Below are 144,179 nucleotides of genomic sequence, written 5' to 3'. Positions count from 1 at the left end.
AGTACTGAGCCCTGGGGGACACCATTAGTGACTGGATGCCAACTGGATGCGATACCGTTCACCACCACTCCGTGGGCCCGCCCATCCAGCGAGTTCTTAACCCATCGAAGAGTGCACCTGTCCAAGCCATGGGCTGTCAGCTTATCCAGGAGGATGCCATGTGAGACAGTATCAAAGGCTTTGCTGAAGTCCAAGTATACTACATCCACAGCCTTTCCTTCATCCGCCAAGTGGGTCACCTGGTCATAAAAAGAGATCAGGTTAGTCAGGCAGGACCTGCCTTTCCTAAACCCATGCTGACTAGGCCTGATCCCCTGGTTGTCCTGTAGGTGCTGTGTAATCATACTCAAGATGATGTTTCAGATGGGTTTTCTTAAGTAGTAGACTTAATTGTCATCAGGTCTAAAAAGGACTGAGTCATCTATTTTCAGTAGTTATGATTTATTTAAGAGTACAAAATTATTAGTGTTTTTGTAATTTTTCAGTGACATTTATGAGAATGTTGAGCTGTTTGAGAGTACTAAGAAACTGTGACAACTGAACGCATAATTTTTTGCATCAACTGAATAGCTTCAAAATATCTAATTTGAAACTTTTAATAAGAATGAAGAGTTTCAAATATTTGCCATCAACTTTGTGTTGATTTTTCCCCCCAAGTTCAGCCTGAGTTTATGTCTCCCACTGCATGAGCCCAGATGGAACTCTGGTTTCCTCTCCATTCTTTTCTGTGGACTAGAATGAAACTATTTTGTTTCTCCACTTTTTGTACAATTCTAGGGCATCAAATGCAAAACTTTCACAAAAGTGAAAAATTGAGATTGGGTTTCTGAATTGTTGTTTTGTTTCACGAGATATGTTTGTTGCAAAAAAATAGAAAACAGTGAGTGTCTCCATTTAGCCCGCATCCAGGAATAAAAAATAACCAGCTGTTCTATCACCCAATGGCCACTCCCCAGCAGAGAAAGGGAATTGGTAAAAGGAAAGGAGACCCATGGGTTGAAATGGAAACAAATTTAATAAAGTAAGAAAACTAATAATGCTAATGCTAACATAAAATACACAGAGTTATATGCTAACATAAAATACACAGAGTCCATATAGTGGTGGCGAGCTGTGCACACCCACCAGTGAATGCCTGATGTCAAACACTGCAAGCACCAGAGCTCCAGCGACAACGTGAAGGTCACAATGGAGGGGAGAGAACAGCAGTGGGCGAGACCCTCAGGGATGGCAACCATTGAGAAGAAGAGCCATCCCCAGCAAATTTTCCAATTTATAGTGAGGGTGACATTTAGGGTACGGAATACTGCCTTTGGCCAGCCTGGGTCAGCTGCCCTGGCTTTCGCTCCTCCTAGCTTTAGCACCTGGCTAACTCGAAACTGCTAATGGCTTTGGTCACCATGGAAATCCACATACCATGGCTCGCCACGAACTAAAACAAAGTGTCTTATCCCACTGTATCAGGTGCTGCAGTATTCTCTAGAAATGAAGTTTTCTGAACAGAAAATTGATTCTTCTGTCCCAGAGAAACAGGACAGTAAGTCACTTGCCACACTCACAGACAAAAAAGTTTCAATGCTATCAATAGAATAGACACACATACTTCAGTATCAATGAATCCACCATCAGAAAAGCGATGGGAGTTCTTTTGGATCTGGGCAGAGCAAGGACTGTGAGACAGAAAGGTGTCTTGTCTTAAACCATTAATCCAGTCTTGCTTTGGTCAGATATTAAACCATTACTTGTATGTTGTGACTATTGCACTGGTCTATTTTTTTTTTCCCCTTGCAGCAAATTGCAGACATTGAACTTTTCAGCTGAGGAACAGAAAGTAACTAGGGCATATTGCTTGGTAGAGACTATTGTCATTTACAGTAAGATCAAATATGAACAGAACGTGAAGATATGTGAAAGGAAGGAAACAAAGCTCATAACTAGGTACCTATACTGAAAGAATTTTCTGAAGTCGAGTTCTACCTTCCCTAGCCTCATCATCTTCTTCGTTTAATAATTACATTTACCAGCTTGAGACAACTGACAAAATTAACAACAAAACTAAATCATGTGGCGTACTTTTCGGAATGAAAATAAGAGGTGGGAAAAAGAGGTAAAGATGAGCAAAAGATGGAAAGGATTTCATTTTTCTAAATGCACAGGGCTAGAATATTATGCTGTGCAGGGAACTGACAGAGAAGCAAGATTTTTCTAATTCTCAGTGATGTATTTACTGCCTTCTTAAATGCACATCTCCCACTAGCTGTCTGCTTCTCATGAGTCTTAGGTTCTTTCAAAGGAAAACACATTTCCAGTGGTCCTTCTTAAGCCAAAGAAAGTCTCTTGTTTATTTCCACGGTCAATCTCATTGAAGGAAGAGGAAAATTAACGAAGAAACGAGCAGCAGATACGTGCAGATAAGTTACACATAAGTGCACAAGCATGTTTACAGTACTTCATATGTTTTTTATAAGGCAGAGACAGATTCAGTAGTGTAAGAAAATGTAAAGAGAGTGTCTGTGAAGGCTCTGTTTCAAAAACAAGAGGTTGTCTGCAAGCTATTTTTAATTTCCTTTTAATAATTCAAGAAAAATATTCCAAGACCATTTAAAAGTTGCTTTAGAGGATTGTTTTGTGTTTTCAGAAAATGGGAATTGTTTGGCAACACTGGGAAGCATTTTAACCGTGGGATGACTGTTCAGCTCATCACTTACAGAGGTTTTTCCTTCTACCCTTCCTTGGTGAATATAGTAAGAAAGAGCAGGCAAAATATTGCTAGGTGAGGGGGTTGTTATCTTTGGGCTACAAAAGTAAGAAGATTCCAGCTAACTAATAAAAGCTCATCTGCCTCTTCACATGTTTTGCATCTAGAACAAAAGGTAGAAGCACAGATGAGCTTTTCATTAACCAAAATAAAATTTGGTGAATTTCCGATGCTGGTGTAGAAGAAACTCTTTCAGCATAAAGTCAGTGATGGAAAGATATAGCATTTAGACTTGCTGCCAAGTAATAAATAACGCTCTCTTTATGTTTTACACTATCATTTGAACTGATAATGGAAAAGGAGATGTTCAAGGAGAATGATTCTTTGCCTTGGTGTAGTAATAAAAGTATGACCTGAGGAAGGCAAATTGATATCCTACCTTTCCTGGAACTGTCTTTTTGAGTAAAAGAAGAAATACGAAGGATGAAAAGTCGTTTTCTTTTTGAGGACTCACGTGTTCCAAGCATTGAAAACAGAAATGATGTGATGTTTACAGCCTTGGCTGTGCAACAGTGTTTGCATATAAAATGCTATCCACTCACTGCTTAGCAAAGTCAAGCAAGATCTGTGGCATGTGAGCTGTGATCCAGGTCTGCTAAAGCCTCTGGGAATCCTTCCAATGACGTCAGCAAGCTCCAGATTAGGGCTGCAGGACTGGAAAGAAGCATAGGATGTAGGTCTTTCCGTGCACTACAAAATAAAACATTTAACTCCTGTAACAAATGTGTAAGTGTAGGTGCACTGTAGGCTGTTGCTAAGATCTCAAAAACCTCCTTAAACGATAAACAGTTAGCCAGGAAATTTTACTTGGTCTTATTTCACCATTTAATGCCTCATGTTATAAATAGTATGAACTGATCAGATTCCACCCATGACTCCAAAAGACAGAGTCAGGAAGGCAAATTTTCTTATTTACTCTACCATGGAGGTGATCAGTTAGAGGCAGTAGAGAGAGAGATGGAGAATGAAAAAAGTGTTTCCAGATGCAGCATGGACAACTCAGACGGGTCGCTACAGATTTAACACCCTTAAGTTGGAATTTATTAGAATCAAAGCATATGTGGCATTGTTTTACCTTGCTAAGTTCTGCATAATTTAGTAGAATGTGATGTATATATTGTTCTATGTGTGTGACAATGCCAAATGCTTTGCAGATGCTAAGGTTGCAGCTGCACTGGAGCAATGGGAAAGAATATTTATTGGCAGAAGCTGAAGAAAGTGTAGAAAAAATTTTTATGTCCATCTTCTCTCAAACTTAAAATGATTCCAAGTGAGAGTCTCCAATGAGGAGCTGAATTTCTGTTATGAGAAATAAATATTTCATTACCTTGTTTTCCTCTGGAAATGATCAAATTGTAAGAAACTCTGAAAGAGAGGGTAAAGTGGTTTGTTTTCCTCAGTTTTACAACTTTTTCTGTTCCCTTCAGAATGTGAGCAAAACCCAAAGCCATGCCACTCAGATTTGTTCCTCCTGGCTGTAGCTGGATTTCAAATTAGCTTAACCTTGTGCTTCAGCTCAGTGTGTATAAAGCAGCCGGTAAATATTCTTACCCTTTCAATCAGCCTTCCTGGAAGAGCAAGTCATATGAAGGGGAGGGATTTCTGTTTTGGATGGGCAGGAAGGATAGAAAGGCCAGAACTGAAGGGCAGGATCATGCTAGCAGGTATTAACTTCAAAAGCATCTCACCATCATGGAAAAAGAAAAAAAAACAAAACAGGAATGCCTCAGCATAACTGTTTTTACTCAGAAGCAAACAAGCGAACATGCCATAAAATGAGAGATCTAGAGCTGCTTAGGCAGGGCAAAATAATACTGAAGCACTGAAAAGTAACATGCAAAAATGTTACTAAAAAGTAACATAACACAATCAAAAGTTTATCTTGACACAAGTTTCATTCATTTGAATGAGCTCACATGGACATCTTGGATATATAGGAAGTTCTAACTTCTTTTCAGCAGTGTCAGTTATAGACTGATTAAGTCAAAGGTAAATTAGGCTGTTCTATGTTGTTTATTTTTTGTTCTGTCAGGCTTAGCTGTGTAATGTAAAAACAGGCATGACAGCATGTATGCCAGTCAGCTGTATATATTGTCTTCACAAAGCTGAAGTAAGTGAACAAAGTTACACAATTTTGAACTGGTGGGTGAAGAGCTCTCCATCTATGTGTTCTTGGATGGACAGGGGAGGAGGGAAAGAGAAAATTTTGCTTTAGCTGAATTTACTAAAATAGAAATATATGGGAGAGCTTCAAGGTTTTGGGAGAGAATAATAGAGGACACTTAGCAAAAGGAAAGAAATGACAGTTGCTTAACCTGATTCTGTTTTCAATTCAAATAAAAATGAGAAAAAGACAGTAGAAGGAGCAGAATGTTTTATTTCATGTCCAGGAAAAAGAGATTAGACTTATACACTGATCTGACATTTTCTCTTGAAATTACTTTAATCATGATGAGAGGAAAAACGGACTAAGAGAAGTCAACAAAGACAGACAAATAAAGTAGATAGCTTTTGCACACTTGGGTTTTAAAAATATGTTATGTCTTGCTTTCACATTATTATATGGAAAAAAAAGACATAAGTATTTTAGAGCAAAATAGGGAGATGAAAATAAAGATCAAAAGGTAGTGAAGAAAATGCAGTTGAAACATTGTGCTAATTTATTATAGCGATCACATAAGACTGTTAAGTAAATTCCCTCTTAAGGGCAACACCTCTCTCTAACACCTCTCCCATGTCACTTTAAATTCCTTAAGAATAACTTGCTCTGCCAATACAGAATCACAGAATCACTGAGGCTAGACGAGACCTCTTGAGATCTTCTAGTCCAACCGTCCCTTGCTCAAGCAAGGTCAACTAGAGGATGTTGTGCAGGACCGTGTCCAGATGAGTTTTGAGTATCTCCAAGAATGGAAATTCCACAACCTCTCTGAGGAACCTGTGCTGGTGTTTGACCACCCATTAATAAATAAATAAATAAACATTTCTTGTGTTCAAATGGATTTTCATGTGTTTTAATTTTGCCCTGTCAGTAGGCACTGCTGAGAAGAGGCTAGTTCTCTTTTCTCCATTCCCTCCCATCAGGCATTTATACACATGGAGAAGATTCTCCTGAGCCTTCTCTTCTCCAGGATGAAGAGTCCCAGCTCCCTTTACCTCTCCTTGTGGGAAAACTGCTCTAGTCCCTTAATCATCTTTGTGGCCCTGAGTGGCTCTTGCTCCAGGCAAGTCCATGTCTTTCTTGTACTAGGGAGCTCAGGAATTGTACTCAGCATTTCAGGTTCTGGGTAGAGAAGATAGATAGATCACTTCCCTGGACCTGCTGGCAATGCTCTGCCTAAAGCAGCCCAGGAGGCTGTTGACCTTCCTTATTGTGAGGGAGCATTGCTGCCTCAAGGACAACTTGTTGTCCACTAGGACCCCAGGTCTATTCTTAATAGAGGCCAGGATGCCATTGGCCTTCTTGGCCACCTGGGCACACTGCTGGCTCATGTTGAGCCGGCTGTCGATCAGCACCCCCAGCTCTCTTTCTGCCAGGCCACTTTCTAACCACTCTTCCCCCAGCCTGTAGTGCTGCATGGGGTTGTTGTGGCCAAAGTGTAAGACCCGGCACTTCTTCTTGTTGAACCTCACGCCATTGGTCTCGGCCCATCTATCTAACCTGTCCAGATCCCTCTGTAGGGCCTTCCTACCCTCCAGCAGATCGACACTCCCACACAGCTTGGTGTCATCTGCAAATTTACTGAGGGTGCATTCAATCCCTACATCTAGATCATCTATAAAGATATTGAACAGCACCGGCCCCAGAACTGAGCCCTGGGGAACACCGCTAGTGACCGGCCGCCAGTTGGACTTTGCCCCATTCACCACCACTCTCTGGGCTCGGCCATCCAGACAGTTTTTAACCCATTTAAGAGTCCACCCATCCAAGCCCCGGGCAGCAAGTTTGTCGTGGAGGATTCTGTGGGAGACAGTGTCGAATGCCTTACCGAAGTCTAGATAGACTACATCCACAGCCCTGCCCTCATCTACTAAGCGGGTCACTTGGTCATAGAAGGAGATCAGGTTGGTCAAGCAGGACCTGCCTTTCATGAATCCATGTTGGCTGACCCCGATGCCCCGATTGTCCTGCATGTGCTGTGTAATGGCACTCAGGATGATCTGTTCCATCACCTTGCCTGACACCGAGGTCAGGCTGACAGGCCTATAGTTCCCTGGATCATCCTTCTGACCCTTCTTGTAGACGGGCGTTACATTTGCTAATTTCCAGTCATCTGGAACTTCTCCTGTTAACCAGGACTGCTGGTAGATAATAGAGAGTGGTTTGGCAAATTTATTTGCCAGTTCCTTCATTACTCTGGGGTGAATCCCATCCGGACCCATAGCCTTGTGTGTGTCCAACTGGCACAGCAGGTCACTAACCGTCTCCTCCTGGATTACGGGAGGTTCACACAGCCCCCCGTCCCTAACTTCAGGCTCTGGGGGCCGAGTCTCCTGAGGACAACCGGTCTTGACATTAAAGACCGAGGCAAAGAAGGCATTGAGCACCTCTGCCTTTTCCTCATCCCCTGACACTACACTACTCTTCTCATTTAGTAAGTGGTGCAGGCTCTCCTTGACCCTCCTTTTGCTGTTGATGCATTTGTAGAAACTTTTTTTGTTATCTTTGACTGTAGCAGCCAAATCAAGCTCTAATTGAGCTTTGGCCCTTCTAATCTTCTCCCTACATGACCTGGCAACATCCCTATAGACCTCTCAAGTTACCCGACCCTTCTTCCCGAGCAAATAGTCTCTCTTTTTTTCCTTAAGTTCTAGCCTAAGTTCTCTGGCTGGTCTTTTTCCCTGACAGCTTGTCTTCCTACACACCGGGACAACCTGTTCCTGAATATTTAGCAATTCCTTTTTAAAGCACGTCCAGCCTTCCTGGACTCCTTTGCCCTTCAGGACCAACTCCCAAGGGACTCGGCCCACCGGCCTCTTAAACAGGCTAAAGTCTGCCCACCGGAAATCTAAGGCAGAAGTTCTGCTCTTGCCCCTCCTTACTTCCCCCACTATCAAAAACTCTAACATTTCATGGTCACTATTCCCAAGACGGCCACCGACCCTCACATCTCCCACTAGTCCTTCTCTGTTCCCAAACAATAGGTCAAGCAGGACCCCTCCTCTAGTGGGCTCATTTACCACTTGCATGAGGAAGTTGTCCTCCACACATTCTAGGAACCTCCTAGATTGCTTCCTCTCTGCCATGTTGTATTTCCAGCAGACATCCGACAAGTTGAAGTCATCCATGAGTACAAGGGCCGGCGACCGGGTGGCTTCTGACAGACACTTATAAAATGCCTTGTCGCCTGCTCATCCTGGTTGGGTGATCTATACCAGACTCCCACCGTAATGTCCGCCCTGCCAACCTTCCCCCTGATCTTTACCCATAGACATTCAACCTTGTCATCCTCATCATCTTCCTCAATTTCGACACAGTCCAAGCACTCCCTAACATACAACGCTACCCCACCACCTCTCCTGCTTCGCCTGTCCCTCTTAAAGAGCTTATAACCATCCATAGCAGCACTCCAGTCATGAGAATAATCCCACCACGTTTCTGTGATGGCAACCACATCATAACCTTCCTGCTGTACAGTGGCTTCTAGCTCTTCCTGTTTGTTGCCCATACTGCGTGCATTGGTGTAAATGCACTTCAGCTGGGCTAACGGTCTTGCCCCAGACGCAGGCCTGTCGCCCCTAGGTTCATTTGTGGTTGCCCTGGTCTTATCCCCCTCCCCCATGGAACCTAGTTTAAAGACCTCTTGATCAGCCCTGCCAACTTCTGGGCCATTACCCTTTTCCCCTTCTGACTCAGCTCTTCCACATCTGGCATAAGCATGCCCAGTGCCATGAAAGCCGCCCCGTGGTCAACAAACCCAAAATCCCACCTACGGCACCAGTCTCTTTGCCACGTATTAATCTGTTGTATTTTCATACTCCTTTCCCTGTTTTTACCTAACACCGAAGGAACTGAGGAGAATATAACCTGTGCACCTACCCCCTTCACCAAACCCCCCAAGGCCCTGAAGTCCCTTTTGATTGCCCTGGGACTTCTCCCTTCAGTCTCATCTCTACCCACGTGGAATACTAATAGAGGGTAGTAGTCAGAGGGCCTCACCAGGTCAGGAAGCCTCCTGGCAACATCCCTCACCCGAGCCCCAGGGAGACAGCAGACTTCCCTGTGAGTCGGATCTGGCCTGCATATGGGCCCCTCCGTTCCCCTTAGCATGGAGTCACCTACAACAATTACTTTTCTTTTCTCCTTTTTGGAGCTGGTTGCAACCCTCCTAGTTGGTTGCTTCTGTTTAAGTAGCCCCTTAGAAGGTCCTTCACCTAGATTTGTATCTTCCTGACACTCAGATTCCAGCATCTCATACCTATTCTGCAGGGGAATGTGGGGAGGGGAGGAAGGCCGAGATGGGATTCGCCTGCCACCCCGAGCAGGGACCTGCTTCCATTTCCCCCCATCCCCTACGTCTCCTCCTGCTCCTTGTGGAGGAGGAAGAGGATCCTTCACTTCCCGGGGAGCATTAGGCCTGTCCGTTTCCCCCAGGGCAGGCAGGGAACAGCACTGCCTGCCAATCTCTTCCTGGGATGCTCTTGTGCTCCTTAACCTTTCCACCTCCTCCTTGATCAGGAGATCAAGGTCATCGACCTGCTCACACCTCACACAGGCGACGTCTCCGTTATCCTCGAGTGTCAGGGCCAGGCTCTGGCACTCCCTGCAGCCTGCCACCTGCACCTCTGCATGCTTCCGCGGCAGGTCCGTTTGCGTTGCCATGTCCTTTCTGGCAACCGCAGAGGACTTAGGTCCCCACCTAGTGGAAACCATACCTGGACTCTCCTCTTGCCCCGATGGGAGGGAGACTGCACCTTCCTGCTCACCTACCCTGCTCGCCCTGCCTGTGCGATCTGCCGCGCGCTCCGGGTAGCTCGCTCTCCCTAGGGGCCTTTCAAATCTCCCGCGGTGCCTCCGGCTCCGCCCCCTCCTCACCTGATTCGTTGCCGGGAACTTCTGGGTGCAGACGGGACTCAGGGCTGATGCTCGGGTGGCCCCGAGTACGGAACCCACCCGGTACAGCCCGATCTCACCCTTGCCCCGGACTCACCTCAGCTGCTGTTGCCGCTGCTGCTGCTGTCGCTGCTGCCGCCGCTGCCAGCTCAATGTTCCCTTGTCTCTGAGCGATGATACTAAGTGCATATTGTTTACTCATAAGAGGCACCTGAGAAGCTGGGACAGAAATGAATTGCCACATTTCACAATTAACTGAAGTTACGTCTCTTCACAGACTTATTTTTATTCAGAGAAACAGTGCCAACAAAGCTAATACTTAAAAACAAACTTCACCAAACTTTCAAGCCTATTTTTCTAATTTTCTGGGGACAGAAGAACTGCTGTAATTTCAGTCATTTAGAGTCAAAAACTGTGGAAGAACCAGAAAGGAAATTTTCATTCTTACAAATCTAGAGATGAGCTCTTACATTTCTGTAAAATCTCCACTTAACAGTATGCATGGTCTCACAATGGCAAGAGTCCAAATCTCAGCTTCTTGCTTTCTTTCTCTAAGATACTCTTGACTATTATATCAGTCTGCTTCCTATGGTGAAAGATTAAACTGATACTAAAGACGAACAACAGCCCAGGAAGGTTGAGTTGAAGAAAAAAATCATACAGTTATGTTCCTGCAGCGGCTTATGATAAAAAAGTGCGGTAAAACAACAGTACTTCCATTTCATGACATTTACTCATTGTCATAACTTATGTTATTTTCCTGTTCCTAGACTTTTATACTGAGTTAAGACCAACTGCGGCTAAATATTTTTAAGGAAAAACAACAAAACCAAACCCACAAACTACTAAAGAGGACAAACATTTAGTCCAATAATGTTCATTTATCTCCTATCTCAATAAAAGGGGTTATTTTTACCTTAAATATTAATAAGTTGAATGGGAACTGAAAATATTTTATTGATTTTATTCATTTTTTTAATCTTTTATCTCTTAGGGTACACACATAAATAGTTTCAGATTCAGTATTTTATCTCCAGTGACCATGATATGACTTAAAACTGAATCAGTTGAGAGAAATACTTTATTCTTTCCATTAACACCACACTTTCTCAAACTAAGAAGTCCTCAGCCCTGCTCCCTTTTCATACTCAGCTATGTATTGCTTTCCTCTTTGGCTGTATGTGATCCCAACAAGCCCTTTCACTTTAATCTGGGTGTTTCAGAATCAGAATCCATGTTTTACTGTGTCTGTCAAAACTATTTTACTGTTTGTCATTCAGTTCATGCACAAAAAACTTTCTCTAACAAAGGTGTCCCCAGTTCATAAAATTCCAGTAGACTTGCTGAACAAAACGACGAGAAAGAAAAAAGTCTAGAGATCTGAGTCTGAAATTGGAGCACAAAGAAGCATAAAGAATTTGAGCTCCAAAAAGTCTGGAAGCACCTACAAAAGCAATAGAAATTGTGGAAGATGTTGGACTGAGGCATGAATTACGACGGCAATGATGATAAAAAAGGTATTATGCTAAGGCATGTTGAAATGCATGACACCCTTGTTCACTAGACCTGCCACAGATCTTCTCGATGGAAATAGCACTGGTGTTTCCAGCTTCCTATCAACGTACTTGGCTAAGATCAATGAAAAATCTCCTAGGATAACTTCCTGACTTCCAAATGGAAAACATTTCCTCTGTTCTGACTGCCTTATGCCTCAAAGAATGATTTAATTTTGTATTTTGTAGTAAAAGTTCAGATTAAGAGTGGCTAAGTAAAGCATAAAAGACAGAACTGAAACAACTGGACCATCCTGATGGCTTCATTAAACACCTCTCATCTAAGCTCTGTCTCTCAAGTCTCCATCTACAGAACAAATGATGCTTCCCTGCTTGAGTGGAGTGATGGTTTTTAAGAACAATGTTCTATAAAAAATAATTTGAGACATTCTAGGCAAAGACATGAAATCACAGTGTACTTTTTGTTCCTAAACAAGGTGACTTTAGTAGGTGCTTTGCTCCCTTCAGTGCATTTTTCTCTTCAACATGCTGTCTTCTCATTTTATTCTCATAACAAAGCAAACTGGCACCTTTTGTGTCCTCCTAGCACAGCTTCAGATTGGACTGGGAATTGAAGGCATTTTGAGAATTAACTTTTATTTTTCTTTCCGGGTCAATAGCCTAGAGCTTTTTTGCATTTAACATGTATTATTGCTTCAGAATCCCCCTTATCAGACCCATCATCTGCCACTGCCTGATTGATTGACACTTCCTATCCATTTCCAGGTCAGATACTCAAGTGATCCGAATCCTTTTGTAGCAGACTAAACAATATTACATTTTTTTTAAAGATACACTTACCAACAGTCCTATTTGTCCCCTTGTATAATGTGTGCAGTGTTACTGCTGTGTGGAAAAAGATACCTCTATTGAAATTAAATGACACAGTTCATAGAATGAATGACCCATTAGGTTAGTTACATGCAGTGACTTTCAGTGCCAGGCATTAATAACCACTTTTTTGTACCTCAGCTTTTGACAGCTGCAACTGAAGGTTTAAAGCCTCAGAGCTTTCTCACATAGATTGTGCCCTAAGCAAGACTGAGCTGCTGGGCTGACAGACAGGAATTGTATTATTTTCAGGGGAAAAAATAAATAAAATTGAAGGCCATCTACTCAGTCTTTTGCTTTCATTATCTAGTCTGTCTTTCTGCTTTTCTGAAGCTCTGTTACTACTAGAATAGTTTGTAGAAATGGAAGGACGTTAGAGTCAGAGGGGCCCAAAATCTGACACCAAAGAAAGCTATATTGTAATTCACAAAAACCTGGGTGAGATCAGTGACTCATCGCCACTGAAGAGACATAAAAGTTGCAAGGAGCATAATTTACTTGTATACACAGATAAAATGCATGTTGTAGAGATTCTTGTATTGCCCTTAAAGCATATACACAGCTTGATGTAATCAACAAGTTTTTACTATAGAACTATCATATAGTCAAATAATGCATGTTATTCTCATTTGATATGTTTTCTTTACCTCATTCATTTATTGTACTTATTACAAAAATAAAAGAGTTGGTGTTCCATTCTAAAAGAGTTGGTGTTCAGTTCTGTTTTCATAACATAGATAAAATTTAGATAACAGTATTATCATGACTGGCAGCATATGGACAGTGTTCCATCAGTTCTCATTCCCACTTACTGGCTTTTCTAATGGTACAAGCTTTTCACTGTGTGTTATCTATGTAGGACACAATTTCTGAGTTGATTCCCATATTGATTTTTGAATGAATTCAGATTCTCAAAAACAAGAGAAATATTTAATTCTTCCCAGAGAGCAGTTCTGAGCTCCTGAATATGGCCTGCTTTGTGTATTAAAGAAATGGTACACTTACTGCAATGTGAGCATACTAAAATGTGAACACTGCTGCCATTGTCTTTACACTTTTGCTCCTTATGTCATTTCTCTTCTAAGCATTCTCTGAAAAGTACTTTGTATCCTGATTAATAATAAACTATAGCAAGATAGATAGAATATATGTTTTTTGGCTATAATATATTTCTTGGAAATTTTATAATGTTTCTTTTTTATTTAGATGAGGCAGGAATCTTACTGCATCTTTTCATTTATTAACCAGGCTGTGATTTATGTCCTTAATCAGAAAAATGTTTAAGCCTGTGTGCAACTTCAAGCACATGTATGGAACACACTAAGTTACTGTTTTCCAGCTCACATTTAGTTAAAATGAACTTGTACGTATGCCTTAAAGCACATCTTCCTTTGCCAGAGTCTGCACTAACACAAATTGAGACCTCATCCCTTTCTTTCTTGCTGATGGAGTCCCACCCACGCTGTAGATATTATGTTCCTCAGATTTTTCTCTAAATCTTGGTGTTATGTGCCAAGGCCCTATATAACGCATGGGAAAAGTTAGGAGCTTCAGAGATACCACAGAAAACCTCTGCACAGCAAGAGGAACAGCAAAACAGCAAAACAGCGTAAGGAGAGGTCAGCAATAGAAAATGCAGGAGGTGAAATCCAGTGCTCACCATGCCTAACAGATTTCCGGCCCAACATGCTCATCTCCTGCAGTTCCTGCACCTGGTGGATGAGGACTTTGGCTACCCCATGCACAGGGCCCCGGTTCAGGGTGCAGATCAGGTCTCAGACAGCTGGCTGGTGCAGGATGTTGAGTCTGAACCTTCTTAACATGAGCAGAAGGTGCACCTCTCTGCTTTTGAGATATACTGTCTTACCACTTAGCTACAACATTTCCAGATCACACAGCCCTACTGTACCAAGGCATATTTTCTTTAAAAATCAACATCATCTCTGCAAGAGGAGTGTGTTCAAATTGTACTGACTTCTTGGTTTATCACTTTTGCATTTGTCCACGTCTGTGCACCGGATAAATCAGTTGTATGCAAGTACCTAGCCTTCTCATTAGTGGGCTCAGACAAGACTAGGTGTTTAACTGGGGAGGCCAGGGAAAAATTAGGATGCCAAGAGGTGAAACTACTAATGCCTAAGGAACTTCAGTTTTCAATGAGCAAGCATTTTCAGGATAGCCTGGGCAACTCTGGGGATGGAGGTCTCCCTGAAAAGGTTTTCGATACTGAATGTGAGCACACATGCTTAAAATCAGCTTCAATATTTTATGAAATAAAAACAGATAACAGACTAAGTTAGTAGCAAAACAATTATATGGCCATTAATATTTTTAGGAGTCCCTTCACACACACATCTAACCCATACACACCTAGCCCATACAGCTGTGGAGACAGCAAGCTGTCTGAAGTCTCTGAAAGATTCTGCATACAGGAGAAGAGGTTGACAAGGAGTAGAACAATACACTGGTTACAGACAAGTGCTGGTAAAGTGATTTCACAGTATATGCAGAAACCATGCAAATGAAGGGTTAAGATAAGGCTAAAGAGTGTCCTGAATATCTTTTTTTCTTCCTTAACCAGTCAATAGGTTCTTTCTTGTACATTAATCTTTCTGTCTTACTGTCTGTTATCATAATCAACAAATCAAAGTGTAAAGATACCTTCATGCTTCTCACAGAAAAATGTTACCATCCTATTCCAAAATGTTATTTAGAGTATAAACTTTTCTTTTACTATATCTAGAGGTTAACTATGGTAGTATTTTACAACAAGAACATGTCAAAATTCGGAAACTTGCAACTTAGAGTTGAACTTAGTAGCGCATATTAATGCATCTCTCTATAAAGAATCATTCAGTTTTTACCGTGCCAGCCAGCATTATCTCAGCAATCCTGTCATGGCAATTTTCAGCTATTCATCAACACGGTAATGCACACCCACACTTGGCATGGAAAATGTGGTGTGAAACAACAGCAGATGATGGATTATGATGATGGTAAATAACAATGATAATGGCTATTGATTTTTTTGGGAGGGTCCCTTCACTGCATATTGTATGTGTAAACACCGACACAAACAGCTGGTGTTACTAGATATGGTGAATTCGCATAAAGAAACTGGACATTTGCAAATCTTTCCATTCATGGAGTTAGGAAAAGTCAACTCTGTTTCTCATATGAATAGAGATTAATATATCCTGCATTGCTTTTCTTTGCTCCTTTTTTTTTTTCTTGGTTGGAAACTGTAATAGTGCTGTAAAATGATATTTAGAAAAAAACTGGCAGGTGTGATAGTTTCAGTCATCAGAATGTTGTAACCATGATTTAAATATTAAACAATGTGAGACTGGGTGAGTTTGTACCTATTTCCTAGTGATGAAAAGCAAAGAAAGTTCCACCTAGATTATGGGAAGGCAGATGTTTGGTAAGAATAACTGACTTTTCTAGCTAGTTCAGATTCCTTTATTTTTAAAAATTTGCATGCAGCACGTATCTAATGTGCCTCAAATCTGCAGCCAATAGCATGTATAATCTGATAAATAGTAATAGTACCTAAAGCAGCGTTCAAAGCCAACTTGTGCTTGGCTAACGTGCTCCAGATGAGATAAAAAATTGATTGCTGTCAAATGTGAGAAATTAAAATGAACACAAGTTTTCTTGGTTAGCTCCCAGACTTTCCAAGCTGTAATTTTAATAATCCATCCTATCTGACTTCAGAGACATTGCTTAAAATTAAGGATGTGAGTAAAGTTTAGAATATTAGTGCTTCCATAATAATGTAGTATATGGAACGTATCTTTTATCACTCCACAGTCACTCTGCCTGTTAATTCATTTGCATTAGGTTTACTGATACTGTTTCATATCCTGAGCAACAGCAGTCATTTCCATCCTACCTGTAAATTATAGGTCTAGATTTTCCCCACAGTGTATAGTCTCTTTTTCAATGCACTGAGGTTTAATGCTGAGTTGGGACAATATGCTTGTTGTCTACCCCAGCAAACAAAGGCAAAAGATGTGTAGCCACCCAACCTGCTAGCGTCAGCCCTTGAATCTTTGAAAAGGTTGGCCTCTGTGGAGTATAGCCAGATTTCCCGTGTTAAATGGAAAGCAAATATGTTGAAACAAATGCAGCATTTCCCCACCTCCATGGGAGAACAAAGATATTTGACTACAGCTCTGCTGGTGGCTGATTGCTTATATTTTTTTATGGATCTTTCAAAGTGGCTGGAATCTTTGATGTATGATCATTTCCTTTGAACTCTAGGAAAACTGTAAGCTTGTTTGTATTGCCAATTTCCATCTACTACTGTTGCATTTCTTCACACTGTACATGGGGGAGGAGAGACCTTTCTTTATATGACAGAAACTCCCATTCTTTGAAAAAGGGTACAGACCTTTGTTTAAATTATTTCTTTATGTTGGCTATAATAACAAGATGATCTTCTTTTACTGAACTACTTTATGTTTTCTGATATGAGGAGAGAATGGCTTGCTAAAAGGTAACTGTGACTGTGTATATTCCTGAGGGCTAGCTGAAATCTTGCCAAATTTTTCTACGTATCTTGCAAGACGAAAACAAGCCAGAAAGAGAAAGCAGAGGCTAAACACTGACTTGTTTCAGACTGGCTTTAGCTGTCAGCTGGGAGGAAAATTGTAATGGGAAAGAGGAATGAGAGAGAAAGAGAAGCAAAGAAATTAAAAAATCAAAGAAACAAATAATCCTCCAGCTTTCTGTCAAAGCCCACAGACTTCCAATCTGGGAAATATGTAGGACTATGAAACTGAGATTACCCCCTCCCATTGAATTAGTTTGTCATATCACAAGATACAAAGCTGATGTTTGGTAAGAAAGCGAACTTTTACTGTAACCGAAACAAAGCAGAAAGCATGCATGAAAAGGCACACATGGCAGGGTTAGATGTGGATGGATCAAGTTTTTGAATAAATGGTCTCTAGACCTGACACAGGACTTCACACACTATTCTGTGTGTAGTCCCATTAAACCAACAGGATTTTATCTGAGTTAAACATAGGTTTAACAATTTGTGGGTGGTGATCGTATTTTCAAAAGCATAAAGAATTTTGAAAAGTCTCACTAAGACAGTGGGAACTAAAGATGCTTTTGGCTTTTGAAAGCCAGCTGTTCAGTAAGTAGTCACATTTTGGTTCCCAATTTTAAAAATTACCTTTCTGGCACATTCCATTTAGCATGTGTAATGAGATTGTTTATATGCCATATAACACCACATCTTTACTAAACATGGACTGAGGTATTCTGTAATGGATATCTCCCTCTTCTGAAAGCTTTCACCATCAAGAAGAGAATTTCAGATCAGATGAGAGAGATTAAAATCTATTTTGCCTATGGACCTTAATTACCATACTGTTTTCATGAAAAATCCGTAACGTTCAAGCAAAGACTGACATTTTGTAGCTGGCCTTCTCTGGAGGAAAAAGAGAAAAAAAACAAGATAAATATCAGCTAAGTTGCAAGGCTTTGCAAGTAACAAACCTCAAATTGCAAGTGCTCAGCAGAGGTTTCTTAGAGGCTGGTAGCTAAATTTGCCAGAGATTGCTGCTGCAGCAAAGCTATGCGAGAGTGGGGCACTGGGGTCTTAGCAGGACAACCTTGCAATTCTTCTAACTGGCAGCCAAGATAGATTAATTGTGAGCAGGAAAAAAATATCTTCACAGTCCTCTCTCCTGACAAATGGGAGAGTGAAGTGGGAAACCACAAATCAGAGCAGAGAGAGAAAACAAGCCCAGCAAATGGGAACTACATGAAAGCAGACTGGGGAAGAACCAGGAGAGCTGGGAAGAAATGTTGCAGGAAGACAAAGGCAGGACAAGGGTAGCAAGCTGTGAGGAGACAGGGAAGAATTTGTTCTGTGACACAGTTTCTTTCCACCCTCAAAGTTTTGGGTAATGTCCCAAAATCCACAGAGTTCTTTATTCCTGTACTGCTCTCAAGTAGGTATGGAAAAAGTGTATCAGGCCTCCTGGGATCTAGATTGTACTTGCTGCCAGTACCGGTGCTAATACATACAGGAGAGGGTTGTGATTTGCACCTGATCTAAAGGATTTCAGCCTGCTGATATAGGAGTCAAAATTATGCTTCATGATAGAATTTTTTTTTTCTAATTTGTATTTCTTTCTAATCTGGCCACCTTCAGAAACACAAAACAGGCACATGATTGTGCAATTAAAGGTTATACCAGAATAACACATACAAAAATGGAAAATGAAGATTGAATGTGAATAATCTTAACTGTGAGAGTCTTTAACTTTTAATGTCTTTACTTTGCAGCTTTAATGTTTTTAGTACTGTTTTTGTGTGCCCTGGCATATGTGTATTGGTAATCAGAAAAATGTATAGAACTTCTTAGTAACTATTACACAAAGACTTTCATTTTCCCATCATCACCCGCACAATCAGGTAACTGGGAATGTCTGCTTTTCTGAATGTGCCTTGGGGAAATACATACAATGAATGAACAGATTTTGTTTTCTCAGTTAAACCATTCATAAAATTAAAAGCAGAGTACTGCGTTTTGTTTTGATGTATTTCAGTTGTTTCACATGTCTTTAAGTTTGAACACTTCTTTTTTTTCTTCTTTTTTTGTTATTTTTACCAATCTGCCTGCTGCTAATTCTCAGCTTGTGGCAGAGGAACTGAGACATGAACATATGCTCTGAAAGAGAGGCTCTTTCACTTTTGGATTTCAGAGAGTTTTGTCACTCCTTGAGCCCAATAACCTCACAAATTAATTCCTTTTGCTTGCAGTGACATCTGTTGGTGAGGGCAGAGCTGATTAACTGTGGGGCTGGCTGAACTGATGGTATAGCCCACAAGCTGTTTTTAAATGCAGCAGATGTTTCTTTTCTCTTCCCGCCATCGTATTTCCAAGAAAGTGGAAAAGTTTTTGGAGAATTGATACAAACCTTGTTCACACAGATAAATTAAATCCCTAAACCTGGATAACTACCATTGCTGCTAACTAAAGTACCTAAATGACCACTGGGCCAGGGTTATTAATCACTAAGTCCATAAGCACAAGAACAATTCCCTTCTGCATAGCCCAAAAAAGCAAGAAATAGATCAATATAATGAAAAGGTATTTCTGGCAAGAAAATATTATTCCTCAGTTAGTATGGGTGCACACCGTAAATGTCCCCTACATTCTTGCAGATGTCTGCACTGAGACAAAGGAAAAGAATATGAAAAGAGCTGCTTCTTCAAAATTTGAACTAGAAGCTTTATTAAACCAAAGAAAACAGTAGCATTCTTAGGATTCTCAACATTTTTGCTTTACTGTTTTCTTCCATAACTTTTTTTCATCTGATCTTTTTTCACTGCAGTAAAAAAAAAGTATATATATTGGCTCCCAGTTATTTTTGTATTTATCATCCACAGCTGATTTTAACATTTAAAAAATCACAACTCTAGAAACAAATATACATAAAGTTTTAGATATGAAATTTCAGTTTCAAAATGTCATGTAACATTGGGGTTTTTTATATGTGATTAACAATATGACAGAAAACAACTGGTCTTTACTTCTGAGACAAAACCGAAACATAAACTTCATTGACATCACCTTTTTCTGTGTCTGGAAAGAAATATTTGTCCCTTTTTGTGTACTCTTTTTTACAGTTTCTACTGCGGAAATATTCTGACAAGAAATTTATGACTATCTTTTCAAGGAACAAGTTTGGAGCACTTTTGAAAGGAAAATAATATCTAGGACAGTTTCCTAGTTTCATTTGCCTACAATAAGAAAAATGCCACATCTTGAGTAAACTGGAGAGCATGCCAATTCACATACTTTCGTTTTTGCAAGGGAGAAGTTCATGTTTTATTCTTAGTTTTTTTTTCAGAATAAACACATAGGGTATAGTGGGTCTTCAGAAAACATTCTGGAAAAGTGTGGCATTGTTGGACGGTTACAGATGGGCAACACTGTTTTTGTAAACTTCAAAACAGGCAAAAGCAGTTTGATAAACGCATTACAAGTCTGTTTTAACTTAGTACATTGTGTGAAACAGACTATGTCTAAGGATAAAGAAAGAGTTGACTTCTATGTTGTGTTATTCAACTCCAGCAGTGAGATTTCATTATATAAGTGTCTTTTTTTCTTAATGCAATTTTATTGTTTCCCTTAAAATTTTAATGAGAAGCAATTTCTTGTTTCTGTGATTACAAATTTAAGTGGGACAAGATGTACAGCTATGGCATTCTCATGTAGAGTTGTGTACTGCAGCAGGATGAGCTCTCTGAGGCTGTGTTAATCAGTCCCTGTCTGTTACTAGTTTTCAGCTCACACGGTAAAGGTGCAGCTTCTAAACACTAGTCAAGTATCTATCTCTGATGGCCCACAGCATATACCATTAAAAAAAAAGGGGACATGGGGGGTGGCATTGGCAAGGGTAAGGAGTGAACATCAGCTTAACAAATCCCACAGTCTCAGGTCCATGACACTGGGCATGGTATGTTTGCTGTGTCTGAGCTCCAATGCACAAATAAGAGGGGCTGCACATGGGAAGAATGTGCATGTTCTTTTTACCGTGTACATATGGCAAATCACTCTGACCAAGAAATGCAACTAGACCACTCAAAAGTAGTTGAGGTTTTTGTAAGACTTGTCCATTGTTAAACTCTGCTACAAATGACTGGCATACGCTTTAACAAAAGTCAAGAGCAGGAGGGCTGTAAGAATCCATTCACTATTTCAAAAAGGTGCATGAAAGAAAGGTAACACTGACAGCATAACAGTATTATGCTTTAATTTGCTATAGAGAAGTTTACATCCCCACTCAAAAAAAAAAAACCAAAAACCACGAAACCAAAAAATCCAACCCACAAATGTGAAAAATGTTCATCTGTTCTTGTAGAAGGTTTTTCCTTAAGCAAAGAGCATTGATTAATGCTATAACATTGTCTCATTTAAGTCTCAGTCCACAGGCAGTTATTTGAACTATGATCTAATGCAATTGATTTAACTGTGAGTGCATTGGCTATAATGATAGTGGGTGACTTCAGGTTACTAATGAAATCAAAGCCCAAGTTCCCTTCCTGCATGGATCTCCTTAAGACATCGCAGAACTATTGAAGGTAAAATCTGGCAAAATATGAAAACCTGGTACCAAAAGAAGGCAGTGTTCTTTATTCATATATGTCCTGTGGGATCATCTTTATAAAACAAGTTGAGTCATTGACAATGACTTTGTCTATCCCTCCCAAACTTAACAGTTAAAATAGCTAACAGATGGTCAAATGTACCAATAAGGGCTGATACATTTTCTGGGAGGACGTGTTTATATAAATGCTAAGGTGTCTAAGTGCCTATTGAAATAGGGTATTGACATTCACTTTTTTTAAGCAGCCATAGTTGTGAGGGAGAAAAAGCCTACTAAAGTCACATAAGCATGTCAATAAAATGAAATTAGAATGACAGAATGCTTGATAACAAGTTCACCATCAACATATATTATAGACAGTATGTTCATTTGTAATATTGGTCAGCACAAATTCCCATCTGGATACTTGAAAGTGCTGTTGATTTTTTCAGTATGATCCTGTCCACAAAAAGGTAGATGTCAGGAGATTTTTATGGAATTGCTTTTTAGGCATTTAGTCATTGATTTTTTTTTTTTGTCTTGGAACTTGTTTTAAATAACATTAAATTTAGACCCCTGAATTTGATAACTTAACTTCATTTACTTTCCCACAAGAAAAAACTGTACTTATTTCTCAACAACTTGAAAAACTCTATTCAAGTTTTGATAGCATAAATTAAGGCCAAAGTTTTAAAACTACTTTGAAGTCATACAGATGGTCATTATGTGGAATTTTCTAGTGTGCTTAAGCAGAATAGGCCTCTAAGAGGAATCCCCAGGTTCCTATCTCTCCCTGTGCTCTTGTCACAGGGGTTATTGTCATGGTTTTGCAGCTACTTGCTGCAAAAATCTAGGGGATAGTTTGCATGCAATTTCATTGTGGCTATTCCAAGGCTTTGAATCTTCTCCCTGGAAAAACAGGGTGTTGTGTTTTTTTCAGAGTGGACGTTTGGAGAAAGTTCAAGTATGGTGAAACAGCAAAAAGGTACATGAATGGTCATGTAGCTTAATTGTATGTTTAACACATCTGAGATTTATGCCATTCCACTTTATTGTGGTCACTGTGCTTGGCGTGGGTATCCTTTCAACACGGGTCAAAATCAGAATAAAGCGATGGGACTAAAAAGGCAATGCAAAGACATATCACTGCTGTTTTGTAAACATTAGGAAGTCTGACTTGAAATTGCATGACTTCACCGCCTTTCTCAGTTATCCAACACCTACTCTGCAGCTGAGAGAAATGGAGGTTCAAAGCCCTTTTCATCCTGTGAGGCCATGTACCCCTTCGCTGAGCCCCAGAGCTCTGGGTTAGCTGCCAGCAGCGCAACAGGAAGGGCAGCCTGCCAAACACCCTGCCCAAGCTGTGGCTCTTCTCTGGAGCTGGAGAGCCCCCTCAGCATGTCCCTGGGCCCAAGGAGAGCCAGGGGGACCTGATGTCCTCTACTGGGTGTGAGGTGTTCACTGGAGGAAAGGAGACTGCAGAGCTGCCCCACTGGCAATACTTGGGTTCCTTGGCAAGCCCTCGCAATATGTATGTGCTGGTCTGTTTGGCTGGTGACACTGACTTCTGCTTTCATAGTTGAAATGTGCAGAATTCCGCCAAGACGAGGGTGAGGCAGCCTCCCACACTTGCTTTCCTTTCTGCTGAATCAGACATTGTGATGTTATTTGCTCCTGAGCTGGCTGAAAGAGCTGGGTGTCTGAGGCTCTCTCCAAACACAACTGGATAAGATAAGAGGCTGAAAAATGAACCCAGAATATTTGATGGAAATTGTCAGAAATTTCATTCAAAGAACTACCTTCACCAGCAGTCTCAGATTTGTATGAGTTGGTTTTGAGCTCTACTGTTACCAACTGTTTAGATTTGAAATTCTTCTGGATTTTTTTACAGCTTATCTTTTTCAAATATTTTTTACATTTGTTTTATTTAGTGTGTGTTCCCTCCCCTCCCAAAAAAAAAGAAAACAAAAAATCATTGTTTTCTAATTCCCTTCCTTTGTCAGCAGAAAATATAAGCGTTCCTCTTTTATGAAGCCTGAAAATAGCTTTGGTATTTTCAAGATGTTTTGAACGTAGTCTTTCAAATCCATGATCCATTCTAGGTAAGATGAGTGTGAATTTCTTCCAGATTACAAACTCACAACCTCAAATTTCATGCATAAATATAATCTGTATAAATATAAAAATTACTTTGCATATTACATACCAAAAAGAGAGAGGAATATTTCCCACTGTGTAACAGATTAAGTAAGAGATGGGTTTGTGCATATCTGGGTGTCTTTTCCCCACAGGTCATATTGACACCAAAACAGACAAGGAAGTATGAATAGGCCATAATTACATTTTTTAGCCTGATAAGATGGTACAGACAGAGATATTTCTATTTGCTAAATGCCACCAGTTGCTAGAAGAGGGTGAAAGGAAGGGAGCACTCCGTATAGACCCATAGGCTATGGTGTTGTGCACTTTTGATGTAAGAGTTCAGAAAACAGTGTTCTTTAAGCTTTCTGAAATAGTGAAAATTAATTTTCAAACATCACATTATAGTTTCTGTGTTAATTTACATAACTAACAACTCAGTACACATATTATGCTTTTCTCAAAGATACATTATTAATTTTACAATTTTACTTTTCTCATAATTTAAGTGGACAAAGTCAATGATATATTAGGAACAGTTTCAGCTGTAAAATATGTAGTATAATTATGCATACAATTATGCAACATATTTGAGGAAATATAAAAAAAGTAATAACAACTGTGCCTAGACTTCAACAATATTGTCAGCCCCATCTACTCAACCTCAGAAGGGGCTGGGTGGGTTCAGTAGTCACAAGAATAAGCTACTGTTAAAGAGGTTAAATCCAGCATGACATTTTTCCCTTCAGCCATGAATATTCTTCTTTCAGAAATGTGAATAACAATGATAATATCCTTAATTTCGTGCATATTTGTGAAAACAAATGTATACTTAACTTAAATCATGGTACTAAATTCCACTACGGCCCATAGGATATGAGCAGGTGTTTAGCTAATATTCTTCACCTAAGTTGCTTGACACTTAGCCATCTGACCATTTATGAGTGAGGAAAGAGAGGAAGGAAAAGAAAAGCTAGTTTCAAAAAAGTTCCCCAGACCAGCAGCTTTTTGGTAGTTTCAATCTACCCGGCTTACATCTCTTGAAACCAGAAACTTGAATCCATATCGCCTACAAAAACGGGACAAGACTACGCTAAGAAAGTATTAGCTTTGCCGTGTATGCTCCTCCTTTGAGCTGATAAGAAGTGCTATCTTGCGCCTGATTAAGTTGTACTTAAAGTGATCTATTTTCATTACATATGCACTAGCAGTGAGTTTTCAATACATGAGTACTTTTGTGATGAAAACAGGAAGTATTGAAAAATTATTGCAATTCATACAGATGAACTCAGCAACTAAAGAAGTACTGAGGAAAGAAGAGAGAGGCTGCTGTATTTTGGGTTGGCTTGTACAGTTGAGGTAATTCTAGTTCCCAGAAAAAATCAAGGCTATGAGGGCATGAAGCCAGCATAACTCCTTTCCCCTGAACTCTCTTCTTAGAGGTGCAAACACTCTTGCCTCCAGGATTTCTCATTTTCTAGTGAGGAAATGTTATAGAAAAAAAAAACCCACACAGTAACTGCTGAAACCTCACAAAAAAAAAAAAAGTTGAAAAGTGTATTTGTCTCCGGAATCTCACTAGAACAAAGTTTCTCAGAAAAACTTGACACAATCCAATGAATACACACACTGTTTATACAGGTGGGCTCCTGCTGCCTTTGGCAGAGAGAGGAAGGACTCTCTCTCACATCAGTTCTGATGACTTCTGGTTCTTTTCAGTAGCTCAGATTTACTGGGGGAGGAAGTTTAAGGATCGAGTCAGGAAACTTTTGTTTGTCAATCAGTGTGAGAGAAATAAAATATAACACATCTCAGCAATTTAGATTTTCAGTAAATTGTTCATTCATCCTATGTGCATTGAGTTCCCCAATTATATTTGCTAGTATATAGCATTCTAATGCTGGTCTGCAAGGTTGATAGACAACAACATGATAACATATGTCTCTTACCTTTGGTTTTGCTGTTGTTATTTTTGAACATTCCACCTTGATAGCTAACCAAACCTTATTAAGACAAGTTTTGTTTGCAGCCATGCTAAGGAAGAACTGCAAAACTGTGAATTATCTGATTAACACAGGAAGAGTTTTACCTTGAAATGTAATGTTTTAGTTTGCATAAAAGTTTGATACTTAGCTAGAATTTGAATTTCACATAAATTCATTTGTTACATCAGGATTAAAGCACTTAGTTCTACAAAACTTTTCCTCTCTCTCTGTCTCTCTCCCTCTCTTCCCTCAGAATTGCCACTTAAAATTTTAGCTGAAGGCAGTAGCTCTGAGGATAAGAACAAGTTCCACCAGAGGAATGAAGCAGCAGCATCAAATCTCCATAACATTAAACAGTCCTTTGCTGCTTAAACCTAGGTCTTCCACCACATCTGCACAAAGCAGAGTATTCTTACACTGTTTTTTAGAAATATCTGACCGGGTCCCATTTTATCAGAATTCAGTTTGCTCGTTTCCAGGACACATTACCCTTTGTAATACTCTGGGAGGTTTTGCAATGTATGATATTTCTGGCAATCGAAACTTGGATCAGGGAAACTTTTCTCCTTTCAGTTTCCATTTGTTTAGGGTTGGATTCTACTTGCTTTTTGTTTCTTTGTATTTCTGGAGAGTGTTTCTGGGAAGACAGGAGGTTCTTGAACCTGACAAGACATTTAGTCTGAGCAATTTGCTCAGAAAATGCAGAGCAGAGCAAAGCTCCAGTAGCTAATGTCACAGGCCAGGTTTTTGATGATACTGAACTGGAAGTCTCATTAAATAATAAACGTCAGTGTAAAATGTAATCAGATTCAGAATGACTGGAGTCATTTATGTACCTGCCTGATAAAGTGCAAATGGAGTTCACTGCACATTCAAATACATAGTAAATTCTAGAGTAAAGGACCACAAGATATGAAATAAATAGTAACGCATGATAATAAACAAACAAGGAAATAGATTTCAAGGAAAGTGTAGGAAACCACTGTACTAAAAAATAGCAGACTGTCAGCTGCAATGAAGAAAACAGTCAGGAATTTTTCTTGGAGAATATTAAAAATAAAAGTTCTAATATAAAATAAACACTACCAAGAGCTTTATAAAGTGCTTGTCACGAAGAATGCAGTTATCTGTAATATCATGCCTCCCTTAATTCATGTTATAGCAAAAGATTGAGAAAATACAACTTATTCTTGCTGGGGAAGAGGAAGAAGATTTTATAAGCTTTTAATTTCAAGCTTTTGAAACTGTAAAGGGATTGATAATATTGATCCCCATTGTGCTTCACAGTTATACTTCTGCCTTGGAGAAGTTTGCAATCTGAGGAGCAGTAAATCACTAAAATTCATCATAGGCCCCAAACTGCTTTTTATTCAAAAATTAATTCTGAAAAAGAGAAGATTTAAACAGCTACTTCCCTCTAGATTAGGTCTTCTCTCTTCTGTTTTCCAAGCTTTTACCTGAACATGTACTTAATCCTCTCATTACTGCCATATACCCTGTCTCATTTTTGTCACTTGAAGTGAACGGATATTGTTTCTGGTTCTGACTTTCACCTTTAAGTGGAATATCTGAAAATAAACTCACATGGTGCCCCAAGGTAACTATACAGCAGGATCTTGGAGGTGCTTATCATTTATTTTTCAGGTATGACAGGAAAATGGATACCCAGAAGGGTGGGCTAGTAGCTAGAATCACTTGTGCCAGTGCAAAATTTCCAAATTTGCACACTAAAAATTTGCAGCAGCTTTGCTCTCTGCTGACACTTGAGTTACAGCCTGTGCAGCGCCAAAGGGATTCATATGTGGAATTACGTCACACTTGTGTAAGACTCTACCACCAGTGACAGGATAGATCAGTACCAAAAGAACATTTTGGAGGGAAAATCCTACAGACTGTTCGATACTGACACAGATTGTAAGAATGTTATTGTCTTTAAAAAAAAAAGAAACATTCAAACACTTCTGTTCATCATTTTGGAGCCCTCACAGGCACGATTTTGCAAGAAGACTGCAACTAAAGGGCTGTAGTCAGGATGAAGTGATAACTTACAAGAGGGGCAAGGGCTGCAGCCAAGGTTGTGTCTTTTATTAGACCAGGGGATGGAGCTGGGAAACCCATAACCTTAGGGCAGAGAGGGGCAGGCTTGAAAAGAGGCAACAGACTTTAGCAATCGCTCTGGATATAGCCATGGTTATTCAGGTGGATGATGGAAGGAAATTATGTGTGCTAGAGGGGAATGGTAGCAAAGGAGTCTGCAAACACATTACTGCATTTATTAGAAAAGATCCAGGAGCAGCTTTTTCTTTTTCTTTTGTTTTTGAAGACAGAAGCAGTATGTCTGTGGTTCAGCCTTTCCGATAGCATTCAGCTGCTTTTTCCTAGTTGTTACTGTCTTTTAAGTTGCTGCAAGCTTGAATGTCAATTAAAATGATCCAGAATTTGAATTAAGCATCTGTTTGGTAGCATTATGGCACATAGGGCACACTGAAGAATGTTGCAGGGATTCGTCACAGCTTGGCAGAGGAGTGTGCTCTACAAACAGCAGCTGGAGACGAGAATAATTTTTTTTTCCAGCCTAAAATGAGACTTGTAAGAGGAAAGGTGCTTCTCAGAGATCAATTTCCTTACAGCAATAGCCATTCAGAATTAAGTGGTTTCTTTTTGCTTGTTAGATATTAAGTTTCCTCATTTCCAACTGCTTAATCGTCATCAGTAGCAATGGGGCTTTTGAAAGGGTACAGTAGACAGGACATTTCCCGGATTGGAGATTAATGAACTCTTTTCCCCCTACCATGCTTCCTTTAATTGGTAAAATAAGGTCCTTACCTGACACTAGGCAACAAGCTTGCATTCAATAAATGAATAGGGAGACTTTTATTTTTTTAGCTTCAGTGCCATCGTAAAAACTGCATACTAGACTGTGGTAGATGGGTGCAATCATTTCTGTTGTGCTCCCCTGAAGGGGTACTGGTCACTTCATTGTCTGTAGTTCTCTAAAGCTACTAATTGGATGTGTATAAGCATGTAATAAATCAAGTCAGGAAATATTCTTTTGGAATTTTTTCTTGAAGATTCAGAATGTATCTTGGATAAGCTTATGTATAAATGAAAAGTAGACAGTTGTTTGCCTAGGATTACATTTGGTCTTAATTCACCACATCATGAAAAAATAAAACTACATTTATCATTACTTTTGGGATATAACTGTCACTTTTTTAGTGTTGACAACATTTGACTTCCTAATTCTCTCATACAATGATGAGAAAGGAACAGTTATAAACAGAAAAATCCCACTCCTTTGAAAATATGTTAGTATACATTTTCTGGGTTATACTGGTTATACTTTGGCTAAATATGCCTTAAGCCCATAGTAAATGTCTCCTTTTTTCAGAAAGACTTTTTTTCTCCTTTTTTAAATAATGTTAAATTTTGCTAAGACTTAACTGTCTGAATAAGAATTATAGCCATATCAATTCAAGAAAAAAAACCAAAATAATAAGAACTGTCTTAACTAACATTTCAGATACACTGTTACATCTCTGGCACTTGTTCAAGTTCAGAAGCAATAATGAATGAAATTGTTCAGACTTCAGAAGTCAAATGCATTTTGTCATACAAAAGCTATGAGCAATCATTCTGGAAACCGTCAGCTCCTAGGAAGTGGCAAAGTGAGTCATAATTAATAATTTACAAAATCATTTTAGGATCTTAACATAATTTTTGCAGTTTAATTTGCTCTTATTTTAACAAGTGCATTAGGGGTTCTACTCTACAATTCCCATGAATTTTTCCTAGAATAAAGAAAACAGGTGATGGAACAGCTCATTCTGGATCTCTAAGCATGTGGAAGAAAAGGAAGTTATCGGGAGTAAACATGGATTCATCAAGGGGAAATCGTGCTTGACCAATCTGATGGTCTTCTGTGAAGACATGACCAGCTGGATAGATGAAGCGAGAGCAGTGGATATTGTCTACCTTGACTTCAGCAAGGCTTTTGACACCGTCTCCCACAACATCCTCATAGGAAAGCTCAGGAAGTGTGGTTTGGATGAGTGGAAATAAGGTGGATTGAGAACTGGCTGAATGACAGAGCTCAGAGGGTTGTGGTCAGCGGTGCTCAGTCTAGTTGGAAGCCTGTAGCTAGTGGTGTTCCCCAGGGGGCAGTACTCGGTTCAGTCCTGTTCAACTTATTCATCAATGGCCTGGATGAAGGAACAGAGTGTACACTCAGCAAGTTTGCTGATGACACAAAACTGGGAGGAGTTGTCTATGCACCAGAAGGCTGTGCTGCCATTCAGCAAGACCTGGACAGGCTGGAGAGCTGGGCGGAGAGGAACATCATGAAGTTCAACAAAGGCAACTGTAGGGTCCTGCACCTTGGGAGGAATAACTCCATGCACCAGAACAGGCTGGGGGTCGACCTGCTGGAGAGCAGCTCTGCAGAGAAGGACCTGGGTGTTCTGGTGGACAACAAGTTCACCATGAGCCAACAATGTGCCCTTGTGGCCAAGAAGGCCAATTGTATCTTGGGGTGCATTAGGAAGAGTGTGGACAACAGGTCAAGGGAGGTTATCCCCTGCCTCTATGCTGCCCTGGTGAGGCCACATCTGGAGTACTGTGTGCAGTTCTGGGCCCCCCAGTTCAAGAAAGATAAGGAACTACTGGAGAGAGTCCAGTGGAGGGCTACAAAGACGATTAGATGACTAGAGCATCTCCCTTATGAGGAGAGGCTGAGAGAGCTGGGTCTGTTTAGTCTGGAGAAGAGAAGACTGGGAGGGGATCGTATGGACGCTTACAAATACCTTAAGGGCAGGTGTCAAGAGGATGGGGCCAGACTATTAGCTGTGGTACCCAGTGACAGGACAAGGGGCAATGGGCACAAACTGAAACATGGGAAGTTCCATCTGAATATGAGGAAAAACTTCTTTACTTTGAGGGTGGCAGAGCACTGGAACAGGCTGCCCAGAGAGGTTGTGGAGTCTCCTTCTCTGGAGATATTCAAAACCTGCCTGGACACGACCCTGTGCAACATGCTCTAGGTGAACCTGCTTTGGCAGAGGGTTGGACTAGACGATCTCCAGACGTCCCTTCCAACCCCAACCATTTGGTGATTCTGTGATTCTGTGAAACATAAAACTACAGTTTTTGAAGGTGTGATACAGATTTGAGAGTGTGTTACATTTACAAATATTTTCTACTACTCCTTCATATGGCAAGCAAAGTATCTAAGTAACTCAAAATGTGCAATGAAAGGATAGACATGGGGAACTGGGATTGTTTATTCTGGAGGAGTCTCAGGGGAGACCTTCTTACTCTCTACAACTGCCTGAAATGAGGTTGTAGCGAGGCAGGTGTCTCTTCTCTCGAGTAACAGGTGATAGGACAAGAGGAAAATGGTCTCAAGTTGCGCCAGGGGAGGTTTAGATTGGGTAGTAGGGAAAACTTCTTCACTTAAAGGGTTACCAACATTGGAACAGGCTGCCCAGTGAAGTGGTTGAGTCACCATTCCTGGAGGTATTTAAAAGACATGTAGACGTGGCACTTAGGGACTTAGGGTGGACTTGGCAGTGTTAGGTTAACAGTTGGATTCAATGATCTTAAGGGTCTTTTCCAATCTAAATTATTCTATGCTTCTATGATTCTATATTCTCTGAGTGACCGTAGCTTTTAGAACTAGTTGTATTGCTGGAAAAAAAATGTGTTAACGGGTGCTATGTTTGTAGCATGGGGTTTATGTCCATGACATTTGAGGAAGAAAGGTCTTGTTAAGACTATTTATGGTAAAGTAGAAGAAAAAGGTTTGGGGGTGGGGGCTGCATTTTCCACTGGTAGTTAAATTGACGACATTTGAGGAAGAAAGGTCTTGTTAAGACTATTTATGGTAAAGTAGAAGAAAAAGGTTTGGGGGTGGGGGCTGCATTTTCCACTGGTAGTTAAATTGATCACTATCTAGTACTAGCTCTGAAGCTGGATCTCCTTTTAAATCCCTTTTAAGTATATTTATTTTGATATAATTATGAAACACTGGAAGAAAAATGGACATTGAACTAAAAATCAGTAAGAAATTTTAATTCAAAAAAAGTTGAATAAGAAACTCTTAACATTAAAATTCTGCTGCCTTTTTGGTTTATCAATACCACTTTCCAGTTCCTCAGCGGTCAGAAACCTATTCCCACTGACCTCAAACTGCTGTGTGACTTTGCAGCTAGATTTATAAGGCCTGACTCTAGGCTTCTAGGTGTCTTGCTCAGAAGTAGTGAGGAATATTACTGTGTTTTGTCAAGAGTGCCAGAGTTACAGGCCGTAAGTTGTCAGATCCATTGTTTAAAGTTGCCAGATGGATCGATGTTCCTATAATGTCAGTCAGCATAGTTTTACAGAGCTCAGCAATATTTCCTTTTTTTCAACATTTTATTTCTTTTTTTTTTGTCCAGCTATCTTTTAACACTGAAATGACAGACACATCCAACCTGTATGCACCAGGTATTGGGTATCTCCTCACTACGCTAAGTACAACTTCATGCAAAAAAATGATATGATTAAAATAGGGTTGGAGTCCTTGGTGTACCTACAGGCAAAAAAACACAAACATTTCAGTATCAAGATACAAAAGTCTGGGTTTACACTCTGGATTGCTAGCACAAAGTACCATCATTTCACTGAAATCAATGAAGCATTGACAATTTCCACCAGTCAATGACCTTCATCTTGGCTCTAAATGTATTTGCATATTAGAGAGTAAGTAAAATCCCGCATTTAGTGACTGTAGCTGCTCTTCGTTGTTTAATTAGAATGATCTTCCTGTTTGGGGTTGCTAGTGAAATGGAGTGACCAAAGTCTTACTCTATGATCTCTTGAGTGCCTATAGCTCTCACTGCCCACATGATTGCTTTTTAAACCCTTGAAACCTATGTCAAACACACATGCCAACTAATTAATTCTGTTTTCTTGATTTTATTCCTGTCCTTGGTAAACAGCTGTAGAACATTTATTTTTGAATATTTATCTTTGATGTGAAACACAATGTTCTAGTCTCCAGAAAAGGACCTCTTGAAACAGTAAGATGAGTATGAATCATCAGACACCCTTGAGGTCATAGAGAACAACCATAAATATCAGCAAGAATACAACCAGTGGGTGATAGGAATCATAGAATTGTAGAATAGCCCAGGTTGGAAGGGGCCTTGAAAGATCATCTGGTACAGCTTTTCATGGGGAAGAGAGCCTAGATGAGATTGTCTAGCGCCCTGTCCAATTACATCTTGAAACACTCCAGCAATAGGGACTCTACCATGTCCCTAAGGAGGCTGTTCTGGTGAATGTTCTCACTGTAAAAAATTTCTTTCTTACATCAAGATGAAACCTCTCCTAGTTCACCTTGTACCCATTGTCCCTGTCTTCTCCATGAGGCTCCTTGTGAAGAGAGAGCCGATGTCCTCTTTGTAGCCATCCTTTAGCTGCTGGAATATTCTAATGAGGTTCCCTCTGAGCCTTCTCTTCTCTGGGGAGAAAAGATCTAACCATTTCAGTCTTTCCTCATAGGGCAGATTCTCCAGCCCTTTGAAAATCTCCTGTCCGTCTTGAATTTTTGGGAACAGTACTAGACACAGTACTCCAAGTACGGCCTGACAAGAGCTGAATAGAGTGGGATGATAACGACTCTGTCTCTGCTAGTAGTGCCCCTTGAGATGAAGCCCAGGATCTGACTTGCTTTTGTTGCTTCAGCAGCACACTGCTGACCCACATTCAGCTTGTTGTCCATCAGGACTCCCACGTACCTTTCAGCAAAGCCACTCCCCAGCCACACAGATCCTAGCTGTTCTCAGCTCTTTGATTATTCTGTTCCAGGTCCAAGACTTGACACCTGTCTTCACTAAACTTTATACTGGTCTTCCTAGCCCACTCTTACAGCCTGTCCATGTTTCTCTGTAAAATGTCTCTCCCTTCTGATGTGCATACCTCACCACTCAATTTGGTGTCATCAGCAAACTTGGTGAGAGTGTTTTCAATCACAACATCCAGGTCATTTATGAAGATGTTGAACAGTGTGGGGCCCAGTATTGAGCCCTGGGGGACCCCACTTGTGATAGGCTTCCAGCCTGAGTAAAAAACATTGATCACCACCCTATGAGTGCAGCCTGTTAGCCAATTTCCTCCTCATCTTGCAGACCACCTGTTCAATCTGTATCTTGCCAGTTTGTCCAGTAGAAGGCTGAGGGAAACAATGTCAAACACTTTGCTCAATCTAGGTAAACAACAGTCACTGCTCTTCCCAAGTTGGCAGAAGATGTTATTTTATTGTAGAAGGTGATCAGGCTAGTCTGGTATAATTTGCCCTTGGTAAATCAGGGCTGGCTTTTCCCAATCACCTGTTTCATTTAGGTAACAATAGTTTATAGGAGGACTTGTTCCATTATTTTCCCAGGGATTGAAGTAAGACTAATGGGCCTGTAGTTTCCTGGGTCTTCTTTTGAGCCCTTCTTGTAGATGGGTATGACATTTGCCCTCTTCCAGTCATCAAGGATGTCCCCTGATCTCCACAAATTTTCAAATATTATAACCAGTGGCCTTGCAACAAAGGCAGCCTCTTCTCTTAACACCCTGGGGTGGATTCCATACAGGCCCATAGATTTATGTGGGTTGAACACTAGCAGAGACCACAGACCAGCCCTTCCTCCACTACTGGTGGGTCAACACATGAGCTGTCGTAGCTACTCGATCCTGTGATCTGGAGTCCAGCTGTGCCAGTAAAGACACAAGTAAAGAAGATATTGAGAACTTCTACCTTATTGGCATTATTAGTGACTAGTTTCCCTGCCCCATTTTGTGTTGGGCCTGTGTCTTCCTTGTGCTTCTGCTTACTGCTCACCTATCTGAAGAATTCTTTCTTGTGGGTCTTGGCATCTTTGGCCAAATTTCGTTCTAGCTGAGCCTTAGCCTTCCTGACTGCATCTCTGCATACCCTAGCAATGTTCTTGTAGTTCTTGATGGTTACTTGGCCTTCTTTCCATAGCTGGTATACTTCTTTTTTGCTTTTAAGGTCATCCAAAATCTCATTGTTAAGCCAGGACGGTATTTTGTTGTGCCTTTCTCCTTTCTCTTTGCAGGGGATGACTGTTCTTGTGCTTTCAGGAGGCTGTTCTTGAATAACACCTAGCATTTACAAACTCTTTTGCCCTCCATGGATGTTTTTCATGGAATCCCTCACATTTGAGCTCTGAGCATATTGAAGTTGGGTCTCCTAAAATGGGTCTCCTTAAATCCAGTCTTTGTCCTGCTATCGGTCTTCAGTGTGCTCAGCAGGATTTTAAACTCCACAATGTTGTGGTCGTTGTGTCCAAGGCTACCATTGGTAGTTATGTTGTCAAATAAGTTTTCTCTGTATGCTGATTCAGCATCATGTAAGTATACAATGGAAAAAAAGAATCTCTTAAATGCTAAGCTAGAATTTGAATAAGAGCTAAAAAAGCTATCAGAAAGACTCACAAATATTTTAAAGTCATTTAAATCTGTCATGAAATCTTCCAACTGAATTTCACTTATTTAGTGTAACTTATTACCCTGTATCTACCCATTTTCAAAATATGTTTTTAATTTTTACAACTCTGTTTAAATCAATATAACTTCACAATTGAATGAGGTTTCAAGGTATAGTAGAATTCTTATTATAAATTACATTTGCTTTTAATCAAAATGATACATACAGTTGTGAATTCATAGTTGATTTCATGATTACTTTTTGGCCTAATGAGTGATTATAGTTTGTTTGTACAACTAGTTTTCTCTGCTATTCTTAATTCAGAAAAAGGTCTGTCAGCAATCCTATGTACAATGCTCATTTTAAATAGCAGAATTTGGCAAAGAATGTGGAATTCTATGAAAATGTTTAATCAGTTTTGATATGCCTTTAATAAAAATGTCATAGTGTAATATAAAGTGACCACTGCAAAAGAGGTAACGTATTTGCATTCAGAATGCTCCAGGCAATTTTTTATTTCCATTTCCCATGAGTCAAACAAACATGACATTCAAAATTACATGCCATATTTTGATTATCTAGGGAGATAATTCAAGTCATCACACTAATATTAATTCTGAGCAGAAATTAGGTTAACAAGGTCATGTAACACTTTTGGTTTGGAACCAAACTTAGACTGAGCATTCACAGAAGTGTTTGGGTGACAGCAGTGCAAAATACAGCATAAATACTACAGTTGTAGGCCAAAATATATTAAAGAATATTAAGCTGGAGGATGGACCTTCCAGAACTAACAAATGCCGTATTTTTCAGCTCAGTCTGCAAAGTCTAAAAGCTTTATATTGGCTCCAAGAAAAGCATAGATTTGAGTTTTTAGGACCAACAGCGCCATGAAGCCATGAGTGGTTCATCTCGGGTCCTTTCCCCTCCAGAGCTGAGGGACACATGGCTGAATCTGAGACCTCCTCTCAGAGACATAGGTTGGCATTCTCAAGACAATCTGAGTCTTCTAGAGCTGTATGCAATGCTGGGTGAGGAAGGGGCTGCTGGCACCTGTCCCCCAGCTGCTGCTAGACAGGCACTGCTGGTTGGGGAAGAAGTAGGGCCTTGGGGATATGGTGTAAGCAGTCACCCCCAGCTGTCCCCTCCCCATCTCTGCCACAGGGGCTATCTGAATGTTAAAGCATCCCCCTTGCAACATCCTGTTGCTTTTGTGTCAAGAACCTTAGCTCAGATGGTCCAATTTTATTTCCATGCTACCAGCGTTTTTCTTTGGAAAGAGAAACAACGGTTTGGGCCATGTTAGACCTTAACTAAATTTGATTGGAATATGTGGATGAGAAAGAGACAAAGACAGCAGGGCATAAGAGAAGAGTTTCATTAAAGAAATGTTAACTTGAGGCATCCCAATGAGGCATTATTAGATCCTTCTTCATAAAAATTGATTAGGGAGCTTTGATAATTTCCCATCAGTCTTAGTTTAAAAACATAAATTATGGTATCAGTCCAAAAAGGAAAGTCTTCAAACTAAAAAAAAAGTCTCCTAAACTGTGTTATAGTTCATGAATGCTGCTTTTTTTCCATGATACTCTTAGGGTAGGGTCCAGGCAGCCATTCACATACACACTCATTAACCCTTTTCCAAACAGAGAGGTTACTTCTACCCCATTCTGTGATCTTTCGCAGCCAGAGACACTTTCATTTGAGCTTTACTCTTCAGCCCTCCCTTCACAACCAATATGTTTATTGTCACCAATATATTTATTATCTGATATATTAACCAATACATTTATTATCACACTCCAAAAGCTTTTTCTGTACATGAATTCTTACTATTCACCTTTCCCTTCTTCTATTACCGAATGTTTATATTTCTCTTCTTCTCAGACTTAGCCCTCAGGAACACTTAAACATACTTAGAACTTTCAAATTTCAGTCAATTTTTGCACTTCAAAATGCAAACAGATTAAATTGGTTTCAACTCCAGAAGCAGCAGATAGTTGCAATTAATAAGTAAAGTGTTTTGTAGTATTGCACAAAGGAATTAATGTTAACCTGGATTGTATCATTTAAGGATTCAGACCTCTGCAGTGTCCACCTCATAATGTTTTCAAGAGAGTTAAAAAAGGAGTTTTGCTTGGTTTTGTGATGAGGAAGTCAGACTAATTGCTGGAGAAGGTGTCAACTGGTGTTTCAATGGCAAAGACAATCCCTATAGACCCCTCAGAACACTCTGGATTGTCTCAAGCACCAAACATTTCCTGAAAACCCCAAAACTCACTTGCATACAACCAAAGCTACAATGATTAAATAAATATGACACCAGTATATCAGGTTAGCTGATTTTGTAAAAGGGATTGTGATTGGTGATTCATAACCACAGACTAGAGCAGCTGTTACAAAATTAGAGAAACAAGCACGGACACACCTTTACCTAGTGTTCATTTTGGCATTATAACGTCATGACATAACATTGGAAGTGATTGAGCAGATCAGGAGCTCAGCCTCTGGTGCACTGTCCTAGTTAGTCTCCTCCAAAATTAGAAGGCTACGTTTTATTACTCTTGCTGCTGATAGAAGGTAATTAAATATTCAGCTAATTAAGCATGGTTAGGCTTCAGTGTATGATAGCCTGGAGATTAGGAAATAACAGAGATGAGTTCAAAACATCAAACTAATCCTCTGTTTCCATTGTTCCATAATTTTGAGACAATCAGGACAATCTTCTGTTGGCAGACTTTAGTATGATTATAGTACGCATTATTTAATTTATTATAGCACTTCACGTATGGTTTTGGATTCAGGGAGGGACTACTTCCAAGGTGCTATCATGAATTAGGTTTAATAATTATTATTGTTTATTTCAGAAATTACTCTCAAACGTTGACATGTCTTGTACGTTAAGAACCGTCCAGACTACATTTCTGTCTTTGTAAACTGCTACAATTCTGCAGAGCAAGCAGATTCTGGGTCTGCCATTACTTGTGTTATACTCAAATTTTAAAGATAATGACTTTGAGAGGACTATTGCCAAGGCAATATCTTTAGCATTCACCTGTCAAAATAGTAGCTTATATTAGAGAGCATGTGTGTTTTACCACTAGCTCACAAAAAAAATATAGAACAAGAGGAATTTAATGTGAGGATATGAAAGTCTAAAAGGACCAATATTTATTTTATTGAGAAAGGGTTTCTTGGCATAGAATTATACACCTTTTTGTAAAAATCTCTGTTTTATTGAAATCAGCCACTAATCTCATTTCATTGCCTCCTTGATCCCTTGTCCAAGAAAAGAGACATTTCTAAGTCCAATACTCTAATACAATTGTCAGTATAAATGAGAAGGAAACCAGAGTAAGACTTTGGAAGAACATCTGAAATTAATTTGGCAGCAGAGGCACGTAACTGACACCTAGAGATAAAGGAATAGAAAGCTATAAACTCCAAATAAATGATTCTGCATCACCACAGATATTCAGCCTACTTACACTTAGCCAAACAACAGCACAGACCTTTACATGTAGCAATAGCTTAGCCATACACTTCAAATTATCTTGTTTACATGCTGGAATATAAATAAGCAAATGTTCAGAAACAAAAATTAACTTTCCTCTATTTTAAGGTTGTTGTGAGCCATCCTTACAGAATCATTATGTATTTTTTCCACAGTATTTGTGGGTTAGTGTATGAAGGGTAGTGAGAGAAGAGAGCTAGCAAACAGAAAAATTTTCTTTGGGATCACCCACACTAAAACCTCTATATTGGAGCAACTTTTCACTCAGCATATATTGTATGGGATACTCCAGGTTAATGATAGCCATTTTTTTAACTGGTCCTTGTGTTGTTGCATCTTTTCTCTGCTTTTGACAGCTCATGCCTAGCATTGCTTTCTGAAACTTCTGTTAAAATGGTGTAATTATCACTCAGACAGTCACAGCAGTTCTAGCTTTCAGTAACAGAAATATGGACGCCCTGTCAGGAGTTTTTATCAGTCTCTTCATTAGCTCCATTGAAGGCATGGCATTATCAGATTCCTAAATAGCACCAGAGGTATTTATGTTTACCTGTAATGAAGGACTAGCAGCTTTATGAAGAAAGGTATTCGCTGCCCTTGTCTCTTGTGGAGTCTCTTGTGGATGTAAAGGAAACACAACGCTATGAGGTTTGGAGCAACAGGGAGTGGTGTCCTCTATCACTATGATCCCTGAACTAATCAGCTTGGGTACTAAACAACCTTTACGAGAAAACAGTTATTTAGAAAAAATATCTGGGTCAAATGTAGTGAAGTGTGGGGGCTAGTTCTGGGAATAAAAGATAAGAACATGAGGTCTCTTTATCTTCCAACCACCAACTACTTGCTCCTCATCAAGGATTGCAAGGTATGGTGTGGACTAGATTCTCCTTGATGTTTTCATCAAGGAAAGATGAAAACAGAGAAGAAACACCTTTCTCTGAGAGCTACTTGGCTTCGAATAAAGAGAGAAAGCTTGATCCTCTCTGAATGTCAGTTAGAACCAATTATAACCCAATTGATTTTTCTTGCCATTAAAAAGCAACAACAAAATCAATGCAAAATACAACTTCACCACCAATTTGCCTCTAATTTTCTGTTTCTGGATGGAGTCTTAGCTGCTAACAGGCATGGCCATGTGTGATAAGGAGAGCTGTTATGTTTAAAATAAAGAAATTAATTGTGGAAGAAATTGATTTTTAAAACCTTGGTAAGGTAAGAGGAAGAAATATATAAACCAGGTGTTCTGCCATGTGAAAAGTGGGAAATTTGTTAATTATGTTTCAAGCACAGTTTACACTGTCACTTCTTTGAAGTATGCCTAAAATACATTTCCCACAGCTCTGTTAAATGGAAGAAAATGAACTGATTTTTCCATGTGTGAAACACATTTCCAATGCCCTCTAGCTATGTGCTCTGATTTTACCCAAAGTGTATTTATTGACCTGCTGTAGAACTAGAAACCTTTCAGTTGCAATTTTATACATATGTAAAGAAATTACCATCTCTTCTTATACAATCATACAACAGAAAAATCTCATAAGAATCTGTAGATGGTGTTAAGGAGGGGAGGGGAGCCCTATCTTCAGCTCATCATCATTTCCCATGGAAATTTAAGCACACATTAGGTTTGATCACTGGTCACTATTATATTTTGGAAAAGAGGGTTTTTCAATTAACTAAATCAGATCTATCAGGAAAATTAGATGGCAAATTCCTTGTCCTGATCCTGCTGGAGTCAAAGGATCCCTTGCATATAACTGTTTTCTTAACACAGAAATGGGAAGAGGGGGAAGAAATGAAAATATTTGGTTATTGTGTGCTTGTATACACATATGCATGCAGGCATTCAGAATTAACAGTACATAAATTATAGCTAAGAACCTCATGCCGTTGGTCTCGGCCCATCTATCTAACCTGTCCAGATCCCTCTGTAGGGCCTTCCTACCCTCCAGCAGATCGACACTCCCACACAGCTTGGTGTCATCTGCAAATTTACTGAGGGTGCACTCAATCCCTACGTCTAGATCATCTATAAAGATATTGAACAGCACCGGCCCCAGAACTGAGCCCTGGGGAACACCGCTAGTGACCGGCCGCCAGTTGGACTTTGCCCCATTCACCACCATTCTCTGGGCTCAGCCATCCAGACAGTTTTTAACCCATTTAAGAGTCCACCCATCCAAGCCCCGGGCAGCAAGTTTGTCGTGGAGGATGCTGTGGGAGACAGTGTCGAATGCCTTACTGAAGTCTAGATAGACTACATCCACAGCCCTGCCCTCATCTACTAAGCGGGTCACTTGGTCATAGAAGGAGACCAGGTTGGTCAAGCAGGACCTGCCTTTCATGAATCCATGTTGGCTGGCCCCGATGCCCCGATTGTCCTGCATGTGCCATGTAATGGCACTCAGGATGATCTGTTCCATCACCTTGCCTGGCACCGAGGTCAGGCTGACAGGCCTATAGTTCCCTGGATCATCCTTCCGGCCCTTCTTGTAGATGGGCACTACATTTGCTAATTTCCAGTCATCTGGAACTTCTCCTGTTAACCAGGACTGCCGGTAGATAATCGAGAGTGGTTTGGCAAGTTCATTTGCCAGTTCCTTCATTACTCTGGGGTGAATCCCATCCGGACCCATAGCCTTGTGGGTGTCCAACTGGCACAGCAGGTCACTAACCGTCTCCTCCTGGATTACGGGAGGTTCACACAGCCCCCTGTCCCTAACTTCAGGCTCTGGGGGCCGAGTCTCCTGAGGACAACCGGTCTTGACATTAAAGACCGAGGCAAAGAAGGCATTGAGCACCTCTGCCTTTTCCTCATCCCCTGACACTACACTACCCTCCTCATTCAGCAAGTGGTGGAGGCTCTCCTTGACCCTCCTTTTGCTGTTAATGTATTTGTAAAAGCTTTTTTTGTTATCTTTGACTGTAGCAGCCAAATCAAGCTCTAATTGAGCTTTGGCCCTTCTAATCTTCTCCCTACACGACCTGGCCACATCCCTATAGACCTCCCAAGTTACCCGACCCTTCTTCCCGAGCAAATAGTTTCTCTTTTTTTCCTTAAGTTCTAGCCTAAGTTCTCTGTTTAACCAGGCCGGTCTTTTTCCCCGACGGCTTGTCTTCCTACACACCGGGACAGCCTGTTCCTGAATATTTAGCAATTCCCATTTTAAGCATGTCCGGCCTTCCTGGACTCCTTTGCCCTTCAGGACTGACTCCCAAGGGACTCGGCCCACTGGCCTTTTAAACAGGCTAAAGTCTGCCCGCCGGAAATCTAAGGCAGAAGTTCTACTCTTGCCCCTCCTTACTTCCCCCACTATCGAAAACTCTAATATTTCGTGGTCGCTATTCCCAAGACGGCCACCGACCCTCACATCTCCCACTAGTCCTTCTCTGTTCACAAACAACAGGTCAAGCAGGACCCCTCCTCTAGTGGGCTCATGTACCACTTGCTCATTTACCACATTTACTCCTATTGAGAATAACATAATAATGACTCCAATGTGTCAGCAGATTAATTATAGTATTACACAGTTTCTTCAGTGAATTTGGGTCAGTTTTAATGGCTCCACACTGCTGTCATATGTTCATGCCAATTTTGTAGCTCATGTGAGGTCGTAGAATCTCAGAAGCATTGGTTGGAAGTCCAACCTCCTGCTCAAAGCAGGACTATTGCCAACACTGTGCTTCCATCTTGCTAAGTCTTAAATCAGATGGAGACTTCACAGTGCCTCTGGGTGACCAGTGCTGCAGTATCCTTCCCAGGGAAAAGGCTTTTCCTAATGTTCAGTCTGAAAATCTTAAGCTGCAATTTACCCCTTGTCATGGTGTCCACCCCTACGGAGAAGTTTGACTGTAACTTTTGTAAATACTCTAAAGTAGTTGTAGGCTCTTAGATCATCCTTAGCTCCTCTCCACCAGGCTGCACAAACCATTTTCTTGTTACTAGCCACCAGATATTGAACCATTCATTACTAACATTAAAGTACGCTGGTGCTTCCAGATGAAAATGCCACAAGAGACAGAGTCAGAAGCCTTACTAAAGTCAAAGTATCTTGTGTTCACCATTGTCCCAGGTTGGTCCAGCATAATTTTATACTGACAGATGCTTGTTGATTGCTCCTGATTCCTATCTTGTCCTTCATGTGTATGGAGATGGATTAAAAATTAATTAACACACAAACTACCTAAAAGAAATAATAACTAAAGTCATCTACTTGCCATTGACTCAAAACACACCCTGTCTTTGTCTTAAGCAGCAAAATCAAAATGCACTACTAGTTATACTGTTCTCTGACCAACAAGAGGAAAGACTGCAAGTTAGGCCTCACATGGATCCACAGAGAAGGTTTTGTGTCCTCACATTCACATTGATGAAACGGCAGTGCAAATTATCAACTAAATACACACTGAGCAAGAGCACTAGGGAACTTCTCCCTGGTTAACCTGTGCTTATTCACCAGTGTTCAGCATTCAGGACAGTAGGAAGGCAAAATAATTCTTGGTTTCATTTGTGCCATGAGATCCTAACCTAAATGGCTCATGTTTCCATGCATTTTGCTGGGGCAGATAAACACAGAAATCCATTTGTTCTAGTGGATGAGCAGAGCAGAATATAGAAAGCAGGAGAGTGAAATATGGTTGTTTTTTTTCTGCAGGGTGTTAACTAATGTAGGGGAATTAAAGGTTATTTTGGGCTATAACTGTTCCCTGAAACATAATGATCAGTTTCCATGATATGCTGTAGATATGCACTGTAACTTTTCAATCTATTGACAAATGTGAATGATGTTATAAAATCAAAGGAAATTTTCAGTGTGCTGTAGCTTTTCTTCCTGCTGTTTTTACTGTCTGTGAAGAACCCTTTCTGAACAGAATAACCTTGGTGGGTTTTTCAATGGTATTTTGAAAAACATTTATTACAAAAAAATGAAATCCCAGAACTTTATCAGGTCCTGTATGAACTTCTCAAAAAGACAAACACTAGTCTCATAGCTGCTATCAGAAACATCCTCACTAATTTTCCAGATGTCAAGAGTGGACAAAAGAATGTAATGAACCTACTTTAGTACATGCTTTTTCTTTGTAACAATGACCATGTTGAGATGTCTGTCTTGTAGCCTTGTGCAGTGAACGCAGTAGTCCTGAGTTTCATTTGATTTTTACTCTTGCAGGTAGCTTTTGGAAAAAAAAAATATACTATCAGAAACATTGGTGCCTTGTACATCATTAAAAGTTGTATTTGTTACTATATTGCTATATTGCTATAATTGCACCTAGACTTTTTACAGATAACTAGGTGTGCTTCAGCTTGTGCTCCTGTGCGAGTGTGTCACCTTCACAGTGGCAGGTGGAAGAAATTATAATTTCATCTGCTCCTGTAAAAAGGAAGCCAGAAGAGGTAAAATATGTTACATCAGGTCTTGAAAGATTCCTTCTTGCTGCAAGAGTAACAAGCCTGAAGTGAAATGTGCACACTATGGACCAGTCCTGGGTTTCTCCAGTCTTTAAAAAGGGTAAGAAGGAGGACCCAGGCAACTACAGACAGGTCAGCCTCACCTCCATCCCTGGAAAGCTGATAGAGCAGCTCATTCTGGATGCCATCTCTAAGCATGTGGAGAAGGTCATCAGAAGTAGTCAACATGGATTCACCAACGGGAAATCATGCTTGACCAATCTGATAGCCTTCTATGACAACATGACTGGCTGGGTTGATGAGGGGAGAGAAGTGGATGTTATCTAACTTGACTTCAGCAAGGCTTTTGACACCGTCTCCCATAACATCCTCATAGGAAAACTCAAGAAGTGTGGTTTAGATGAGTGCACAGTGAGGTGGATCAAGAACTGGCTGAACGACAGAGACAGAGGGTTGTGATCAGCGGTGCTCAGTCTAGTGGAAGCCTGTAGCTAGTGGTGTTCCCCAGGGGGCGGTACTGGGTCCGGTCCTGTTCAACTTATTCATCAATGACCTGGATGAAGGAACAGGGTGTACACTCAGAAAATTTGCTGATAACACAAAACTGGGAGGGTGGCCGACACACCAGAAGGCTGTGCTGCCATTCAGCAAGACCTGGACAGGCTGGAGAGCTGGGCGGAGAGGAACATCATGAAGTTCAACAAAGGCAACTGTAGAGTCCTGCACCTTGGGAGGAATAACTCCATGCACCGGTACAGGTTGGGGGCTGATCTACTGGAGAGCAGCTCTGCAGAGAAGGACCTGGGTGTTCTGGTGGACAACAAGTTCACCATGAGCCAGCAATGTGCCCTTGTGTCCAGGAAGGCCAATGGTATCCTGGGGTGCCTTAGGAAGAGTGTGGACAACAGGTCAAGGGAGGTTATCCTGCCCCTCTACGCGGCCCTGGTGAGGCCACATCTGGAGTACTGTGTGCAGTTCTGGGCGCCCCAGTTCAAGAAAGATAAGGAATTACTGGAGAGAGTCCAGTGAAAGGCTACAAAGATGATCAGAGGACTGGAGCATCTCTCTTATGAGGAGAGACTGAGAGAGCTGGGTCTGTTCAGCTTGCAGAAGAGAAGACTGAGAGGGGATCTTATCAATAGTTACAAATACCTTAAGGGTGGATGTCAAGAGGATGGGGCCAGACTCTTCTCATTGGTGCCCAGTGACAGGACAAGGGGCAATGGGCACAAACTGAAACATGGGAAGTTCCATCTGAATATGAGGAAAAATTGCTTTACTTTGAGGGTGACAGAGCACTGGAACAGGCTGTCCAGAGAGGTTGTGGAGTCTCCTTCTCTGGAGATATTCAAAACCTGCCTAGACGCAACCCTGTGCAACATGCTCTAGGTGAACCTGCTTTGGCAGCGGGTTGGACTAGATGATCTCCAGAGGTCCCTTCCAACCCTTAACCATTCTGTGATTCTGTGATTCTGCCTGAATTAACTGCAGAACCTACTTGAAGCTAAGGTATCTCAAATCGTTAGAGCCTTATCTCTATGATACTGGGTCATCCAGCACTTCTGAACTGATCCAGATCGAATGCACAACTGCATTTCTGTTGAATTAGGCAAAACAAGGTATGGAGCTCATCAGTCACAAAGGAGCCTGCCTGCATGAAATTAACATGTCAAAATGTTTTGACTGGATTTGAACTCAAAGTGTGGGTTTGTATCAGATTGGAGCTTTCTGTGAGGCAGCTGCAGCCTTTTTGATCTGATATCAGGAGACATAAGAGTGGATATTCCTGTCAAAGATACTTCTCCCATTTTTTAACTCACAAGTATTTATTCTACTACCTGTTTTTATATAAAGAGAGAGTTGTTAGATGTAAGCTCTAATTCAATTGTCTTGTAGAATCGTAGAATCTGTTTGGCTGGAAAAGACCCTTAAGATCATCAAGTCCAACCATTAACCTAGCACTGCCAAGTCCACCACTAAACAATACCCCCAAGCGCCACGTCTACATGTCTTTTAAACACCTCCAGGGATGGTGACTCAGCCACTTCCCTGGGCAGCCTGTTCCAATGCTTGATAACCCTTTTGGGGAAGAAATTTTTTCTGATATCCAATCTAAACCTCCCCTAGCACAGCTTGAGGCCATTTTCCTCTTGTCCTATCACTTGTTACTTGGGAGAAGAGACTGACACCCACCTCGCTACAACCTCCTTTCAGGTAGTTGTAGACAGCGATAAGGTCTCCCCTCAGCCTCCTTTTCCCCAGACTGAACAACCCCAGTTCCCTCAGCCGCTCCTCATAAGACTTGTTCTCCAGAACCTTCACCAGCTTTGTTGCCCTTTGGACTTGCTCCAGCACCTCAATGTCTTTCTTGTATTGAGGGGCCCAAAACTGAACACAGTATTCGAGGTGCGGCCTCACTGGTGCTGAGTACAGGGAAACAATCACTTCCCTCGACCTGCTGGCCACACTATTTCTGATATAAGCCAGGATGCTCTTGGCCTTTTTGGCCACCAGGTCACACTGCTGGCTCATATTCAGCTGGCTGCCGACCAACACCTCCAGGTCCTTTTCCGCCAGGCAGCTTTCTAGCCACTCTTCCCCAAGCCAGTAGTGTTGCATGGGATTGTTGTGACCCAAGTACAGGACCCAGCACTTAACCTTGTTGAACCTCATACAGCTGGTCTCAGCCCATTGATCCAGCCTGTCCAGATCCCTTTGTAGAGCCTTCCTACCCTCAAGCAGATCAACACTCCTGCCCAACTTGGTGTTGTCTGCAAACTTACTGAGGGTGCACTCTATCCCCTCATCCAGATCATTGATAAAGATACTAAAGAGACCTGGCCTCAATACTGAGCCCTCAGGAACATCATTTGTGACTAGCCGCTAGCTGGATTTAGCTTCATTCAGCTCTTTGGGCTCAGCCATCCAGCCAGTGCATGACTCAGCAATGAGTATGCCCACACAAGCCATGAGCAGTCAGTTTCTCCAGGAGAATGCTGTGGGAAACGGTGTCAAAGGCTTTACTGAAGTCTGGGTAGGCAACATCCACAGCCTTTCCCTCACCCAATAAGCAGGTCACCTTGTCATAGAAGGAGATCAGGTTGGTCAAACAGGACCTGCCTTTCATAAGCCCATGTTGACTGTGCCTTATTTCTTGGTTGTTGTGTACGTGCTGCATGATGGCACTCAAGGTGATCTGCTCCGTAATCTTCCCTGGTACGGAGGTCAGACTGACAGGCCTGTAGTTCCCTGGATCCTCCCTCCAGTCCTTCTTCTAGATGGGAATTACATTTGCTAACCTCCACTCAGTTACATGACTTCCCTGGTTAGCCAGAAGTGCTGATAAATGATGGAAAGTGGCTTGGTGAGCACTTCCGCCAGCTCTCTCAGTACCCTTGGGTGGATCCCATCTGGTCCCATAGACTTGTGTGTTTCTAAGTGGTGTAGCAGGTCACTAATCTTTTCGCCTTGGATTATGGGGGCTTCATTCTGCTCTTTGTCCCTGTTTTCCAGCTCAGGAGGCTGGGTAACCAGAGAACAACTTGTCTTACTACTAAAGACTGAGGCAAAGAAGGCATTAAGCACCTCAGTCTTTTCCTCGTTCTTTGTTGCTATGTTTCCCCCTTCATCCAATAAAGGATGGAGATTCTCCTTGGCCGTCCTCTTGTATCTAATGTATTTATAGAAGCTTTTTTTATTGTCTTGTACAGCAGTGGCCAAATTAAATTCTAGTTGGGCTTTGGCCCTTCTTATTTTCTCCCTGCATAGCCTCACAACATCTTTGTAGTCCTCCTGAGTCGTCTGCCCCTTTTTCCAAAGGTCATAAACACTCCTTTTTTTCCTGAGTTCCAGACAAAACTCTCTTTTCAGCCAATCTGGTCTTCTTCCCCACCAGCTTGTCTTTCAGCACACAGGCCAGCCTGCTCCTGTGCTTTAAGGTTTCGTTCTTGAAGAGTGTCCAGCCTTCCTGGACCCCTTTATCCTTCATGACTGCCTCCCAAGGGACTCTGTCAACCAGGCTCCTAAACAGGCCAAAGTCTGTCCTCCGGAAATTCAAGGTAGCAGTTCTGCTGATCCCCCTCCTTACTTCTCCAGGAATCGAAAGCTCTATCATTTTGTGATCGCTATGCCCAAAATGGCCTCCTACCACCACATCACCCACTGTGTTCAACAACAGGTCCAGCGGGGTGCCTTCCCTAATTGGCTCACCCACCAGCTGTGTCAGGAAGTTATCTTCCACACACTCAAGGAAGATAAGAGACAGTTTTCCCTCCTCTGTGTTGTATTTCCAGCAGACATCCGGTAAGTTGAAGTCCCTCACGAGAACAAGGGCTACTGATTGTGAGACTTCTCCCAGCTGCTTATAGAATATTTCATCTCTATCTTCCTCCTGGTTGGGTGGTCTATAACATACTCCCACCATGATATCTGCCCTGTTGACCTTCCCCCTGATCCTTATCCATAAACACTCGACCCTATTGTCACCATCTTCAAGCTCTAGACAGTCAAAAGACTCCCTAACATACAGAGCTACCCCACCACCTCTCCTACCTTGCTTATTCCTTCTGAAGAGTTTATAGTCATCCATTGCAGCAGTCCAGTTGTGTGAGTCATCCTACCATGTTTCCATGATGGAATTTAATCTCTGTTTGGTAACATTCTTACATTTCTTTATCTCAAGATTCATTGGTGTAAATACAGAGAAATGGAGTATTGCAATTTCTTTTTTAGACAATGAAAAGTTTGTCCACTCTTCTCATCATCCACTTTGGACCAGCAAAAACGTGTACATATCATGTTTTAATATTTTTTTAGATACCACTGTGGGCCTGTCTCCCTGAACTGCTAGACAAACTTCACCACATTTTGTGGTTGCTCAGCAAGCCCCACTGTGTACAGCTACATAACACTACACAAAGGGATGATAGACTCCTTCCTGCAACTTTCATGTACTGATATGCTTATTGCTTTCAGTAGTGGTTTCCAGGACCACTAGGACAGAGTAGGATGAACATTTGATGGGCCATGTGCAGAAATGCTGGCCCAGACCCAGCCTGACTTCCCATCCAGGCCAGCACACAAGCTAGGTGTAGCAGGCATCAGTCTGTCTAAGGCAAGGGAAAAGTGGCACTGATACAAGTGTTAGCATGCCAAGCCTTCCTCCTCACACTGCTTCTTACACTGAGGAGATGCCATCATGGTTGTGAGACTGCAGCTGTGCCTGGCCTTTATATAAATAGAGACTCACTAGTGGAGAAGATGATTGCTTGCATGCCTGCCCACATGCATGCACACACACAGACGACATAACTTGAACCTCAGAAAAGGACAGCACCTCATGGAGCAGCCTGCCTTACAGACTCACAGGGTGGGTACGTGGGAGGAGTGCACGATTCTCCTCAGAAATTCTCCAGATAGGTGTGTGACAGCAGAAAATGTCATCATTTTTCTATTAATTATGTTTCTGTTGCCATATGAGAGCACTAAGGATCCAAAGAAGCGTGACGCTGGAGCACACAATGAGCTATGATGCTGCAGGTGACTTCATTTATCACTTTCTCTTTACTACTGTTTATCAGTTTACACTAAACTAGGTTTAATAGCTTTTTCATACCCATCTTTTTTCCAAAAAAAATGTCAACAATTCTTGATTTCAGTAGCCTTAAAAGTGCGCTTTGGAAATATGTTTCCTAACTTACAGGAAAAGGTGCATGTAAGATCATTTTAGTATGCAGTTTAGTAATCTAATTTTTTTATGGTCCTTTTCCTGTTTTCTTGTTGGTATACTCATTTCTATCTAATCTGCATAACTATTTTTCATGTATTATAGCTATCTTAGCCAACAGATGGTGCTATGTATACCATTTTTATGATATTGTATATCATAAAAATAAATACTACAGTTAAACTACATGTAATTACTTTGTTAGAAAATAAATGTGAAATTGAAGTTCACAATAATAAATGCTTATCATAAAAATTAGATGCAAGGAACAATAAGTGTTGAGAGTCCCTGATGAATGTTCATTTCAGCCTGCAGGTGGGGAAAGATGGAGTTGCATATGTAAATCTGGCTGTGGTATCAATGCTACTGCTCTCGTACACAAGGATCTTTTACAAAATCAGGCCTTCAGGTTGGTAGATTTTAAGAGCACTAAAATTATCACTGTCTGTTCTGATTCCTACTGTCTGTTCTGGTTTCTCATCTCTGGGATTAATATACTTTATCTAAATTGAAGCAGAAAGATGTGGTATGCCATGGGTACTCATACAACTGAAGCAGGACCACTCCAGTAAATAATAGTTATGAAAGGCAAATTTAATTAAAAATCACCAGTGTTGAGTACCACCAGTGTTTGTCACTCTGCTAGCATCTCACCATCCAAACAGTGCAGTAAGTTTGTTGGTACTACTCAGGTATGTAAAATTAATCATGTGCATAATGACATGCAGAACAGATTCTGTTTTCTGTGGTCTTGGTCTTTCTCTTTGTAAAAGGGATGCGAGCTTTGCTAAATAACACATAACCAAGCCTTCTGTCGTGAATATATTTGAATTTCAACAAATAAATATTATGTAATGAAATAACTGATCATAAATCACTCATTTCTGTATACCCAAATGCCAATCTAAAAAATGTATCCAACAGTGTATCAGCCAAATATTATACACCAGCCCCACCACAGCATTCTGGTAAAGCTGTTATCAATATCACCTTGTGTAATTTTTTCTCTTTCAAATAAAGATTTATTTTTTGCAAATTTGCTGCTTTATTGAACTAGGCAGGCAACAGTTAATCCTATTTATCTGATCACAGCCATCTCGCTGAATTTAAGTTAATACACATTTCAGCATATATTTAAAATACTTCCAGAAAATGCAGGCATTTTTATAACATAGAAACAAATAGAAAAAAACAATTACAAACATTCTACATGGAAAAATCTTGCACTTAGTTCTTTGCTGGAATGAATTGTCAAAGACTTCATCACTGTGGAATCCCATTACTTTCACAGGACAGAGGCAGATCAGGAGCGAGTTGAGAGTTTGTGGGTATGAATTAAGGGGCAGGCTGGCATGGGTGATACTATTGTGGGTGTCTATTACAGGCCACTGGATCAGGACGAGGAGGTTCATGAGGCCTTCTACAGGCAACTGAGAGCAGTCTCCCAATTACAGGGCCTGGTTGTCATGGGGGATTTCAACTACCCTGATATTTGCTGGAAGACCTACTCAGCCAGCCATCCTCAGTCCAGGAGGTTCCTCCAGTGCATTGATGATAACTTTCTGATGCAAATGGTGGATGAGCCAACTAGGAGAGGAGCGTTGCTGGATCTTATCCTCACTAACAAGGAGGGTCTAGTTGAAGCAGTGAAGGTTGAGGGCAGCCTTGGTTGTAGTGACCATGAGATGGTGGAGTTCAGGATCTCATGTGGCAAGAACAGAATAGCTAGCAGAATCACAACCCTGGACTTCAGGAGGGCCAACTTTGGCCTTTTCAAGCAATTGCTAGGGGAAATCCCATGGGACAGGGTACTAGAAGGTAAGGGGGCTCAAGATAGTTGGTTAGCATTCAAGGACTGCTTCTTCCAAGCTCAAGATCAGAGCATCCCAGCAGGTAGGAAGTCCAGAAAGGGTAGCAGGAGACCTGCACGGTTAAACAGGGAACTGCTGGGCAAACTCAAGTGGAAGAAGAGAGTATACAGATCATAGAAGGAGGGGCTGGCCACTTGGGAGGAATATAAGTCTGTTGTCAGAGGATGTAGGGAGGCAACTAGGAAAGCTAAGGCCTCCTTGGAATTAAACCTTGCAAGAGAGGTCAAGGACAACAGAAAGGGCTTCTTCAAATACATTGCAGGTAAAACCAACACGAGAGGCAATGTAGGCCCACTGATGAATGAGGTGAGTGCCCTGGAGACAGAGGATAAAAAGAAGGCAGAGTTACTGAATGCCTTCTTTGCCTCTGTCTGTATTGTTGGAGGCTGTCCTGAGGAGCCCCAGACCCCTGAGGCCCCAGAAGAAGTCAGGATAGAGGAGAAGTCTGTCTTGGTAGATGAGGGCTGGGTCAGGGACCAATTAAGCAACCTGGACATCCATAAATTCATGGGCCCTCATGGGATGCACCCACAGGTGCTGAGGGAGATCGTGGAAGTCATTGCTAGGCCACTCTCCATCATCTTTGCTAAGTCGTGGGCAACGGGAGAGGTGCCTGAGGACTGGAGGAAAGCGAATGTCACTCCAGTCTTCAAAAAGGGCAAGAAGGAGGACCCGGGTAACTATAGACCGGTCAGCCTCACCTTCATCCCTGGAAAGGTAATGGAACAACTTGTTCTTGGTGCTGTCTCTAGGCACATCAAGGATAGGAGGATCATTAGGGGCAGTCAACATGGCTTCACCAAGGGGAAGTCACACTTAACCAACTTGACAGCCTTTTATGAGGACATAACCCGGTGGATAGATGATGGTAAAGCAGTAGATGTGGTCTATCTCGATTTCAGTAAAGCGCTTGACACAGTCTCCCACAGCATCGTCGCAGCTAAACTGAGGAAGTGTGGTCTGGATGATCAGATAGTGAGGCGGATTGTGAACTGGCTGAAGGAAAGAAGCCAGAGAGTGGTGGTCAATGGGACAGAGTTCAGTTGGAGGTCTGTGTCTAGCGGAGTCCCTCAAGGGTCGGTACTGGGACCAGTACTATTCAATATATTCATTAATAACTTGGATGAGGGAATAGAGTGCACTGTCAGCAAGTTCGCTGATGACACAAAACTGGGAGGAGTGGCTGACACACCGGAAGGCTGTGCTTCCATTCAGAGGGACCTAGACAGGCTGGAGAGTTGGGTGGGGAGAAATTTAATGAAATATAACAAGGGCAAGTGTAGAGTCCTGCATCTGGGCAAGAACAACCCCATGGATCAGTACAAGTTGGGGACAGAGCTGTTGGAGAGCAGCGTAGGGGAAAGGGACCTGGGGGTCCTAGTGGACAGCAGGATGACCATGAGCCAGCAATGTGCCCTTGTGGCCAAGAAGGCCAATGGCATCCTGGGGTGTATTAGAAGGGGTGTGGTTAGTAGGTCAAGAGAGGTTCTCCTCCCCCTCTATTCTGCCCTGGTGGGGCTGCATCTGGAATATTGTGTCCAGTTCTGGGCCCCTCAGTTCAAGAAGGACAGGGAACTGCTAGAGAGAGTCCAGCGTAGAGCCACAAAGATGATTAAGGGAGTGGAACGTCTCCCTTCTGAGGAGAGGCTGAGGGAGCTGGGTGTCTTTAGCTTGGAGAAGAGGAGACTGAGGGGTGACCTCATTAATGTTTATAAATATGTAAAGGGCAAGTGTCATGAGGATGGAGCCAGGCTCTTCTCAGTGACATCCCTTGACAGGACAAGGGGCAATGGGTGCAAGCTGGAACACAGGAGGTTCCACATAAATATGAGGAAAAACTTCTTTACAGTGAGGGTAACTGAACACTGGAACAGGCTGCCCAGAGAGGTTGTGGAGTCTCCTTCTCTGGAGACATTCAAAACCCGCCTGGATGCATTCCTGTGTGACATGATCTAGGTAATTCTGCTCCGGCAGGGGGATTGGACTAGATGATCTTTCGAGGTCCCTTCCAATCCCTAACATTCTGTGATTCTGTTATGTGAAGATGGTCGGTTTGTACAGCATGATGTCACCTAAGTAGCATTCTCTTTTTTTTTTTTTTTTCTCCAGTCTCCATGGCATGCTGCTATCCATCATCTGAATTACACATTTCACTGTGATGAAAATGTGTTCACTTAATCTCATCCTTTCTGTCTCTTTTGAGGAGGAGGATCCTGTTGATGTAAAGACCTAAAGGCAATAATGACAGCATGGGATGAGTTGCAATGATGATACTACCAGAGAACGGTCTCGTCGTACTCCTAGGGTGAAGGTTTTGAATATTACCATTGCTGCTGAGTGTTCTTTTTTTGTCCCTGGGGATTCTGGCTTTTAATTCATTGATTAATCACTTTGGAATATATCTAAGTGCACATCTACAACGCAGTCTAGCAAATATTCAAGCCAATGGTAAAACGTTAACTAAAATTGGAGAGGATGGAGATACCAAACACATTGAACAGATATACAAATACACTTGCAGAGCACTAGCAATGGTATCTGTGTTTCAACCAGCTGAGCAGCCCTGACTATTTCAGTATGAGTGTGCCTCACCTCTGTGTTTAAACTGATATCATCTGTCCTGCTTGCCCACTCATACTGTGGCTCAAGCCAGCTGTGCTCTTACTGTGTATTATATGCTCTCTACAATTTCCAAGCCATCCACAATAGATTCCCACCTGACCTAAGACATCCTCTCTCTCTTCACTTCTCAGCACCTATGTTGAATTGGCACTATGACTTTGTGTCCTGTCCCTGCTACTCATGGGGTGCATTGGGAGGAAGGACATCAGGTCCAAGATCAGCTGCATGTGTTCTACTTGGGCCAGATGTACCAAGACAGGGAAGTCAGAAACAACTCCACTTCTACATTACCTTGCTAGTGGGAGCCTGGAGGCTGTCTATCTGCATTTGCTCTCACTTGACGGTGGCTTCAGCTCTCCTCCCTCTGGCCAATTTAAGTGGAGGGGAGAGGTTAGCCTCTACATTGGAGACCAAATAATCTCCCACATCTGGGTGGACCCAGAATAAGCTCCTTCAGTGATCTGTCCTTGGATTTGTCACCAAGCAGACCTGTGCTCAAGTGGCATAAGGAAATGGGTGCAGTATAAGTCACTTTTTAGTATAATTACACATGTTATAACAGATGGTGCAGCATTCTCTGTCACCACAAGATGTACAGAGCTGGGATGTCAAGCCTCATCTAATAACTCTGAGAGTTCATATCGCCATAAGAGCACTGAGTGCCCCATGTAGGAGAGGGACCCACTAGTTCCCATGCTCAGCATGGGACCATTGCCAGAAATTGCTCAGCCATGTTGTGTCCCCATTCCCCTACTTTCATTCTTCCAGCCCTTTTCTCTTCTTTTGTCTTTGTGTTCATACAGGTTCCAGATTCCTTCATCTAAGAAAATAGCTACCACCAGGCTGGAAAGTGCTGCTGAGTTACGCAAAGGTTTCTTAAGAGCCTTTTAACTGAAAGTGTGGGCAGCCAGCTTGGATGTATTTGTGTGCTTTTTTGCAATATAGCTGTTTTCTGAGAAATATTGAATACTGCCAAGAGCTGTTCACTACCTGATTTGCCCTAACTACATTATTACTTAGGTACATATTGAGGTCACTGCTATAAGGTTGTCTTGACTTTCAAAGAGAAAGCAAGCCGCTGCCCTTGGAAGACATGAACCAAGTTTTATTTTTATTATAAGATTTTCTTATCAAGTATCAGTCGATGTGAATAGATGTTCAATGATTCTGATGATAGAGGGGATTGCTTTAATGAGGGAAGGTCTTAGTTACAACTGCCATTCCTCATTACATCATCTTGTCGGACCCTAACAGGGGCATAGACAGGAAAAATCAGAGACTATCCTGAATTCCCTGTAAGCTGGATGTAAATTGTCAGCAACATTAATTCACAACACCATTGCTTTGTCAAAGTTAGTTATATGTGCTATTGTGTTGAGAATATTTGACTGATACTGTTGCCTCCATAATTAGGAGTCTGTCACATTTCAATTATATATTCATACCACTTTTCCAAAGGTTTATAAATCAGATAAACTCCCTCTGGGCTGAAATGTACCATAATAATTAGTGCGGGGACAATTTTGTTTGTGTGCTGTCGTCCATTACTTTGCTACAGGATTATTATAGAAATAGGGTAGGCTCATGTGTGATTTCATATCTTTTAGAAAGACCTTATTTCAATAAACAGTGAGGGTTGATATCTTCACAGTGTTGGTTTAACCATATTCTCATGGAAGACACAGAGTTTTATCATTGGTTTCATTGTCACAACATCCTGGAAATTCTAAGTACTTTCAAAAAGACACGTGCAATATAAAAGTGCTATATTTCATAACATTAAATAATACTATCTCAATGAAAGGTTGAATCAAAAAAAAAGGGGATCAAATTTTAAAGTGTCTTATTTGTGAACACCATTCTCAGTAGTAGTTCTTAACAAACATACATTGTGTCAATGTACAGTGTAAAACAGTCGGGTAAGTTGTAATTTCTTTAAATTAGAAATGCATCTTTGGAGGTTATTTGTGGTGGAATAACAATTAATGCTTGAATTTAATTCCTCAAGTAAGAATCTTTAGGAAAGACCCATTACGGTGTCCAAGAAAACCCTTAAAAACATTCAGTGATGCACAGATGTGCTGTGAAATTCTTAAAACGTGAGCTAACTTTAAGAAGATCCTCACTGAAGATTAAACAACCTTGGAAACTGCTGGCCAGAAATAGCTTTTTATTCTCTGTTCTCAGTTTTGGGGTGGAATGCTGAGAGCTTATGTTATCAGAAAAGAGGCAGTTGTCAATTTTTTTCAGACTAATCTATTTAGCTTTAAAGGTAAGTTAGGCTACTGGGTTTGTATTTATGGGTTGTTATTAGATAGGGACTCATGTTTTTAAGGCTGTGTCATGAAGAATAAAGACTCTTTAAAAGTTTATCTGTATTCATCCATAAATATTGGAATAAATAAAAGCATAGTCTGGGTAGCATTTTTTTGTCCCGACAGGCAATGCACTAGGGATGGCTCTTTCTGCATGTAGCCCAGCTGCCTTCAGAGACATCCTTTCTCTCTGGGGACAGCATTTTACTGGCAATGCAGGGATATAGGATAATCAGGTATGGGAAGAAGGTATGGGGAGAAAACATATACAAATGTACTGAAATTCATGCTAGCAGTCCAAACAGAAACTGTGGAGAAGGGTGGGCTTTTTTGCTTCTCACGTGAATGCAAGCCATATTTTCAATCAACAACATTTCTCTTTCAGCAGATTATCCTTACTCTTAAGCACAGAAAATTTGTGAATGTGGAGGAAACTGGAGTAGGGGAGCTATGAGGCTGATCAGTTTAGCAGCGTTAATTTTCTAATAGGTCACATAGGTAGGACCTAATGCTGCCTCTGTCTTGGGCATGGCACAGTATATTTTATAGGACTAGGGCATGCCATTTAGCCACTGGCACATTTCACTTTGTGATTTTCTTCTAGATGTCTAGTACTGGCTGACCCAGTGCCTCTGTATGGTTTGAGAGATAGACAGGGTGGTCTCAATGGGCAGTTGGATGTGGCCAGTCTAATTTTCTGGAAAGAAAAAGAACTCAAGTATACAGAGATTAGTGATGCTAGATCCTAGTTCTCCAGGCCAGAAAGTGAACCCTGGTCTATTTTGTCTTCTGGAACGGGCATAACCGACAATACCAAAATCATAGAGATAAATACTAGGCAGAATTAAGGAAGAAGAGAAGCGAGATCACCATTCAGAAATTACCTCATTCAGGAGAGTACAGAAGCATGTACTTACGCTCTTCGGGAGATCAGAATTTGCTGAATTCCCATTTAAATATAAGTACTTACTTAAGTGTACCATCTAAATAAGATTTTTCTTTGAAATCAAGCCATTTTATAAGGACAATTAAAATTGTACAATTTCTATTGGACTAATCATGGAAATCAGGATTTCTCATGCATGGTTTGCATTTCTCCATGCGTAGGTTGTCTATTCGTCCTTTAAAACACAAAACACTTTAAGATCAGAGAGGAATAGACACCTTGTACCACTCCTGAAATCCTGCTAACAAGAAGGAGAAAAAAAAGGTTAATTTTAATATTTCTTGGCTTTGGTTCTGCAACTGAGAATTTCTTCAAATTCCATTAATATAATTGTACTTTTATTTGCATTTAAATACAGTAAAATATTTATTGTTAAAATTTCAAATTTAGCTGTGAAAAGTTAAATTCTTAGGTGAATAATTACTTGGCTTGACCCTCATCTCTACAGTGTTTTCTTCCCATCATCTTCCAACACGTGTCAGTGTCTTGCTTTGTCAGTGTCCAGGGATTCTGGATTCTGAGTTTTCCCCAAGAAGGGCTAGCTGACAACATCCTCTTCCACCCCATTTTCCAGAGTAATGCTGCAGCTCTTATCCAGATGTAGTGTACATCCTCTTGTAGGCATTATCTCTCTAGTGTATTCCCACTAAAATGGCACTTTCCCTGAATGGTCTTGACAAATGTTATAACTGTGTGCAGACATAGATGGGAATACCTCCAGGAGCAGTTCCAGCAGAAGGAGGGCAATGCAAGCTGCTGATTATACATCCATATGAACACAGGCTCCAGCCACAGTTTGTGTTCCTGTACTACAAAAAAAAAGGAGGGCTATACATCTTTCATGAGTATTATCTTCTATCAAATCATCCTATCAGATAATCAGAAGGCAGGAACACCTCTCCTGGGAAAAAAAAAAAGGCTGAGAGAGTTGGGATTGTTCAGCCTGGAGACAAGGAGGCTCTAGGGACATTATATTGTGGCTTTTCAATGCTTAAAGGGAGCTTATAACAAAGATGGAAAAAGACTTTTTGCCATGGCCTGTAGTGACAGGACAAAGGCTAATGGCTTTAAACTAAAACAGGGTAGATTTACATTAGATATAAAAAGGAATTTTTTTATGATGAAGGTGGTGAGACACTGGAACAAGTTGCCCAGAGAAGTTGTGGATGCCCCATCCATGGAAGTGTTCAAGGTCAGGTTAGATGGAGCTTTGAGCAACCTGATCTCATGAAAGACACTCCTGCCCATGGCAGGGGGTTGGACTAGAAGGTCTTTGAAGTCCCTTCCAACGCACACCATTCTATGATTCTATGATCTACTAAATGACCACTCATTTACTCATTACACTGATTTACTCTTATTTGTTCTTGAGAGCATTATTGCTTAGCTGCTTTTTCAGCACCTGGGGACAACCAGCCGTTCTGGGTGTGCCATTCCTTTTTCCAGCTGTGTGGTCTAGAAACTCTCAAGTATTTCAGCTGGCATCACCCAGAAATGGAAGATGCCAGAATAAGAGAGAGGCAGTTTTGAGTCCTCTGTCAGTCTAAGAGCAGAAGAAGTTTGTCCAGCTGTTTTGTAGCCAGAGCCTGTGTCTCCTACCTGAGACACCTTCCAGAGTTCATAGAGCAATGCTGATCACACACCAGAGTTACTTTAAGAGTGACAACATCTCAGGGCTGTTTGAGCTGTCACAGAAAGGATCTGCCAGGAGCACATAATGGGAATGTCTCTATTCAAATGCCTTGAGGACTGCTGACAAAACTACAGCCAGCGTGGACAGGTTTCTGGCACCTATTATCTACTGTCACCTAAAGATTAGCTATGAGACCTGTGGTGGGTATTTTGTAATCAAATAAAAGAGCATGAATGATCAGGTACCATTAGACTGTATTGCCACTGTATGTGACATGGCAATAACAAAAAACACTGGGAAGTTTTGCATTCTTATGCCTCCCACTGCAAAACAGACCAAGAAAATGAAAGAAAAATCAAGAAAGGGAAATTAAAGTGCTGAATTTCATAATGTTTCCCATCTGGGACTGAAAAAGAAAATGTGCTATTTAATTGATGATCTGAAAGGACAGTAGATACTTTTTAAAAATTCATTTTCATTATTTTTTTGCAAAGCTCACAATATAGTTCAACATACAGTATTGTTTCCCCTCAATTAAAATTTAAAATGTGGTATTGCAAAGATTTTAGCACTTACAGAGCTTTCAAGCATCTTGTTAATGCAGAGGGCAGAAGTAGAGAGCAGAAATATATCTAATACAGAAAGCATTTGAACAGAAAAAGTCTAATCTCTATTTATGCAATATTTCAAAAACCAAAGTTCTTGTTGAAGAGAAATAAAGTCAGCAGCCTGGCCATTTTAACTTATAACTTCAGCTACAGAAGTAATGATATATTTAACAACCAAACAACTCGTCATGAAACTGTAACTTAGTTAACTTCAGTGTGAATTATATATTTAAACTGAGTTAGGAAAGCAGTTGAAGTGGTATTGTCTTAACAGAACAATATTAGGTCATTATAACCCACCCCTGGAAATAGGGAGATAAGTACTTACTGTCATAGGGTCTCTTCAGAGTTTTCAGTAATGGCAATCATGGTGGTAAACATTTTTCTTAGCACTAAAAGCTCCGCATTTTTCTGTTAAAGATGAATTTGTTGTGAGAGTATTGGTAGCACTTCAGTGGCTTCCATTTTAATTTATCGAGAAAACTTTGTACAAAATCTATTTGAGAATCGAGTGGCTTTGCTAAAGGGCCCATGCACAATCTGTATGTCTGCTTTATACCTGGCTGACAAGAGAAGGTCTGAAGGGCAGAAGAAGGAGAGTATATCCTTCCTTAAAAATATGGCTTGAACTATATTTATACAGATGTTTCTGGGAATAAGTTCAGTCTTGCTATGATTTCACACTAGCATTCTGTGTAACACACTTCATTCTATGTAGTCACTCTTGAAGTTTACTGGACTGACTTTCAGAATTAGATATTATTTTTCCACCTCTGTTATCTGCTGCAGTCTCTATTAATGCTTATGAACCACATCTGCTATTTAGAAAAACTATGCCAACAGATGTGCAGGGTCACTTAATACATAAAAGCTTGCTCACATTTCTCTAGTTCAACCACTCTGGAAAAAAATATAGGAAAAAAATCCCACTGTTACAGTTTTCCTGCAAAAGCTGCAGAGCCAACTAGTATAGCGATATTTTGGATTTGTTTGTGTACAATTTGTCTTCCACTCTTCTGACACTTCATGTGCTTCAGGAACAATGTCTGTATGGCACTTTTACACTATCTCCATTGGGGGAGTGGAAGAATTTTGCTCCATTTTTTTCTTCTGTGAGTCATTCTTGGACTGTCCAAGTTCTTGAAAAGCAAGATTGATATAAAGGAAACAAGACTGTGCTTTCATTATCCCCCTCTCAAATTTTGACTTCGGTAATTTAAGCAAAACCCACTCCTAAGTTCCTGTCACCATCCTCTGGAGTTTTTATATTACTTGTCTAGTGACTCCAAAGCACCACTTATTTTTGTTACATACAGTTGTTCCTTCCATAGATAACACCAACAGTTAGGCAATTGTCCTGAGAAATGGATTTGGTCTCCATCATCATATTTTACCTTTCTAATATGGCTACAAGCTTTTGCCCATATTAGCTTTCCAGTAAATGCATTTGGCCTTTTTATTTAACCTAAATATAGTTCATGTAGTCTAAATGCATGCAGCTTTCACTCACGTAAGAAAACGGACATGACAGTGTAGCTACAGAAGTGGAGGAAAACTGCCAGTGGATTAAAAGAACTTTTGCTTCATCTAGCATTTAAGCTTCTTCCTATGGCTTTTTAGAACATTAATTTGTTTACAGTTTTACAAAGAGAAGAAATGCAAAGACCTAAGTTTGCATATCATGCAAATTAAAAAGAAACACAATTCGATCAATCTCTTTGAACAGCAATTACCTGTTGATTGTAAATCGCCTCACATTGGTAATATATTACTTTAGTGAGATACCTGTTTATCAGAATGTAAAAAAAAAAATATTCTTTCCCTGTCCCGATTTCTCTGTTCTTCTGAAATGTCAAGTGTGAAGAAAACTTTAGCTAAAAAATTAATTAGTTAAGTTCTCTTCACCAGATAGAAGTGTTTATCCTCAGTTTGTAATCAAAATGGGAAATACCCATTGCAGTTACAATGTTCACAGATCGACTGCTGGCTGGTGGATTATCCAAAATGTTGATGTCACACATCAGCATTCCTAGACAAACTGGTTGCCCGGGGCTTCGATGGGTGGACTCTTAAATGGGTTAAAAAATGGCTGGATGGCTGAGCCCAGAGAATGGTGGTGAATGGGGCAAAGTCCAACTGGCGGCCGGTCACTAGCGGTGTTCCCCAGGGCTCAGTTCTGGGGCTAGTGCTGTTCAATATCTTTATAGATGATCTAGACGTAGGGATTGAGTGCACCCTCAGTAAATTTGCAGATGACACCAAGCTGGGTGGGAGTGTAGATCTGCTGGAGGGTAGGAAGGCCCTACAGAGGGATCTGGACAGGTTAGATAGATGGGCCGAGACCAACGGCATGAGGTTCAACAAGAACAAGTGCCGGGTCTTACACTTTGGCCACAACAACCCCATGCAGCGCTACAGGCTGGGGGAAGAGTGGTTACAAAGTGGACCGGCGGAAAGAGAGCTGGGGGTGCTGATCGACAGCCGGCTCAACATAAGCCAGCAGTGTGCCCAGGTGGCCAAGAAGGCCAATGGCATCCTGGCTTCTGTTAAGAATAGTGTAGCCAGCCGGTCTAGGGAAGTGATCGTCCCTCTGTACTTGGCACTGGTGAGGCCGCACCTTGAATCCTGTGTCCAGTTGTGAGCCCTGCACTTCAAGAAAGATGTTGAGGTGTTGGAGCAAGTCCAGAGGAGGGCGACCAAGCTGGTGAAGGGTCTGGAGGGTCTGACCTATGAGGAACGGCTGAGGGAGCTGGGGTTGTTTAGCCTGGAGAAGAGGAGGCTCAGAGGTGACCTTATTGCAGTCTACAACTACCTGAAGGGAGGTTGTAACGGAGTGGGAGTCAGCCTCTTCTCCCAGGCAACTAGCGATAAGACAAGAGGACATAGCCTCAAACTTCGCCAGGGGAGGTTCAGGTTAGATGTTAGGAAGAATTTCTTCTCAGAAAGGCTCATTAGACATTGGAATGGGCTGCCCAGGGAGGTGGTGGAGTCACCATCTCTGGATGTGTTTAAGAAAAGACTGGACATTGCACTTAGTGCCATGGTCTATTTGACATGGTGGTGTCAGGGAAATGGTTGGACTCGATGATCCCAGAGGCCTTTTCCAACCTGATTGATTCTGTGATTCTGTGATTCTATAATATCATTGGGAATCACAGAATCACAGAATGTTAGGGATTGGAAGGGACCTCGAAAGATCATCTAGTCCAATCCCCCTGCCGGAGCAGAATTACCTAGATCATGTCACACAGGAATGCATCCAGGCGGGTTTTGAATGTCTCCAGAGAAGGAGACTCCACAACCTCTCTGGGCAGCCTGTTCCAGTGTTCAGTTACCCTCACTGTAAAGAAGTTTTTCCTCATATTTATGTGGAACCTCCTGTGTTCCAGCTTGCACCCATTGCCCCTTGTCCTGTCAAGGGATGTCACTGAGAAGAGCCTGGCTCCATCCTCATGACACTTGCCCTTTACATATTTATAAACATTAATGAGGTCACCTCTCAGTCTCCTCTTCTCCAAGCTAAAGACACCCAGCTCCCTCAGCCTCTCCTCAGAAGGGACATGTTCCACCCCCTTAATCATCTTCGTGGCTCTACGCTGGACTCTCTCTAGCAGTTCCCTGTCCTTCTTGAACTGAGGGGCCCAGAACTGGACACAATATTCCAGATGCAGCCTCACCAGGGCAGAGTAGAGGGGGAGGAGAACCTCTCTTGACCTACTAACCACACCCCTTCTAATACACCCCAGGATGCCATTGGCCTTCTTGGCCACAAGGGCACATTGCTGGCTCATGGTCATCCTGCTGTCCACTAGGACCCCCAGGTCCCTTTCCCCTACGCTGCTCTCCAACAGCTCTGTCCCCAACTTGTACTGATCCATGGGGTTGTTCTTGCCCAGATGCAGGACTCTACACTTGCCCTTGTTATATTTCATTCAATTTCTCCCCGCCCAACTCTCCAGCCTGTCTAGGTCCCTCTGAATGGCTGCGCAGCCTTCTGGTGTGTCAGCCACTCCTCCCAGTTTGGTGTCATCAGCGAACTTGCTGACAGTGCACTCTATTCCCTCATCCAAGTCATTAATGAATATATTGAATAGAACTGGTCCCAGTACCGACCCTTGAGGGACTCCGCTAGACACAGGCCTCCAACTGGACTCTGTCCCATTGACCACCACTCTCTGGCTTCTTTTCTTCAGACAGTTTTCTTCAGGGAAATTTAAAAGCAATTTATTCCGATATAAGCTTTCCAAGTTATGAGATATTGAGGCTTTTTACAACAAATAAAATTGATTTCATAACCTAGAAATTTCAAGGTGACAAGAGATTATTGAGCAAAAGTACAATACATAGTATTCCTGTAGCAAAGTGCACTTTTCAAAACTCTACCTCATACACATCATTTGGCTTGTATGAATTTCCCGATGAATGTTATAAGCCATATATATCATTTGCTTGATAAAATGCTTGTGTTTCATTCTACCGTTTCAATTAGTCAGAGAAGATTTTCCAAAGACAAGGACCTTTATCAAGGTTGTCAGACATCCGTGTAGAGGGGTTATGGTCTAGTAGCTTACCTAACACTGCCCTTGGTCTTCATTTAGAACAGTTTCTGAAGACTTTAGGATTTTGAAATTCAAAGCTGTGGAAATGAGAGATATTGTTCATGATAAGAAGATAGTTATAAACCTGTAACTCAGATCCTTGACTACCCATAAAACAAAGCGAGCTTGCCTCTGACAAACATTTACAAAACCACGGATGTTTTCAGTGGGGCTTTTCTCAATTTGTCTAGCACTGTTATTTACAATGTTCCATGTGATTATTTTTTAGTGACTGAAGTCATGCCTATGTTACTGCCTTGACATTAATTACTTGTATCTTTCACCATTTTCACATTCTAAAACATCCCTTTTTCTCTCTGTTCTCAACACCAAGAACTTATAAACACCTTGCTAAAATGTCCAGCATTTGAGTCAGCATTGGTCCTCAGCCATTTTTGACAGTTTAATAAACGGCTTGCATTAAGTCATTGTAACTGGTCATGCAGTGCTCACCACAATCTGGAAGCAGCCCAAGCCATTCAGTGCATAACTAATCCTTGTAAGTAGACAGACATAAAGACCTCATGGAAAAAGACCAAAATACTACACAGGCGTGTCTTTGACAAAACACATGGGACCCTGTAGATACATTTTATAGAGTTGGGAATTAAACTGATGAAATGTGATATTTGGAAGAAGAATATGCCCCTTCCTTCCCCATTCCTTCTGCATACAGATCCCCAGGGAAGGATGTGGATAGGTTCTCCCAGCCTGCAAACTCGTCCACTGAAATTTGGCAGTCTGCTTGCCTTGAAATAGGATGGGTGTGGGGTCCTGCAGAGAAGGTATCACTCTCTTATGCATTGACCAAGTCTATTACATTGTCATTGAAATTTAACTCACCTCAGCTAGATGTTGGATAGCAGAGTGCATCTACAAAGATCAGGCAAAACACCTCAATATACAGATAAACATATTTAGCTAATTATGTGTAGCAATCCATACTCTATGCATAAATCCTTGCTGTCTAATATATGTCAGTACAGGACTGGGACAACAGAAAATAGGTTGGCATTATTTTTTTCTGAGAAATATAGACTGGTCTGGATGACTCACCTGGTCCTGCCAAGGGGTTGCCCCATCTGTAGGAAGGTCTTGCTCTGTGCTGGTGCCAAATAACAGGCACCACCTCTACTTACACCTATTGACACACAAGTGCCAAAAACATAAAATCCAAGACAAAAAGGCGTAGAAAAGTAAGCAACCGTAGGTGTTACTGCCAGCAAGACAGGTTGTATTGCAGCTGGTGAATGGAAAAGTCATTAAAACCTCTTTGAGTGACATTAAATGCAGTATGTAACTTGAGATGCAACCTGCCATCACTCTGTGTGCAGACAATTGATCCACTGTTGAGATAGCCTGAACTGTAGGCAGGGGTACAGCAGAGTTCAAGGCACGCATTGTGTGCTTCCCCAAGAAGTTGTTGGCTGGTGGAAGATGCATAGCCACGGATGGAAGGGATGCCAAGCAGGACAAAGAAGATGAGAGTTGGACTGAATTTCACATTCCACATCTTAGTGAACAGGTTGTTGAGGTGAGGAGGGTATTACTTCGCAAACAAAACCCCAGTCCAGAAAAGGTTTGACCATATGATTTACCAGCCCCAAATAATCCTAGTAAATACCCTGATAATAGTAGTAAAGTTAAATATGATTCTTTTGAAGGAAAGGGACCTTGGTAAAATAACGGATAAATGCTTCTAAATCAAGGATATGTGTTTATAAAAGTGAGTAGTCTGATGTCAAACCAATGATGCTATGGTAAAATACAGTATTTCCACTGAAAAATACAGTTCACAAAAAAAAAAAGTTACAAAGAACCATCTGTGAACTATGTCAGGGTTGCCCTTACTTTGCTTCAGGAAAAAAAATATGAAGTGGATTTTTTGAGAATGTCTTCTCTACTTTGAATATTTCTTTCATTTTCTAGATGTTGTAGAAAAGTGACTAAAAGATGTAAAATACTTGTTCATATCTATCTGTTAGTAACATCCCCTTTTCCTATAGTTTTCCTTTCCTTAAGGAGCTATTAAATAATTCTAATTCTCTGAAGCAGTGAACCACAAGTAGATTTTGTGGACTGTGAGAAAAAAAAATGAAATACAAGTTAATTTGCAAACATTTATGCAAAGATTTTGATGGTAAGATTTGTGGTCATGTAGTCAAACAGAAATAGATGTGATCTTTCTTTCTAATTCAGATTAACACAAATTCAGAATACTGAGCACTCACGATTAATCTTGTGACAATAATTTAGAGATTTAAATTGCATTTGGTGCATAATTTAATGTGTCACTTAACAATCACAATTCCATATAGGAAAGTTAAGAAGAATAGCTCTATGAAATCCAAGTTTTCAGGAATTGTCACCTGACAGAGTCATAGAAAATATTTGTTCAGTTTTCATTTTTACTATACTCTACTACCTTTCTGAATAAAGTCAACTGGTCCTACAAGGTACTCTTTTAAGTCATTGATCCTGTAAGACCTTAACTAATTAACAAGTACACATGAGAGAAGTAAATATTATCAACTGTTAAGCAGCTTACAAGGTCTATAGATGTGCAAAAGGAAAGCAGATTTGCCAAGATGTGATATGGAATATTAGATTTTTTTTCTGGACTCAAACTTTGCTCATTTTCAGTAGTCAGTGCTTAATTATTTGTTGCAGCAATGCCTTTTAGTGTGAGGGGAGGAAGACAAATATAGAACAAGTCTCTCTGACAACAAATTAATAGCCCATCAAAGGATTGCCAATTATGTGTCTAGGGAGATATCCCTGTGTGAGACAAAAAAGTAGAAATGGAGCTGTTGTACACTGGGATCTCATCATCAGGAGGCTTTCATTTGTTCTTCTGGCGGTGGTCAAAGGTACTCTTGTTGTGCTGGATAATCATAAGATGGCTCATCAACTTAAAGTACTGTGGATGCAGTGATGATTCATTTGCCCTAGATTTTGCTTAAGCCTAAATATGTGTCACTAATTTTATTTTATGAATCTGTTTCTGTAAAACTGCAAACATGTTACTTCTGTTTTTAACCATATCCACCTTTAGGTATAAACACAAGGCTCACCACCCCTGTCATCCAAATTCTTGTTTTCAGAGAAAGAACTTGTATGAGAAGTGCAAGACCAATTCCTCTTTCTAATAAATGGCACTTCCACTCTCATCTTGTAGCTTAAAACTTTCTCTCTAGGCTATTGCTGTCCAAGGAGTGGGACCTGGTGCCCCTCAGATGGCTTGAGAGTGTGCACAGGGTGTGACTCACCCTGGTGGGTTTCAGGGATGGGACCTATGTGGGGGTCCTGAAGTAACACCACTGTACAGTGCACAGGCAAAATGGTTGTCAGCCTCTGAGGTCAGCTATAGCTCAGGCACTTAATAATAACCTCCAACTAACAATTAAATAAATGTGAATCAGAAACCCAGCTCTAAAACTCATCCTCCTCAGTCGGGAGATAGAAATAGCCCTTTGATGTACGTGACAGCAAATAATCACAAAACAGTTCCAGTACCTGGAGTACTGATGATCTCTCTATAATGCAAATATTAAGTCATTTTTCTTTACCCACTAAGCAGTCCTAGAGTACACATGAACATTACTTTGGAACTGAAATTTACTATCCATTTTTTCAAAAATTTGGCATAAAATAGACCAAAGAAATAATGGTGTGCTTGACAAGTGATCTTTAAAAACTTTTTCTGAGACTCTTCTTTTTCCAGCAACCTTTTCACATTTGATTAATATTCCTTCCTGTTTTCTGGTTCAGAACATTGCTTCTCTGAGCTGCATTGGATCTGAATCTGAAAGTAAAAAAAAAACCCACAACCTTTTAATCCTAGGAAAACTGACTCTTGATTATTTCCATATCTTGGATTTATCATGTACGTTGTCAAGACACAATAAAACTATGTATTATTTTGCATATGATGCAAGAAAAACAAAGGAAAAAGAAGATAAAGTTTTTCAAGGTAAACTTGCTTTGCAGCTAAACTCTTTGCAGCCGTCACAAACACAGAAGTTCAAATATTCTTGTATTATGTTCAGCTCTCTATGAGAGAAGAAGAGTTCATTCAAAATACTCTGTAAAGGAAAACAAAAGACAAATTCATTTAAAACGGAACACAGAATTTTCCTTGGTTAAAGCTATGTGTTAATAACCCACAGAAAACTTTAAATCTTTTAGTAAAATATCTGACACTTTTCCTCACTGGAGACATTAACAATACTATTTCAAACATTTGTGTATTAAGCTGATGTACTCTTTCAGTTACCCAGAAATGTCGTGGGCACAGTGGATTGTCTACATGTATTATTTGGGGAATAAAATGATGTATGGTTGCAAAAAGCTTATTGTAAGCCCCAGGATGAGGTCTCACATGCTTCTAAGATGCAGTCTAAATAGGAAGGTGGAATCTAGGAATGTGTGGAGTTTCCATAAGAAATGTCCTAGCCTATTTGTTTGAGTTAAATCAAAGTGCTGTAAACACTGTACGTTGTACTGCAGTAATAGTGGAGCTATAACCTCCAAACAGCCACACACACAAAATCACACACATGAAGTGTGCTTGTTTGTTTGTTTTCACATTTAAGGGCTTTTTGTTTTTCCGGAGAGATGTATTATGGCTTGGGACAAAAATGCGTGCAGAAGAACGTTGCTGTTGGAAGTAAATTACATCTTTTTATTGAGCCTCAGAAGGTGAGGTGTCATAAACATGAAGAAAAAGGAAGATAAAGTGATGAGGAGAGAAGCAGCAGGCAGGCAGTCTGCTCCGCTCTGGGCAGGCGGCATGGAGGACCAGCAGGAGCTCAGAGCTGGAGGCAGGAGGGACGGGGGAGACCAACAAGCCCCTCGCAAGGGGGCAAGAGACCACTGCAGCATATCACCACAGAGGTCAGCCCAGGGTGCTGGTGCTGGCCCAGAGACAAGACTTTGCCTGCAGTGAATTGCCGTGGCTATTTACTGCAGAGCCCATCTCCCATCCAGAAGTAGGGTATCCTTGGCTGAGCAACATGGCAATTGATCACTCTCACTAATGCAGATGAATTTTAGAGAAACAAGTTTCATTCACAGATCAATATCAAGTTTCCCTAGCTGGCAGTCAAGAACAGAAATCTCTTTTTTTTTTTTTAACTTGTGAACTGAATAATTTTAATATGGAAATAATTGATAGGATCCACACACAAAATGTTATATCATTTTAACAGCTCATTCTGTGGAATAACCGTACTGTAGGGTACCCTTGCTCTTACATAGCTCAGATTTCAAAAAATCTACTTTATATTATGAAAAAATAAGTATCTTTGGAAAGATTTAATTTTCCCAGGGCACTTTACTTCCATGTATCAGAATAGAAGCTTGTCCATATGAGCCAATTTCTTCAGTAACATAATAGATGAGATGAGGTAATGAAAAAAGGAATGAATGCTTCCTTTGTTGATTGTCTATTTTACTATTGATCTGAAGGACTATAAGTAATTGTAATAAATGGTTTATTGGTGACTGTTGCTACTGTTCTTGACACCTGTATGAAATACAAAAAAATCCTGATTGTGGAATACATTTACATTTGATTTTGGCAGCTTTCTGTCATTTCCAGTTTAATCAGTCTTTGAAATGTTCTGGGCTTTTTTTAAAAAACTATTTAAAAAATAATTTGCAAGGAAAAGCCAGACACTGAATAAAGCAGCATTTATGCAACCTTCTGAAATGAAACTATGTCTACTGCAGTCTTTTATAAATATTTATGTTACTAATTACAGAACTTGTCCTAGTTTGCCAGAGTGGGGTAACAAAAACTTATTAGAAAAACATTAAATGTAGTAAGAAGTATCTTATTATAGCTATAAACTAACATTGTGGTAATATGCAAAAGGCCTTACCTTAAACATTTTTATATGAATTATCTGCTGAACTACTAAATGAAAGGAAAGCACAATGCATAAAAGCAGACGTAAACTCTACATCCTAATATTTCACAAGGCTCAGTTAATAATTTCTGCTACGCTTTGTGAAGTAGTAGTCATGCATCATACTTCTACCTGCTCTGAGTTACAGCTGGACTACCCCAGATTTGCATTAAAGCTTCCTTCTTCTGACAGCAGCTGTCATTCATCACTGGGATTTAAAAAACAAACAAACAAAACCAAACCAAAACCAGCAAGGCTTGCACTGTGAGATACCGGTATTAGACTGAGTGTACTGGCTTGATTGTTTAACAGCTCAAATGAATAACTTCCTTGACTCTGCCACTCCTTGACATAGGCTGCCATTGATTCTCTCATTCTCTGCTTTTTCTTTCAAGGAACTTCTGTCCTCTGCCTCACCAGATTTGATCCAGAACTTACTGGCATGAAAACAAATTGTTCCTTCAACATCAATGGACACTGGAAAAGACTCAGGTTGAGACTACTTATATGTTTTAAAATATTTTGTCTCTCACTTTTCTACACTCCTATAATTCAGGAGTTTTTCCTTTACATTTAGTAATGACTGAACCCTGTATAAAAGATAATATGCCCATATAAAAGATAATGTGCTCATGGAAAATTTGACAAGGGTCCTGTTATAGGTGTTTGAATTCAGCAGGCATCAGCTGAAGTTGGGCATTAATCCCACCAACACATATGTAAGGAGCATCTCCATAAGATTATGTGGAGGACAAAAATTAGTCTTATATTCAGTCCCTAGGCAGCTCTTAAGACTTCAAGAAGGTGGAAAGGAGGATTCTGGGATTTATAAAAAAACAACCAAATGAGAAGATTGTATGACAGCATCTCCAGAAATGAGGGAGACTGAAAGAGAAAGAGTCCTTGAAGAGAATGTTAGCACAGAGAAAGGACATTTACATACTTTTAAATTGCATTTAATTTTTTTTACATTCCCCTAATAGTTCTTTATTCTTAATTGTCCATCTGGATATGGACTGGGTATGGCTCTTTCAGTGTTACGTCAGATATGCACTAAGGAAATGTCAGGCTATGTCCTTCCAGGTTAAGAAACAAGTTGTTAACTAGTTTGGTGTTACTGTTTGCTGTAAAGAAAAAGACGTAGTAGATTGTGCATTGTAATAAATGAATGGCAGTTTAAGGTCTTCACATTTGTTGTTAAATCTGTCTGTAGTGCCTACACACGATCCCACGGAAACAGTGAGACTAAATCTCAGCTACTCTGACTCCATTACTATGTGTATGGTGAAGATATGTGAAGTAAGATAATAGTTCCTCTGTTTCAGGGGTGGTGTTATAGCAAGACACTTGAGGAGTCCTGCCTCTAGATTTCGTTCCCATCAGATTTCCCTCCATCTTAAATTCCCCTGGGGAATCTCAAATGTTTTTTCTTAGTCATTTTATGGTGTAGGTCAAACTAAAAAATCTGGTAGATAGAAGGAATAGAAAAGGGAAGTTTCTGTTAAAACCCAAATAAAGACAGCATATGTCTCATTGTTCTTGTGGGAAGGTAAATGGGATGCAGCAGCACAAAAGGGTTGAAAAAGCTCTTGTTCTGCCTGAGAAAATCAATACAGCTTTTCTTAACAAGAACTGCCACAGTGTTTTATCACTGAGCATGAATGAATCTAGAGGTGCCTCAGACCCCTGCACTGGGCAGCAGGTCAGTGCAATGCTGTCTGTGAGCAGGATGCAGCACCCTGTCCTCATCTCAGGGCTCCTTCTTCAAGGAACCGACAGGCACCCAGCCCTGTTGTCTGTGTGTCCTGACTCCCAGACTGCAAGTCCTTACCCCAGGACTGCAAACTGGGGGTACCTCTCCTCCACGAGTTGTCCTTCCAGGCCTGCTACCCAGCTCTTCATGTAAGAGCCATACTGCAGGCTGTCTTCTGGACACTCAGCCACAAGGGTGCTTAGATTACAAGTCCTGTTTTATATTTATCAGAAAATATCAGAATAAGGTAGCACATTCCTAGGAACTGCAATGCTGCAGTAAGCCTTACTGCACCTCTTTGAATGTGAAAATATTATGTTTGATGTAAGGTGCAATTACTAGTATGCAAACCGCATTTTAGAAATTCTTCTGTCTCTCTGGGAATTTTGACCTCTGAGTACTTTAAGAATTGCTAGAAATTATTTGACCCTTTTTACTATAACCTGAGATATCTGAAAGTGACTTTCCTTCCCTACTGTTTCCCAGTTTTCAGTTTTCCATTCATTATGACAATCTGCATTTCAGAATTCACATTACTGCAGTACTGCTGAGTAAATCCACAGAGAAGTGCTACCAATTTTATGGTGGTTTATAGTGCAGTCAGCAATAGAAAGATACATCAGAGAAAAGTGTGGAATTGTATTAAGGATGATTGAATGGTTAAAGCTATGAACCAAGTTGTGATGCTAGAAATCAACACATGGCATTGTGTTTTCAAATCCAGTTGATAAAGGCACAATAATTGCAGGTATCACGTGCAAATAAAAGAGACTCCAGAATACCCTCCGGTGCCACCCTGAGACTGAGTAGTGGATGGTCACGCTAAGAGAAATCTGAAGTTCAGAGGCAGGAAAAGGTGAGTAAAATGGTGTGCTTTGTAAGAAGAGTACATCTACAGGTTTTGCACAGTTCACCTTTCTGCAGCCTGCCAGATTACTCATCTATGAACAAAGAGCTCTTGTTTCTGTGTAGCAAAAGTGCCATGGTACAGACTTGTGGGTAGGTCAGTACCTGCTTCTCTCGTTGTACCAAAGAAAAACACAAAATACTGATGCCCAAGCGGCAGACGTCACTTCAGAGCTGCTGCTAAGCACTTGCCTCCGCATGCTTCCTTGCTACTCCAGGAGCAGTTTTGTTTCTCTGAGCTCTCTCTTTGGTTTTTATCTTTAAATCTTAACAGAACTACTTATTTCTATTCACAGATTCAGGACTTAGGAGGGCTTGCCATAGTTTTGTCAGAGAGGGAAAAAAATGAAAGCAAGGTGAATTCTGGTATTGAATCTGCCCAAGTCAGTGATTTCTAGGAAGTGGCCAGTAGTTCTGTGGGCAACGATGGACAACTTCTAAGGCCGTATGAAAACTGATGGATAACTTTCTTTGTTGTTTAAAACAAAAGAAGAAGAAAAAAAAACAACAAAAAAATGAAAATGCCTGTATGCCATCCAGATATCTTACCCATAAAAATGTCAAAAAAGCACTACAAATATTTAGGGGTCCACAGGCAAAAAAAAGAAAAAAAACCCTCAACTGGCTCTACAAGCTTTCTGTTCAAGAGTTGATTGGTATATAGCAGCACAATTCCTATTACTTTGCAGCAATAACCTTTTTCCGTATTAAAAGAATTCTTTTCCCCTTAGGGGTGACTTGCTTGTATCACTGCTCTCTACTTAAATTTTGGACAGGAAGTTTGAAAAACTGCTTACATGAAGGCTCTGGCAAGAAAATGGAGTGATACGATAATTCCTTCTCTGTGCCCTGCCTGGGAAGTGTCACTCAGTCTCCCTGCGTACTGCAGCCCTAAAGCACTTTTCCATTGACCAGAGGCTGCTGATGGGAAGGAAGAATGCAAAGACCTTATGCTACTGGGTTCATGTGCCTCTGTCTTGAGTCTATCGAAATCAGCATGATTTTACAGGTAGCCACACAGCTAAGATGCAACTTCACAATGGCAATTGTACAGGTTGTGTTACAGCAGGAACTCAAACTGCTCCACAGTTCTAGCGGCACAAAATCATCAAGAAGAACTGGGGCTTTTGGTTTTCAGTTTCAAAGGAAATTAATGATCATGTTTGCTTGCAAAAGTATTTCTTTTGACATAATATCATTGCTGTCTAGGGAAGAACTGAATACTTTAATGCTCGTTTTGGTTTGTTCTTTTTTTTTTCCCAGTAGCAATCATTATTTCTCAGTATGAATTCTTAATGTTAATACTTACAAGAAAAGTTTCAGATCTGCTTTTGGAGAAAATGTTTTGTGCCAGTATCTTTGCTTGCGTTAGGGAACATTACCAGCAAGGACTCAGCCAATCTGATTCAACAGAAGCTCTGGTGGTAAGATCAGACCACAGGATGAGCCAAAAAATTGCAAGCAGTCTTTACTCTCTCCCCTAAGGGTACGCTTTTTCATCCCATCGCTCCTACCTTTTTGATAGCAAGTGGTGGAAAAATATCTCCAGCACAAATCTCCTGCAGCTTGTTTAGCTTCACTCTTGCATTTAGTGGTGTGGACCGAAAAGTAATAGACCTTTTTTTTTCATTTAAAAAGAAAAGAAGCTACTCTAGAGAGATGCATTTGCTGTCGATAAAAACAGAGTGATTAATTTACATGTACAGCTGCCTTTGAGGCTGACAGTCATCCACTTGACAGGACAGAGCAGCCGGATCTACCAGAAATGAATATTTCATATCAGAACTTGTTGACTCTGATAAACAGGGCAGAGGTGCTGGTGGCAGCACTGCCATAGGCCAGCTTCTGTCAGAGCAAAGGAATCGCCCCAGTGGCAACGAGCTTTGTAGCATGTAAGTGGCCTTTTCTACACATCTCTTTAACTAAGGAGTCTTGAGTCTGTGATTTTCTAATCTCCTTTTGCATTTTAATGCTATTTTGTGTGTTCCACGATGTTAGTATGTATTTCCTGGGAAGAAACCAACATGATGTTGGTAGAAATCAATGTGGTAAAAAAGTTCCAAAGGTAGAATGATAATTTTGTCTCCTGGAAGGATATGATAATCAAGGTCTTGTCTTTGCTTTAGTTAAGGAAGGTGTTGGGTCACTAAGGACAGTCGCAAGAGACAGCTTGTCTACTAAGTCTAAAATAGAGAAGGTGTCTACCAACCATCAATCATTGTGTAAGCCCTATTATATCTATAGTTGTTTTTATTCATTGATAATTTTCTGTATTATTCATGTACATTTTGTTCTTATATTAGCTATATAACTTATTCAGCTGTATGACTAAATTTTTAAGAACAGCTCCTTAATTTTTCTGAATGAGTAATTAGAAGATGATTCAAGTATATCCATAGGCACTTAAGCACTAAACAACCTCAAATGAACACTTGGACTTCTGAATAGGGAATGGTGTCCCTAACTTGGAGATATCCATCTTTTGAAGTCTGATATTCCACTGGGTATCATATGTTATCAAACTACTGCAGACCTAACCACTATCTTTTGTTTAATATACAACAGAGCAGCTGCTTCTTCGAGTTTTTGGTATCAGAGTCATCCAGGAACTTAACACAAATCTGAGTAAAAATAAGTGATATTTAAATCTCCTGGATGTCTCATTGGATGTGAACCAATATTGCAGAAGCTGTAACCAGTATGCTATTGTTTTCTAATCTACATACCCATAAATCAACCATTATTATTTATTTCTTGACCAGAACAATCAAGATGGATTGCTAAAAAGATCTTTATTCCAAGATATTCCATTAGCTGAAAATCTAGATCTAACACAGTCCCTTTGAAACAATTAGGTCACAATATTTCTAGCTTGATTCATTGCTCATCTATTGTTTTCAAGAAAAATAAACCATGCAGTCAGATTTATGTGCTTATTACATAAAACTTAAAGACTCACTGTTGTCAGAGACACCTCTTACATTGTGCCATCAATAAACAGAAAAGCAACAAATTTAGCAGAAAATTTAAGCCCTGCTAATCCCTCAAAGAGGGGGCAAAACTAAGCCTCTGTAATTTGTAGAAGTCAACTGCTGTCTAAAGGAAACAACAAACATACTTCTCTGTTTCCCCTATATTTTGCAACTTAATTGATTAGGTCCAGATTCTACTAGCTTTCCGCATGCAATTAAGTTTTTTAGTCCATGAATAGTCACATACAGCTGAATATGAGGGAAGTATGGTATTAATAACTTGTAACAAGGACAGCAGGATCTGCTTTCATTGGTAATACAAATCAAAAGTATTGTGTGTTTAACATTTTGCAGTCCAGTCATCAAAAAATGTAAAATATTACCCAGAAAAAAATCTTTTCTCTCTCTCATTCTCTCTCAATAATAGTATTTGTCTGTCTTATGGTGGTCACCAATTAAGCTGGCATTCAGTGCAAAATCCAAAGAAAACAAAAGGGAATTCATAAAGTTAAATAATTGTATAGGAAGTTTCGCCAACGTTAACGTTGCTGCATTTTGGGGCTAGAAAAAGAGAATAAATCTTGCAGAAATTTATTTTCTTAAAGGTGGAACTATTGTTCCTTGACTTGCACCTGAAATGCAACAATTTTTGCTGAAAAAATGTCCGCTGCATGTCTCCTTGCAGTAATTATATACTCGGGCTCTAGGAACAGCAACATAAATATGGAAGTCTATTATCATTTGTAGCAAATGCAGATGTTGCAGCATGTAATTTTCTAATGTAAAGCAAAACTTATCTGGTTTTCCTAGGCACTGTTCCTAGGTACAACTTGAGATTAATTTTTATAGCTCTTCTGAACAGTTTAAGGAGGGAGAGGTAAAAGAAGAGGCATTGGGTATTGTGCTTTTTAAGACTCAGATGACAATGTGGAGAAATGTCCCAGTATGCTTATTCAATACTATCTAGTACACAGCCACAAGCATCTAAATGTATTTTCAGGGGAAAAATGAACAGACACACCTTAGACCCTTCATTTTGAGTGTGTCTGTGTTTTGACTGTCCCTGCTATCATTGCCTCCGTCCCTTAAGGCACAAGGTGAGCTCAGCTCTGGCTTCTGCAATGGCTCAGGTAGAGGGAGAATGAGCTGCTTCATCTCCCTTCCCCAGTGCTCTTGCATAGCTATGTTCATAATACAGTAGTGTTCACATATATTTTTAAAGAATTAATAAAAAAATAAGAACTGAGAAGCCATAAAAGATTATCTCGTTTTTTCCTTCAGAGAAGTATCATGAGCAGAAACTGTTTTTTAACTTGTTCCAGTTTATATTTTCTGTGAGGAAGAAGTGCTTTCAGGTCAGAGCCAGCTATTTCAGGAAAAAATACTGGCAATATCAGATCAGGACTTCCACCAGTGAAGTCACACAGGTTATTGTGGAGGAGAACTCTTGTTAATGGGGCAGGTGTTGGTCTCAGAACACACCAAGGTTTGCATTTAACTTGGAAAAAGCAAAAGTCTCAGAATTATGTTTAAAAAAAAATAATATAAAGTTTTCAGAGTGAAAAGTTAGACAAATGTTTTATTCTACCCTCACAGTGCTATTAGTCAGAATATCATTGATTTCTTTGACAACAGAATTATGAAAACTGTAGTGAGAACTGTAGTAATGATGGATGGCAAGATAAGTTATGAGGGATATGTAAATGACTAAATACTGACTAAATGTTGAGAAGCTGCTGAAATATTTTGCACCTCCAGAAAAAGATAAGAATAAGGTAATGACTGCAAACTGATCTCAGGAAACTATAAATTTGGAATTGTTACGTTCTGCTAAGAAGGGTCAACTGCACCCTGAAATAGTCTCTCAAGAGAGTGTACTGCTGTACACCTCTATCACACATAGAGGGGCCCTTAAAAACTTGTATGGCTGTAAAATCAGCCATATGTGCTTATTGTCTAAAATAGTAGCAAAAACCACAGTAATGGAAGAGAGTTTCTGAGTCTGGTCCATTTTTAACACCAGAAAACACACCACATAATCTTATTCAGAAATGTGTGAAGCTCCATTTTAAACCTAATTAGATTTTACCCCTCTGATTCGATCCAATAACTGCTGTCCCAGAACCTCATTCCCTTCATACAAACCTTCATCTAATTTCAACCCATATTTATTCATGACTGCTTACACTCATTGTTCTTGTGCCAGCAGCATCCGTTGGTTTAATTAGCTCTTCTCTTCCCTGGTATTTTTTAGAAAGGGCAATTATACCCTCTTTTTTTTCCCTTGCGTTGCTAGGCTAAACAAGTGCCAAGTGCCTTTACTCTCCCCATGTAAAAGAGACTCATCATTCCCCTGATCATTTTAGTAGCACTGCTTGGCACTTTCTGCAGCTTCAGTTCATCTTTCTTGCATGTGGGTGACCAAAGTGTGCACAGAAATACTGATGAGGTCTTGCTGATTCTTTATGCAGAAGTATTTATAGGTTCCCTGTCTTCAGTGGGAATATGTCACCTGATGCATTTGCTTTTTTCATGACCACAGCAACACTTGAGGCTCATAGTCATGCTGTGATTGATTAAAACACTAAATCTTTCTTTTTCTCTGTCACTTTCAGTTAATGAGTTCCCTGTTTATAATAGTGGGTCTTGCCTTTGGTCTTTAAATGCATGAGATGGAACTTTATAGGATTAAATTTTATCCATTCTCAGTTACCTCTGCTGACCAGGTCATTCAGTTCTTCCTGTATGATATTCTGATTCTCCTGTGTATTGATGATGCCTCTCAAATTTGTACTATCAGTAAATGTAATTATTATATTTCTATTTCTTGTTCCCAAGTCATTACTGCTTAAGATCAATCTGTGCAAGTCTCCGAGGACTCCAACAGCAGCTTCTGCCCAGCCCTATCAGTAAAGTCGGTTATCATTTCTCTTTTGTTTTGTTTTCTAATGATTCCTGTACTAATGAACATTTCCATCATCTTAACATGGCTATTTCCTATGAGATACTGTTCTGATACGTTTTATTGAAAGCAGGCAAGATAAGTCCATCACTCACCCTTTGTTCAAAAAATACATGTTGTCAAAGGGGATATTTAGCATGACTAAAACCATCCTCAGCAACCCTTTTCTGTGATTTTTGCCAACCTATTCAATTCAACCTGTATTTCCTTATGCTCGTGTCTCTTTCATTTAAAATTTGTTCAAAAGCCCTGTACAAGGCTGATGTTGGACAGATTGTATCATGTTTGTTCTGAATACCTTTCCTTGGCATAGGCATCTTTACTGCTCTGCAGTCAGACAGTATCACTTTAAGCTGGAAGATCAATTATAAAAACTTTCTACTGGACTTAACATTATGGATCAGACCATATATATCCACGGACTTCATCTGCCACCTCAATCTGTGTATGTTGGCTTTCTACACGTAGACATGACAATTTCCAATTCTAAATATAATTCTGCTGGCAGATTAGCATCACCCTCCTTATTGGAAAATAAAGCAAAGGACACATGCCATGTTTGTCCCACATTTGAATCCCTTCCACACTGCATCCATGTTTTCCCTGTGCTTTTTGTATTTCTGCAGCAAGAAATACTCAGTTCTCTGCTGAGAGGTTTGTGTGTGTATATTTCTGAATTACGTTAACAAGGCCTAACATGGTTTGATTATTTTGGCTATTCTGACTTTATCATATGCCCCCTGCACTCTGAAAGATAGCTGACAGTCTTTTTTTAACGATCAACCATCTGTTATATTTCTTGCAGCTTTTAGCTTGTTTTCAGCATCTTTGACTGAGAGGAAGAAAGATATTCTTTGTCAGTAGAATATCAGATAATCTCTTTTAAGCCTAAGAGAACTTTTCTCAGGCAACTTCTTTATAAACTGCAATACTACAAGTATAAAAAGGATCTCAAGACTAGAAGAGGCCTGAGGCTTATATAAGCCAGGATCTGTTCGCTCCAGAAAAAGGAGAGGTGACCAGGATGTTTTAAGTGTGCTGAAGGAAGAAAATAACCCAGAGAAGGAGGGAGAAAAGTGGGAAATGGAAGATTTGGGTATTACCTGTCATTTTCTTCCACAGATTTGTTGGGATGGAAAGCATTTACCACAGTCATTATCAATATTTTCACATGTCTCTAAAAAAAAGATTGTATTTTCTCTGGCTTTTTTCTTTGTCCCACCTTGCTTTTCTACAATGTTCAGGTATTCTTGGTAGATGTTTTTGTGGTACTGAATGAGGTCTTCAAGTGTAGTAATTACCTCTTGAAAGCAGAGATACTGGGACAAATGACAGGTAGAGCAAGAATAGCTGAGGATTCTGGGGTAAGAGACAAGAGGAGAGGCACTAGAGGAAGTAAGTGTTTTATAATCCCATGAGCGAAGACTGGGAGTGAAATGATGGATGGATGGATGGATGGATGGATAGATGGATGGATGGATGGATGGATGGAAAGGAGATAATCACAGTGAGTTTCTGGAAATAAAATACCTGTTATTCTTAATATTTTCTTCTGTTTATGAAGGAACTCATGAAACTGATTTCAATCAGGAAACAAAAGAAAGATAGTTAATCCACTTTCTTCTGTGTTTCATCTGTTTACTCTCTGTATTTTCTCTACTTTTTTTCAGTTTTAGTAAGACTGTGCTGCCTAGAAAACTCACATCACATCATCCTCAGGAGAGCGCTAGATGGAGATGGGGTGTAGTGGAGCTCGGGCTGCTTCATGCCTCAATAACCTGAGCACCTTCTTGGGCATCGGGCTGGGTGCTGCACCATGGGTCATGACTCCACTGATACAGGTGGCAGCACAGCGTCTCTTGGCTGAGTACAAACTTATCAAATGACAAGTAGAAATACAGCAGAAGTATGGCAGTATAATGGAATGAATCTATAGCACCTGTAAACATAAAAGATATTTTTATATTATGCATCTGTAATGTAAATAAGGTAAGGTCCTGATAGACTGCTGAATCAGTGGTAAAATTCTGTTCACTGATGAAGTGATTTTCACCAAGGCCTTAATTTTGTAGTATTGCAGTTTATAGTTTTTTGTTTTTCTTATTTTGCTTCCTACTGTTACAGTTCCAGGGTTAGAGAAAAACACTGGATGCAAGAAAGTGGGTTTGTGCTCTTTAACCTTGCTTGCAACTGAAAATGGAGAAGCAGATAATATGCAATTTCAGTTACAAAGCAAAGACTAATTCAAGTTCATTGTAATTGCTAGTGTGATGTTCTATTGGCCCAAGAGAAGCAGATGATCCAAATCTTCTCATCCTGTTCTTATTTGCATTTCCTTGGTCTAGTGTGTGGAAGGATTGGCATGGAGCTCTTCTAAGCTCTGTTTCATCACGTGATGTGTAATCTCAAAGAAAATGCGATGCTTGTATGTAAAATATTATGGAGGAGGATGAGCATGCTTTTATAGGACAAACATTTGAAAGAAACATCACATCTGTCAGGGAACTTGAAGAGAAATAAGGTGAAATACAGGAACTTCTACTAATATATGTGGCAGCTGCAAAGTACTGATGAATATGGCAGTTTAAACGTACAGGGAAACGACATCCTTACAGAAACAAGACTTTAACCTTCAAATGATAAAATAAATGTTCTGGAAAACATTTTAATCTGCTCATATTTTCTCTATGTCCAGACAATGGTGTGAGTATGTTTAATAGTTACTTTCTTACAAGGGTTAGGAAACTAATAAATATTTAGATACACGTCACTGTTTAATTAAAATTACATAAAGAGACAATGTGTTACATCATAAGCAACCCAGTTTATTGCTTTGTTTTAACTCTTGAAACAATCCACTGAACATACACTTTTAAGAATAACTGCAGGGATCATTAATGCCCATCTGTAACACAAGGACAGAAATAGTAATGGTCATATAAGTGAATGACAGCTACAGTATTTATAAGAAACATGGATCCCATGACCTTATGATCTAGTTCAGAGAAACATTTAATAGAAATTACTGTCTTCCTGCACTGTATTGGCTTTGTCCTCACAGTAAGTACAACTGAGAAGTGATTTGTCAGGGATGTGTGTCACTGATCGGATTTTACAGGCAAGGACACAGTTTATGCACTTAAATGAGGAGATTAGACTACCTATCAGTCAGTAAGAGTAGCTTTCTGGACACAGCAGTTTCTGTCATCTGTTTTAGGCTCCTGCCCTGAAATGTCCTGGTTTGGGGTCCGTCTATGTCCACTGGCTGCCAAGGGGCACACCTGATCTGCTATACCTCCTGGGAAAATGATGCCTGCCAACTGCTGTCTTCAAGTTAAGATGCAAACCAAGATGAGGTTCTCCAGATAATAAAGCTGTCTTACATGGTCATAAGTGTCCTACTTAAACAATGATTTAAGTAATATTGTTTCATTTCAGGAAAGTTGCAGGTTTGTCTCATCCTACTAACAGGTCAGAGCCATACTGTACTGCCTTTTGTCATTGCCTTGGGCTCTTGGCAGGCTTCATGTCATTGCCTCCATCAGGTGGCTTAGCCTCCTGACAGCCAGGTCAATTGCCACAACAATCTGGATATAAGATTTCTGTATATATTTTGTTTTTCTGTTGAGAGAGGAGAGGGACAGCATGGCTTAATTCATAAAAGCAGAAGAAACTCAATCAAACCAGGCAGCAAGACCCTTCTATCCTTCTTAAGACAGATACCTCTTCCGCCTAAGAAACCATTTGCTGCATACACCTTCTGCTTCCTGAGCTAGAAGCCTCTTAAACTTGCTAGAAGCTTAAAGCACATGTGAGGGGAGGGGTGTGTACAGATTGTGGGACTGCCTTTGCTGAATAACCACCTGTCCAACATGGCACGTGAGCCTGCAGACTCATGTGACTAGAAGGAATTATGATAGAGGCTGCTTTTAGGTACAGATACAGAAATACTGCAGTCCCACAACCATTGTAAAGAAATTAGAATTTGGAGAAAGGGATGATAATGTCCTGCTGCAAGGAGTGTTAAATTAATGCAGAGAGCTATCCCTTTGGTAGATGCACAAAAACTGCAGGCTGGGTATTCAGTATCCAAATGAATTACTTGCAAAATGATTACTTGGAGCTGCACCAGCTTTTGCCTAGTTAACATTCATCAACATGACTACCATAGCTCTGTTTGCAGGCCTGCATAGAAGCCCACATGCATGCCAAGAGAGGGAAACATAAGAAGGGATAAAATGAGAGAAGTGAGAAAAGAGAAAAGCCTCAGCAGCATAACATGGCCATTCACTCCGACCACAGCAATCCTGCCCAGCTTTCCCAGAGCAAAGCCACAGAGATATAATGAAGAGAGATTACAACAGCTGTGCAAACAGGCACACAAGGTTTCAATGAAATGGTCTTGTGCAGTGTAAAGAAAATACAGGAAGGGCTGCACTGTTACTTTGAGATATATAGAGGATTCCTGTGGTATCAATATTCCTGAGTACAGAGAAGCAGAGGATAAGGTAGCCAGAACCAGTTAGCTTTTCTGATGACAAAAACAAAACTGCTTGAAAGAAAATTTATGTATACAGTTATCTTCCACTTCTAAATCAGGAAGTGCTACTCCTTTCCTTCACCCACTGTCTCCTACGAACAACTCTCTCAGCCTTTTAAGAGAGCAATGACTTCCTCTGAGAAGTCTTCTCTTCCCATGGGTGCTTATGAAATGTATCTGCCGAACACTGGGTGCAGGAAATTCAAAGATATTTTCAGGCAATAAACTCTCATCGAATCTCTTATAGGTTTTATTGTACTTTTAAGGAAGACAATTTTTAAGCTTGTCTAAGATTTCTGCAAGTCTTTCTTTTTAATTGTCAGAGGAAAAGAATGAAATAGAAAGGAAAAAAATGCTGAGACTTCTTAAGCTTTGCTTCTGTGCAGTCTCAAATGGCTGTTCAAATTTGGATACAATATTAAAATAGTGTTATTTCCAACCAAAACCCCATGCTTATATAGGGGTGGAAAAGAGAGAAAGAGAAAGGTTGGTAAAATGACTAGCTGAAGAAGACAGTAGTTCACCTTTAGGAACAGGAATACTCAAGGAAGATATTACAGAGGAAACAAGGCAGGCAGTAGCACAAAAACTGAGGTGTAGGATGTAACCTAGGTCACTTCCAGCACTTCCTTAGTCCTTGCCACATCCCACCACGATGCCACTACCCAGCAGAAAAAGACCTAGAATTTAATCTTACTAATCATACCTTCATTCCTTCATCCCTCACAAAGTCTATTCTCCATATTTGTAGCACCAGATGATAGGATTGCATCAGGGAAAACATGCACTGCCTCTCCTTCATGGCAGTCCTCAGTAAGGCAAGAAAAGTAATCTCTGAAAGGGTGAGTAACACATATGGGAGAGTTAGAAAATGCTTTAAGCTCTCAAACCAGTTGAAGGACTTGGGGCAAGAACCTGAGCAATTTTGCTTGGAAATATTTTGTTTTCAATTTCACTTTCTCTAAGAAAGAATATTGTTTTCGCACAGTATTCTGTAAGGTGATACACTACTGGGATTATAAAACAGCAGAAAAGTATTTAATTCAACTTCAGTGTTGCTAGTTCAAGCAAAGTAAATATTCTTTAAAATCAATAGTATAAAAAACCAAAAAGGACTCATAACTGGAAGAAAATGACAATTGAGTTTTATCAAAGGGAAACGTTAGGCTACACCTGGAGTACTGTGCCCATTTTTTGGGCCCTCCAGTTCAAGAAGGTTGTTGCAAAATAGAGAGGATTTGTAAAATCCCTTTTCCCTAATAGGGGATTGAGTAGGTGTAAACACAGACTACAACCAGTACTTTTGGAAACACCTTTTTTTCATTAGCCTGTTATTAATAGCAGATAACTATTCAGGCACCACATTCAGTTGTTCCCTCATGCAACTGACTCACTCATTCACTCACAGTTGCCCCATTGGAGCAGTAAGGGGGAGGCCAACCCAGCTGCAGTCTCACAAGCTGAGGCTTGTGCTGCCTTCTGCATAGTTGTTTGGAAAGTCCCCTAGGGATCCTTTGTTTCATCAGGTGTGTGTATATAACCCTGCAGTCGTCATCTGTGCATAGCAGTCACTGACCCCATGGCTGTGGTACAAGTTACACACCCTGCCATTCACACCAGTGTGCACTGTTGACCTTCGGCAGGTTTGGCTGGCTCTTGGTGTCCAAGTTTATCAGTTCTTTCAGTTTCAACAGGACTTACAGCCCCCAGAGCTTGTCAGTCATTGGGAAATTTCTGCATGCTTCCCTCTCAAAAAGTATGTTGCTTTGCCTTGGCCTGCTCTTCAATGGTAACTCTTCTTCCTTCCAAGCCTACAGGTACCAACAGACCCCGTTCCCACCGGCTCACACTGAAGGATCCTTCATGGCAGAACATCCATCACTGGAAGGAGTTATGCAGAATGATTGTGAACTCACCATCATTGGAGGTTTTCTACATACAGTGAGATCAAGCTGCAGCTGATCTGATATAGTTTTGGCTACTATCCTGCTTCGAGATGGAGGTTGGACTAGGTGACCTGCAGAGATCCAATCAACATTTCTATGATTCTATGAAACGTCAAATCATCCGTTCTTAAGTATTTCTTTAGGAAGAGAACAGATTTCGCTGTTTGGTGTTTTCCACATTGGATAAACTCCCTTTGGCCAAGGAAAGTCTCCCTCAAATAATATGATCAAAGACTCCACCAGAATAGATATATTTTGCAAAAACACTTTTTGGCATAAGGTGATATCCTCTGTTCTGAAGAAAAAAGAAAAAAAATCAAAATGGTTAGTTACTGAAGTCAGCCATAAAACACTTCAGATAAGTCAATACACATAAACATGGGAAACTTTTGTGATTTTTTTTGAAAAATATTATGAAGCCAGTCTTCAAATATGCATTATTTTATTTCTTTACTTGAGATTATAAAACAGATTGAAAATGAAATTCCTAACTTCATCCGTTTTTTTAACTGTGATTAAAAATCTGCTTTTTCAACTAAGAACTCAGATATGGGTGAAAGAGTTTTACTCAAATTTTCCTTCTACTTAAAGTTAAATGGCATTATTAATGCAGGATTTCAGCTGAGAGAGAAACATGAAAATAACCTCCCCATTTGGGTTTCATTATGGAAAGTTCATTCATCCTTGTGTAACCTTCTGCCAGGTGCTGGCAGCAAAAAGCGCCAAGTCACTTTGCCTGTGAGCCTCTTCAAACACTTCAGTAATACTGGCTCGGTCCCCAAATAAATCAACTCGTGAAAGGCTCCTGCTGGGGCAAATCTTTCCCAGTCACAACTGAGTCCAAAGACAACTTTCTAAGGGATGTAGAGAGGGTACCAGTTAATTTGGGGAAGACAACAGCAAACAGATCAACAATAGTTCAACCGGATATCTTGGCAACAGTCTTAGGTGTGACCGTCCTCCGTTAACAACTTGTGAATGTAAGCAGTGCTGACATTCTCTGAAAGAGCCCGCTTGTTTCAGGGCCACTGGAGTCTGGGATGTTGGGGCAGGAGGCTTTGTGAGCTTCCCTTCAACTCCAGGCTGAAGCTTTGCTGTGAAATACTGTCCCACGTACTCTGCTCTGCTGTGAGCTTCACACCACCTCAGTGTCATCTCTATATATTCAGCTGCCCTAGGGTATATCCAAGTAAAAGTATGTCAGCCCTGCACACAGAGGGAATCAGGCTTCAGTAACAATTTGGGTGAATTTGATGTAGGGTTGTCATCTGCCACATTTTAATAGGGGAGAGCAAGACAGTGTTAATATCTATGCTGGTTTTGCTTTCAAAAATCTGTGAAAGTCCCAAAGCAAGGATGAGTTTGCCCAGGTGGAGGCTTTCTGGTCCTGACGTGTTTGCAGGGCAGAGGTGCACACCCAGGGGTGACTGCCCCTCCACAGTGGCTGGGTTTGGGGAGCAGTCCATGGTGTTTCCTCTGGCTTGGGGTTAACAGCACTGTGATGAAAGCCAAGTCCCACAGCAACATATGCATTGTCTCTGCTCTTGGCTGTGCGAAGATCTGCCTGGATGGAGCATTTCCATTAATCTCCAAGGTGCCAGCCTTGAGTATTTCCATGTAATTGACAGCAATCTCTACAGCATACAGTTAAATTTCTTTACTTTTTATAACTGTTTCCCTGGTCAGAAACGCCTTCTGAAAGTCTAGTGCAACTGACTCTGCAAGACCTGTCCACTTTAGGAAACTGTTATTTTTGGTGAGAGAAAGGATTGAGTCCCATGTCCCAGTCACCAGATTCTTCCAACAGCTTGTTCTGCAAGCAGCTGCAAAAAGCTTTTCTCTATAGATACTGGGTAACAGACGTCAGGCTTAGGGAGCAAAATGTTTAGAAAAGCCATCTACAGAACTGTTGAGTCCTCACAGCTAAAACGATGAATGGCAGTGGTTGCAATTTAAGATGTAGTCTTGACAGAGGAGAATATTTTCTAAACAAATGATTTTGTGTCAGGTTTTAATTATTAAAATAAAAATATTTAATTTTGCAGTCTAAGTAATATGCAGAACAAAAGAAATCAATGTAATAAAGTTAATAATTTTGATTCTATGACTCTTTTATTGAACAGTAATTTGGCTGAAAAGTAGATGTGCTCTGATTAGGTGTACAAATACAGAAATACACTGATTACAGGAGTGAAACTCCTTGAAGTGTTCCCTAAAAGAGACTGATGTGTCTTTTAAGAGAAAAAGAACTTACTAGCCTTTCCATTTACATGAAGTTTTGTGGATTAACTTCTCAATAAAAGCAGATACTTATTGATCTCTTTACGAACTATCAGCAAACCTGGGTGATAGTGAATTGAACAGCATTTATAGAAATGTACAGAATCATAATTTGATTCCAGCCATATGTGTAAATCTTGTTAACTCCTAGGGACTGCAGCAGCAGAGTGTGCTGTGAAACACCTGAATTTGCAGAAAGTCTGACTCTTAGGAATCTTTGCAAGCTTGCAGTCTCTTACACTAGTATTCTGTTTTATCTCCTTTCCTCTGTTCTGAAACAATGAAATCAATATTAATTTGTCTCTCAGGTTCTCTTACTACTGCTACTTTTAGTGCACATGAACCAGCCTCCACTCACATCCTAAATCATAAAATCCCATCCTATTTGACCTTCACCCTCTGTAATCCCCTGAAGAGTGTCTAGTAGTTCACCCTGTGCTAGTTGTCCCTTTGGTATGTTCACTACAGGGAATCCCTTTGGATAAGGCTTATGGCATAATTTTTTTTTTTTCCTACGGTGATTTTCTTTTTTTCCCCCTTTCCTGTGAACACCATGAGGAAATGCTTGCAATAAAATGTAGTATTAGCAAAATTCTTCTTTATAATGCTCCTTCAGTATAGATAGAGGGAATCAACATTACAATTTGGCCCCAGGTTCCCCAGGAAAGATTGCAAGAAAAGCATATGTCCCATACCACATTCCCATGCTTTTGTACAGAAATTCTGATTGAAGCAGTTCTTAAAACAAATAACATAGTTAGCAAAGAGATGCTTCACCTATTTGGCAATGTCTCTGAAACTGAAAACTCATTCCATAACCAGTAGAAGCCAGAAGATGGATTTTTCTGGTTCACTGCAATAACTTCCAAAGCCATACAAAGAATATTCTTCTGGAGAGTGTGTACAGAAAGTTCTGTTCCTCTGCAGCTGCTGGGCATGGGTGGAAGGTGACTGAGCCTGCACCCAGTTTCAGGTGTAAACAACATGGAAAGAAAGGAGACACTCATTATATCTATATGGAAGACGAATGCAAAATAGCCTAATGAAGCTATCTATACTCCCTCTTTAATCAGTGAACATATTTTCATAGGGTGACTTGTTCTGTCTTAGGATAGGTGTACAAGCCTACATCTAGTCTGGCTTTCTTTTAAGGGACTGAACTTGAGGTGTGTTTTGTGATGGCTTGAAAAACACAGATTTATATTCAAATCTTACATCTGATCACACATTACATCTACAGGAATAGCACACAATAGTTAAGTATTAACAATCACTTTTCCTCCCCTCCTTATACCCACAATGAAGTGCTAACAAGGATCTTTCTGACAGTGCTGTGTAATTGCCTAGATCAAATTCTTTTACAACATAAGCCTTGTAACACAAGTTCAGGAGAAAATGCAGAATGACGTCCGTTTACAGCAGCATTAAACTTGTTCTAATTGATCACAGATTGCACAAGCTGAGAGCTAGACACAGCTCCTAATATTCCTCTACTGTAAGTAAAGCTTGGCTCCAATTAAGAGTATAATACCAAATAGTGCTAAAATTCATTTGCATGCTACTACAAATAAGATTGGGCAAACTCTTACACTCTTTGTTGCCTTCTAAAGCAAGCAGCAGACCAGAAGTCCAGCAAGACTAGATGAGAACACTGAAAAATAATTACACATCAGGGTTTCCTTCCACTAAGTAGTCATTTAATTTTTTTCACTTTTCTGTTTTTTGTCTTTATTTATTTTTCTTTTTTAACTAGGCAAAATACCATTAGAAATTATTGTTATTATTTATTTTTGCTTTTCTTTCCAGAGAAGGTTCAGATGTTCAGATCTTAGCTGCAGAAGTGCAGAGAACTTCTAAGAAGCATTAGTGGAGTTTTCTTCTCAAAGCAACTTAATCAATGCTTGTTAATCAATAGAAGGATCTGCAATTGTATCAGGCTCTTATTACACATTAACAGAAGTTAGAATAGCCACGATGGTTTTGATGCAGGTACTGTATTTTGCCTACATTTGCTGTTAATCACTGCAAATTATGTGAGCTGATTCTTAATATTTGAGATTAGTGTTTTTAAAAGGGGTGGGGGGCAGTCTGGTGGTCTGACTAGGACATATTTGAATAGACTAAGGTTAGAATGCAAAACAGTTCAACGGAAAACATTTTGGAATGCACTTTCAGAAAACAGTAAAGTGTTAAAAAAATTTTGCACTTCTACTTCATGCTGACTTATTTCAAAGAATGCAATTGCAAGAAAAAGAAGGAGCCAACTGTTTTCTAAAAATCAGGCCCCTTTTTAAGAATCTCTAAAGCTCTAAAACCATAGATTCCCAAAGTCACTGTCACTGATCTCTCCTGAAAATATAAGGAAGAAACCTATGAACTGCATGTGTTTTATAGGATTGGAAATGAAAATTAGTCCTTCCTTGTTATTGGGAACCCTACAATTCAAATAATCAGAAACACATACTCTCTGTTCAAAACACAGGTCTTATGTTCTGACTGATTTTCCTTTTCACCATTATAGAAAAAGTGAAGCCCCATTAGTATTACATGCATACTCAGCTTTTATAAGAATTAATGGAATTCATGGAATACCTCAGCAGAGCAAACAGCAAATCAACTTAAATTTAAAGACATAAGAAGGCCCCTCGAAGCCAGAGACATCTTTGGCTAAATTGTTGCATTGGTTTTTTTAACTGAATTCTTTGAGTTTTAAAGTAATTGTTATATGGAACAAGTAACAGTAGTTCAAATTTATGTAAACTATAATAACACGGATTCTTACTAGAATAATTTATCTGTTTGCCTTTTGCCTTTACATTTTAAAAATGGTGTACTGTGTTTTATTTCTTGCTTTGTTTTGAGTTGATCTTTTTTTATGAATCTTTAGGTGACTGCCTTTAGCTCATGTTCTCTGAGCTGACTATGCAGGCAATGCAAATAGAAATAAACCAGCATGATAGTGTTGAGTCTCATCATAGAGTATTTTATTCATTTGGAAAGTTTCAACATACTTGGTATGACATACCGACAGAAAAATGTTACTATCAAATATCACTAGGCACAATATAGATGTATGCGTATGGAACTCTGTATGTCTTGATTTTTCCCGTTTTGTCTTTCCCAAACAGCTGCTGCCTTCCAGATATGTTGGGAAACATTTGATTTTTATTAGTTTTTATTTTGTCATGGAAACCTAGACAGTATTCATGCAGCAGATATATATTCTTATGATTCATTTTGCTGATATGTACGGTACATTGAAGTCAAAGGAACTGTTTTCATAAACCCAGTTCAGAATGTGTATTTTTTTTTGAATCAAGATCTTAAAGTACCTTTAACATTTTTTGTAATCCTTAGAAATCCTTAGAAATACACCATGGTTTTGATATTCAGAAGGAATACTCTTCCTATATTTTCACGTATAACAGAGGATATGTAATGCCGTTTTTTCTGAGTGTTATTCAGAATGTGTTGCAAACTATTGACAGCTCACCAGATTGTGTGCTTTCTTCCTGCACACCATATATGTTACCTAAGACTAAAACATCTAACATGACCAAAGTTAAAATTCCTGTTACTGGCACTATGTCGTTCTTTGGTTTTACCTCAGTTTTATTGACAGGCTGGAAATCTCACAGTTCTGTAAATCCTGGGTCTAGGGTTCTTCAAAACCTTTGAGAACAGATTTACTATGGAAACTGGTTGGAGAAAGTAGCCAAGTAATCCACAAGAACCTCGGGACTGTGGAAAGGAAGATCCATTGGCACCCACTCCAAGAAAGCTAAAACAATTGTAAATCTATTTTTAAGACCTGGAATGGTTTGGGGCAGCCCAGCCCCACACCCACCAGCTCAGGACATGTGTCACCCCACAGCATTTGTGCAGGTAGCACAGGTGGGAATGGCAGAGTGGCATTGGCTTAAATCTCACAGTGGTGAATAGCAAGTGAAGTGCGTTGCAGCAGAATGAAAGAGGAAGGAGGGAATTAATCCTAACATGTATTTCTTCATTAAGGACTCATGTCCTTAAGGGGTATTTAGGCTAAAATTACTGCTAAGAAACATTAATAGAGCTAGGAGCCTTTCTTAATAAATATTTTCTGTTCAAGAATTGCCAGCTTTTCCAAATTTATTCTGTTCCCTCTCCTGCCATAGAGTTCCCTCCATCTTTAAACCTTTAAACTAATTATTTGTATGTAGGTAGTTTTTGCTTCTCGAAAGACATCAGGCAACTTACTTGATCCACTTTCTCGGGAGTGGGCTCAAGTTTTTCATGAATGAACTTGCCTCTTTTGCTGTTAGAAACACTAGACATTTTATGGTACTACACCATTTTATCCCACCACTCAATTTTATTCCCCATTCAGAGACTACACAAAATCTTTCTGCAATTGAAATCTTAAATGTTTCCTGTTCCACTCTTCATCTTTATAGAAGGTGGGTTTTTTTCCACTTAGCCTTTATTGGAATGAATTTTTTGCAGAATTTCTGCCACAGTAGCATCCAGGAGAAATCTAGCTCAATGTAGAATGTACAAAGGACCTTTGAAGCCATGCCAAACAGAGGTCTTGGCCCTTGCGTCTCAGTGGATTATCCTTTGGTGTTAAATCACTTTTTAAAAAGCAACCATTTCCAGTTCTTTACTTGTCACATACACTATTGGTGATTGAGCAAAGAACAAGGATCAGTCAGATTATGGCATGCTAAAATCTAATATGATGTTTCTGAGAGGAAGAAAAACCTTATTTCATGTGATTTATATTTTCCAGTTTCCTTCCTGTGAAATTACCCTATACACAGGTCACAGACAAATATCTTGATAAAGAGGACCCCTGAAATATCTCCTTCCATTCCCAGAGTATTTCTACTGAAAATAGAGTAGCCAGTTGTGGGCAAATGTGATATTAGTAAATTTGTTTTCTACTTCCTTCAAAGTGATAGGTTCATGACTTTAAAATATATTGTTTACCTTTTGTTTAGCTACACCCTTCTTCTACTCCATCTTCTATTCCTGTGCCAAATGGTTGTTGCTAGGGACTCTGCACTGCCCTCCACCAGGTAAGCTGTCCCTCTCCTTCTCGCAAAGATCTTCACAGGTGATGCTTACTTCTTTCCCTGTTCGGGATGCATTGCTAATCCTGCTCACTCCAACATGTTGAATAGGGATAAGGCCCATATCTTCACACAGTCCTTTGTGTATGCTGTCCATCCTCCTTGGATGTGTTGTTATTTGCATATCTCCAAACTTAATTAGAAGAGGAAGCATCAATCACTCGGGTCTTGTTGCTGCATTTGACATGAGTGTGACTTGATAACCAACTTGATAGCCTTTTATGAGGATGTTACCCGGTGGATAGATGATGGTAAAGCTGTGGATGTGGTCTATCTTGATTTCAGTAAAGCGTTTGACACGGTCTCCCACAGCATCCTCGCAGCTAAACTGAGGAAGTGTGGTCTGGATGATCGGGTAGTGAGGTGGATTGTGAACTGGCTGAAGGGAAGAAGCCAGAGAGTAGTGGTCAGTGGGACAGAGTCCAGTTGGAGGTCTGTGTCTAGCGGAGTCCCTCAAGGATCGGTTCTGGGACCAGTTCTATTCAATATATTCATTAATGACTTGGATGAGGGATTAGAGTGCGCTGTCAGCAAGTTCGCTGATGACACAAAACTGGGAGGAGTGGCTGACACGCCGGAAGGCTGCGCATCCATTCAGAGAGACCTGGACAGGCTGGAGAGTTGGGCGGGGAGAAATTTAATGAAATATTAGAAGGGCAAGTGTAGAGTCCTGCATCTGGGCAAGAACAACCCCATGGATCAGTACAAGTTGGGGACAGAGCTGTTGGAGACCAGCGTAGGGGAAAGGGAGCTGGGGGTCCTAGTGGACAGCAGGATGACCATGAGCCAGCAGTGTGCCCTTGTGGCCAAGAAGGCCAATGGCATCCTGGGGTGTATTAGAAGGGTTGTGGTCAGCAGGTCGAGAGAGGTTCTCCTCCCCCTCTACTCTGCCCTGCTGAGGCCGCATCTGGAGTATTGTGTCCAGTTCTGGGCCCCTCAGTTCAAGAAGGACAGGGAACTGCTAGAGACAGTCCAGCGCAGAGCCACGAAGATGATGAAGGGGGTGGAACATGTCCCTTCTGAGGAGAGGCTGAGGGAGCTGGGTCTCTTTAGCTTAGAGAAGAGGAGACTGAGGGGTGACCTCATTAATGTTTATAAATATGTAAAGGGCAAGTGTCAAGAGGATGGAGCCAGGCTCTTCTCAGTGACATCCCTTGACAGGACAAGGGGCAATGGGTGCAAGCTGGAACACAGCAGGTTCCACTTAAATTTGAGGAAAAACTTCTTTACGGTGAGGGTGACTGAACACTGGAACAGGCTGCCCAGAGAGGTTGTGGAGTCCCCTTCTCTGGAGACATTCAAAACCCGCCTGGACGTGTTCCTGTGTGATATGATCTAGGCAATCCTGCCCCGGCAGGGGGATTGGACTAGATGATCTTTCGAGGTCCCTTCCAATCCCTAACATTCTGTGATTCTGTGATTCTGTGATTCTGTGACTTCTTTTTCCCTTTCTTACATACAGCGATTTCACATCATCAGTGTCTAAGTATAAAGCAGTTATTTATGAGATAGCACAAAAAAGACAGCTGATGGTGTCAGAGCCCAGGTTCGAGTCTGGGCCCTGAGAAGGTTTGTTGCAATCCCAAGAGATGAGATTAAGGCACAAATGAGGCCCAATGCTGCCAAACAAGCCACTTTATTGAACAAAGGCGGAGGAAACTGAGTGATAGGAAAGGTAAGAAATATAGGGGGAAACATAAGCAAGCGTTCTAAGCGAGCATTCTGAGAGAGGTGCAGGGATAGACACCACTGTTGGTCCAGCGATGTCTTCCATCTACCGGCAGTGAGTGATGCAGCACGCTGAAGGCAGCAGCACACACAGACGAAGTAGAAGCAGTGGGAAAGGTGAACCTCCAGTCTTGTCTGCGCAGTCCCTTTTATAGAGGGTGAGGGTGGGCGTGTGCACCTGTCCCGTCCAATGGTCATGTGGCCACATTTGCTCCATCCAATGGTCGTGTCCACGTGCCTCAGGCCTGAGTTTTGACAGGGAGGTGATGGGGACAGGTGCTCGCTCCGGTGTAAACAAGTTTGAGTGACAGGGAAAAGTGGTTGCATGGACATGTCTGGACAAGTCCTCCTGCACACAAGGGTCCAGGTACACTCGCACAGGCAAACTTTGAGACATCTATTTGCCAATTTGGTCCCTCACAGATGGGTTCATCATTAGTATGCTTACCACCCCAGTAAGACACTAGAGTAGTATTTTGCTGGGTAGGCAGGAGGAGACGCATTGGCTTCAGTGTTGTTCTCCCACCAAATGAGTCAACGCCCTAATTTTACACTTAGGATTTTGTACTTTTCAATTTTGCTGATTTCCTCTTAGCCCCTGAGCTAACAACCATTTTCCCAACAGTTCCATTTCTTTAATTTTACCTTTCTTATCATGCATGTCTTTGTCCTACAAACTTGCTCACAGCCCTTCGTCACAACATGGCAGTTTCCTCACCAGCCTGAGGCAGGGCTCTGCCCATATCAGTCCCATAGCAGAGCTGGGCCATGGACCCTGGAGCACTAGGAGGTCAGAAAGACAGTGACAGCTTTTGGCTGGGGGGACTGTGGCAGAAAAAATGGTCCAAAGAATGACAGCAGTTGAGGCCTATTTTCATTCCCTTCCCCTCTCTCCTCCAAGCTTCTGCTCCTTAGTACTTTTCTTCCCTCATGATTTCCAATCCAGTTGACTTCCTTGAATTTTGTTCCTCCATTTCATCAGTCCCCTTGCTCCTAGTAAGTTGTGCTAACTTCCAATTTAGAGTACCTTGCCTCTTCAGTGGACTACTTTGGACAAATCCAACATAGCCTTTCAAACAGGGAGAAAGTGAGGAAAATGGAGACATGAAAATACAATCTGTCTATGCAGAGAAGATAACCATGACTGAACTCATGAAGGAAACGGGAAAAGAGGATGAGCAAGAATGAAGGTGAACTAGAGCACTACTTTAGATACTTATCAGATGAACTAGCTACACAAAAACAAGAACAAAGTGGGATAGTAGCAAACAGAATGAGATGTTCCAAAATGCGGTAACTGTGGTGATAGTAAGTAACAGGAGGATGTCATTCATGGAAAGATTTAAATGCACCATTCAAATTAAGAAGGAGGAAGAGAGAGGATTAGAGTGATTAATTTTTAAGGAGTAGCCGGGGAATATGATGCAATTAATCCAAAGCTGAACCAGTGTTATGAAATGGACTTTTATTTTTCTCTTTGCTTTTCTTCCTTCTTTACAATCCTGGTCTCACTTGGGTCTACAGGGCAGCAGGATCAAAATGATTTCCCTCCTATTGGATTCCTGGTCCTGCTAGAACTGAAAAGTGAAAGAAATAACTACAAAGGCATGCTAATGAGGCATGCAGCTATACAGTTATTCTAAATCTGTTTAGATGCATCCAGAATATGCTTCTTAAAGGTCAGTTGTAGCTTGTGCCACTGCCACTTCACTTCTAGAGTACGAAAGTGAATTCTTTTTACTGCCTTTGCCCCATTTTTCCCAAGATCATGTGAAAGTCTCAAGGCCAAAGAGAAGAATCCTCTCTCTTTATCAACGTGATTCTGGAAGCAGAGTGGTGACTGAAAGGAGCTGGAAAGTGCTTCTATGCTTTCCTTTCGACATATCCACAGCACTGAATTCCTTTCACACAAGATAAATCTCATAACAAAATATGACCTCTATAGGTAGTATAGTTTTAATACTGCATTTCTTATCAGACTCCTTTCTGACTCCTCCAAATCCATTTTTAGTTGTTCAAAAAGAAAAGTTCAAACAAGCTTTTGACAAATTCAAGTATCTTCTCTGCATTTCAGTGAAAAGATTTTGGTACATGAGCCTGTATTCTTTATGAACACAACTGACCTTTTCATTAATAACCTCAGAATTCAGACTGCTTTTTAATTACTTGAAAGGCTACCAGAAATGTTAGAATGACAAATTTGATGTATTTGGATTTCTAAGGTACCTAAAAACTGATTTAAATATGCTGAGAACTGCCACAACGCACATTGGTGAAGGTTTATGGGTTTTTTTGCAAGAAAACATTCTATAAATCAGGGAAGCAAAGTAAATTAAAAACAAAACAAAACCAAAACAAAACAAAAGTAGTAATCAGCAGCTATATTTTTGGCATGAAAACACTGGAAAATGCAATAAGTTATCTGTGACCATTAAGTAGGAGACATGCACATTACACCTGGCACTTGTCTGCGTGTTCCCTCCCTGTCACCAAGATCAATGCTTGCTCATTGTTTTGAAAATGCTTCGAAACAGCCTTACATTTTGGCAGGCAGGGAGGCTTAAAAGTCTGAAGTCTTGAGTGGGCGTGGAAATCCCACTGAAGGTGCTCGGATGTTGCAGGTTAGTAAGTGAGATATTTGTTTATCTGGGGAGCCCTAAAACGTATTTCACTAAAGATTGTATTTTGTCAGTTTTTTCATTTTAAGAGATCAGGGAGATGACTCATATCTAAACCATGTTGAATTGTGTTCTCTCAAATGCTTCAATACAGACTGGAAGAAAAACCTTTGAATCTCCTCAGTAAAGGCTGGCAGAGAAACAAGAATTCTGTTATTTTAAAAGATTGGTAGTTTTATTCTAGAATAAGATATTGAGGGGAGAAGGGTCAAAGAGAAATTCCAAGGGTATCAACAACAGAGAATCCTGAAAATCTAGAAACACACAAACAAGTCCCTCACTCAAACCAGACAATGCCTCTTTCCCTTGTTTTGAGCCGAAATTCCACCCTAGACACAAAGGACAGAGCTGGTCAGATTTTTTTTTGACAGAAAACATTTTTCTTTGTAAAATACAATCATATAAAATGTTTATTCTTCATGTGTCTGGGGTACTACCATTGCATTTTGTGGTTATCTCTCTAAATCAGAGTACAAAAGTAGCAGGGACTGATATCTCTTGGCAGCATTACTCTCAGGAACAGAGGTGTTGTTCCACTGTAGTGTCATTATGATTATTTTTCCTGTATTGTTAATATTACACTTCATCATGAAATTTCTATTGTGCTTTAAGATTAAAAGCTACCTTAGACTATCTAACTGTTTCTTAGTAGATGAGCAGATATTGAAGCTTATCCAAGAGAAGAATATTCAAGGTGTTTTTTCAGGCAAAATAGTGTGTTTCTATAACAGTTCCTTAACTGTTATTATAGTTCCTTAACCTCTCCTTAACAGGGAGGTTAAAAGTAAATCTGGGACAGAACCTTAGTCGTGTTAAAGTCTGTGGAAATGCTGCCATAAACTTAAGCCATATCAGGACTTTTCTCCATTTTTGCACTGTGAATACTTAGAAACAATAATTGAAAATAAATTTCCCATGAGTATTATGCAATATTTGCTTAAAAGCTCACTGTTCTAACTAAAGATTTCCATCAAGCTCATTACTATATTTACAGAAAGCAAACATGATGGAATTGGAAGACAAAGAAATGAATCACACTTCATAAGTCATCCTAACAAAAAAAATTCTTGCGTGTTTTCTCTAATACTGCCAGCACTAAATTATGCTTAAATTTGTTAGTATTTCTACTGAGTTCAAAGTGGTTTGGATCCAATAAAAAAATTAAGAGCTTTCATCTGAAGAAATTATAATTTTTATTAACATTGATAAAAAAAACTTAAGGACTTTAAAAATGCTAGATAATGCTCAACTAACAGATTATGATTATTCTTCTACTAGATACCTATACATACAAAATTTTAGATCTAAAAACCTTAAAATTTCAAAATCTGACTTAGTTATCTATTTTTCTTACAAGTCAGAGAGAGCAAAGACTGCCTTTTGCATGTAGCTTCAATGTACTCCACAGCAGAAGTATCCCAGTACCTTGGATCTAAGTCCTCGTCCTGGCCTAGTACAGTCTGGTGGCTCACAAGGCCAGAAAGTTCAGAAATAGTTTTGTTTTAACGCTATATTCAAGTCAGAGGTACAGTGTGATCAGTCACGAGTGGGTGCTTCACTCTGATTCCTTGCTTGTCACCAGAGGATCTTGTTGCCCAGTGACATTATGTGCCACATAACACCTTTGAAAACAGTTGCATTGCTGAAGTCATCCATCTTCTCAGTCTTCTCTTTTACTAAGCATAAATGTACTCAGTAAGACTACAAAAGCAAAACCCATTAGGGAACCAGTAGAGAAGCATCAGAGCCAACAACTGTTGAGGAAGGGAAAAAGGGAAGAAAGCAGATGGCCATGAATGGATGAACTAATGAGAAGAAAACTGCAACAGAGGGGACAGGGAGAGGGAGACGGACGAGAAATTGTGCATGTGTGAGAGTCTGAGAGACAAGCTAGTCCTATGCCTTATTAGCAGAAAACATGGGTTAAACTAAATGAAAGGAAATGCTGAAGGACGAGGTAGAATTAAGAAGTCTAGGAAACATTTTCTGAAATGTTGACTTGGTCAAGAAGGTACAACCATATAAAGATGACAGAAGAACTTTGAGGCTTACCTTTCAATACTAAACACTTTCCAGAGATTTCTTGTCCCCACTATAGATTTACTGGGATAATTATGATTGTTTTGGCCACGAAAACTGATGAAGGAAGGACATTGGTAGTGAGGGATGGAAGTGGAAACTTCCAATTACTTACATATTTTGTACATTAATTGGAGCTAATAGTATACTTTAAAAATAATACGCCAGACTTGAGCATAAGCATAATACATCTTTGTAGGTGAGGATTTCTTTGGCATGGTTATGATCCACTTGATCTCCTGCTCTAAGATGAAAAATAAGAAAGACCTGTAATGAAACACACCTGTAAATTAGTCTGGGAGCAGTGTAGTTGACAGAGACCTATCTGACTTCTTTGCCATCCCCAGCCCACACAGCTAAACCCCGTATCTACACAATCTAGCTGAAAACCTTGGGAAACAGCTCTTGTAATCATGAAATACATACAGAACTGAGGACTCTGAACTCACACCAGAAACTAAGAAACAGTTCACAGATCAAATGTATGGAAAAAGCCCAAGATGTGTTAAGTGTGAGGGTAGAAACAGGATTTCTGCTTTCTTTTTAGAGAATTAACACTTCTGAAAAGCAAGCTTTGCTCTTGTTAAACTATTTGTTGAGCCAATGCATGTACAAGTTGGGTAAGAAGCGGGTATTCACCAAAGTAGATGACATAAGGTTATTCTCCGTAGTTTCTTCTTTGGCTCAGTGGGAGAAGAGATGTTATTCAGGTGACAGTTCTGAGACAGCTTACATCAGATGTAGTGAGTTGGGCTAAAATTAGCCTTGTGATTATTGTCCTTCCGTTCACCGTAATTTATCGTTAAGGCATATTAGACTATGTGTATGGCTGTCAGTATACCTTTCAGGGGATACATTTATCCAGTGAAGTTTAATACTCTTTCAGGAAAATGTTTCTGTGGAAAAGGTCAGAGAAAACTCTTTCTCAAGTGCAGAGGGAGAGTTTTGCAACAGGCACTGAGAACTCTATGGGGCAAAAAAGCATCTGCAATAGAAAACTAGATCTCAAACGATACAATAAAAAAAGATTTAAAGCCATTCTGGCTCTAGTCTCCTTATACATCGTTAATATCTACTGCTTCAAGTCACATCAAATCAAGCATCCCCACATTTTAGCTTAAGTTAAAAGTTTGTCTTGCTTCAAAGAACATACAAAATGTTAAAATAAAAAAAATATTAAAATGTTACTTTTTAAATAGTGCTGAAACATAGGGCAGGCTAAATGGGGTAGAGAGAATAAAGAAAGAGATTAGACTGAAATTCATTGCTTTCATCCTACCATATCATATTTTTTTTCTTTCATGCAGCTACCTATAATGGTCCTGCTTGTCTGAAACTGGCAGCAAATGGGTGGAGGTTTAAGTTCACATTTACACACTGATCTACTCTCTTGTCCTTCAAGAGGATCTGGTTTATTCAGACATGCCATAGGACTACTTCATATTTCAGTCTTGAGATTGCTTAAACTCTATGATCAAGACCACTTGCACCCTTCATGCTACTGATTACCATTTTTTAAAAACAGAGTTTGAATACATGCATTAGGAAATGTACATTTCAGGAAGTATATATTTCCTGAAATAGAACTCACCCTGAAAATGGTTAATTATGTTAACTGTAGCCCATTTGTACAGTTGCGTACCAATAAGGTTGGTTGACAACTTACAGACTGAAGCACAGTTTACATAACATAAATAAATGCATCGGTGTAGTACACAATGAGAAAATTCCTTATTCCACTCAATAAAGTAATAAAACCAAAATTAGAAAAAAATGCATATATTTATAACCAAATAGCCATTTATAAAGATTAAGTTTTGCAAAACCTGATTTCTTTTTAATTGAATTACCACTTTGGTAAAACAGAGGGCCAGGGCATAAATCTACATTTGAGAAAATGTTGATGTAAAGAACATTTGCATCATAGACTCTCATTACAAAATTTTTTATTTACACGAACATGAAATGCAACACAAAAAAATCCATCTGAAGTACTATAAGTAAGAATAAAGATAAAATAGATACAGCTAGGGAGAAAAGCAGAGACATAGCTGGAAAGAGATATCATATGCCTCATGTACCATATACATTGTACATCATGAACCTTTTTCCAAGACGAGTCTAGGACATACTGGAAAAGAAGATGAGTGGAAGCGGATTTTGGCTTCATTAATTAAGCTGAAGCTATGAAACTGTTCCTGATTAGAGGAGAGGGTGCAGTTTAGGGGGGGAAGTAGGAGAGGATAGGAATTTTTGTTCATTTGTCAAACCACCACTTAACTTGTGTTCACTTTTTCAAAACAAGTTTACAACCAGCTTTGGATCTGAGGATTTTGCACACTCATCTGAAAACAAAAAATAAAGCTGGAGGCGGTAATATAGGACACTGGCAAAAACAGCAGAAAAGCAGTAGGAAGTGTACAGCAGAAGGAAGAAGGAAGGAAACAAATAGAAAAGATTTGCAGGCTGTGAAGTTTTAAGGAAATATGAATGCATTTTCCTTCAAGTAGGATTCTGAAAGGACATTAAAGATGCAATATGGATGCTGAAGATTCAGTTTTCTTTGAGTTTAAAAGCAGCTACTGCTGAAGCTCTTAGTTCTTATGTGCAAAAATTGTTTTGTTTATTTATTTCTGATTACTACAATGTCATCTGTAAATGAATCAAATGAGAACCTCTCCCTTTCTGTCCTAAACTGTACTATTAAAGTGTTGAGTATTCCAGTATCAAAGTAATTTGCACAGTTGATATAAGCGTTTTTTGGTTTCAGTCATTATCAGCAATTAACAACATATCTCATATGGATTAATGTTAGTTATATTAGCATTAATTTGAAATACTTTTTAAATTAACGTTAGTAACATCACACACTAATTTACTTTCATAATATACCAAAATTCCAGGTCTTTGACAAAGAAAAACCTGTTGTGAAAAATAAGTTGACCTTTGAAGTAAAAAGAACAATGCAGTAAGCAAAACTATCCGACCAAAGGGCAACTGCAGAATCATATTGTGGATACCAAGAAAAAAATGTTTCTACCTGCAGGAAAAATATGTGGACCTATGAGATGTCAGTGGATAATAAAAATAAATGTTCCTCATAAATAAAGCTGAGCAGAATGCATGTAAAATAATTATTAAATGCATTTTTTCTGTATATATATCTTCTGTCTATAAAAACCTATGTATGCTAAATAAAATAGAAGAATGCACACAGGCAGTTCTTAATTTTTCAGTCAAATGTGTGAAAACTTAAGACAGTATTAATCTGAAATAAGGGCAATACAAGGTGTATAAATTTTCCGAGTAGACATCTACCGTATTTCAGTACTAAAAACACACAAATAATGGCTTATGTGTTAAAGAAAGACTTTGTCAAGTCCTCCGTTAACAAAGATAAAGGCATTTCGCAAATATGATGAAAGAAATAAAAACTGTATTTCTTAGCTCAGAATATTATGGACAGTGTAAAAACTTAAGCAAATAATGTCCCGTGCTCTATGGGTTTTGTTTCACAATATAACTACTGACTGGGTTTTATTTCACCTTTATACACGTAATAATGACACATTAGGAGCTTCAGAACTGAAGCACAACTAAAATGTTGTTATGAAGGCTCTCACAGCACAAGACAAACTACAAAAGCAGATTGTTTCCAGTTGGAAGATGTAAAAGCAGATGTTTCTCTAGCACAAGCCAGAAGACCACCCAGTTCAGTATGCTCTGTCTGAGCCTGTAGCAAACACTTCAAAGAAGGTGTAAAGCAGTCTTCTATGAGTCAGGTTTTCTGAATCCTACCTGCCCAAAGGGCCACTTTCTTCCTAGCCCACACCACTTTGTAGTGAGCTCATGCCCTGGAGCGCTATTCTGTATTATTGTTTCTACTAAAGTAGCACAGTATAATTTTAATATCTTTTCTAACCAGGGTAACATTTCTAGTGATATGAATAACATTTTTTCACTCCTGCTAAACACTTATCTGCAAGGCTGTCCTGAGGTAATGAGTTTGTGGATAATTACAAGTCCTCTGAAAAATTCCTTTCTATACATTTTGGTTTAGTTCCTCTAGACAGAAATTTGTGCATACCTCCTCCCAAAACCCTTGCTGCCTTTGATTTACCCACCTCTACTGCTTCCCACTCATTCTTTTTGTATGTTCTGTAATTCTCCCAGCCTTCATCAGAGGAAACTTGCAGGTAGGGGGAGGAGACATGAGACTGGGGCATCCTACAAGCACGTACTCTGTGGATCTTCTTGTTCTCACACTCTGGGCATGACTGGGGATCCCAAAAGTGTGGTAAGTCTCCAAACAAGTTCTATTTCCTTTCTAATAGCCTGTTTATCCTTTTGCTAAGTAATAATAAGTCAACTGATACTTCAGATTGCCACTTCCATATAATTCAGAGATCAAACACCAAAATGTTGCCATTTTATATCCTAGGGACATATTCAGGCCAAGGGAAGAAGTAATTCCACTGACTACGCCGAAAATATAGATGTCTACCATTTTCAACTCTTCATAAAGATTTTTTTTTACAATTATTTATTCTTGTGAAGAGACCTCTTGTTGAAATCTATAACTTGTTATAACAAGATACCTTTTTCCTGAGTGACAAAACAAAAAATTTTAAGTTCTCGTTAAGTAGATAATGAGGAGACACTGAAGTGAAAAGGTTAAGAAAGCAACTTTCTGTGGCAAAAATAGGATATTCCAATTAAGAACAGAATCTTGTTTCAACATTAAAGATGACATGTCTCTGTCAAGAATAATTCCTCTGGAAATTACCTTTGGTTACAGGAAGACTATGAGATCTTTTTATTCATAAAACTAAATCATGTACTTAGAAAATTCTAGGTCATGTATTCTGAGCTGATAGACTACCTCATTAGAATGAAATTATCATCAATTTTTGGAAACATTTGCTTTCCATCTGACTATTAAATGGGAGCTAACTTTGTTTGCTGGCATTTGCTTCCTCCTCTACAGTTATTTTGGTCATCTGCACTCCTCACCTGGGTGTTGGTATCCACCAGCTCTGTGAAAAAATAATTTCTTATGCATCATAGACTTGAAGTGAGAAATGGCATCTGGCAATGCTATGCTTATATAAACTTCTGGGTTTTGGGGGGAGCATTAACACTTTGTGATCTCTGCACAAATTATCTACAAGTGTTAAACTTATTAACAGTGATAGAATTTGAATACCTACTGAGTACTACAGAACTGAACGGTTTCAGCTGCATAGTTGTTTGTGTTTTGCTCCCAGAATATGTTAAAGAACCCCCTTTGCACCAGAATACACACATACATGCAGGACTTCATTTCAGTGACAAAAATGCAAATTAGTATTACACAGGAGGAAAAGTCACATTCAAAGGAGCAAGGGAAATAATGTTAAATATTAAACTTTATCAAACAGCCTGCCAGCAACAAAATGAGAGGAATGTTTAATGCGGCAATAAATAACCCAGATCTCAACATGACCTCTTTGTGGAGTCAATACTAATGTTTACTGGTGTTTTACCCAGCACCCTAAGGGCAATCATTCTTAGTTTAAATCAAATTCAAGAGCACCGGCAAAGGCACAAAGTTTGCAAAGCACATGAAATGAATTTTCTAGCCTTCTTCCAGGTGCCTATTCTGCTATAACATTATAACCTAAACCTTCCAGACTCTGTTAATTTTTTCATCAGTGCAAGGACATTTCTGTCCAAGAAACATCATATTATAAAGCTCACCACACTTAAGACTCACTCTGTGGACAACAGCAATGAAGTTAAAACCAAATATCTGGGATCTTTATTTCCACATCACACCGAAGGAGAGGTTTATTATTCAGACGTCTTTGATGGTTCAACTTTACAGGCTGGAAAGAGTCCAAGAGAGGAAGACATAGTAACATTTTGGACTTGGACAAGTTCAGGATATTCTGAGTCACCTCAGCCAGGAGGAAAAGACAAGGTTTCATTGAAATGACAGCTCCTGGCCCTTGCAGGGCAGGTTGGCAAGGATGGTCAGCCCTACATGGTGGGGCAGATGTGTTTTTCAGCAGACTTTGCAGTCCTGTTTTCTGAATATCTTCACAGAAGGGCTTGTCTGAGCTTATGTCTGCTTCCTGTTAGCTCATGTACCAAGATTGCCTTTCTCTAAGCAGGGAAAGGAACAGAAGAAGAGATGTGGCGTGTGGAGACCTCATCCCAGTGTTGAGTAGGATGAGAACACTCATACCCAGAGCAGGGACCTCTGTCTTACAATGGTATAGGATTCTATAAGAGGATTAGCTCATTGAACTATTAGGTTTTTCTGATTGTTTGATTTGGTTTCAGAGATTTCTAAAAGGGAAATGATACCCTAGATTGGCAGACAGTTTATTTGAAGAATTATTTTAATACACGTTATACAAAACTTCACCAAGACTAAGCTAGAAAACTTTGCTTTATTAGAGAAGTCCTTGGAAATATCTTTCTGTGCAGGTTTTCATTTTAAAAACTACAGGCAGAATCTCTCTCTCTACCTCCCTCAGACTAAGAACTTTTCTGGCATAAGACACTTAACTTCCAATCTTAAAGCTATTCCATTACCTCTTATTTTAAAAGGAAACTTGTGGTAGCTTTTTTATTAAGCCCCAGTGAGTCCCGTTCTCCATTATAGATCTGAATGGCATCAAGTCTACACCTTCTTTTTGTTTCTTAAGTTTTTTCATTGGCAAGATGCAAGTAATTGCTATTTGACTGTGTAACCTTTCCCTCAGGGATTGTATTTCCCTTATCTGCCTGTTGACTGGAATATCTATAACTTCTGCCAACAAAAGGACTTTCTTCAAAGCTATTGTTGTTTAGGCTAGTCCAAAACTAGGTGGAGCATATCAACTTCCCTGGCTCTTCCAGGCAGCTGTATATTTTTCTTCCCTTCCCACCTATTCCAAACACTAGCTCTTGCTGTATCAGCCACAAAACACTTAAAACCTCTGTCCCATGGGCCCAGATGTGTCTGTCTCTGAGACTTAGAAACCAATAGATCTCTGCCTACAAGAACTTCTTACCCTGCACGTGGCAGCAACTACATTCACTCTTGCTGCTACGGTGTTTCCTTTTCCCCAGTGCGAAGGACTATGTGGATTTTGGTTAGGATTAAACATGATGGGTTGGATGGAGTTTATATTACACCCATTTTTTTGGAAGAAGAAAGGAGCATGGTGGTATTTTTCAGCCAGCTTAATTACCCCTCTTTTGCATGTTGTTCCATATGACTTCTGGCAGCTCATTCAAGTGCGACTAAAGTGACTGCACTTCTCACATTTCAGTTAAAAAGTGGTTTATCGGAGAATGAACAAGCTGCCTCTTTCCTTTCACTTCTTAAGTAGTTTAGTAGTTTCTGTATTCACAGAACAGACATCTCTTGGGTTAACCAGGGAGTCAACACTGCCTCAAGCCTGTTCCCAAAGCATAGCAGCACATGTAGCAAACAGCACAGAAAGCCAAAGATATTTGTGCATAGGGCAAGATACTATTACGTCCCTCCTTTGTTTGTTTATTTTTTTTTTTAATTAACTGGACAAAAATTTCTTTTTTGTTGTTGTTGTTATTTAATATACAGTAGTTCACTGCTGATGAATTTTGGCCTGATTAGTTCCTCACTGAAAAAGGCTTAAGTCAGTTAAAACATAAAAACCCTGAGATGGCAGCTTGAACAAGGACACTTGATTTTAGGGCCTGGGAGCTGGCACAATGGGTTTGTAGGGGGACTTATGTTCCCCAAAAGATGAAGGAGAATTAAATCAAACAAAATTTTTCTATTTACAATGCTTCCTTTCCACATCATCTGACACACATGCACACAGAAAATCATGTATCATTCTCAGAAAAACACAGGAAAGTTAATATTGAGGTGACATAGTTAATAAATGGTGCCTGTGGGAGATGCACAGACTGCTCTAGTTTGGACTTCTTATCTCAAAAGTGAAGCTAGAAGCTTCCAGTCAGTGTTGTATGGTAAAGGAATAAAAAAGAGATGGAAAGCATGTTCACAGGCTTGTAAGCCGCTGTTTAAAATACAGAAAAAATACTTCCTTTTTGATAACTTTCACTCAACAGCAGGCAATTACCAAAGAAATAGCAAAGAAAAGACATAGGCTACTCCTAGTTTTAAAGAGTTCCTGAAGAGTTTTGCATTGTCATGGCAGGGACGGTGGAGATACAACATGGCTTATGGTAGGATAGTGCAGAGTTATTCTGTGTAAGAACCAATTGGAAAACAAAGAAAACATGACAAATGAAGACCCAAAGGAAGGAGAGAACAATCTGCAAGAAATAAAGGAGAGGAACAATCAATCATTCAAATGATTTTGCATTAGCTACTACAAAGCCTTAAAATAGAGAAAAGTTCTCTCATTTCTCTGCATGAAGAATATCGAAACCAACCACTACAGTTTCAAAACAGTATTCTTGTCACAGTCTGAACATGCTTAGGTGTAGTTTCCCCATAAAAGCATTAAGATTTCTAACACCACTATAAATCAAAAACGAGGAATACCCTTGTGCAGCTTGCATTCTATGGTAGTATACTGGCAGGTCCAAAAATATGGTGACCCTGAAATATTCACTACAGTTTTTTTTCTCTTTTGTTACTAAGCAGTAGCAGGAAATGCATGTTTCAGCTTTCTGAGGATTAGGTCACAAGCCCCTGCACACAGTGCCATGCTATATTTTATTTGCTGTTGATGATAGCTTCCTTTTCAGATGATCTCTTGTCCCTGATTCAGTCAAAAGTTCAGGGCAATTTTGTTTCCAATTGCACCAGTCTACGGACCCTGAAAATACTGAATTAAAATAGTGTGCACAGCCTATGATAACCTTTACAACAAAAATGACAAGTTTTAATCGCTGAATGCAGTGCAGAGAACCTTTCTTGCTAATGCATCTTGATACATCTGAGTATAAATGTAGGTTTTCACATTTTCCTTGACTATTTATTTATTACGAGGTCATAGCATAGAAGTCAGTTGCAAGGCATAACAGAGAAAGGCCCTCTCCAAGTGAATTTTGCTTCATACAATATTTGTGCTAGATTAGTAACTTCATTTTGGTTTCTATTTAAACCACAGGAACCCTCAAATCAGTTTTCTTCACATCAATTTAGCTATCTCAATGAAAAACAGCTGCAAGCTAAATCGACATAAGCATGTATAAATGGATTTGAGTTTCTCTACCTGGGGATGTAGCTTCTGTGTGTTGACAAGGTTTTTTATTAATCTGACTCTAAGGAAGAATACCCAGAGGAAGATGTGCTGAATTCAGCTTTGTCTATTTCTAATTTCCCTCATTTCTTTCTTTTCTTGACAAGACATAGTGTTTGTAGGTTTAGATATTAGGCTTTTTGATTGAGAATGTAAGAGAGTCTGGCACACTGGTAATATAATGTTATTTTTATATGTAAAGAGCAGGATAGGGTGGGGGAGAAGGCAACATCGCAAAGTGGTTAAGATCTGAGGTGAACCAAATCACACCCTGCAGGAGCTTAGCTCTGTCCAACAGATTGTATACAACATCCTGGGCAAACAGGCTTCTGACTTGGGGGCTTTAAGAAAGTGCCTAAAGTTATTTGTATGAGTCCAGACCTCAGTGTGAATAGAAAGAGAGGTCTGAAAGTGGTTTTCAGCCCCAGGTGGTGTAGAGGGATTAGGATTTGCAGTAAAAACAAAGAAAACATAGGTCTTTAACAACAAGTCATTAACCAGGAAAAGGTGAGTAAGTGAGCTCATGAAAGCAAAGGAGATTTTTCAGGGACAAAAAGTAGAGGAAGAAGTAAGAAATGTCTGAGGCACAGGAAATGCAAAGGCAAGGGAGGTCCATAATCTGAAAAGCGGGACAATTTTTCCAATGATAATGCAAGATCTAAAAAAAAAAAAAAAAAAAAAGGGTTCAAGGTAAATTAACTATTCTCTGTATGGTTTACCACCAAGTTGTAAAGTCAAGTGCCATGCTAAAAGACATATCATTTGAAGCCATTCATCCCTCAAAAAGAGGAACAGACAGTGCATATTTTTTTATCCTACACACAAACCATTTATGTCTGCACTATCAACAAGGAACCTGTACATTTTGAAATTAATTCATGTGCTTCATTTTCAATTTTCAAGAAGAAAACTCACTATCTCTGAAATGACATACCTAACGTGAAGTTAGAGAAAAACAGTAGTACCCTATACAAGGATTTTCTCTCATCTTTCCCATAGTTCATTACTGAATTAAAATGACTATTATTGGAATTTCTAACATGCCCATCATTTAAATAATTAGACATCATTGCCCAATCCAGGAAAGCATCTGTTCCTTTTGGTACAGAAGCCAAACAGTACTCCCACGGGAATATAGTCTGAGTCACTAATGTATCAGGTCATATTCTTTAGAGGCGCTAGGTGTACTAACACTTAAAGTTGAAGATGATGCCACAGTTTCATCTTCTGTGAACCTTTGTCCAAGTCAAAATAACTACTTAGTACATGAAAAATTAATAGATGAGAGGCAGTAACAAGTTGTCATTATTTTCTAGAAGGAAAGTGACGGGCATTAACATGCTGAGAAGTTAGGAGGGATAATCATGAAGCTGATCTGAATTACTGTCTATAATAAATCAACAGAAGACGTTGTCAGAAAAGATCAAGTGACAGATCATAAAATTTTTTCTTTCTCTCAATTCAAGCTTTACTGTTAGATATACATTCTATGAAAAATCTGTGGCATAAAAGATAGGTTAGGAATATGGGTCCAAATGCTTTATAAAATAACTCTGTCTATGCATTTTTGTAAAAACAGTTGCTGTAGTTGCTGACAAGTATGAGATGACCTTGCATTACCCATTGTTTGTTTCACAATAAGATACATATACTAAAATTTCTTAATTGCTTGCAATTCTTATCCATTGAAATAAAGTTGTCATTGTGAGTGTCTGAGATGGACCACCCTGCACTACAGTAACCATTTATAACTTCCTACTGTCTTCATAAATATGGTTGGTAAGACTCATAAAGATATAAAAGTACGGCAGCATGTTACTTGTTCCTAATAACCAAATACTAGTTAGTTCTGTTGTTCCTCATGGTAGGGAGTCACTACTGTGCTGCTTAAGCTCACAGTTCAGAACACAATAGCTTAGGCTACCTAGCAAAATTAATATTTTGGCAGAATTCTGCTCTTCTCCTTCTCTAGGACTGTGCCATCATGAACTCATATGATAAGCATACTGCTGCTTTTTTAATGTAAAAACAGCAAAGCACCCTGCAGTTAATTTTTGCAATAATCTTCCTGGGTGGAAGTTAGTATGTGATGATCCTTCTACTTCACTATGGTTTTAGTAGAAAATTGCCTTCAAAAGGAGTAAGCCTTAAGATATCCAGGCTAACTCAGTCTCTATTACAAGCACTGAAACAAATTTATTTTTGTAACCAAGCAAATGAAGACAAGCATTTGACCTTTGTTTTACTTTTTCTTTTTCATTCTTGTTTCTGTCTCTGTCCATTTTTTGTTGCACAAGCTTTCTTCAGTATGTACAGATAGAGAACACCTATCGCACTTATATTTACTTGAAAGAAATGGTGGCACTTACATTGGGCAGGGAACCGTTATTATTTTTGATCCATTTTTCACAGCTTGCCATCTTTGAGAAGCTCCTCCCACTCTCATTGGCCTCTCCATTTCCCACAGTTTCTGGCTATTTTGTTATTTTCCCCACTATTTAATTCGTGAGTAGCAAGAACACATATTTCATGGAGTTATGAGGTCCCAAGATTTCTGCTTCTGTTCTAGGCCAAACAGAACTATGAGTAAAACCCTGCATTTTTTAACACTCTCTCTAGAGAGAATTGGAACTGAGGCTTTCTGAGATAACAGTCCTCACCTTTATGTTACTGGCTATATGCGAGGCTCTGTGTCATGGAAGAATGTACCACAAATATTCTCTCAGCTGTATTGCAGAACCCTGTGTTGACAGATGTAGCAAATCAATGTGCTGCCATTTCCATACATCCAGGAGATGATCAAGTATGTTTGAAAAGTTGGTCCTTAGTTTGATTTCAAGAAGTCTTACCTTTGCCAGAGCTCAATTCAGATGTGAATGCCAGTGCTAACTCAATGTGGGTGAGGTTCTGACATTTTGCTAGACGCCTCCACCTCAAACTTTCTGTCATCTTGACAGCAGAATCTCATTTGCAGCAAAAGGATAAGAAAGAGAAATCTGTGGCTTGACACCTTGTGACATCTTTCTATGGGTGATGAATTTCTGTTACATGACAGGTTCAAAGTTACCAAGCAATGAACGGATGAGTGGCACAGTAACTTCAGGCTTGCTGAGAATCACAAAAATATGTCAAGTCATAAAAAACAAATCTGTGTGATACTTTTAGGGATGGGTTATTCTATGTATTTAAGTAGATGTGAATACATTTTGTTTCATAGATACTTAAATTTTGGCAAAAGTAACAGACCCACAAGAGACCATAAGAATAAATAAATTAACTACTACTTCCAGCTCTTTAATATTTTGATCCTGATAACAAACATCTCAATGTAGGGTATATCTCAGTTTTCTCTTGCAATGACAATAGTCAAGTTTTTTTCCTAATTGCTCTTTGTCTTCTCTCTCCTTATCTTCAGTTTTTGAGTTTTTTTCCTGTCAGTTTTTATTACTATAACTTCCCTCTACTTATTATTGTAGATCCGTATAACTTTTCTTACCTCTACAGTCATGCTATTTGGAAGAGAGTTTCACAGGGAACGTGTATGTTGATATTTGTAATATACATACATAGACATCTAAATGTGCATACAGAGCCACAAAGCTCTGGTTTCAACTGAGAAAATTAAATGAAAGTCTTAATATGACCCTATGTCTCAAGATCTTAGGCTAAGATCAGTTATCCAGACTATGGAAAACCCAGCTCTAATGTCCTTCTCTTTCTAATGGAATCTGAGCCTGTATTTCTGAGGTAAAAGCCTTGAAAGTAGACTCATGTGTGTGTTGAGTTTGAGCACTTTGAATTGTTCTTGGTGAAGCTCCTCTATTTTGTGTAGGCTACTTAAATATTCACTCTACTAGAGAGAAGGAGGACATGACCATAGTTGAGTGGCTAGGGCACTAAGCACAGTTTTACATTTGAAGGGAGGAAAAAATAAACTGTCTCTATTACAGTCTCCAATTCTTAGGACGTGGTCTATTAGGTACCTAGCCTGTGATTAACTTAAAATATATATATATATATATCAAAATAGAATATATTAAAAAATTATACATATAATATATAAAATTTATAAACATATAAAAATATAAATAAATATCAAACATAAAAAATATAAATATCAGTCAGATTCACTAACAAGAGTTTTAATAAGAAAAACAATAGTGAACTTTGTGGGGTAAATATCCATGATTTTGTTTGTTTTCCTCCTCTCCTGGAGAAATATTGACACTTCCGAAAAATCAAACCCCTGAGAAGTGTTACAAGAATAAACCATTGATCTACCCATGATTTTTCTGAATTGGGAGATGTCTCCACTGATATTTCAAGGAGGGACAGCCCATAGTTAACTGAAGAACTGTCCGTTTTAGACAAGACATTCTGTTAGTCCTAAACAAGTATAGAAAATTGTAAATTAACATCTGTTAGTCTAGAAGTAATAATTAAAAAACATTAATTTATATTTTTTTAATCCTTTCAAGTTTCTCTTGGCACTCCGCTAGCTTTTAAAGGAGAAAAATGAGAAATTTGGTTTGCATCCCACTTTGTGAGGTGCTGCTTTGTCTGACTACAGGCACTCCAAACACAAACCAGTAGTTTGGCATGATAGCTGTCTCCAGATAGCTTTGTTGGCAATATAAGATCTGATCTTTAAATTAAGCATTATCTTAATTTTATTTCCTCCCTACCCTAATGGAAGGAAATTTCCTTAAAATGTCTGTAGGTTTTAAAAACTCTGTCTCTTGAAGCCAAATTTGTTATATGAGATATACCTACTATTATTCAACTTTTTCTTTCTCTTTCCTTCATTGGCAAAGATACATTCTCTGCAGCATGTACTGCCCAGACTCCCCCTTCTTCTACTATGAAAAGCAGAGGGAAGATTCTTCTGGCCTCCCTCAGTGATCTCTGGCTTCTCCAGGACCGCGACGATGAGAGTGACCACACATACGGTTTCTCCCTGGCCTGGATCTGCTCTCAGAACAATGGAGCTGATGGCCCTGGTGACTCCAAGTGCTCAGTAATTCCCTTGGAGGGGGCTGTACCTGCAGCTAACCACTGGCCTCCAGGGGCTCTGGGCACATCCTTCATTGCTAGCATGGATTTGCCACGGCTTTTTGTGTCCCTTTTCTGCGCTCGTCCCAAGAGCCAGGCTTGGCAACTTCACTCAGCTGCTCATGTGAATGTACAGCCAGAGAGCACTTCTGCAAATGTGAGCTGCAGTAGTAGAAAAGGAGAAATGTTGACAGTTTGTGGTTTTTTCTCCTCTCTCACACTAGAATGACAGGAGGGTTGCTGTATTGGTTTGAACACTTGAATTCACCAGCTTATCAGGATTCTCAATTTCCCAGTTTCTACCTATACCATGGTAAGGACATTCTTCTTCAGAAGCTGGACTTATGAGTAAAACATCAAATTCCAAACACCAGCCACAGGGACTGGATACCATGTAGCTCTTAGAATCAGCGGAGCTTATGGTAGTTTACACTGTGTTTTCAAATATGTATATTTGGGAGAGCTGTTTTATTCCTGTTATCTACTGAAAATTATTGCTGTTAAGTATGGTCACCAAAAGTCATTGATATGGCGTGAAAAAGATTGCAACCTTGAGAAGGTATTTAGGCTTCTTTTAGGACTGCAGGTAGTTCTTGCGGATGAATCACAGGTAGTATGGCATAAACATAATGAAGTTGATCTTGGCTCCGACATTTTCAATCGATGGAAGCTGACCTGATGTAACATAGTCTTAGGTTATCCGTCTTCTTTTCTCAGTAAATGAATTGTGCATGTTTCTATTTGATGCAGTAATGCCTTAACAGGATGCTAGATATTTTGAATTCCTGTTGTGCATGAGCAGCTGATGGCTATAATGAGGCTGACGTTGAAAAGATAAAAATTTTTACAGTTATGTGGGCAGCTTCTATCTCAGGTACAGCAGACCAAGAATGTTTTAATAGCTTCTAAGTGATCTACTTGTTTTAGGCAATGTAATAAAACAATTGCACTTTAGTGTTCCGTGTAAGAGTTTAATATTTTTTTAAAAATTTGACAGATAAGCCCAGTATCAGTTTTTTCCAGTTTTTTGTGAAATTTTTAGAAGAATTCGATAGATAATTCCAATTATACTTTCTTCCACGGTGGTGATACAATATTGAAAATTCTTAATTTTCTTTTACTATATCCTGTGATATTGCCTTAATCATTGTAAGGCAGGAAACCCTGGGTTATCTTTTCTTGCAGACTCTGACACTAGTAGAGTTCTCTTCTTAATGCTCTTAACAAGGTACTTAAACAGTTATTTCTGAGTGCTCTGAATAATACATGGAAATAGGGAATGTTCCCAACAACATTAAACAACCGCTTTCTGCATGATGGCTTAGTGCAGGCACTGGAAGGAGATCATATTAGTGCTATAAATAGCACAATATTGCTATTAAAAATGAGCTCCGTTACCTGTGAAGAAAGGAAGATGAAGAAAGATGAATGAAAACCTAAAAAAAATGAACATACTAAGACTCAAGATGTGCTAGACGGTAACTGTCCTCTTTCTTCCATCTGTTTATTTCTCTACTCTTCACTTAGAAAACTATTAGCAATTTTCTAATACTACAAGGGCTAGTTATGGCTGTAGTACAAGGGCTCTGCTGGATGAATGCATTATAGATAAAAACTCTCATCACACCCCTCAAATTCCCATTTTTACCTGCTCACGTGGTATTCACCCACAGCTTGTAAACAGTGGGTTTCTTTGCTGGATGAAGGAGACTCAGATTCAGCGTGAGCCTAGCAAAATTACTTTTTCTCTTGCTCAATTTAAAAGCACAGTGCTTTAGAAAGTGTAAGGGAGAGTCTGTTAAGTACAGTTTAACAGGTCATGTTTAGAAAAGAAAGAAAGGAAGAGAAAGATAACAAGGGCTCGCAGATGAGAGGTTAGAGGAATATAAATTAATAAGATGGAAGAAGAAAAACAACAGAACTTAAAAGCTGTAGAGACACCATATATTACACCTATCCTTAAGCTAGGTGCTGTTCAATTTATTTTGTAGTCTAGGAGACTAATAATCATCTTCTCTTGTTGCACAGAAAGACATGAAGATCTGGGCAATTAAATGGAAAAATTTCCAGTATATAGACCCAGTTTTTAAAACTCATCAGGTAACATATTTATTTAAATTATACTATTTGTTTATCAGACTCAAACTGTGCACTTTGGGAGGTATTATGCTTGGAATGGAGCTGGTAGACCATGTGCTAACAGGATAGTAAGTGCATGTTAATATCTGGGAACTAGAACTAGCTGAAATACTTTTCCAACTTTACAGAGGAATTACTTCTATCAAAACTTCAGGTTTTTCAGCAGCAGTTTTATGAGTATCATAATCCAGATTTGTAACGAATGGTGGAATGAAGGCTGCACCAAAGTCATAGGATATGAATTTGCCACATGAAATGCATGGAGAGATACTGGTATCAACATAACTTAAAAAAAAATTAGGCCTGAAATTTTAGTTTTCTTAAATAAGGACTGCAAAATTGTTGTTGACTTAAAAATTATTACTATTACTATCCTGCTATTACAGGAATGGAGAAATTTTATTCAAAGTAAAAGAACAGTGAGTAATGCCTCCTCAATGGAAAATAAGACAAGTAAGTCCTACCAGCAAGAGTCAGAAATATGACTGAATATAATATTTGCATATAATGAAAATATGTTCTTTGGATACTAGTATTAAAATGACATATTCCTGAGTTCCGTAACTATCAGTAAATAAAATGCTAAATTAACAAGACATTTTGTCTCATTGGCAACTGGTTATAATAATGTTAAGCTTCATGACTGAAAACTGAATAGACTGCAGTACAAAATTTATTGTCATGTAGGATACTTGCACTTTGATTAGCTGCCTTTCTCTATAGATTTTATGTCTATTATTACATTTAAAACATGTATGTCACAGAGATTTATTTGGAAGCTGATACTGCTTTCATTTGTGTCAAAACAGTGGAAGTTTAAGGGACCACTAGAAAATCCAACGAAATACTGCAGCAAATGGTTTGCTTCTAAAAAGGTGTTTGAACTACTATATACTATTGGCAAAGGCTTATAAAAACCAAACAAATCTATCTTAAATTTTATGATAGAAGGGGAGAGGAGAATTCTGCTGCATTATATTCCCATCATATATAACAAACATATAACTCTTCAATCATCTATAAAGAAAATAATCTATTCCAGTGTGATTTTAATCTTTATTTTAGCCTCCAATAGACAGTGTATGTAATAGGATAACTGCATTCTTAAATATTGTTTATAGAATGGCATTTCAGCTCGTATCAATGTGATACCTACAAGCAGATACTTAAGAATATGCACCAGGAAGGCTTTCTAAATGAGCTTTTCCTCTCAAATTCATATTTCCAGAGTTATACCCAGAGGAAGAGATACTGGATTTTCAATGTGGTATTCTGATCTGTCCATATGTCTTAGGATTTTTCACTTGTTCCACATTGTCACCTGACTGAGAAGCAATCAAGCAAGATCTGTGGTTTTGCTGTTAAGGTCCCTGTGTTATTCTGCATTGCCTAGAAGAAATGCCCACTAAAACAGAATCTGAAAACAAGATGGAGAGGAAAAGCTTAGAAATGAAGTTGACTAGCAAACTGAAGGAAGAGCTTTCTATTCGTATGAGGTTGAAACATTTAAGTATTATTACCATGACCAACTCAATCAGAAAAATGGAGGAAGTCTACCAAGAATATTGACAAGATAAAGCTTAACTGAGAGTATGAGAAGTGCAAACTGAAATTAGAGAACCAAAGATACTGTGAAATGCCCAGTCCATGTGGACTCCAGAGGAATAAGGATTGCACTAACATGTTTTTCTTTTGCAATAAGATGTGCTTATTAAAGAAAACTAGCAATTAACACATACATGTCAGACAGAAAGTTTGGATGGATTTCTTAGTCTTCTTTTTGACTTCTTGGTGAATAAAAAAAAAAATATCAGGTTTATAACAAGTTAAAGCTGTAAGAGCCAGCATTACCTTCTAGAATACCTCACTCAGGCATTTCTTAACCTGGAGAAGACCAAGGCAAACAAGACTAGTAGCCATAGTCAGAAACTCTCCAACACTGGATCATTGTTCCAGCTATTTCTCAGTATTGCCCATTTCATTGATTAATTTTTTTTCTGGGAGTGCCTACTTGTGACTCACTACTCACTGAAGCAATGTGAACTCAGGGATGAAGGAAAAAAACTTTTGAGGATTTATCACATTGGTAAAGATGCTTACCCTGGTGTATATTGGAATGCACTGAATCTACATCCAAAATACACTGGGAGAAAGACTTCAGGAAATCAGCTAAGGCCACGACAGCAGACACTTTTCAGAAGCCCTTGCCTGCCTTGTGCTGTCCACATGATGACACTGCATGGGTATCTGAGATACGTGATGATGGCCACAGCATGTGTGGCTTTTCCACACTGTAGTGAGTTCTTGGACTTCTGCAAAGAGAAACCACAGATCCAAAGTCACCCTCTAGATATCCATTCTAGGCTTGCAGAATAGTTTGGGCTTGTATCCAAGCAGTGCATTCAAATATAGATATAGCCAAAATGGGAAATGTTATCAGTGCTGAGTGGTAATAAAGCATCATTGTTACAGAACATTATTTCAGACTGAATGCAAATTATTAGTAGCAAGTAGATTGTCTCTGCGTGTCCATTACTTTGTATTACCTAAATCTATGCTTGTTGGGCCAAATACCCATTAAATTCAGAGGTGATTATAATGTCTTCACTGTAAGCCTCTCCCAGCTGCACCAAACTCCCAGAGCACTGGATATTTATAGAAAAGACTGAACAGTATGACATAAAGCTTACTTTGAATGCTTTTTGTACCTGAGTGCAGCAACAGTTCGTGTTTTCCTTTCGGTCAAAGTTGATAATTATAACAAATAACATTGAAATTTGTGGGAATGCTGATCCTAAACAAGAAGTTCCTTATGTGATTATCTCTGCAAGGACTTCACAGAAAATAAATTGGGTAAAAATGGTAAGCTCACCTCATGAATTCTCCAGCATTTTCCCAGTTGATAATTGGAGTTGGGCTTTCTGAGGTATTCTTCACAGAACAGTCTGACTTGTTATCATTATTACTTATTTGTCGTAAAGAAAAACATTGAGATAGTAGAACTCACATGAAACAAGTAAAATAGAAAGGACGCTTGAATGATGTGAAATTTTCATTTATTTCCTTGGGGTCTCACTCAATTCTCACAGTCTGATGATGACTAATGTAGCTGGAAAGGAAGGTCATTACCAGAAAACAGAGCCTGTTTGTTATGTCTCTTGCTGTTAGGATAAGCTATTTCATCCAGTAGTTTGTTTAGGATTTCTTAGGGATAGCATTTCTATAGCACATCTTGGTTTTTTTCTTTTTTTTTCATAAGAGAAAAAACAGCATCCATGATCAAAAGAAGCTATTTAAAGCTAGAAAGTTGTTTAAAGTGCATGCACTGTCTCCTATATCCTGGTAGCTGGTAAGTTTCTGTAACCACTGGGAGTGAAGGACTTCATTAATTGCAGGCGTGCTATTCCCCTAATGATTCTATTCAGTGGTGAGCAATGGCAAGGAGCTTAAAAAATGTGTTACAGCCAAAAATGTACACAGGAAGCACTCTACATTACATGCTGTGTGCTCTACAGATATTGCTCCAAACTGCATACCTGGGGTCTGTCCTGCCTGGAGGGGAACAGGACCCTAGCTGCAACCTGCCCCATATTGTACCTTGTAGTCTTAATGCACTGCCAGGATTAACTGCTCAGAATCAGAGCGTATTGGGCTGTGCCATAGGCTCATCTCTACCCATGCCTTTGGGAAGTGATGGGGAGATGTGAAGGAACCAGGAGCAGCGCTGTGTACTCTTCCTGTCAGGAAGGTTGAAGGCAGCTGGCGAGTCTTCACACAGGAGGATGGTGTACAGCACTGCATCTTGGCTGGACACTTCCACCCTGCAGAGCATTGAATCAAGTAGTAGGTGCTTTAGCGTTATGAAAAAAGCCAGACCCTGGAAAACAATGAAGAAAGGAAGTGAAAAATCAGGTCCAGAGTCAGAGCATGAGGCCCATGAGCCTGCAGTGGGATGCCTCCAGTTTTAATAGCTGCAAGGACGAAGCAGCTTTCATTTAGCAGTCTTGAACTGTACGATAATAGGATTTAGGTAGGGTTTAACATAACATCTGAAGACTGCCACCAGATGAACTGCCTGCTTCCTCTCCCAGTGCAATAAGATTTTTTTTCCAGCCCTGTTCCCAGTCTTGGCCTTGCCTCGGTGTTCATGAGCATATGGAAAAAGTATTTTATTTCAGCCATATCATTTCAAATATGATATGAGGTACAACTGCCAATGTTAGAATGTCTAAACAGAATGTTTCAATAGCTTCCCAAATTGAACGCTAGCAAATTAAATATTATATTTATGTAACAGATTTTTAAATTTATCAGTTCTACCTTTTCTGATAGAGAACACTCCACTGAAAACTGTACCATGTCAATAATGTTTGGAAATTAGCATAACACAGAAACTTATTAACCTTTATATCTCTAATACCTTTAGGCAGCTGTTACTTGATGCAATTTAGTACATGCTGGAAAAATGTATGAGATCACAAGAAGCAACTACTTCTGCAGTTGAATTTTTGTAGTCCCCCCGTATATCATGCACTTGTTTATATATGAGTTTCTTAAGATCCCACAGGAATTACATCACTAATCTTTTTCACGTTTATGAGTCTCATCTTATGCATATTTTGTCTCACTGTGGTGAACAGGGATTAATTATGCCTCAGTAACAACTAATTCTACCATCCACTGTGGAGTAATGTTGAAGTTTGCTCAGGAGCAACACTTATGAGAATAGTCAATACAGGTAAATGGAAGAAGTGATAGGCACAACAGCAAAAACTGGAAAGCAATAGCAAGAAGTCATCAGGTTGAAGGGAGTTAAACCCCATGGAGTAAAAAAAGTAAAGTATGATCTAAAAGGTACTCCTTTCACTAGCAATAAATCCAGATCATTTATTTTGGAAGAGAAAATGGAGGATGACAATTAGAAAATTGCATTTAGTGTATTTATCTTACTTCCTATGGCAAGCATATTCCTTCCCAGATTTGCTCTGTTAGCACAAGAGTGAAACACAGCATCATAGAAGTACAAACACCCAGCTTGTGCACAACTTTTGGTTAAGTGCTAGCTGTATTCTTTTCTTACTGCTTTTGGCACTGGTTTCTAGTTGATTTATGTGCTTTGTGTATTAGGCAGTTACAAACCTAATGCTTTTTCACTGAAGGAAAAGATAAATCATATAAGATGAATAAACAGACTTGGGTTTTTAATGACAGAATATAACTATTTTTAAATTCTGTGAAGTGTTGACAACTGGCTAGTAGAGGCATAAGAATGCTGTTTCTTTTTTTATTTCTACTATTTCTTATGCTTTTAAAATCGCTGAGTATATTTGGGTGTTTGTATGTAGAAGGTCCTATCTTTACATTTTTTCCGCAGAATCCTAGACCAAATAAGTACTGCTTGCAATGGTGTTAGAGAGGAGAAACGCCAGCTGCTAGTCATGACTAATCATCATTGAGGGTTGAAATTTTAAAAAAAGCAATATTTAAATTATGTGAATGCTACCTTGTTAGAAGTATTTACATAAATCTCTGTAATGTACCATATTCTAGTGCTTTATACATTTAGAATGGTTCAAACACAGCACAGGATGGAAGGAATAAAAAATCAATTCAAGAAGAGGTGACACCCTCTTCTTAATGCTGTCTAAAATGGAGGGGGTTGCAGAGCTTGAAAAAGGTCTATTACCTATCATTAGGCAGATATAATCCATCTCATGGAGTACATAATAGGGGTATACTGTCAATACCTATCTCCCTTAAATAGAAATAAGGAATAATCTGAGACTGTAAGGTCTTTCATCCACGCAGTAGCAATCAAAACCAAAAGCATATAGGAAAGAGAACAGCTATTGCTCTCCACTGCTCTCCACTACTCTCCACTAATAAAAAAAAAATAGAAAAGATTTTGTCTATTTAGAAGCACTTAAGGAAATAAATTCAGGTGAGACTCATCTTTTTCATTCTAGTTGTGTCAGAATCTACCCTCAGCTTTCTGTTCATGCTTATTTCTCACAGTAAATTGTCACCGTATAAGGAAACATTTCCTTTGATTTCTGTCACCCAGAGAATCTATGCATAAATTCATATAATATTTTCCTTCTTCTTGAACCCCTGAAGATAGAACCTGTCCTTCACGGTTCAGCAAACCAGTGTCTCACAGCTGTTTCCATAAATACTTTAGTACTTGCTATGCTAGCCAAAATGATCATTTCAAATGAGAGTTTTAAAAAATTCTGTACCACAGGCCTTCCTTACTCTAATAGTACTGACTGATTTAAGAGTTTGCTGAATAAATCTGCAATTTGGTAACACAGACTGTTATTACCAACTCCTCACCCTGTCAGTTCAATTTACTAGAGAGCTTTTTGAATTCGAAATAACAGTGTGAATACGGAAGGCAACGGAAGGAAGAAAGAAACAGTACTGCATTGAGATAGCTGTGTTAAGTCAGTGGTGCAGGAAAAGAATTACAGGTGGAAGGGATTTTTCTTTTTGTTAAGCAAACCAAATAATATAAAATATTTTAAAACTAAATGAAATTTTTCTGACTCGATGTATACAATTCATTAAGACTTCTTTTATATTTGTAATAAAAAAGTAAATTTGAAGGAAATTAAAAAAATAAAAAATGTCATTTGAGCAGTAAAACAGTTTTGAATTTTCCATGAATTCTTTGAATATTTCTAACAAAGAAGTTTAATAAAAGCAACATGTGCTCTTAAAGAGTTTTAGTGTCACTGAATGAGCAACTTTTCTCTGGGAAGTTCACCTAATTCTGATTTATCTCAGTTTAATGCATGGAAAATCAATAGGTAAGCTGAATCATTATGGTCTTTGCATGCCTGCACCTCTTTTGGTAATGACTGGCAGTTTCTGACAGACTTTTAGGACACTTTTTCACATGCTTAAGTAGTTTGCTTTTAGTACTACTTATAAAGTCATAATTATTATACACTATGACATTATACTGTAACTACTTAAGTGTCATAATAACTAAAAGTCTTATACAAGGAATAGACTGTCACAGTAAAATACAAGCACAGAACAAACAAAAAAAGGAGTTAATGATATCAGGTCATTATACCAAAAGGTATAAACAGAGCAATGTAAAGAATAAGGAAATGTGAAGCTATACATAGAAATTCTTGGCACATAAATGCCATTCAGAGCACCCTCAGCAAGCTAGAGAAATGGGCCAATATTCTTCATTCAGTTTCTTTGCTGCTTTTGTCAGAGATGTGTGTGGCAGAACAAGGGTCAGCAGTCCTAAGGTGAGATGTCAACTGGGCATGAGGGGAAGTCTTCCCCATCAAAGTGGTGAAACAATGAGCAGCCTGGCCTAATTTCAGGGCTGGTTTTGAGCATGAGGCTGGACTAGACAACCTCAAGGTTATGCTACGATTCAGTAAGCCTCTCAACTCCCAGCAAACTTTTGCTTCTGTCACAGCAAAATGTTTGAGGAGAGTTTGATGAAAAAAGAGGCTGCTACTCAAATTGTGCCTACCAAACCTGTGGAGTGTACAGAGAAAGGGGAAGTGTATTTGAGATGACTGCTACACATCCACAAAGATGTTAAGAAGTTATGTTACCTTTTTAATATTACTACAAGAAGGACCTGAAATGAAAGACCTATAAGTTTTCAGTGATAAAAAAGCCAGTTCTTAATCTGTAGTTGCAGATGACTTTATCTAGAGATAAGATAGGGGCTGAACATGAGAGATGAAAGTGCAAAGAGATACAGAATCACCATGGAAAGTGGGAATGTGTGATGAGAGGAAATGTTACAAGGAAAGGTTCATGGAGGAATTACAAAGTGGGTGTGGGGGAGCCAGGTCTGGATTTTGAGAGAACTTGATCACAGAGGTTAGAGACAGTTGACCAGATGGGAAGATTATAAAATTCTGGTTCTGCAGGAAGAGAAAAGGAAGGAGCTGGAGATCACTAAAGCGGTCATTACAGGAACTGACGAAATGCTGGAGGTAGCCTTGAAAGGTTTTAAGGTTGCTTTAAAATAAGGAAAGAGAACAGAAATTAAACACAACTTGAACAGAAATTGTAAACTGAAGTTGAAACAGAAAAGAATATGCATTGACAGTTACAGAGATGGTTAGGGCTGGAAGTCTGAGCTTCATTCTGGAAAAGAGGAAATGCAAATCTGTGAAGTGAGGAGCAGAAAACAGGTAAAGGTTGAAGGTAAAAGGTGACGCAAACAGAAATTGATGTCAGAAGACTAAAGAAAATAGTAATGGTAACAAATTAGTAGCATGTAACACTTTAGGCTTGGGGAAGAGTGGCTGGAAAGCTGCCTGGTGCAAAAGGACCTGGAGGTGTTGATCAATAGGCGGCTGAGTATGAGTCAGCAGTGTGCCCAGGTGGTCAAGAAGGTCAAGAGCATCCTGCCTTGTATCAGTGTGGCCAGCAGGACCAGGGAAATGATTGTCCCTCTGTGCTTGGCACTGGTGAGGCTGCACCTCGAATACTGTGTTCAGTTTTGGGCCCCTCACCGCAAGAAAGACATTGAGGTGCTGGAGTGAATCCAAAGAAGGGCAACAAAGCTGGTGAAGGGTCTGGAGAACAAGTCTTATGAGGAGCGGTTGAGGGAACTGGGGTTGTTTAGCCTGGAGAAAAGGAGGCTGAGGGGAGACCTTATCTCTCTCTACAACTACCTGAAAGGAGGTTGTAGCTTTAAGGAGGGGAAAAACGGGGGGGCGCGCTCGCAGATGTTGGGCGACAGTCCAGAGTAACAACACAATCTCAATGTGAGTATGGAAGTTCTCCGTTTATTAGCAAAGAATGCAAAGGTTATATAGACTGTGTGCATGCTAATCACGCACCCCGATCGCACTTGTGATTGGTCTATAGATTTACATACTCAGAGCCGTGACAGCCCCCCCCACCCCGGACGCAGCTCTGCTTACCGCCGAAGCAGGCGCCGTGGGGTTCCTTGTTTTGCACCGCTCAAGGGGAGTCCAAGGTCGCTAGCTCTGGGCTTAACCCTTGCTCAAAGCCTGGGTTGCTCAGACTGCTCAGTGGCACAAGATCGTGCCCCTTCTCACTTCTACAGTAGCTAGGAGGGCATTGGCCTCTTCTTCCAAGTAACAAATGATAGGATGAGAGGAAACAGCCTCAAGTTGCACCAGGGGAGGTTTAGATGGGATATCAGGAAAAATTTCTTCCCCAAAAGGGTTATCAATCATTGGAACAGGCTGCCCAGGGAAGTGGTGGAGTCACCATCCCTGGAGGTATTTAAAAGACATGTCGATGTGGTCCTGAGGGACATGGTTTAGTGGTGGACTTAGCAGCGTTAGGTTAATGGTTGATCTTAAGAGTTTTTCCCAACCTAAATGATTCTATGATTCTATGATTTCAAAAGTTCTAATTCTGGAAGCTGAGATTAAATTATTTGAATTTTTCACTGAATTTTTTAATTTAGAGAGTATACTGGACAGAGAAACAAAGGATGTAAGAGAACTTGGAGTTGATGTCGAATAATGCTGGTATGTCTTTCATATTAATGGGCTTAATGTGGTGGCCTAGTTATGAATTTTGGCTAATAAGTGGTTTTGGTGGATTTGTAGGAAGAACTGTCCAGTCTTTTTTCCCAGCTCTAGTCCAAAGTTAAACCTTAAACCATACATCTAACAAATCTTAAATTTCAAGATCAGGAGGAATGACACTTCCTTTAATGATCTCTGGGTAATTCAAGGAAAGACAGAAGTCTGCAAACACACTTTAAATGAGTTCTGCAAACTTCTGTTAGGTATATGGTTGGCCAATACACTTTATACCTTCAAAGATTTTCATAGCAACTATTCAGCTAATGATTAGAACACTTTTGATTAAGCAATTCTGTGAAAAAAAAAAAAATTAAACATATCTAGTTCTGATTAATTAATATGATTAATTTTGTGTGTGTGTATACAGCTTTTCAGCATCTATAAGAATATCAGTCAAAGTTTTCAAGTCAGTATCGCAATGATTAATAAACTAATTAAATAATCTGACAGGCATAGCTTGCAAGTATATATTTCTTTTCAATCTCTATGAAAAAAATTAACACAAGCGTATAATCTCTTTGTTCTTCAGGCCACTTTTAATGAATTTATGGAATTGAATATATTGCATATAATGTAATAATGGAACCTTGTCAGTTAATACTTTCAACTGGTGACATAGTTGTTCTGGTGAATTATCTGTGAACAAAAAATTTATCCACTTACTGCAAACAAGGTTTCTGATTATCTACAAAAATTAATTAGATGGTCATACTTGAAATCACTTTCTTATGAGCTAAAGATTGCATTTAGAACTATTTTTCAACTTAAAATGGAGTACAATTTAGCAATTTTAATGTGGCAATTTTAATAAAACTAACCAAAGTAGTGTCTGGGTTTTGATCACTGTACAAATTATACACAGCTCTATTCAGGTCTGGAGTGATGATTTTATTTCTATCACAAGATCTTTGATCAGAAATACCACTTGCTTCTCATGATCACAAGCTCTTATTTATACTTTTTAAAAAGGAGGAGGAGAGGGAACATGGCACAACAAGACCTCTTGGGAAATCACACAAGGGTCTCTACACAAAGAGACAATGAGCCTACGTCATTTTGTCTGTATAGGCCCAAACTGTTCCTCATTATGACAGATAACTATCACTTTATAGTCAAACTTATTCCATCTTCCTCAAATGCCTGTTACTTTTTTTATCATATATTTACACCTTAAATAGCCCGTAGCTATTTTTGGATGATTTCAGATTATGAATGTGAAATCTAAATTACATCCTTCAGCCTTAAAATTTTAGCTCATCTCAGAGGTTTTCCTAACCTGAAGAACAGATTATGTTTACTATTACTTGCTCAAGTTCTTTCAAAGAATACAGCCTTCTGTGCTATTGTTCATTGTTTAGAAACAGATCACAAAAAACTCTAATATATTAATTATTCAGAATTCATTCATTTCCTCGGTGAAATAGCTTTGGTCTGTAGATCATTGAAATTGCAAATATTATACGAATGTAAAATTGGAAATAGAATTTGGGTACCATGCAGGCAACTGTAACATAATTAACATCCCAGCAACTGTGAATTTCAAATATTATATACAATACATTATAATGTTCATTATTTATAATGTGTTGTTTATGTAAATCACCTGCTGGGATACCAGCAATACTACACTATACTTTATAGACTTTATCAATATTACATAAGAATTTAATACAAGCATTTTTGGTCAGGTATTAAATCCAGGAATGTTTGGGAAATATTTGGTCATATGATCCAAAAAAGTTGAGAACTCAAAATATTACAGGACTCAGTCATTCAGCTTCTAGCTGGACAACCCCAATTCTTCCTTGACCTTAAATGAAAGTAGTTAGATTATTAATCCAAATTAAAAGTTGGATCTCTGTTACAACATTATCAAATATTATAATTCAATTCATATTGATACTCCTAGAAACATTTCTTCTAGTACTTTTAATCTCTAAATCTAGCTGATAATTTTTTTTTAATAAACAATGGAATTAAAGGTTCCAGAAAGTTAACGGTAAAATGAAGTATGGCACATTAAAAGATAGAGGATGAAAAAAAATTCCTAACTCAGGGATCACTGCAATGCAGTATCGTAGAAAAGTATTGAGATTACTTTTATTCATTTCTTCCTAAAATGATTTATATGTCCTCAGTTTCATTGCTGAAGTACATTGCAATCTAAAACCTCTTGACGTACAGACTTCTATTCTACCTGACTACTGTTCACCCCTAAGTAAGCAGGTGTCTTTTCCTAATGTGTGTCTGGTTTGTGATTACATTGTTGAAAGAAAACATGTTGCACAAGAAAAGTTTCCAGTTGAAACTGATGAAGAGATGAAGTTCATAATTGATTTTCGATGTGTGTAATGAACCAAGTTGTTAGAATGTGTGTATTGACACAGATGATAATTTCTTGTCTCACTGAATATCAAGATTAATTGTCTCCTAAGAGAAATCTTGACCTTAGCTTCACCTCATCTAATGTTTACCTTTGAGGTCAATAAAACTTAATGTCTTTCTCTGAAGGAGTCAATACCCACTTATTGTGAGCCTGATGTCTGGTGAAACAAGATTCTGCTAGCAGAATTGCAACCCTGAACTTCAGGAGGGCCAACTTTGGCCTTTTCAAGCAATTGCTAGGGGAAATCCCATGGGACAGGGTACTAGAAGGTAAGGGGGCCCAAGATAGTTGGTTAGCATTCAAGGACTGCTTCTTCCGAGCTCAAGATCAGAGCATCCCAACAAGTAGGAAGTCAAGGAAGGGTACCAGGAGACCTGCATGGTTAAACAGGGAACTGCTGGGCAAACTCAAGTGGAAGAAGAGGGTGTACAGATCATGGAAGGAGGGGCTGGCCACTTGGGAGGAATATAAGTCTGTTGTCAGAGGATGTAGGGAGGCAACTAGGAAAGCTAAGGCCTCCTTGGAATTAAACCTTGCAAGAGAGGTCAAGGACAACAGAAAGGGCTTCTTCAAATACATTGCAGGTAAAACCAACACTAGAGGCAATGTAGGCCCACTGATGAATGAGGTGGGGGTCCTGGAGACAGAGGATAAAAAGAAGGCAGAGTTACTGAATGCCTTCTTTGCCTCTGTCTATACTGTTGGAGGCTGTCCTGAGGAGCCCCGCACCCCTGAGGCCTCAGAAGAAGTCAGGATAGAGGAGGAATCTGTCTTGGTTGATGAGGGCTGGGTCAGGGACCAATTAAGCAACCTGGACGTCCATAAATCCATGGGCCCTGATGGGATGCACCCGCAGGTGCTGAGGGAGCTGGCGGAAGTCACTGCTAGGCCACTCTCCATCATCTTTGCTAAGTCGTGGGCAACGGGAGAGGTGCCTGAGGACTGGAGGAAAGCGAATGTCACTCCAGTCTTCAAAAAGGGCAAGAAGGAGGACCCGGGTAACTATAGACCGGTCAGCCTCACCTCCATCCCCGGAAAGGTGATGGAACAACTTGTTCTTGGTGCTGTCTCTAGGCACATCAAGGATAGGGGGATCATTAGGGGCACTCAGCATGGCTTCACCAAAGGGAAGTCATGCTCAACCAACTTCATAGCCTTTTATGAGGACATAACCCGGTGGATAGATGATGGTAAAGCTGTGGATGTGGTCTATCTTGATTTCAGTAAAGCGTTTGACACGGTCTCCCACAGCATCCTCGCAGCTAAACTGGGGAAGTGTGGTCTGGATGATCGGGTAGTGAGGTGGATAGTGAACTGGCTGAAGGAAAGAAGCCAGAGAGTAGTGGTCAGCGGGACAGAGTCCAGTTGGAGGTCTGTGTCTAGCGGAGTCCCTCAAGGGTCGGTACTGGGACCAGTTCTATTCAATATATTCATTAATGACTTGGATGAGGGAATAGAGTGCGCTGTCAGCAAGTTCGCTGATGACACAAAACTGGGAGGAGTGGCTGACACACCGGAAGGCTGCGCAGCCATTCAGAGAGACCTGGACAGGCTGGAGAGTTGGGTGGGGAGAAATTTAATGAAATATAACAAGGGCAAGTGTAGAGTCCTGCATCTGGGCAAGAACAACCCCATGGATCAGTACAAGTTGGGGACAGAGCTGTTGGAGAGCAGCGTAGGGGAAAGGGACCTGGGGGTCCTAGTGGACAACAGGATGACCATGAGCCAGCAGTGTGCCCTTGTGGCCAAGAAGGCCAATGGCATCCTGGGGTGTATTAGAAGGGGTGTGGTCAGCAGGTCAAGAGAGGTTCTCCTCCCCCTCTACTCTGCCCTGCTGAGGCCGCATCTGGAATATTGTGTCCAGTTCTGGGCCCCTCAGTTCAAGAAGGACAGGGAACTGCTAGAGAGAGTCCAGCGCAGAGCCACGAAGATGATGAAGGGAGTGGAACATGTCCCTTCTGAGGAGAGGCTGAGGGAGCTGGGTGTCTTTAGCTTAGAGAAGAGGAGACTGAGGGGTGACCTCATTAATGTTTATAAATATGTAAAGGGCAAGTGTCAAGAGGATGGAGCCAGGCTGTTCTCAGTGACATCCCTTGACAGGACAAGGGGCAATGGGTGCAAGCTGGAACACAGCAGGTTCCACTTAAATTTGAGGAAAAACTTCTTTACGGTGAGGGTGACCGAACACTGGAACAGGCTGCCCAGAGAGCTTGTGGAGTCTCCTTCTCTGGAGACATTCAAAACCCGCCTGGACGCGTTCCTGTGTGATATGGTCTAGGCAATACTGCTCCGGCAGGGGGATTGGACTAGATGATCTTTCGAGGTCCCTTCCAATCCCTGACATTCTGTGATTCTGTGAAAATCCCACTGATTGGAAAAGGGGAAACATAACCCCCATTTCTAAAAAGGGAAAAAAGGAAGACATGGGGAACTTCAGGCCTATCAGTCTCACCTCTGTGCCTGGCAAGGTCATGGAGCAGATCCTCCTGGAAACTAGGTTGAGGCACATGGAAAATAAGGAGGAGATTGGTGACAGCCAACATGGCTTCACTAAGGGCAAATTGTGCCTCCCAAATTTGGTAGCCTTCTATGATGAGGTTACAGCACTGTTGAATAAGGGAAGAGCAACTGATGTCATCTACCTGGACTTGTGCAAGGCATTTGACACTGTCCCGTATGACATCCTTGTCACTAAATTGGGGAGACATGGACTTGATGGATGGACCACTTGGTGGATAAGGAATTGGCTGGATGGTGGCAGCCAAAGAGTTGCAGTCAACGACTCGATGTCCAAGTGGAGACCAGTGATGAGTGGTACTCCTCAGGGGTCGGTACTGGGACCAGCGCTGCTTAACATCTTTGTTGGCGACGTGGACAGTGGGATTGAGTGCACCCTCAGCAAGTTTGCCAACAACACCAAGCTGTGTGGTGTGGTTGACATGCTGGAGGGAAGGGATGCCATCCAGAGTGACCTTGACAGGCTTGAGAAGTTGGCCTGTGCAAACCATGTAAAGTTCGACAAGGCCAAGTGCAAGGTCCTGCATGTGGTCGGAGCAATCCCAAGCACAAATACAGTCTGGGCAGAGAATGGATTGAGAGCAGCCCTGAGGAGAAGGACTTGAGGGTGATAGTTGACAAGAAGATCAACAGCAGTGCAGAAAGCCAACCATATCCTGGGCTGCATCAAAAGAAGCATGACCAGGAGGGCAAGGGAGGTGATTCTTCCCCGCTACTCCACTCTCAAGAGACCCCACATGGAGCACTGTGTTCAGTTCTGGGGCCCCCAACATAAGAAGGGCATAGACCTGTTGGAGCAAGTCCAGAGGAGGGCCACTAAGATGATCAGAAGGCTGGAGCACCTCTTCTGTGAAGACAGACTGAGAGAGTCGGGAGACCTTATAGCAGCCTTCCAGTACCTGAAGGGGGCCTACAAGAAAGCTGGAGAGAAACTTTTTACAAGGGGATGTAGTGATAGGATGAGGGATAGTGGGTTTAAACTGAAAGAGGGTAGATTTAGATTAGATCAGTAAGAACCACTTTACTGTGAGGGTGGTGAGACACTGCACAGGATGCCCAGAGAAGCTGTGGATGCCCCCTCCCTAGAAGTGTTCAAGGCCAGGTTGGACGGGGCTTTGAGCAACCTGGTCTAGTGGAAGGTGTCCCCGCCCGTGGCAGGGGAGTTGGAACTAGATGATCTTTAAAGTCCCTTCCAACCCAAGCCATTCTTTGATTCTATGATTCAGTGATGAATACTTAAAAAACATATACATAATTTTGCATTAAATTGCATTGGTAAACACATGAAGAATTCTGAAAAATATGTTGTACACATGGTATGGTTTTAATTATAATTCAATATTTCTACTTTGTAACAAGAGCTGATGGGATGTTATTTTTTAGGACTTTCACCTACTTTTCGGTTACTGAATCATTCACAATCACATTTATTTATATATATACACATATATATATGTATGTATATGTTTAATGTTCACTCAATTTTGCTGAAAATCACTTAAATCCATACTGAGCAATGACTCAGTGTTTAAAAATTCAACATAAAACATGGTTATTTCATACAGTTACCTAAGAAGGAAACAAAGATTTTTTTTTCTTCTGTGACAGGATCAATTCATGCTATCTACAGATAGATGTAATCAAGAAGTGTAACTAACACCAACAGGCTTTGTTTCTTTGCAGGGTAACCTGGCCAGCATCCACCTCTCTTACACCCAAGCAGCCAGTGTCTTCTCAGAGTCTTCCTGCTCTCTGATTTTTGTCAATCCTTTCATGACACAAAACCAGGATAAATCTGTTCTTTTTCTTTTGGGTAATGGGTGGATATACAGCATCAAAAGCAGATCACAGGGTGTTTACTTACTGTCAAAGTTTGTCTCACATTATTTTCTTCATTCACCATTGTGAGAAAATTCAAAACTATTAGCTTTACTGAATATTTATGTGTTGACAGGCACTTGGTGGGAAAGGATTGCTTTTTAAGTCCTTAAGCATCATGAATACAATACTGCATGCTTAAAAACCGTATCTATGATATTTAGTGGTGCCATTTAACGTTTGAATGCACCATAACCAGGGCTAACATTTGCTTCTGTTTGACTAACAGATTTGATTTTGCCAGGAGTGTGACCAGATCAATAGAAGGTGATTAAAATTAATGAAGCTTTGAAAACCTTGAAAGCCTCAGTTAAAGAGAGAATGTTTAAACCTGGTGAGCCTTCAAGTCTAGAGACAGCTTAATGGAATTCTCACAAAACTCCTCACCCTAGCACACATGATCCTTTAAAACAGCTGAGCCTCATCCCCATCATACTTTTTCTTTACTGCAGACACAGCAATCTTTTTCCCTGGCAGGTTTCACTCTAAAATGAAACAAACAGATCCCTGGAATGAAATATTGGCAGCTTTCAGGTTGGAGTTTCACGCTGACAAGTCAACATGCTGGCCAAACAGGATGGAGTTTGTGACCTCTTCTTCCATACCAGACTTGAAGGGGTGCAAGACTAGTGAGTGAGAGACTGATGATGAGACTTTTGATGATTCACCAGTCCTTGACTTCAATGGAGAGTATTTAATCATCACTGGCCTACAAACTTCTAGACTGAGCACATAATGCTATTAAGGTTAGATCAAACAATTACGTTATGTTTGTATAGACAGCTTAATTCATTCTTGAGCTGCAGAAAGTGCTTTTGTGTATCTTACTAATGCTTTAAGCAGGTTAAAACTTCAGTTATGGAGTTTGAGCTCTCACCTATGCAGGACTCACGATGAGTGTCTTGCCATTCCTTATTATGGCATGGGAATAGAAAAACTAACAGGATGAAGTACTGAGCAGTATCTTTTAGTCCCAAAATAACTCAGTTATTCACAAAAGTCAAAATTAATTAAATACAGTATTTAAAGGAATTCTTCTCTTTCCTAACTGCTTGGTCTCATGAGCCAGGTTACCGGCTTTGACCTTGAAGGTCTTCCAGAGCTGTGTTTATTTTATTCTATTTATCTCTAGCTTCATATCCACTAGCAGATATTTTGTTCTCATTTGCTTATTCAGAAATTAAAAATGTAAAAACCACCCCTCTCCAAAGTATTTTCTTAGTGAGGTTATAGGACCATTCCTATTAAATGGCAATAAAGTCCTGTGACAATGACCCAGGAAAATGGGACCTTGCTGCCCAATTTAATTTCGTGAAGGACCTGTGGAAGGCATGACATATTCTGTACTTTGCCCATTGTTTCTAAGAATGCAATACAAAAAATTCAATTTAACTTGTATACCAGGATATAAACTACATATGTGTCCTACATCATAAACTTCAAAAAACTTGTCAGAACTAATTATTTAAAGTCCTTGGGAAAGCTGATAGATTGTGATTGCCATGGAGATTTCTCTTCTGCTTTAGAGCAGTGACATCACCTGACTGGACTTAAAATTATAGCTCATGTTTTCTGGGTGAAACAAATTAATTCACACTAGAAAATCACCTACCGTGTAGATGGACATTTACAAATAAATTGCATGGGAGTAAATGAAAATTTCACAGGCTGGAGTCTGAAAGCAAATTTGAGAGCCATGTGACATGTGAATGAAGAACATGTCTTGCTAAGAAGAGTTTGGCATACTGACAATTATTTTCACTCTCTACATGCTGCACACAGCAGAGTAACTATATATGTAAAAAGGATGCATTGTATTCTTCCTTGCTGACTGTGACTAACTCTGAATTAATAAGATCCAACATCATTTCAACTTTTTTCTCAAAAAGAAAAGTACAGGTTCAGACACTAGGACATGGGCTACTTTGGAAGTGAAAAGCATAAATATTGAAACAGTTCGGAAAAAAATTAGATGTCTCGTCCTGAACGTCAAACCTTAACAGAGGATAAAGTAGGTTTGAATTTCATCTGACCATTATTGCTGCAGCATCCAGAAAATAATTCCCAGATCTGAAGACCTATGTGCAGTCCTTTAAAAATCTGGATCTGATTCCAATTTTGGATGTTGTGACTCATGCCCTAATTAATCTAATTAATATGAAAGTTAAGACGAAAGCTAAAATAAATCATCTCCCAACAACAAGCATAATTGAATAAAGAGGCTTAGCACTGTCTCCTTTTACTGCTTTTATAAAAGCATGCTGTGACGCTTACATAGTGGTCTGACAGAAGTGATGTGTGCCTAAAGCCCTATGTAAAGACACTCTTTTCAGAGGGAGGTAGAGTGTCTTGGTATTCTTCATAGTCCTTAGTATTTGCTTTCAAATCACTTTTTTTGCATGGAAGTTTTTGGATCAGCTTTCTGAATCCTCACCTGAGTGTCCCAGGGTAGTGTTCAGAAAGCCTTTATCACTAACATAACATTCAGAATTACGTCTGCAACCAGACTCTGAGGTATTGCAACAGTTCACTTGTAAGGACCTATGTTTTTTATTGGCACTGAATCTTAATTAAAAAGCAAATGCATACTAAAATTTGCAAATGTATGTGTCTTGTTATCTTTTTTTTGAGATCCATTGTAATTTGTGTTAGATTTGCTGGAAGTATTTAAGCATATCCATTTTAGAACAGATCATTAAGATAATATTTGGTTAGCAATGGTGAATTTGCCATTGATTATGAACTTACTCTTCCTTGAGATGAAATTTAAAGGAGGTTCATCCCAAAAGTTGAAAGAGCTTAGGGAACACAAAGCTGAGCTGAATGACCTTCTATATGTTCATTACTAGGATTTTTGCATTGCCTTCAGAATTTTAACATTTTATATTCAAATCTTTTCCAACTTAGGGAGAAGCACTATGCTGCTAAATTTGTACGTGGAAAATCTCTGGTCCATGTCCTGAATTAACGTATTTGAAGGCATTGAAATCTGTTGCACTGCATTACATGGAGGCCTGTATCTCAAAATCACACTTCGAAACTGAAGGATAGAAAAGGTTATAATAAATTACTTTCTCAATTTTTCCATTAAAAAAAAATTTCCAATGTTGGACCAGCTGATTAGAAGAATGAATCATAATAATGACTTTACAGAGTTCTTAATTTCTATCTCACTAATTACAAACATATTGGCCCTTTTAGTATGAAAATCCTGTTTTGGGAATTTTGTAGGAGCTTGATGATATGGATGATTATAGAGATAGAAAGTAAGTATTCACAAACCATGCTGGTGTTTCCTGCATAGTTATTTAAGATGAACATTTCATATTGTCTTCAGTCTGTAAGAATATATTTTGGTTATTTGTTTATAATAATGCCAATTATCCTGACATGTACTTGCTGTAAGGAATATAGGAGTTTCAGGGTACCAGAAAAAAAGAGGTCCAAATTAAGCTGAAAATACCTCTATCAATATTTTCCTGAGCAGATTGAAAGATGCTGCACCAGGCAAACCACGCAGTTTTTTTTTGACTGAGAGGCTCGTACATGTGTACAGATACACGGAACTCCACTGCTTGAGACTTGACTATTTGGGACAAGGAGTGTCTCCTTCTGTGTGACAGACTGAGGGTCAAGGTCTGCAGTTCATATTCAGCAGAATTCCCACTGCACTCACAGAGTTTAATAATTTCAGAGGAAGCTTTGTCAGCAGCTGTGAGTCAGGTATTATTGCTGTCTCGTGACGATATAGGCACCGGCTAGTTACCTTCAGTTCAGTTTTGACCCTATCATTCATTTTTATGAAACGCCAGGTATTATAGTGTTTGCTTCTGTGACTCAATGTACTTCTTGCTCTGTCAGAATTTCCATAGTAAGATATTTCTTTCTGGATTTTTATATGTCTGTTCTAAAATTTTCCCTTTGCACTGAGACTTGGTATTTCAGATTAATGTTTTTCCTGGTCTAAAAAAGAGGAGTGGAATTCGAAAAAAAACACTCTTATAAAACTGAACTGAAACGGATATTTCAAATTAATTTTAATTGAACTTGTTCTTAAATCCTATACTTACAGAATTAAAATAAAGATATTTCTTGAAACTCTATTATTTATCAGTCTACAAGGTTAGTGATCAGTTGTTCATCAGGAGCATTGTTTTTCTAAAAAAAAACCCCACAGCAATAAAACCATTTTCTGTTGTATATGCTCTTCAAAAATAAAGAGGTTATATGATGAAATTAGCATATCTGAAACAGGGCAAATATCACCAGTGGGGACTAGATAGACTAGGTTGGACTAGACTGGACTAGATTTAACTATTCTTGTTAAATAAGGCTATTCTTATGTTTACGTTCACCACAAGGAAATGTGTATGCATGTTTAAGTGATTCAAATCATCATCTCAGAAGGCCATGAGGGCATTCAGATAGAAAGGATTTAAAAATTGTGTTACATGTAGTAATACTAATAATAAGGATTAAAAAAACATACAAAATCTTGATATGGCACAAGATTTCTCCTAGTGACCATTCATGAACCACTATTAGAACAATACATGTGACAATTAAAGAAAGTATATTTCTTTCTCTTGAAAGATCATATGTCAGCCGCTGTTGGAGTAAGACATGAAAATGATTGCACCCATTGAAATGCAGCATAGGTATTTCTCCCTAACTCCATCTTCTTAACAGCAATAATAAAATAAATATTAGCAGTTGTCAATGAGTAAAGGCATCCATTCTTCAATGACTGAACGCTGACAAAGGTCTTTGAGGGGATATTTGTCCAAAGCCCACTCTTTATGTGTCGTTTCTGCAATGGCCGTTTATTTTTCAGTTGACAAACTAAAATTTTTAATAAACTAATTATTCTCATTCAGACTATATTTCAAGTCAGCATTAGTGTCTTGTCTTTCTTTGAAAGTCAAATGTTCTCCCTTACACTAAAAATATTGTGGAGATTCATTCAAAAGCAATATTCCATTGAGAAGGTTCACTAATAAATAGCAAAACAGTGACAGAAAAGTGTAAACAGCAGGTAGTTTACAGATCAGGGTGAAACATTACCTATGTCCTCCAGAACTGAGGCACAGCAGGATGCTCTCTCTGATGCTGTCTCAAAGCATCCTGTTGTGCCTAACTGATGCAGGGACATATGGTGTCTGAATTCCTCATCTTTATCGTGTCATGTCTCACTCTTCTTTTAATACTGTCTTGTGGAAGAATACAGAACAGGGTAGTGCCAGGGAGCTGCTATAATCTGTCCACCTTGAGTACTGGTCCTTAGAAAAACAAAAGCTTGAACAAATAGAAAGATAGGAGTGTCAGAGGGCAGACATAAAAACCGAGAATACATATTGTAATGATTTAAACATGAATGGGTTGAAAGAATTGATATGTGTAAACTGTTATTTTTTAAGTATCAGGGCAGATGCAGCATAAATTTTTGCTTTATACCCTGATGTGAAAACAATCAGAAAATGAACTACAAAGCAGGATTTTTTTAGGTTCAATTAAAACATGGATATATGTGTCTGTATGCATTTTTTTCAATTACTTGTTCTTTTCTCTTTGGGCAATTCTAACTGCAGTGCACTTAGGAAAAAAAGAGACAGGGTATTAAATTCAGGTAAATGTCATTCTCTCCAGTAAATGTAGTAAGAACAGTTCCTGAATACGAATATGGAAGGGAATTAATATGATTTTTCCTATTTGCAATCATATTCTGCATTTACTGTCAACAAGTCAATTGCCTGGATTGTCTGCCAGAATGCATGTTTTGAAAAAAAGTCTTCATTTCCTAATAACATTAAAATCATAAACAGCAGAAATGAAAGCTTAAAACTTCAAGTCCTGAATGGGCCAAGAGAGAGAAAGCACTAGCAAAGGAGAAGGAAGCATCTTGCATTTGGTGTGATAAAACTACTAAAAACGGAAGAAAATTGCAGTCATATTACCTGAAGAGTTAACATAATGCTTTTAGGATTGGGCATGTTATCTCCAGTAACAGGTCTGCCAACTCTTTTGTAACTGAAATACACTTTGATATCTACAGACTGACATTAATGAAAGTGGGAGAAAGAAGACAATTCATAGTCAAACACTTTTCTTCAAACTGGAGCAAACTGGGACCTCAACAGTTGTGTGTGAATATTTAGAGTTAAGGGTAACCATGCTAGTATATTACTGAGGTTCATGTTTATGTAGGTCACACCCAGGATATGGGTATACAAACAAAAGTCCGCTCATCCCCACAACCAGGGTCTTGCTCACCTTCACTGAAATGCCACTGACACAGCAGGTGCCATGTTAGCCAAGCTGAAAAGTGTACTGGTACTGCTCCTGCAGCTCTGGCTTCTTGTCTTCTCACCCCCTTTGCCCGCTTTGTGCTCAATCAGCCAGAGATACAACATGGAAGAAATCAAACAATAGGTAGGTCGTGAATAATGAGAAAGTATACAAATGGTTGTATTGGTTTGACCTGTGTGAGTGAAGGAAGATTCCTGTACTGCTTGCTGTAAAAATAACCTGTCTGGTAATCAGAAAGTTGAGCTGCTTCTGACCACAACCAGTATCATAAGACTGGTTGGATCATTTATTTGATTTATCATGGAAATTCTGCTGGTCCTCCTACAAATACAGTGCTACTAAGAGCATTTAGGACACACATTTTTAATGCCAAACTTTCTGAAAACTGCAAGATTTCCCAGCTGTCCAATGCTGGAAGAAGCAGTTCTATTTCCTGAAATTGTGTCTCTCTATTTGAAGACATTTGATTTGGAAAAGATGACATCTGCCTTGTTACTGCCCACCTTTTGCACTATGACCTTCTCTTTCCTTTCAGATTTGTACCAAAGTACTGAGAAAGGCACAAAGATAAATCATTGTCTTTTGTGTCAGAGTTCCACTTAGCAATGTTGACAGAAAATTGCCCAATCTCAACTAAGTTCCTGTGACCTGGGCTCTGGCATTTAAAATGCCAAAAATCACAACACAAGTAATCAAAAGTGCTAACTTTAAGAACTACTCAGATGACCCTCGCTGTCATCTACAATGAATGTCATGGGAATACAGCCTTACCTGTTGTCCCTCATTGCACACTGTTCAGACCAAAACATCCTCCAGATTTCACTTTTGTCCTGTACACATGAGTAGAAATTACTTTTCCTAAACCTTACTGATGTCCATAATAGCCCCAGGTTTATAGACTCCAAATTAGCCTTTACAGAAAGTAGGAAATGTTTGCCTGATAGAAGTGAATTTATGCACCACTCAGGATGGCAGTTTTCAAGCTGTGAAACTGTGCACAACCTCTTGAGGGCTTAGTCTGAAATTTCTTAATCCCCAGGCAATAAGAAGCACAATTAAAATTCCAACCCAGATAATTTGAACTATATAGAGTTTTATCTTTTTTCCTTTCTTTTAATAAAAGGTTGGCACTAAGAGGGAACCAAAATAGAAAGACAGGTTTTTATTGGGCCCATTCCTGTCTGCTGAATCAGGAAAGCAGAGCAATAATTTTTAAAAAAATATGTTCTTATAAAAAACATGGCTATACCTTTCAGTTAAGTTTAAGGTTTACTTAAAATTTTTAAGCAATTAATCATTTAATATTGTGATAGAATTTCAAATCAATAGTTGAAATGTCAGTAGAAAATAAAGTTATTTGGAAGAGATACAAGAGTTGTCAGGTAAATGTCAATCTATGATACTGTAAACATTAAATCTGCCAAAAAGGGAATGCACCGATTACATCAAGTTTGACAGGTAGAAAGGATTGTTGAATATACTCTTTGTAAATGCTATTGTATTAGCATTTATTCAGGCAACATTGCTGCTTGAACTGAACCTGATGCTTGTACGTATCCAGTCACACACATATGTGTTCCACATCTCGCTCAAGAGCAAGTATATCATACATAACCATATCTTCCAATCAAGAGAAATGCCCATACGAGCTGAAATTAAAAGGTAAGTAACCTCATTATAAAAAGCAGCCCAAAGATAGAGAAGTCAGGGTAATTTACTATATCCTTATCATATGACGGGATTTATTGGCAATTTAATTATGAACACGTCCTATACAGAGCAAAGAAAGGTATTTTTTCCTAGTCTTCACTCATGCATAACAAACACTTCTTTAGCAAAATACAAAGTCAAACACAAGTTATTTAGATGCCTGTTAAAGGTCAGATGCAGTGAAAGAAAATGTCTTTTCCTGTCAACTGGTAACTATTAATAGTTGTTCTTCATCATACTTTTTACCGTGGTACTCCTCTTTATCTGGTCTCCAAAATAAATACGCTACGAACAGTCTGAGAACTTTCCATAGGACATTAGTTATATTTTCCTCTAGAAATCTGAATCTGAGAGCGTTTGTTATTATGCCAAACTACTGTTCACTATCAGCTGATTTAGAAGCTGAGAACACGTCTTTTTTCAGGCTGTTCTTATTTATTTTATAGATACTAGTATCAACAGTGTTACTACATTACTCTAAACATTGTGAACTTTGGGTTTCATGAAAAATGTGCAGATTAGCAATTAACAAATGGATGACTTAGGATAGAGATCATTATTTTTCCCTGCATCCTTCACATAACTTAATTGATATATCTCAGTTATGATAAGCAGCATCCATATTCCAGTCCTCTGTTAAGAAAACTATTTGGTAATCAACTGAACTTTTCCATATTTCTTTTTCATATGTGACTTAGTAGTGCTAATATGATGCCCCTTATTATTGTGTTATCACAGCATCCCATTCTACTATAATCTAATACGGGCAATATCACTGCAGTAAGATAAGTGTGTGATAGAATGGGGAAGGCATTTTTGTGTTCTGCTGTGATATTAAAACAGAAACTAGCATATCATCGGAGCTGTGGAGATATGTGAAAGCATAGTATTTCTATGACAACCAGTCTATAGTTCATGGAATGCTGTAATGTCAGATTTGGTGAAGAGGAAAAAAGGTGTACTGACTTCTAATGGAATGATCCCAGGCTGCCTGCTCACTCTCCAACTTTTCAGGACATGAGATCATTCTACCACGCACTCAGCACTCCTATGCAAATAGGATCTGCTGCTGAAATCCCAGTGCCTGTGACAAACTGTGTCTCTTCTGGGGACTCCTGTGGGAAATTCATAGCACTTACTCATGTAAGTGGTGTTTAAAGGGTCAAACTTATACACTGTGAGTTTTGTTTGCAGCTTGTAAGTACAGCCTTAGGATGAGTTATGAGAACCAAAATATAACCCTTGGTTGAGTGATCAAGGACTACTTTGAGATCTGATTTACTTAGGAAATACTGCACTTAACTACTTTTGGTAATTTAGATTGTTTGATGGATATCTCTACCCCCACACACATACAACCGCTTTTGCTTATCTGATGATTTAAAAGAGAGGTCAAATGTTCACTCCTTCCTTGGAAGGAAATACGAATTGTTTATGCTTGAGAGGAAGAACTGGGGGTAATCTACACATTCTCATTGCTCCATTTAATTCATCAAGGAGAAGTGTTTTTGACTGGGGCAGCAGAAACACCCATCTGAAGCACAGGGATAAAAAAAAATCAATTCTCTGGAGGGCAAATTCATGCAAAAGCAACATAAAAGGATGAACTGTTTGTGTGAGAGGAATCAATATTCACATGCAAATGAAGTCCCTGAAGTTTATGAAGCAGTCCCATGCTTAAATAACTCACTCTAGAATAATCACGTGAAGGTTCAGCTCCAGTTTATTCTGCCACAGGGATTTTTGAAAGTGTTCTTTTCCCCTGCATTTTTTATGACTAAAGGGTCTGAGGAAAATACGGCAAGTGGAAAAATGGGGCTTTGGGATCACTTATACATGAAAACATGTTTTGCCCCAGAACTAGGAGTCATGTGCAATAAAACTCAAGGTTATGTTAAACATTTTACACCTGCACTTTTAAAAATCTGTTTCATGTTCTGCTAGTATGTATTAGTCTTAAGTCAGTAGAAGGATGTAGATCAATAGTCAAGGGAAATTATAAAGGCTTTTTCAAGGACTTTTGAAAAAGCTTTCTCTGGAGTTTTGGACTCGTGTTATTTCACGAGAGCTACCTGCAGTACAAGAAGAAGGCCTTTTGTTTTGACAAAAAATTGAAAAGGAAACCAGTATAAAGGATGCATCATGTTGAAAAATATGTGTTATTTGTACAGTCCTGTGTTTTGGTTTCTATTTGTTTTGGTTTAAGTCTATGAGCAAAGAGGGTGGAAACTTGTACTTTCAAAGACAAAAGGGGCTAGATTATAATGGTGACTTTCATTTCTAGAGCAGTTAGCTGGAGGGCAGCACAAAATGTTTAGTCTAAAAATGAGTTTAAATGGCTTTATCTAAAATATATACATTGCTGAGTGGATTTGTCATCTTTTTCCTATTAAAAAAAATTCTCCTTTCATAAAGATCTTTATGAATCTACCTAATCGTAAAAGATGCACATTTCTGTTCCTTTACGGAGAACTTTATAATTTTTAGCAGGTAAGAAAGTGTTTACTTTGAAGCAGCTAGTTTAACCATTAAAATTAAATTTAGAAAGAACGCAGGCTCTGTTCTCATCTAATGCTTGCAAGTGTACTCAGGCTTCATGCTAAGAGCCAAATTAAATAGGTCAGTATCTCACTGAGTATGGTCTGATGCTGATGGAGCAATCATTAAAGTATAACGTACTAATTAGCAAGCAGGGAGTCTGCGTTTCCTAAAGCTTACATTATTCTACCAAGTCTCTCATGCAAACTTTTAACAATAATTCTGCAATTCATGCCCCTCTGCTTGGAACACTGGGTGGATATCCTGGATATTTTTATGTACGTTATACAGGTTGTATCTCTTTTTCCTTTTTATTTCTTACATGGTGTTGATATATACAACACTAAAATCTGTTCATGTTCTCAGTATGTTCAGAATTTTAATGAGTGAAAGATAAATTCCAGATGATGCTGTAAAACTACGCAGGTATTTCCAAAGAGGGAAGGGGCTTCCCAGTTTGTTTCTTGGTAAATCAAGCAGACTTTTTTCCCAATACTTCCCAGAAGCACCATTTACCAAAAGAAATACCATCTTGCTTTGTTTTCTTTATTTTCTGCAGAGACAGGTTTGGAACTCTTCAGTTTCCTCCTGGAGGAATCTGCTTCCGTAGCAAATGAGGCAAAACTTTCATGAAAACCTGGAGCCTTTAGTTCTTAACTGTCAGACAGCTCAGCCTTGATAAGCTGAAGAGTAAGAGGGATGAATGATCCCTTCTTCTATTCTGATATAATTTTAAATGCTTGCATACAGTTTGAATATACCTGAGTGCATTCCACACCACAAACTGAGCAATCCTCACTTGTTTGCACTAACCATTAACAAATGCACTTTCAAGATGATCACACCACTAGAGGATGTGACTAAACAATATGGCAGGTAACTGATTGTGGCCTCAAGGATGCATTTGAGTCTGCTCTTGAAAAACAATACATGCTAATTGAAATATAGAATAACATATACAGCCTAAAACAATTGGCCGATCAATGTTCCTACAGGAAGATGGCACGGCAGAGAGGCTCAGTTACTCTGAAGAAATGCTTGCTGAGTGAAAGTTATGTGCTGGTGTTTTCCAAGTGGGAACATCCCACACCCTAAATTCACATTCTCATTTAGCCTGATTCAGGTTCAGAGTGTGGATTTTGCATTAAAACACATGCTAAGTAGATCTTCTCAGACTATTATTTTTGGTCTTCTGGAATAGCACTTCTAAGAATCTCATTACAGAAGAGAAATTGCAAGCTGGTTGGATAAACAAGGAACAAATAAAAGGCTATCTATATATTATAGTTCTTGTTTCAGGACTTGAGGTAAACTTTTCATTATATTGCTGTTCCTGCTCCAGGACTTCTTTTTCATTTTAAGTTAGACAATCACCAAGTAAAAAACTCCACAAACCACTTCAGGAGCAGTCATTGGTTAAGGCATTCTCCTTTTTTTTTCCAGAGAATGCTCTAAACTCTGGTTGCACAGCCATTTCTTCTTGTGCTTCCATTCTGGCTGAATTAACTTTACATTCCTTGCTACAAAACTTGCACAAGACTGGAGGACACATTCTTTACTCTCCTTCCAACCTGGTTTAGAAGTGTTGGGTAATGGATTCTTTCCAAAGGATGTGGATTTGAACTCCATCAGCCTCAGATTAAAAGTACTGCCTGGATACATGCTCTGGACCCAGTGTTACTATCTGAAAGGTGAGAACCACATCTCCTCTAGCAATCATTATTCAAAAGAAATAAATTCTCCCTTCCAAGTGAAAAATCATGGAGGTTCTGGACCCTGAACAGATGGAGGAGTTACCTGCAATCTTTTTGCAGGTACCTGGAGCTTGGAA

This window comes from Nyctibius grandis, chromosome Z (assembly GCF_013368605.1).
Source record: "Nyctibius grandis isolate bNycGra1 chromosome Z, bNycGra1.pri, whole genome shotgun sequence".
Classification (NCBI taxonomy): Eukaryota; Metazoa; Chordata; class Aves; order Nyctibiiformes; family Nyctibiidae; genus Nyctibius; species Nyctibius grandis.
Note: the sequence above shows the minus strand (reverse complement) of the source record.